Source organism: Phaseolus vulgaris, chromosome 5, assembly GCF_000499845.2.
Source record: "Phaseolus vulgaris cultivar G19833 chromosome 5, P. vulgaris v2.0, whole genome shotgun sequence".
Lineage (NCBI taxonomy): Eukaryota > Viridiplantae > Streptophyta > Magnoliopsida > Fabales > Fabaceae > Phaseolus > Phaseolus vulgaris.
In genome coordinates this window covers 25,458,031-25,602,209 of record NC_023755.2, presented here as the reverse complement: position 1 = coordinate 25,602,209, position 144,179 = coordinate 25,458,031, and the positions used below count along the sequence as shown (strand labels likewise).

At 32.9% G+C, this 144,179-nt stretch overlaps 14 protein-coding genes across 18 annotated transcripts; 5 read left to right on the top strand and 9 right to left on the bottom strand.

Moving 5' to 3' along the window:
• Positions 1-9,304: 9,304 nt before the first annotated feature.
• LOC137835335 (thioredoxin-like protein CXXS1) lies at positions 9,305-10,749 on the bottom strand. The gene is made up of 3 exons (XM_068643805.1): positions 10,480-10,749; positions 10,262-10,384; positions 9,305-9,688 (listed from the first exon to the last, which is right to left on the bottom strand). The coding sequence occupies exons 1-3, from the start codon at positions 10,579-10,581 to the stop codon at positions 9,533-9,535; spliced, it is 381 nt and encodes a 126-aa protein (XP_068499906.1). The 5' UTR covers positions 10,582-10,749; the 3' UTR covers positions 9,305-9,532.
• A 4,278-nt stretch (positions 10,750-15,027) lies between these two features.
• On the top strand, positions 15,028-16,664 carry LOC137835334 (photosynthetic NDH subunit of lumenal location 3, chloroplastic). Its single transcript, XM_068643804.1, has 3 exons — positions 15,028-15,416; positions 15,934-16,223; positions 16,332-16,664. The coding sequence occupies exons 1-3, from the start codon at positions 15,077-15,079 to the stop codon at positions 16,446-16,448; spliced, it is 747 nt and encodes a 248-aa protein (XP_068499905.1). The 5' UTR covers positions 15,028-15,076; the 3' UTR covers positions 16,449-16,664.
• A 291-nt stretch (positions 16,665-16,955) lies between these two features.
• On the bottom strand, positions 16,956-23,483 carry LOC137835333 (kinesin-like protein KIN-14N). 2 transcript variants are annotated; one of them, XM_068643803.1, is made up of 19 exons: positions 23,292-23,483; positions 23,063-23,172; positions 21,817-21,899; positions 21,415-21,664; positions 21,051-21,195; positions 20,859-20,968; positions 20,629-20,748; positions 20,332-20,514; positions 19,877-20,086; positions 19,725-19,799; positions 19,495-19,641; positions 19,275-19,413; positions 19,055-19,164; positions 18,719-18,880; positions 18,407-18,630; positions 18,086-18,167; positions 17,885-17,989; positions 17,694-17,798; positions 16,956-17,330 (listed from the first exon to the last, which is right to left on the bottom strand). In XM_068643803.1, the coding sequence occupies exons 4-19, from the start codon at positions 21,604-21,606 to the stop codon at positions 17,151-17,153; spliced, it is 2,289 nt and encodes a 762-aa protein (XP_068499904.1). In that variant the 5' UTR covers positions 21,607-21,664; positions 21,817-21,899; positions 23,063-23,172; positions 23,292-23,483; the 3' UTR covers positions 16,956-17,150. The 2 variants fall into 2 exon arrangements, with proteins under 2 accessions (XP_068499904.1, XP_068499903.1); XM_068643802.1 differs by having other exon boundaries at positions 23,063-23,483.
• A 4,171-nt stretch (positions 23,484-27,654) lies between these two features.
• Positions 27,655-29,344, bottom strand: LOC137835332 (21.7 kDa class VI heat shock protein). The gene is made up of 2 exons (XM_068643801.1): positions 28,667-29,344; positions 27,655-28,139 (listed from the first exon to the last, which is right to left on the bottom strand). The coding sequence occupies exons 1-2, from the start codon at positions 28,974-28,976 to the stop codon at positions 27,871-27,873; spliced, it is 579 nt and encodes a 192-aa protein (XP_068499902.1). The 5' UTR covers positions 28,977-29,344; the 3' UTR covers positions 27,655-27,870.
• Positions 29,345-31,957: 2,613 nt separating this feature from the next.
• LOC137835331 (formin-like protein 5) lies at positions 31,958-37,819 on the top strand. The gene is made up of 6 exons (XM_068643800.1): positions 31,958-32,891; positions 33,448-34,021; positions 34,112-34,832; positions 34,921-35,129; positions 35,966-36,201; positions 36,783-37,819. Exons 1-6 carry the CDS (start codon positions 32,715-32,717, stop codon positions 37,653-37,655), a joined length of 2,790 nt encoding a protein of 929 aa, XP_068499901.1. The 5' UTR covers positions 31,958-32,714; the 3' UTR covers positions 37,656-37,819.
• Positions 37,820-39,336: 1,517 nt separating this feature from the next.
• On the top strand, positions 39,337-40,636 carry LOC137834188 (uncharacterized). The gene is made up of 3 exons (XM_068642251.1): positions 39,337-40,155; positions 40,236-40,302; positions 40,602-40,636. The coding sequence occupies exons 1-3, from the start codon at positions 39,337-39,339 to the stop codon at positions 40,634-40,636; spliced, it is 921 nt and encodes a 306-aa protein (XP_068498352.1).
• A 17,736-nt stretch (positions 40,637-58,372) lies between these two features.
• LOC137835330 (probable histone H2A.3) lies at positions 58,373-59,274 on the bottom strand. The gene is made up of 2 exons (XM_068643799.1): positions 58,966-59,274; positions 58,373-58,774 (listed from the first exon to the last, which is right to left on the bottom strand). The coding sequence occupies exons 1-2, from the start codon at positions 59,152-59,154 to the stop codon at positions 58,559-58,561; spliced, it is 405 nt and encodes a 134-aa protein (XP_068499900.1). The 5' UTR covers positions 59,155-59,274; the 3' UTR covers positions 58,373-58,558.
• Positions 59,275-75,927: 16,653 nt separating this feature from the next.
• Positions 75,928-77,694, bottom strand: LOC137834187 (uncharacterized). The gene is made up of 2 exons (XM_068642249.1): positions 77,113-77,694; positions 75,928-76,482 (listed from the first exon to the last, which is right to left on the bottom strand). Exons 1-2 carry the CDS (start codon positions 77,692-77,694, stop codon positions 75,928-75,930), a joined length of 1,137 nt encoding a protein of 378 aa, XP_068498350.1.
• Positions 77,695-85,384: 7,690 nt separating this feature from the next.
• On the bottom strand, positions 85,385-86,356 carry LOC137835328 (probable histone H2A.3). The gene is made up of 2 exons (XM_068643797.1): positions 86,067-86,356; positions 85,385-85,878 (listed from the first exon to the last, which is right to left on the bottom strand). Exons 1-2 carry the CDS (start codon positions 86,253-86,255, stop codon positions 85,660-85,662), a joined length of 408 nt encoding a protein of 135 aa, XP_068499898.1. The 5' UTR covers positions 86,256-86,356; the 3' UTR covers positions 85,385-85,659.
• Positions 86,357-91,475: 5,119 nt separating this feature from the next.
• LOC137835327 (putative anthocyanidin reductase) lies at positions 91,476-95,175 on the bottom strand. Its single transcript, XM_068643796.1, has 6 exons — positions 95,007-95,175; positions 92,982-93,149; positions 92,663-92,880; positions 92,363-92,522; positions 91,865-92,075; positions 91,476-91,796 (listed from the first exon to the last, which is right to left on the bottom strand). The coding sequence occupies exons 1-6, from the start codon at positions 95,167-95,169 to the stop codon at positions 91,643-91,645; spliced, it is 1,074 nt and encodes a 357-aa protein (XP_068499897.1). The 5' UTR covers positions 95,170-95,175; the 3' UTR covers positions 91,476-91,642.
• Positions 95,176-107,629: 12,454 nt separating this feature from the next.
• LOC137834186 (uncharacterized mitochondrial protein AtMg00240-like) lies at positions 107,630-108,004 on the top strand. Its single transcript, XM_068642248.1, has one exon. The coding sequence runs from the start codon at positions 107,630-107,632 to the stop codon at positions 108,002-108,004; it is 375 nt and encodes a 124-aa protein (XP_068498349.1).
• A 1,026-nt stretch (positions 108,005-109,030) lies between these two features.
• LOC137835329 (large ribosomal subunit protein uL24c) lies at positions 109,031-111,929 on the bottom strand. Its single transcript, XM_068643798.1, has 4 exons — positions 111,684-111,929; positions 110,252-110,290; positions 109,777-110,007; positions 109,031-109,437 (listed from the first exon to the last, which is right to left on the bottom strand). The coding sequence occupies exons 1-4, from the start codon at positions 111,789-111,791 to the stop codon at positions 109,231-109,233; spliced, it is 585 nt and encodes a 194-aa protein (XP_068499899.1). The 5' UTR covers positions 111,792-111,929; the 3' UTR covers positions 109,031-109,230.
• A 7,133-nt stretch (positions 111,930-119,062) lies between these two features.
• On the bottom strand, positions 119,063-123,555 carry LOC137835326 (calcium/calmodulin-regulated receptor-like kinase 1). 4 transcript variants are annotated; one of them, XM_068643792.1, is made up of 8 exons: positions 123,256-123,555; positions 122,031-122,407; positions 121,356-121,509; positions 121,000-121,126; positions 120,277-120,362; positions 120,123-120,194; positions 119,835-120,035; positions 119,063-119,640 (listed from the first exon to the last, which is right to left on the bottom strand). In XM_068643792.1, exons 2-8 carry the CDS (start codon positions 122,345-122,347, stop codon positions 119,302-119,304), a joined length of 1,296 nt encoding a protein of 431 aa, XP_068499893.1. In that variant the 5' UTR covers positions 122,348-122,407; positions 123,256-123,555; the 3' UTR covers positions 119,063-119,301. The 4 variants fall into 4 exon arrangements, with proteins under 4 accessions (XP_068499893.1, XP_068499894.1, XP_068499896.1 ...); XM_068643793.1 differs by having other exon boundaries at positions 123,306-123,507; XM_068643795.1 differs by lacking the exon at positions 123,256-123,555 and adding an exon at positions 122,837-123,030.
• A 13,924-nt stretch (positions 123,556-137,479) lies between these two features.
• Positions 137,480-139,163, top strand: LOC137834463 (wee1-like protein kinase). The gene is made up of 3 exons (XM_068642509.1): positions 137,480-137,874; positions 138,202-138,450; positions 138,580-139,163. Exons 1-3 carry the CDS (start codon positions 137,871-137,873, stop codon positions 138,672-138,674), a joined length of 348 nt encoding a protein of 115 aa, XP_068498610.1. The 5' UTR covers positions 137,480-137,870; the 3' UTR covers positions 138,675-139,163.
• The last annotated feature ends 5,016 nt before the right edge of the window (positions 139,164-144,179 follow it).

Below are 144,179 nucleotides of genomic sequence, written 5' to 3'. Positions count from 1 at the left end.
GAGGGAATTGATTATGGTGAAACCTTTGCCCCTATTGCAAGATTGGAAGTTGTGAGGTTGCTGCTGGCTTTTGCATGTATGAGTGGTTTTAAACTCTTTCAAATGGATGTCAAAAGTGCCTTTTTAAATGGTTACATCAATAAGGAAGTGTATGTGGATCAACCATCAGGCTTTGAAGATTACCAATATCTCAATCATGTCTTCAAGCTGAAAAAGGCTTTGTATGGGCTGAAGCAAGCTCCAAGGCAGTGGTATGAAAGTCTTAGCAACTTCTTGTTGTCTCATGGCTATGAAAGGGGAATGATTGACAAGACTCTCTTCATCAAAAAGTCAAATTCTGAAATTATCCTTGTGCAAATCTATGTTGATGACACCATCTTTGGTACTACACAAGATAGTTTGTGTGAAGAATTTGTGGCTTCTATGAAAGGTGAGTTTGAAATGTCTATGATGGGAGAATTGTCTTTCTTTCTTGGATTGCAGGTTAAGCAAACAAAGGATGGAATCTTTCTATGCCAATCAAAGTATTGTAAAGAGATTCTTAAGAAATTTGAAATGGAAAGTTGCAAGGAAGCAAGCACACCTATGCCATCAAGCTGCTACATGGATGCAGATGCTGCTGGAAAAGGGATAGATCAAACTAAATACAGAGGTTTGATTTGCTCTTTGCTCTATCTAACAGCAAGTAGACCGGACATTATGTTTGCGGTATGTCTTTGTGCAAGATATCAAGCAAATTCGAAGGAGTCACACTTCAAAGCTGCAAAGAGAATTCTGAAATATCTCAAAGGAACATCAATTGTTGGGTTATGGTGTCCTTCTCACTCTCCCATTCATTTAATTGGCTATTCAGATTTTGATTTTGCAGGATGCAAGCTAGATAGGAAAAGCACAAGTGGCACTTGCCACCTTTTTAGTTCAAGCCTCATATCATGGCATAGCAAGAAGCAAGCATGTGTGGCTCTCTCTACTGTTGAGGCTGAGTACATAGTTGCTGGAAGCTGTTGTGCATAGATTTTATGGCTCAAACAACAACTTGCAGACTTTGGATTACAAATCAGCAAGTTCCCTTTGATGTGTGACAATACAAGTGTTATCAATCTTACCAAAAATCATATTCATCACTCAAGAACTAAGCATATTGAGATACGCCATCATTTCATCAGGGATCATGTGAGCAATGGGGACTGTGAAGTGAAGTTTGTCGAGATAAAACTGCAGCTAGCAGATATCTTCACAAAACCTTTACCAAAAGAGAGGTTCTTCTTTTTGCGAAATGAGATAGGTATCCTTGACCTTCAAAATCTTTCCTAAATCTGTTTTAATAGCTGTTAGAGTCTATTTGTGAAGACAAATAGGGGGAGAATTGATTGGTTCTTGTGTATCTTTCTCTAGAATTGTTTAAAACTGCTGAAATCTCTGATATTAAAATTGTTTATGCTTCTGCTGATAGAAACAATCGATTGTTTCGTGTAAACAACCGATTGTTTTTCTGGAATCTTGTTTTGAATATGTTTAAAACTAACCTGCTGTTGTAGAAAGCATTGGATTGTATATATGTTGTTTTTGCAGGAACTGCTTCAGATTCAATCAAATCCAACACAAGCAACCAGTGATTTGTCTTCATCAAATAGGGGGAGATTGTTGAATCAAGTGTGTTCAAGCTTTGAAGAATCCAAACCCTTTGAAGTTTGATGGAAGGCTGGTTATGCTTGTTGTTGCAGATGTGTTTTAGAATAGGATTTGGGGTAGATTATCTGTGTAAATCTACTCTTGATTGAATCCAAAGCTTAAGCATTCTTAAACTTTTATATTGAAAGTGTTTTTCAAACTAAGTGAAAAACAATCTGTTGTTTTGTCGAAACAACCGATTGTTTTATACTTAGGTGTTTTTAGAAAGGTTGAAAACTGTTTTTGATGGTTGACTTGCTGTCAAACCAAAATAACCGATTGATTCGAGTATTCAACCGATTGTTTGTTTTGGGACTATAACAGAAAACTGTTTTGTGCTTTGACTGAGCATTAAATGATTTTATAACTGATTACGCTCCAGTTTTAAATACTTTGACCAGTCTTTGAAAGCAATAAATAGTTTGTTATGTTCATGTAACAAACAAGAACTGAGATTTAATCAAAGAAAAACATATTTGAGTTTTTCACTGATTTTTCTTTTGAAGAGTTGAAGTTTGCTTTGAGATTGCTTGGATCAAGAGAGTGTGGAATAGGATTTTCATCTTGTATTGATTTCAGATCTTTCTGTAACAAGTGTAATCCTTCTGTACCTTCTGTAAACTTTGTGTGTGAAGCTGAGAAGTGTTGTGTGTTCTTGAGGTTGTCAAGATCAACATTTTTAGTGGTGTTTGTGCTGAGCCAAAGGAAGTGTGTGTCTTGAGGGGATCAAGGTCACTTCTTTGGTGGTGTTGTAAGTAATATAGGGTTGATTGCTTAGTGGATTCCTCCAGTGATTTCTGGGAAGACTGGATATAGCTCTTGGTTAAGAGTGAACCAGTATAAACATGTGTGTTCAATCTCTCTTCCCTTAAACTCTTTAAATTCAGTTTATATTTGTGAACTGGTATAAACAACCGATTGTTTATGCGAAACAACCGATTGTTTTTCTGGTGCTATGCTAAATTGCTTTGTGTTTTTGGCAAACTGAATTTTGAATCAAGTTTTCTCGAAAGAAATTCATTCTAGACTTAAAAGTTTGCGAAAACTCTCTTTAAACCATTCACCCCCCCCCCCCCCCAGTTTAAAGTCATACTTTCTAACATGCTCATCTCCTCTCTCTTGAATCATGCACCCAAGAAATTAATTAGAACAATGTGAAATAACTAAGAAACCAATTTAAGATAACGAAGACTCTCAATCAAGCGTTCAAGTACAACCTCTCATAAAAACTAGTTTTTCAGGATATTAGAATATTAAAACAATTGTTATACTGCTATAGAGAATTAAGAAGCGAAACTTTTATTGATCAAACCTCAGAACTCAATGGGGAATTACAAAGGAATCAACAAAAAAAGTTTAACCTTCCATGCGGAGGAATTTTAATTGTAGGATTTTTAGAGAATATCCTTGCAGAAATTTGTATTCAGTTCATTTTCTGAGAGATTTGCAGATTTAGTTCTCTAATTTTTTATTTTAGATTTTGTTTTCTGTTTTGATCCAAAAGAAGCAACTTGGGTTAAAAATACAAATTAACAAAAATAATAATTAAGGCCCAAATAAACCCAATTAGAATAATATTAATTAAAACAATGAATTTATTATTACACTTCAAAAATTTATGATTAAAGTTAATAAGTGTGAATAAAATTATGTTTATCATACGCGTCTTTCAAAAGTAGAGTTAAGAATCTATGTATGTTTGTCAATGGAGTTTTGACATAAGAAATGTTGATCATGAATTATTTATAGAAACATGACTGTTTTGTTAAAATGTAATATATGAAAAATGGTAAATTAGATGTTTCTGATTGAAAATTATAATTATGTTGAAAGTTTCGAAACACTAACTTCATTTATTGTTGTGTGAAAGCATGTGATATTGCTAAGTGGCAAAACTCTTGATGATTAAAAAAAATGGTAAAACTCCATATTGAATTGATAGAGTATTCTATATCCTTTTATTATTTTGTTTTTAATATATATATATATATATATATATATTAATTTTTTTAAGACATATTTTGTAATACTATAAATAATATATATATATATATATATTTAATTAGATAATTACTTACATAATATATTATTTAAGTGATATAACTAGGAATATTATATAAACTCACTATTAATTTGAAAAATATTTTAAAAGCTAATTTGAAACATGTTTTTATTACAATTATTACTCATATTTATATTTTAATATCTTAGTTTTTTTTTAAATCATCGCTTCTAAATGGTCATCATCAATATTGAAAGAATAATGATGTTAACAAAAGTTGTATCTTTATTTATATCTCTGTCACTTATATTAATGTTATTTATTTGTGATGCTTACTGCATAAAATAGTTATTTTAAGAAAAATATTATATTTCCTTAAATTTATTTTTATATTCCTCTTAATATTTTGTGAAGATTAATATCTTCTGTGCTTTAAAAACTTAAAAATCTTTAACAAATAAGATAAAAGAATAAGCATGAAACTTTTATGAAAGAAATTACAACTACTCATGACAGGGTTGTGTTAAGTACATGCCTTAATTTGGTGTATAAAAATTTGAATCTTATATAAATAAATAAAAATAAATGAATGAAAGTTACTCAAAATAGTTTGAACCTGAATTAATTTTGAAAGTATTATTTTAAGCATAAGTTGCACATGGGAAAATAGGACGACAAAAATGGGTCATTATTAAAGTTGTAAATATTAAATACATTTGTCTCGCTGTCAAATGTCGGATTTTGTCCTTTTTCTCTTTTGATACATAAATTATCAAAACGTGTTTTTCAATTCAAATATCTATATCATTAGATATACATATTTGGTAATTATTTTTTGTATCATTTTTCAATTAAACAGTTTTATCTTTTAATAAATAAAAAATCATTTATTTATTTATTTATTTAATACAAAATCAATTAAATATTTTTTATTTTAAAATAATTAAATATTTTTTAAATGACTATTACATTATTTTCTAGTGTTATTTTTACAAGATTACATATGTTTATATTATTATATAAGACATATTTCATTTGAAAATATTTTTTGATATTATGTTTTAATTAAATAATTTTATGTTTTAATAAATAAAAACCACTACAATAAATATCCTTCTTAGCATGGATCAAAATCGGACACTAGATAAAATAAACGGACCCAAAAATGTAATTAGCATGAGATTAGCATTTATTCAGATTTGGAAGTTAATATGCTCGACGTAAAATTAGTGGTGGATGCGCTGAACACAAGTGGTGTGTTTTTTTTTGCGTAGATCTAGCCTATATGCTACCCACACAAAATTATATTTTATATTATTTATTTAATGAAATAAATAGTTTATTAACTTTTTTATTTCAAAATAACAATAACATCTTTTTAAATAACGTTACATGATTTTTTAATATAATTTCATAAAATTATATATATATATATATATTATAAATTGTATTATTTTCTTATTTTTTAATTAATTATTAAAAAATAATAAAATAATAAAAATTTGAATACTCATGTGTGAAAACACATTTTTTTAGTAATTAATAACTAGATTTCAAATAAATTAAAATTCAAGTATTAATCTAAATAAAAAGTATAATTTTTTTAATATGACAAATAATAACATGAACAACAACAATTTTTTTATTAATTATCTTTAATTTCATCCTTTATCTAGTTGGTTGTTCTAATTTTTTCTACTTTACAAAGAATTACCCCCTTCTATTATAATATAACATAGTATAAATAATAATAAATAAAAGATTAAAATAGATTAAGTGTTTCCATTTCAATAATAGAGACACAAATTTTGGTACCTTCTACCTCATTCAAACAACCAATTTATAGATAGTAGGTTGTGAACTGTTACAACTTAAGCCCATTTAACTCAAAGCCACATCTACGTGCTAACCTAAAATATTGTCTAAAATTAAAGGTTCACATTCATACAAATTGGAGGTTTTAGGGATAAACCAAGTACTTAATTCCAAATAAAAGTAAGAAAATAAAAGAAAAGGATGGATCGACTAATTCTGGGCAAAAAAATAAATGTAATTAATTTTAAAATAAATTAAAAATATTATTAGAAAATCATTAAAAAGAAACTAATTTTAGAAAAAAAAATATTGACTAAATTAGATACTATTTTACAAATTATAAAAATTTAGTTTTTGTTTTGGTACGTTCAATAGTCTCACCTCGCTTAGAAGTCAAGGTCAAGGACAATTTATATACTCATTCCTCCCTTAACCAACTGAGACGCCTTTTAAGGACAATTGTGACGGAGTTTCGAGCTCCAAAGCAGACAATATCTCAGATGCGATGATTGACCCTATCGATGTTATCTCAACGGACTTGAGGTCAAAACATTGGCGCCATTTGTGGGGATCGGCAAGATTTCAAAGACGAATCATCGCTCCCCAAGGGAGTAGAAAAGTGCTTTCAAAGACGAACCCTCATTCCCTTAGCCCTCGACTGAGGCTTGTTCCGATACGCCCAATAGTGTCACATTGCTTAGGAGTTGAGGCCAATATACTCCTTCCTACCTTAACCCACTAAGGTGCATTTTAAGGACAAAACTGTGATAGAGTTCCAAGCTCCAAAGCGGACAATACCTCAGATGTGGTGATTGACCCTTGAGGTCGGAACATTGTGTTCCATTACTCCCAATAGTCCCACATTGCTTAAAAGTCGAGGCCAAAGACAGATTATATACTCATTCCTCCCTTGATGCATTGAGGCGTCCAAAGACGAACCCTCGTTCCCTTAGCCCTCGATTGGGAAGCTTGTTTTGGTATGTCCAATAGTCCTACATCGCTTAAGAGTCGATAAAAACGGACAATACCTTAGTTCTATTTAATAATTTTATTGTAGTGAAATATAAATATTATGACTCATGTATAGATAAATTGTAACATCCCTATTTTTATCCATATTTAATAAATAATATGCAAGCAATATCTAATTAAATATAAACATATACAACACAGGTAAGCTACATTACTATTGTCATCCACACAGTCATGTGCTCTTGATCACAATTTCATCTCATTGCATACTTCATTTAATACATCATTCAATCACATTATATTTTAAACTTTCTAAACAATCAAAATATATCTCAAAATTCACTTAAACACATAACTAAGTTCCTTTAATCACATTTTAAAATAAAATTTAGAATTTTCACTTTAAAAAAACAAGCAATAATAAACTATGCTTTCAAAGGCAAAAATAAAAATTTTAATTTATTTTTAAAAAAAAATTGGCTTGAGCAAAATATTTCTCATTTGAACGAAATTGAACCTAAAGCACCCCAGAATTTCACCATTTTCGCTTGAACAAAATCCCATCTCGTTTTAGTAAAAATGGACCAAAAAGCACCTCAGAATTTACTCCATTTTTGCTTGAACGAGATCCCATCTTGCTTGAGCGAAAATGGACTCGAGAGCACCTCATATTTTCATTCAAGCGAGATATGTAGAAAACAGTTTATAAAATCTGATCTATTTCATATTTTCACCCAAAAATTCTCATTCAAATTGTTATGTTATCAAATATACTAAACCAAAGAAAACAAATTCCCTCCTAGAGTTGGATAATTACTCTAATATAACTATTCTATAAATCTATAATACCACATATTCAATATTTTTAAATCAAAATCAAATGACTAATACTCATCAACATTATCCTTTAAATGATTCATCAAACTCTTTAAATACATTCATTTACTTATTCAAATAAAAAACAATATAATTCTATAACATCTACCATATCTACCATTTCACATTCTAATCTCAATCAACTTCTAATATACTAAAAAACAAGCAATCCTACAAGAAATTTTGAGATTGGTGACCACGTCACCCCCACATCCAGAACTTCTAGCCTAGGGTTCTATTGGAGAATTTAAAACTAACTTCCCTTACCTGAACTTGAGCAGATGCTTACTAAAAGCTCCAAATCTACCAAAAGCTCAAGGGTAGCTTAACCTACACCATAGAGTCCTGATAAAAAAATCTAACTATATCACTAGGACCCTAAGCTAACAGAGATTAACCCTTAAGTTAAAAGAGTCACATGCAAAGCCTAGACAGAGACAAACCTAATAAGTTCAAAATTTGACTCAAATAGAAGAGCAAATATGAACTTACTCTATCAGAGATTATGGTTGGACAATCTTGTAGTCTTTGCGGTCAAGAGTCTAATGATGAACTCTGATCGTCAAGTTGATGAGTGAGGTGATCAGAATCTTATAGAGAAGGCAGAGGAAAAGAAAATGAATTTTTTTATAGAGATGATGATTATTTTTATAATTGACTATAGGAGATTAAAGTGTTTTTCTATAATCTTATAATTGTATATGTATTTTTTGTATTATAATAGTAAATAATTAAAATAATAATAGTATTAATAATAGTAAATAAATTTTATTTATTTTCAACTAAATAACTTATTTTTTTGTCTTTCTCTATATTAAACATAACATTAAAGATTTATTAAGATATACTAAACCAATGATATCTCCCAATAGTAGTTAAAAAAACTCAATGGAGTTAAAGTAAGTAGTTCACTAAATCTTGATCAAAATGCTTGGTGGGAAAAATTCATACTATTTAAAAATAAAATAAAATAAAATTTATAAAATTGAGTTAACTTAAATTTTAAAAATAATGATTTTACAGGTAACTCATTTCGAAATAATAAGCTGATATATTAAGATGGAATACATAATGATTGAAAGGGAAATAATATTACTATATGAAAAATAAAATAGGTTGAATGGGAGCAAATAGAAAAAAGAGGGGCCATCATCATGATTATAAAAACAAGTTATTAGAAGAAAGATCAGAGAATGATATAGACATTTTGGGAGAGGGAGAGAATCCAAATCTATCACTCATCATTTGTGATACATTCACACTATTGACAACCAAAATATTCATGTTGGAAGAGATATCTATCTGGTTTTTGAAGTGTCAAGAATCTAATTCAAAAGTCCATATTGAATAAAAATAATTTTTTTAATAAATATAAAAAAATAAAACTTACAACAAAACCTTGAAGTTTTAAGTTGAAAGATTTATTTTCTGATTTTGGGAATTTATCTTATACTCGTGTCTTATTTGATATTTATGTTGTATTTGTATATCATAATTTATTATAACATGTTTTTTTTTATTCTTAAGACATGCCACTTCAATTTTTTCCCCTAAAAAAACTATTAGCCATTTTTTCCCTACAGTACTACTTTTTTTTTTTTTTTTCATTGAGAGAAGTTGGGGTCCATTGTACATCCCTAACTATGACTTTATTAAGTAGGCACTCTACTTCAACCACATTGGCTTCCCAACAAGATTTTTTGTTAGTTATATATAGTCTGTGTTAAATTAATGCATTTTCAGAGTAGAAATATCATTAAATTATATTCCAATATAAATTAAGTATTAATTCACATTTCAATGTAAAACCATGCACATCACATGGTTGACATCTAGTAATATAATAATAAAGTAGAAAAGTGGAAAAATAACAAACACTCACATATCATTTTGAATATGAAATCTCCAATATGAGTAAAAAAAAGGAATAATACAAATTTGAAACCAAATGATATGGTTAACTTGGAATGATAGGAAAGGAAAGAATATTATAAGAGAATGATGTGATCATGATGAAACTTCAATACATACTAAAATAACATTAACACTCCAGTGACTTTCCACGGCTCACCAAACATATACAAACAAGAACAGAACAACATGTATCATTACATTAAATATAAAACATATATTAAATGCTTCCTGCTACAATAAACTTCAAGGTTTTGTCCAACTCATTGTTCACCATGTGCAACTTCACTCAGACTTGTAAGAAGGATTTGAGTGAACCAAATGATCAATCCTTTTCCTTATTTCATCAGGATTTGCACCCACAATTTTTTCCACAGGAGTTCCTCCACTCAGCAACAGAAAAGTGGGCATGGCTTTGACTTCCATCTTGGAGGCAATTTCCTGAATTGAGGGCACATAATTAATGCACATAAAGTGGATGTCAAAAGGGGTTAAGACAAATATGAACAATCATTCCACTTTCATCATGAAGTTATGCTTATAATCCTTTCCTTCAATTTGCAAGAAAAAGGAAGAAAAGGATGAGAAAGTAGATACTCTAGTTGCAAACACAATGCATTAGAGAGAAAAATTTGAAGATTCTCTGAAAAAGGAATGCATTTAATATAGTATAATCAACAGTTTCATTGGTGTAAGTTAAAGCCCCTTGTGAATATTTTTATTGAAGATTATATTAGAGATAAGATTTAGTTATTATACTATGATTGTTTGTATTAAACGAGAATCACGTGAACTGAAAGTGGGTTTGGATCAGAAAATAAACAATTTGGAAGAATTTTTGTGGAATCCCTTTACTCTATTGACTCTGGATAACAATGCATTTTTTGCCAATTACAGGCACAACACAACACATAAATTAATGAATTGAAATTGGAGATATGTGTTAAAATAAGACCAAACCAAGCATGTAATGTTGTAGCAAACAAATCATGTGTTGTGTCGGAATCAAATTACCTTAACCTCATCCACATCCAATGTCAGAAACAGAACATCTGGATAAGTGGAGGCCAGTTCTTCGAAAACAGGATTCATTACTATAGAAGGCACACACCAGAAAGCAGAGAAATGAACCACAACCTGCAAAATTTCATACAAAGAAAAAAACATAGTTTAAAGCAAATTTATACTGATTTATGCTTGATGATGAATTCACATGAACAAAGGAGACTCACAGAGTACTTTTGATTGGTGGCCTGAGAGATGTAGTGTTCCCATGATTTTTGGGAGTCTATTTTGATAACCTTGGACTTTTTGAGCTTCTCTTTGTCCTCCATTTCTCAATGCTTCTGTTGCTTCTTTGAAAGGTTTATACAAATACAAATGCTCTAGGAGAAAATATTAGAACAACACTGCACTTATCTTATCTTACTAAATAGTTTTTGTTCTCTTGAATAAGTCATTAGGTTTTAGATTGATGTGTATGGGATACAACAAAAATAGTCAAGCTGGGGCCTATGGATTAGCCAATTTTGTGGTTATCATCATGTGCATATGGTTCATGCATTAAATTAAAATATAACACAAGTCTCACTTAGAATATCTGAGAAAAATTTGTAACAGTGAATGATGTCTAGAAATTTGCCAAATCAACTTCTCTTGATGTCTCGTGTAGTGTAGGTTGACACGAATAAAAGCGATATAATCAATGCTGCTATGTTTCACCATCAGAGCACAGAAGAATGGACCGTATACAGTATGAGTAATGAATAACTCAACATACATTGTGATAATGGTCCCATTATATATTTTAAATTAGTTAAAAATTAGTTTTATTTCACGTAGAATTTTAATGTTTTTATCACGTGGCATAAACATCTCATATGTAAAGTTAAATATTTGAGGGTGGTTTCACAGTGACATGAAAAACCAACTAATAAGTTTTGATATCATATTAGAAAATAAATTAAAGTTTAACTCAGCCTCACAAAATCGAAAGTGAGGATTACTCCACTTATACACTCTAAATTAATCTTATCTCTAATGAACTCGTGATCAACACACATTGTTGAAATAAGTAATACATGACATTGAATAACAAAAATTAACAAGTGTCCTTTTGGTCAAAGCTATCATGTGTCTTGAGACTTTGAATATGAAAATGTTATTAATTTCTTATGGTTCACTATTTGGAAGTTTAAGGGTAGAAAATAGCTAACAAAAATATAAAATATATTGGAGATTGTTCTATATCATATATATTCTTACTAGGAGGAAGTGTTGAAGATCTAAGGTGGTAAAGAGATAATTGTGTTGCAAGTCAAGTTATTTAGTATTGACAAAAGATAAGTGACGTGGACAGTGAGTGACTATGTGGAGCATGCTTAGAGGGACACGTGGTCGAGAGAAAGACGAGTAGTCAAGAAGTTAACATAGTCGCCATTCGTTGAAGCGGCGTTCTTTAGTGTACATAGTCCGTTGTCGCTAGAGTTTCATATCATCGCTGTGTTTGAGAATAGAAGATCAAGTGGTCAGGAATCGCCGTAAGAAACACATTGTCGGATGTTTTAGTAAACTTAGTTAAGGCTGTTAGGAGGTTCAGGCGTGTAAACATCATCACAGAACATAGAGGTTAAGATACAAGGTGATCATGTCCTAGCATGAGAAGTGAGTTAGAGGAAGCAGCTTGCTCATCGGTGATGGGGTTTCCCAGAATGGACATTCATTGATAGCGAGGTTTCCTTAGCTAGAACATGCATGGCGTGTCAGTGAAGAAGGTGGCACTTGCGACAGACGATACCACAAAGATGGTGTACTTTGTTGCATCCCGGTACTTGCCTTGTCAGGTGTGCACTCCAGAGTGTGTTACGTGCTAGGTTACTCCTTGTATGGGTAACTTAGTCGCGTACCGAGATACGTAGAAATGACGCTTGAGTTACTTTAGCCCCAGATGATGATGACACATGTAGAGTTGGATACGAGCCACGTGTCCAAAAGTGTAACTGTCTGGAGAGAGAAAATGCCTAGGTATAAAAGCTGAACTTAACAGAATTTCAAGGGGGGGATTCATTACGATTCATTTAAGAGATAGGGCACTTGAGCACGGTTCCACAAGATCCATTTTCTCTGAGTTTTTGGTGTTCCTGCTGTTGACTTGAGCGTCGGAGCGCCACTGGCCGCAGTGGCGTCGTTCTGTAATTTCAGGTTCTCAAAGAGGAAATCTGGAGCGAGGATTTGAAGTGCACGTGGTGTTGAAGCTGGTGAGTGTAGGTCGTGACGAGGCAACATTCTTGCGTTTAGTCAACCGGCTGGATCAATAAGAAAAAGGAAAAAAAGGGAAGGTACACATGAGAAAGACTCTCCAACTCAAGTCAGTTAGAGTTTTTTGGAAATATCAATGTATATAAGTGAGTAAGAAAGATTCAATGTGTACTTTCTGGAAATTATCATATATTTGTAAATCTTCTACGTCCAAATCATTGTCAAGAATATTCAATAGGTATTATGAAACATTATGGATAGATAAATCATGAAATAAGCGATGATCATAGTATGAACTGATCATTATGATTTAATTATCATATTTTTTGAGTGATTATTGATTATTGCGGGTAGTTACCCCTAGTTTGAAATCCAATAAACAGGTGAATAAGCTCAGTTTCGATACACCCAATTGTATCACATTGCTTAGGAGTCAAGGTTAAAGACAATTTAAATACACATATTCCTCTCTTAATCTCTTGAGACACCTTTTAAGGACAAAATCGTGACAGAGTTTCAAACTCCAAAGTGGACAATAGTTGATTGACCCAAACAATGTTATTTAACATATTTAAGGTCGAAACATTGACATCGCCTATGGGGATGAAAAACCTTCTTTCTCACATTGTTAAAGAGTTGATGTTAAGAATAATTTAAATACACATTCCTCCTTTAATTCTCTAATACACTTTTTAAGAACAAAATCTTTACAAAATTTCAAACTATAAAATGAATAATACTTCAAATACAATAATCGAATATAATATCTCAATATAGTTAAGGTTGTAACAATCTCATCAATGTCCCTTTCATCATTTAATGCGTACAAAATGTTATTATTTGTCATTAACCTTATCATTTTACATAGTATATCAAACAAACTTGGGTTTGTGGTATGTAGGGCATTATTGCCCTCAGATTCATGTTTGATATATTTATGTGGCTCTCCATTCATGAAAATTATTGGGTATCAACCTTATCAAGCATTAGAAGGTGATAAGGTAACTTAACCTATTTAATCATACCCAGTTGTTGGATTATACACCAGTTTATTAATTCCACAGTAATCTTAACCTTCTTTTATTTCTTATATATGATTTTGCTTTTTTCTATTTTTTCTGTAATTTTAATATTTTTAAACATTTACAATTTTAATGTTATTTCCGCCTTAAATAATAGCATCATTATCATATCTAAATATTATCTGATGTTTCATGTTTCATATCTCTTTCACTATTTATAATGACATACTAAACATTTCATATTTTCTGTTTAGAGGGACACACAAATATTTTTATATATAAAATTTTAAAAAATAAAAATTTTAAGAATAATTATGACATCTCAAGTTATTATTCATTATCACTATTTTATGGAAAAAAAGGATAAGTTAAAAGAGAAAATATTTATAAATTATCACCTACTTTTAAATGATGTGGAACCTTTAAATATATTGCATCAGATATCATTCTAAATTTTATAAATATTTTTATACTTTAATTAATTAAATATTTTTACAAATATCTTAAATGAATACGTTGGATTTAGAGTTTAATTGAAAAAAAATAAACGAAGTAAAATGCATATAGAATAGATATTAGAGAAACATAATATATCTTCTAAGATATGAAAATTAAAATTTTAAAAAATACTGCCAAATAAAATATTTAGAAAGCTTAAAATTGCAATTTAAAGTTTTTTCATCGTGTAATAAGAATAAAATAGATATCAATTATTTATATTATTAATTTTTAAGTATATTTTCATCTTCGAAATTTAAACACTGGAATTTTCTTTAATATATTTATTTAACTCTTACTTTTATTCATTTTAACATAAGGTTGATATTGTGCGTGATTATTTAATTTCTGACAAGTAAGCTTCTAATAAAGTTTTGTATGAATTAAAAAAAACAGGGACTAAGAAAGTTTTATTCTCTCAAATAAATTAATTTAGTTAATTATAATTTCAAATAATGAAATTTTAAGATAAAAGATTAAAATATTTTTGAAATTTAGACAATTTAATTTACTAAGCTTTATTTTTCCTTGAAATATAATATTTTCATGCATTTGAAAAAAAGGGTTAGTCCAAAATCTAAATAACCTAAGAATGAAAAAAGTTAAGAAAGAACGATATTGATGAGATGTTATTATAGTTTTCCAAATTTCAGCCTCTGAATGATTACATTATTAATTTTGTTAATCATTGATGTTTAGTGAAATGCTTTTATTATTATTTTCAATGAAATATATATTTTTCAACCATACTTTTATTTATAAAAATCAAATATAGGATTTTACTTCAATAAAACGAGATATTCTCTTAAGTTATAATAAATTACGAGTAATTAAAATGCATTAATATTTTAAATTGGTGCAAAAAGAAGACTTAAAAAAATAATTGGGCCACAACATAACAGAACAGGCCCAGCAAACCCATACATGAGATAAATTGAAATTACTATACAATCCTTGATGAGGATAAACATTTTATTGGCACACATTGGATATAAATCACTTGGCAAAGGATATCAGTGATATAACATAAATTTTGTTTTTCCAAGCTTTGATGAACCATCTTTCTGTCTCACACTTCACTCATTTGAGTTCCTTAATCACCATGGCTCCTTTCACAAACTTGCATGGAGGAGTCTCCAAAACCTTAATACCCCTCACATGTCTTCCAAATGCACACAATAGCATAAAAAGAGGACAAGTAGTTGGATTTCTTGGAAGCAAAACACAAGAGGAACCATCAGAATGTCCAGTTCAAGCCACAAGAAGAGCAGCAGCAATAGGGCTTGCCACTCTAGTGCTCACATGGCCATTCAATGACAAGATTTCATTAGCCAAAGATAATGGTTTCTGGGTTGAAGATCACCCTCTTCCTCGACTAACTGTCACTAACAGTAAGCTCTCTTGTAACTATAGTTTAAACACATAGTTACATACATGGCAAATAAAATGAGTTCAAATTTGGCTTTCATTGCATATTGGGACAATAGTACTTTTTTATTTTACCCTCTAAAATCTGCATCTTGTATTCTAAAAGATGAAGTAAGATACAATAAGTATTGGCTAACAAAGGAACAGTTCAAATTTTCAATAATTTCATTATTTATTCTACTCACACTTCTTTCTTTCAATTATTACGGTATTTTATTGTTTAACCTGCTAAGAATGTGTACAGATACTATGAAAACTTCTTACATGACTTAATAATCATACATGTTAGTTTTGTTCATTTTTACAATAACTGTCTTAAAAATGATTTCTGATACAGTTTTTTCTTTTAGTTAATAGTGTAAAAATTGTTGTACTCACAATTGGGTAGACATTAAACTACCTAAATTTTGTACTGCAAGTTTTGATGAGTAAAATAGGGCATTTCATATCTTCTGATGTGAATGTTTATTATTTGGTTAGATATTGCAAATGAGAAAACGGGGACACGTTCTTTTCTTAAAAGGGGATTGTTCATGCCAAATATTGGACTGAAAGGAAGTGTGCAAAGGATAAAGCATTATTCCTTTGATCTTCTAGCGATGGCAGATTTGGTACATGCAGACACACTCAACTATGTGAGGAAGTACCTAAGACTCAAGTCTACCATCATATACTATGATTTTGACAAGCTTATCTCTGCCACTCCAGTGGATGATGAAAAGCAGCAACTAACTGATATGGCTAACAAATTGTTTGATAATTTTGAAAGGGTAATACTCTTTCTTTTTCTCCCCAATCAAAATTATGTGTTTTATCAGTTATTATGCTATAATAGTAGCTGGACTAATTGTCAAAGTGACTTTGTGATTCAATGACAGCTTGAAGAAGCTTCAAGGAATAAAAGTCTACCTGAGACACAATCATGCTATCAGGAAACTGAAGTTTTGCTTAGAGAGGTCATGGACCGGATGGATGTACTGTACGAAACAATTTGACATGATCTTAACCAAGCTGTGTTACTATTTCTCTTGTCAAAAACCAATTATACGTTTTTGATGTAAAATACTGATTCCAAGAGAAGGGCTGCTCATCAAGAACATAGGAAGATGTTAATAGGTGCCTTTCAGAAGAATTGCAAATGTATGATAGTGTCAAGTACTATTACAGTAATTTCATTTATTGATGGATGTGTATCACCACCCTAGCCATTATATGATGTCTGCATTATACTTTAGAAACATGCTAATGCTACCTTACACCCAAATGGCATACTTGATGCTTGAGTGAAAACCAATCCAACAATTTTTAAGAACACAAAAGTACAGAAGCACGTGACTATCTCCACAGTATAGAATGTAAACAATTTCGAGAGTGAATTTAGTACGTCTGATTTATAAAACATTCTCGAAGATAACAATGATTATCACTTTGATTCTTACACGTTTGACAAAATTAAATACTCCAAAAATGTCCAAGACTGACAAGTATAAGAACAAGCTGAATTTTCCAAAAGAACTATAATAATGAGAAATCTCTTTTTAACTAAATGAATACTTAGTAACTTCTTTACTATACATTACAATCTATAGAGGTGATGTAACATCACTGATGTTAGAATTGGAGTTATTTTGGCTATAGTAGCGATTACACAAATAGGTTAAACAATATATTCATTCATTCATTGATGTATGGAAAGATTAGAAATAGGTCAAGCGAGATTCTATAGGACGTCCATTGGTGTGGCGGCGTGGTGTTCCAATTTCACATGCATTAACTCTTGATGCAAACCGGAGAGAGCATAGTGACTCTCCTGCTGAAGCTTGGTCCGGAGAGATGTTAACAAACATCAATGTTTTTGAGTCCCCACCTAGACAAGGCTGTTCACCATCGAGCACAGCAAATTAGATCACCTCAAATGATTACAAGACAACAAAGAAGCAATCAATATAGTAAAATTGTCAAATCTGCTGCATTGCAATTTTTGTTGAACATTCAACTGATTGCCTATCTAATATCCCAGCTACATGACATGATTTCTTTGGTTTTCTATAGATGAAATATAATTTAGTTATGAAATAGTTTCTTGTATAGAAATTACAATAAAGGGATACTAATAATGTTATACCATTCAAATATATGCTTCAACAAGGCGAGAAAATTATGAGACTGTGTTGAATTTAATATACGGTAAACAACTATGTACTACAGATTATTTTAAAATAAGAACAAAAAATAATCACCTGAAGTAGGTATGTTAGCTTTGAGTTCCTGAATGGGATATGATCCTCCTTCTTGGCCAAGGCAAATATGACATCACTTAATGATGACAGACTTTTATTTATTGCCTAATTACAAGAGAAGGAAAGTTTAGATTGATAGAAAGCAAATAAGTATAGCTATTTGAAATACAAAACATCATGAATTTACATACTTGGGTTTCTTTCAATCGGTCCCCGGTTGAGCCACTCCTCGAAAGACGCTCACTCCCAGCAAGATCAATGAGATTTAGAATTCCTTGTACTTGTTGGTCAGTGCTCTAGCAGAACAACACAGGTTGCAATTTGAATGCATGTCAGAATGTTTCAGAGTGCATTAAATGGTTCAATTTTCATCAGAGGAGAAACAACCATACCTCATTCACACCATAGATTCGAAGAGTGAATACAAAATGACTTCTAGAAGATTGTTCATTCATCTGAGTTTTGCCCACGGATCTAAAAGAAAAACAAATACATTTAAATTCAACAACTACAGGCAAAGGATTTTAACTTCTAGAAGTGTATCAAAATATTTTGTTGCACTAGAACTATGTCCTTTTTTTCCCAAAATTAGTAGTTCATTTGTCTCTTGATCCTATACTATGAATCACAGGGATGTGCAATATAACGTGGCCATAATATCTACATTGAATAAGAGCAATAGAAACCTATAAGGAACCTTATGAAGTAATTACCTGCTATTAGCAGCTTGATTTAAAAGAAATGCAACCTCCTTTACACTCTGAACATCCACTACCGTGAGTTCAGAAACGTGTGTATTTCCATTGGCGTCATGTTTGATGGAGTATTGCTTTCCAGGAGTACCATTTTCCACACGTGTTGGTGTTCCATCTGATGATGACTTATTTGTAGATAACAAATCACGAATGGTTTCATTGTATATTTCCAACATTGACACCTGTTAGTTTTTAAGAAGCAAAAACCTTCTTAGACCTTAACATCACAGTTTATGTTCCACGAATAAAGAAAACTGTACTCTTTATCACCTGCATTTCATATTTCCAGCCTTGGGGTTTCTGAGACTGTTTTGCTTGAAATATTTGTTCTAGCGAACGAGGGATCAAGCCCTTCTCTTCTGGATGTCCAGGTCTGCCCATCATTGTATAAGTTTTCCCTGACCCTGTCTGACCATAGGCAAAAATACAAACCTGGAAAAGAAAATGTCCATTATATCACATTATAAATCAAAACTTGAAAGCCTTTTTGATTAGTTTTGTTCCATATCTGACTAGCAATTACTCAATTGTCAGCAGTTGTGCAATCTATATAATATGATTTTGAAACAATATATAAGGAATAAGAGACAAACTGTAAGAGATTACCTTGTAACCATCAAGAGCACTTTGCACAAGCTGTGAAATTTCAATAAAAACTTCTTCTTGTAATGCATCAGGTGCAAAAACTTTATCAAATGTGAATGAATGTTTTTGGCCTAAAACAGAAATAGCAATATAAGTTACTACATAGTTAAGTAATAAAATATAACAAGCATACATCAATCAGAAAAAAGAGCAACTTCAAGGTTAGTATCATGAGACTTACCACTTTGCGTCAATTCGATGCCCCGTCCAGAAGCTTCCATTGATGTGGGATAAGAAATAACCTTTCCTTCTGTGCTACAAACCTCATCAGGTAACAAAGGCCGCACTCTACAGAACACACGGATGTTCCCTTTCAGTTCCTGTAAAAAACAGATATTAGTATGGTGTGGATGTTGTTTTATTTTTTTCCATAATCAACAATATTTGGCTCAGGGAATTACCAAAATCGTATTGTGTAATTCTTTCCTCAGCTTTTCCCCTACTATAACTTTATATTCTGCATCTTCCAGACGTCTTTGCAACTCATATACAAGCTTTTGTTGCCCTTCAAATTCTGTTCTTGTCTCACTTGCAGATATGTCAGAAACCTAATAAGGAACAAAATACAATGTATCATATCACAAGTCCAATGGGACTTCCTTTTCTTTTAACCTTATGCCTAATTCATTACCTGCAGTTTTTCCTCTGCAATGGTGAGCTTCTCTTGCAGCATCTTTATCCGCTCATCTTGCAAAGCACATTTTGCCTGTGCAGAAAAATAATCAGATTTCTACAATAATAAGAGAATGTGACATTTGTTGAAAAGAACAAGATTAAACCAACCTCCACTTCATTTGTTTTTATGGTCAAGTTATTCAGTTCAGAGCAGGACTTCTCCGTAGAACCTTTAGACTTCTCTAATTCTGAAGTCAAAGTTTGCACTTGAGATAGTTGGCGGTCCCGATCATCCCTCACTTGTTGCAGCTCAACACGAAGAGATCCAACTTCACTGGCCAAGGCATCCTTCTGTTTCGTGGCCTCTTCTTGAGAAGACTAGTAAAACAACCAATGAAACTACGTAAGATACTAGTTGCATGGTAAGTAAAATGTGTTCCTGAAATTCCAAGGAAGGATAATAATAACATGTCCGCATTTACTTATGATTAGAAATAAAGAAGAAAATACAGAAGAAAGATAAAATGCATATTACTTGTAGGTATCAACTATTATTGCTCTCTTAACCATGGCTACTTGAATTTGAATTTAAAACAGTTCAGACTCCAGAGCAGCAAACTCACCATAGACAAAGTAAGCTGGCCCTTTAACATAGTAAGGTTCTCCACTACCGTAGCTTTCTCTTTTTCCACCTGCTTAAGTTCAGTTTCAACTGAAGAAAGCTCTGAATGAAGTTTTCCATTGTACTGCTGCAAGCTCGTTATGTAATCTTGTAACCGCTTATACATGTCATTGAGTGATGATATCTGTAGAAATCCATTGATGTGGACATTTAGATATAAGAATAATTCCTGACACAACTAACAGTACAAGACAAGAAGCATAAAAAATATTGAATTGAGACTTTGATATTATTTTACCTTCTGATTTGCACTTTGGAGGTCCCGTTGTGCTCTCCCAAGATCTTCCTGTAGTGTATTCTGTGACCTCTCAAAGTTCAGCCTGGCCTCTCTCTCCTTAACAAGATTTTCTGCTGCTGCCTAGTGTTTTCAGAGATAATGAGTATAAATTATTATCAAATATTAACCTTTCCGTAGCATTTTGCTTCACCCATGAAATTCCACTGACTTGACTTGAAAATCTCACTTACTGTTTTTTCTGATTCTTCCTTCACTAATTTCTCTTGTAAAGAAGTGCAATTCCGTCTCATTTCAACAATAATTGAGTTTAGTTCATCTTCCTTGATTTTTAGTAACAACTCTGCAATTAAATAAATCTAACTGCATTAGTCCAGAAACTTGATAATGCTTTTCCAAACAAGGAAAGGAGAAACAATCTCAACCTATCTCTTTGCATTTTTGCTGGGCTAATTCCAATGAACTCTTCAATTTTTCTTGCTCTAGTGAGTAGCTAATCTCAAGGTCTTGGAACCACCTGATGCAAACCTTCAGCCTTTTTATATAATCCATCATATTTTCACATCTTTCCTAAGAGCACAAAACCTGATGTTAACATAAGGCAATGATAACTAACCAAGCAGTAATTCAAGTAGAACTACCATATATACAAGTATACCCTAATTAAGGACCAAAACCTTGGCAACCCTTGGATCTCAAACATAAATAGCCAATGCCAACAACCTAGAAATAAAATACATATCACACAAACTCAATGACCATTAAGCCAAGCCACAGACTTCAACTAACCTTATAATTAAATCTGTCTTTCCTTTTGGCCTTTTCATTCAGCAGGGCCTCCACATCCTCCCTGGTGAACTCTATAATGCCATAATCTGAGCCAGCATTGCTTGGTGGAGCACTACTAGGGCCAAGATCATGGCCACCATTTACAACCCCAAAAGCTGGCCTTGTTCTTCCGTTAATAGGAGTTCCCACCATCTCTTCTTTCTGACCCAGCTCGCTGGTCTTTGTCTATGAGGAGCTCATTACCCACAAACTGGGAAAACCACAACAAAAAGATAACTTTTTTAACCGTGATATTTAACTTGCACTGAGAAAATGTTACGGGAAACTAACAAACACAACCCCGTGACTGAAACTCGGGTGAAAAAGGGAAAAACAAATCATGGGCATGAGAAAAGAAGGTACCTTTGAACCTTGAAGAGGTTGAAGGTGTGTATGTGAATGATGGTTGGCATCAGTCTCCGTTTTGACGCTCACCACTCCACTAACTGCAGTAAAGAGAGAAAGAAAGAACTAGTATTGTGGGGTCATGTCATGGATTGTGTTGAAAGCTAACAAGAGATGAAAGAAGTTGCTTTAGGAAGAAGAGATTGGTGATAATCCACACACACACAAACACAAAAGAGCATAAAGAGAGAGGAGAAAGAAAAATGGAGGTGGATCCTTAAAAAGAAAAAAAGAGGTGAAAAAGTGTTAATGGATTGTTGTTATTGTTGTGTTGGTAAGTGGACTTCCAATGAATTGTAGATCTGTGTTGTGTTGTGTTTGGTACTGTTTGTCAGTGAGGACTTACTTTAGATTTTTTACTGCCTCACATTTTCAACTTTTTAAATCACCTCCTGCCCATCACGTGTAAGATTCGTTTTTCCATGCAATACATTAATTACCCCAAGAAATTTAAATTTAAATATTTACTAAACTTTATGTCTTCTCACTTATTTTAAATAATTTTATGCAAGTTATTTTTTTTTATACCATATCAGGGAAGTTAAATATTTATTTTCTAAATATTTAACACAACTGCATATTATCTGTTAACATTAAAGAATCTTATACAAACTACATGTATTGCCTTTGTTGTATTGTTATAAAGAGGGTTAAACTGAAACTTATTAAATACCAGTTGATGAAGACTTCAACAAATTGAAAAAGGATGTGTAATATTTGCTTGAAAGTGATGGTTTGGTAGCACTGAAGTTACCTTCAGGAATACGAAATGCTTTCATTTACCTTAGATTCATATATAATCTTTTACAAAATAAATAGCTAAACCATATAAAACCTCTTGTTTTTTTCATTTTAATATCTATTTGTCTATGATTTTTGAAAGCTAGCAGTGATGTCGCGTGATACATTATTATAATCCCAACGTTTGGATTACAAAAAATGATGAAGACACATCTAAAAAAGTGGAACTGGGTGAATTTTTTTTCTGTACCAATAATTTTTTTCTCAGCATTTTAACTAAACTGCTACAACAGTTGTGTGTTTTTTCCATCACACAAGATGATTAGGGAGAAAGAAACATTTTCTTGATGGTAATTTTATTCCCAAACTGCAGGAGCAACAGACCTTAGACAAGTGACACAAATAAATGAATAAAATCCATTTCAACAGTCTTTAAATAAATAAAAAAGAATAAATTAATTACCTTATTAGTTCATTCTGCTGCTGTAGCAGGATCCAACAGAACATCATCCAAATCCTAATAATTAATTAAATCCAAACTTTTGCAGCCTTCTTAGACCACTAAACAATTATCTGAGTTGTGTCAGAAGCGAGTTAAGAATTTACACTTTGCCAAGAGAGGTTAATTAGCCTGCACACCCTTTGCCAAGTGCCAAGTTATGAAAGGGGAAACAGTGAAGAAGGTACCATACATGACTCAACACAAGTAGTTGTTTGTTGGTGTTTCCATTCACTTCTTGGTACTCAGCTGCATTCCTTGTCCTTTTCTTATGACCCCCTCTTTTCTTTGAGCCTTCTTCTTCAACTATGCTTCTTGATTTGACTTATCCTCCTCCCTCTATGCACCAAAAGAAAGTTTGTCCTAAGCGTGTTCATTGCATTCCATTGCATTGCATTGCTACAATAATATATATAGTGGACATCATTGTCCATGTTAAGTAGAATAAAGCTCAAAATTCTTTGTGTCACGATCTCACTCTAGATGTTCGGATCTTGCCCTTTGGCACTGTCGGCAAAATTACAAGGGAATAATAATAGATCAATCACACACCATTTGCTTGGTCTTGCTTTGCATAAATTCTCATTAAGTATTGGTCTGTGTTACCACAAATGAAAGTGCGTTTAGGAAATTTTTGGTGATTTTAGGCTTGTCACAAATACTATTTTAACCACATAATTTTCCTTTGCTAGATTGCCAAGCAATTCCGTGCTTGATTCTTAAGTATGTGGAAAGGTTAATTAAGTCTTTGTTGGAGGCAGCAAGGAATATTATCAGTTAGGTGTGATGAGTAATAACTACATAATTGCTTAGTAAGTATTGCATATTTATTGTTCCATCGGCTCATTGATCTACCAATAACTATTGACATTGTAATTATCATTTGGGTGTATAATACAAAGCTCTTGGTCACACATAAGTTTCTACATATAACAAAGAGCACATGTAGCTTAAAATTTGTTGGTTTATAAATGGTATATGGCATCATTTTTTTTTATGTGTGGCCCTTTGACTTTCACATGATCATTGAGTAAACTAAGTTTGATTATTCACTTTAGCTTTTGGGGTTAATGTTAGTTTAACAATTCCAAGGTAGTGTGGGACAAAATGAGTAGACTAATTAAAACTGAAATCAACTCAAGTAGAGAATTTTGGTTGCACTTGTTGGCCTGCAGTAATCTGAACAGTGACTTCTCCAAGTGTCATGAATTGAAGATTATCCTGAAACCTAGCTAGTACTTTACAATGAAAGTTGAACCTTGGTTTGACCAAACTGAAGCCATATCTGAGTGTTTTGGTCTGCTTGGTTTTGCTCTAGGGAACCTGGATGATGAAACCAACATGGAATTTGGAATTCTCTTGTTTGTTTATCTTTAGACATTTATTATGGTTTCAAAATTAAAGCTTATCACACAATAAAAAAAAAAACTCTGAAATAAAAATCAATTTTAAAAATAAGAAATAAATAATTACTATAGTAACTAAATTAAAGACATTTTAAAAGTAAATAAAAAATTGATTTCTAAATTAGTTTTTATTATTGTTAAATAGTTTTTAAATTGGTATCTAATTAGCTATCAGGTTTTAACTACCAATTATTTATATTCTAAATTTGGTAACAAAATCATTAGTTGCTAATTAGATACAAATTTAAAAATCATTTAACAATAATAAAAATTAATTTAGAAATTAAAAGTGTTTTTAGTTTCTAAAATGATCTCTAATGTAGTCATTATAGCAACTAATTATTATTTTTTCTTTTAAAATTGATTTTTATTTCATGATTTCCTTACAGTGAGATAAGATATATTTCACTCCTTTAATTTTGGGCTTAATCTTAAATTTTCTCTTAATTTATTATATATTTATGATAAAAAAAATTGAAAATGAAGGAAATGAAGTCAGCATTCAACACAAAGACTTGATCAATCTCATGATTTTCTTGCTCAATCATTTATGACTTTAACTGTTTTCAGTTCATAATTTCATTTCATTTTCTGAAAGTAAAAAACAAAATCTTATCATATCATATTTATTGCTATTAAATTATTATAATTACTTCATTTAATTTTATTTTCCAATATTTTAGATATCAAATAAATAGAAAAGACAAATTAAAATTTTCTTTTGAATTATTTTTTTTTATAAATTCTTAATTGAAATATCTAAAAAACATTTGAATTATATTTTATAATTTTAAAATATACTAACACCCATAAAATAAACTAAATTTAGAGAGAGTGAAATGTGTTAAAAGAGTCGAACAAAACAAGTTTGAAAACGTAATTCACTCGGTATTCAAAAACTCTGAAAACCATGAAAAGGCAAATTTGTCTTCATCGCATATTTAACATTTCAAAATTCAAAGATTTTAATTCAGAATCGACGATATTTGAACAGAAATTTATTTGATCATTCGCTAATTAATCTTATATATTCTCATCCATTATCCATAAACATACAATAGAAATAAGATATTATATTTGTTTTATAGAATAATTCCAAATGAAAATAACATGGGGATGTAGCTCATATGGTAGAGCGCTCGCTTAGCATGCGAGAGGTACTGGTAACATTTCTTTGGTGTATTCTGATGAAGAAGAAAAAACAGTAACATTGTTTTTGCAAGAAATTCTTCCTTTTGATTATTTTACACGAAACAGTTGAGTTGTCTCTGTCAGTGTCATTTGGCAAGCCGTTAAATGTGTCTTACAAAGTTTATGGCTTACACGTAACTGTGTCCAATTAATGCCATTTACATGTTCGGGAAAAAACTGCCTCTGGGACAGTTATATTTTCAGAAATCATACGCAACCAGGTGTATTGGGCCTCTTCATTGATAAGGTTGTCTCAAAAAGTTTCAGCTCTTTATGCTATATAATTGCTATACATTGCCTTCTTTGTATTTAACAAGTGCCCATAAGAGATGAAATTCCCCTCCCTTGTTAACATTTTTGTGAGGGTGCCTTAGTATTAAGCTATATCAAAAATGGTTTAGAAGATATAATTTAATCATGTAAAACCTACTTTGTAAGGGGAGTTTGTCTTCACTTACTTATTTAGCTGATATGGAATCTTTGCCGGGTTTTAATTAATCAGTAGTGTTTTAGGGTCCATTTGTCCTAATAGCCCTTTTCGTTACACACCAAAATTAAGATTTATATAGTTCATGGATGCAATGTTCTTTTCGTATAACTATTTGAAGTTGGGAATAGTATATTTTGTCATTGAGTTTTCTGGCTTTCATTAGGTCTGATGATTCTTTCAATTTTCATGTTGTTTTGCTCCAATCCTTCATGAAAGTCGTCATTATTATGCAATTTGTGAATCAGGTAAATTTGGACGAGTAGTGCTTGTCATGGTGTTTTTTTATCTCGTTTCCTTTGTTGCTACCTGATGTGAGGGCACAATTTTCAATGCTTAATTGATCATCATAATGAATTATTGACCCTCTAAAATGAGATGGACAATGGCAGTGAGAAAATTGCATGACACTGTTCAAGATACTTAGAATTGTGTTATTCACACAGTATTGTACAACAACATTTCTTTGTCTATTACATCACATTATTACTTACAAAATAATGTTTCCTTTATGTTGCAAGTGGATAAGTAAAACCAGGTGCCCCTGAAGACAATGCAAGAGATTATTAGGAGTAGAAAACATGTGTGACTTGTGGTGCCTAATCTTGTTAAGTTTTGCAGGTAAAACAGCTGTCGGATTATAATTCCTTTAAATGTCATGAGGCTCACGTTCAACTAACAATAAATTTTTACAACCAACCCATTTACTCAATCATGAATGTCTTTTGAAATGTGCATGCACAATGGAGTTGTGATGATTAATATACATGTCCATGGACTTGTTAAGAATGAGAATTGCTGCTTTACCCATTGCATATTTTTATGAAACAAATGTTTATGTAACTTCAAGCATATATAATTTTGTTTGCGTCATTAAATGCTGTTCTGTTGCCTGTGCATCTAGAAATTGAGGATTGGCCTTCACTATATAAAATATATGTATATATAAAGATATAGATGTGTTGCATTCCATTCTATCTCTTCATTTTCATTATTATGTGGTATGTATTTCATGTTGATTTAAACTTAGTTTTTAGCACAACTTCAGAATTTCTCTTTTTAGGACATTGTTATGATTTGTCTGTTTTTTATGCTGTAAGGAGCAGTTATCTGGGTAATTTAAGTTTGAAAATTAAGTTGGATAAATTGCTTTTAATATCTTTTTAGGTACATCTTCCACTCTCATGTAACTTTATTTTTAGATGATTCTTACCGATTTGTGTTTCTACAGAGACCAATTTATTACAAATTTATGATTTTTTAGAGCAACCAATGAAACAGTATTCTTTGATGTAGTATGAACATTTTCTACTATTTTCTATGTATTTAATCTGGAAACTTGAAACTCTCAGTAGAAATGTATGCTGATGGGGATCATGATATTGCATTGGCTACTACAATAGTAAAGTCCTCTGTTCGTCTTTCAATGATCACTGTCAATCAAAATAATCATTAAAAAAACAACTCTAACATTAAATAAACACAATTTCTTTTTATTCCCTTCCCCTAGCACATATATATGTGTTATACATCATCAGAAGGCCTTCTCATGCTGGCTGATATCAGTTTGAGATTTGAGAGTTATAACTTTGTTAAATGTTAATATGCATAGAAGCTGCTAATAGATTGTGACAAACTCTAGTAGCTCTTCACCTGTTATTTCTTAAATTTACAGTGCTTCTGCATGTTTAAGCCACGTCCTTTCCCTGAGGAAGATCACGACCCTGTTGGCTCTTCGGAATCCGTATTTCTAAGTATATATCATTATGTATGTATGCTTCTATATTATTCCAATCTGCATCCTCTGGCATCTCAAGCCTTCGCACATATCCATGTTCCCACCAATGGCCACATCTCCAGTCATGTGCCTTTGAGTCTCTTTGCTGCTTCCACGGTCCACTAATTTCCACAACCTTCCCTTTATCAACAATGACTTGAATGTTACTTTTCCCAGTTCCTGTTTTGACAAACCACTGGTGTCACAGAAATTTTGTCTAGTTAAGCACTTTTCTTAATTGAATCTAAGGAAACTTGGCCCCATCAACTCCAATCGGCTCAAGTTCATTTATTTGGTTATTTGCTTCAAAGATCCACTGCACTATAGTTTGTGAGCTTAACAAATGTAAGTTTGCACTATCAACTAATCGGAAACCATTCTTAATCAGAAATTATTCTTAATTTTACTTTACAAAGTAATTAGCATACATGACAGTTTGTAATTAGATATAGTTAGGTGACAGTGTTACACTATTAGTGCCTATATTATTTATTCATAGATTACTACCCCTTAGTACAAGTTAAGAAAATTCTTGAAGCAAGGTGAAAGCTCTCCTTAGGTGCCTACAAATATAATATAGTTCCTCCAATTCTGAGATCATAGTTTTTTTTTCAGATCTATAAAATGATGGGGTAGTTTCATTGTATCATAATTTAACATATATTCAGTTTACAAAATAAGGGTAATTGAAAAGCTCTTTGTCTTACCTGGTATTTCTGCTTTTAATATATAGCCTTCACCTGTCTGACACCAATCCACAGTGCTTTGGCTGGAGCTCCTTAAATGAGATAACAATACATCTGACTCAAACTCCCATAGAGGGAAGGCGTCAGAAGGATCAAAGAACTTCCCAAACAACAGTGGACTGAAAAGTGATCCTTCACCAAAAACCTTATGCACTGATGGATTAGTCTGGCCGAAGAATCTCTTGAAAGGCTCTTCTCCCAGTGAAACACACCATTTATGTGGAGTTTGATCTTCTGTTTGAACCTCAAGCCTCTTGTTAGAACTAGTCATCTATGCTAGAAAAACTGAATAATTGTGAGGCTCTGGTGGAGAGAGTTTTGTTACCTTTCTCTTATAGTGTGAGAGAAGCCATCTAATGAAACACAGAACAAATTCCTTTGGCATATTTGGGGGCTGTAAAGCAATGAAGGAATATTTTCTTTTCTAAATTTTTCTTCCATCAAAAGAGAAACCATGTCAGGCATATTGCGTATAGCTAAAGGATATGTGGTATCCCTATGCATTTTGGTTGTCTAACACAAGATGTGAAAAATGGAAAGGGATACCAATCAAGTCAAAGTCTTCTGACAACTGATAGATGCTCTAGCAGAATCTGTGAACCCTTTGTGGGAATGATTTGGCTTAATTAAGTTCATTGTAATAAATAATGTTTATGCAACTCTAGTTATTCTTTTAAGTGGCTACTGAATTACTTACTAGCCATCACAGTATTGGTTCTGTCAGCTTATTTTAAAGAAATAATCATTTATTTTTGTCAACTTTTCAAGAGAACTTTAAAGAATCAAATTAATTATTTTCAAGAAAAAGTAGTTCCCAAACATACTTCAACCTCTTTCTGGTTGTTACATGAAAATAAGGGATTCAACTTTCATGTTCTATCTTATGCCATACATCCATATTACTCGGGCAAGAGTTTTCCAATTACTGAGCTAGAGTGGGACATGCTTTGATCTATTCAATGAATCATGAATGTATATGTACTTCATAAACTCGAACAGAAGATTACTGAATTCACAGATTGAGCACCGACAAGCATCAACTTTCTTGCTCCTTTTCTCTGCTAAGATACTTTGCAACCGGCTTATTTACCTGTTTGTCACGTGCCAGGCATGAAGAATTGATGCTTTCTTGTTGTAGATTGCTTGCATATGATAAAATCAAGACAAAGGACTTTGCCATGGTGCATGTTTTAACAAGAGCAGATATACAAGTGGTTGCAATTTTGCTATGCTAATAATGGCTCATCATCACAAAGTTTAAATTTTCTGAAGCGTGATAAACTGTTACAAGTGTCATTATAAAACTTTCTATTGCCCCTATTCAATTTTTTAATCATATCAGAAGAAAATATAAGTCCTTTCCTATAATCCTGTAGTTGGCCTTTCAGTTGAGTTATTAACCAAATCCATGGCATTTACTCCAGATTCTTCATGACATGCCTCTCCACAGAGAAAAGATGTGTGGAAGGAATCTTGATTTTGCATGCCTTGGAAGGAGTGGATGTGTGTTGTCTCGATGCACATCCTCAATCCATCATATGAGCATATTTACCAAAAAAAAAAGGTGTATCATAACAAATTCCACAAACATTTGTTTGACATACCCTCTCATCTACTTTCTTTTGTAAACAAACTACTCTCATATACATTTCTAACTATAACATTCAAGCATATTTTAATAGAAAGTGGGTGTATATCAGAAATATACATACATATATATTTTATACATTTTTGTGAACTTTTGACTTGTAGCAATGAAGCTTAGGGCATTGGTAATCATTCATGGGGCATCTGATGGAGAAGCTTTTTTGGCAAAGGGGGGTTGGAATCTACTTGATGGATGTTAGAATTTGTAGCACATCAGATAGTGAAGCTACTTTAAATGGTGGGGTCCTTTAGGGCGGTGTTGATAACATTATCAGTTATCATTACCTTTTAAGTTGGGGATAAACCAACTTCAACCAGCTACCTCAAAAATTCAGCATTTGGGAATCAACCAAAAACATGTTCAATTCAGCAAAAGAGAAAGGAATTTTTTTGGTAGAGTGGTGAATTACCAGTTTTTAAGAGAGGTGTTGACATTTAAAATATATTTTCAAATAAGATTGGTTTTTTATAAAAGATAATAAATTAATAAGAATTTACATTTCATAAGAATTAAATTAATAAAAAATTAAAAATAGTTTTAGTAGAGTGAAATTTTTAAGGTGAAGCTAACTCTAAATAACTTGGGATATTCAATGCGATGGTGTAACATGCTTAGTTTCATTCTGATGAAGAAGTTATAATTAACGTTTTCACCTCTTCCAAAGAAACCAACATTGTCGATGAGTAAAATTCAGTTATGTTTCGTGCCCTTACTTCTCAAAGGAAAAATTTCCTTCTTTTCGTGGGTTTTTTTTGTGTTATGTTAATATATTGAATTTATCTAGTATAATTAAATTTATATTAATTTAAATAAATAGAACTATTATCAGCTTAGTTAATACTAACTAAATAAATATAAGTATTACAAATTATCAATGTTAATTAAATTGACGCTAAATTTAATAAATATTAAGAAAATTATATTAACGCCAACTAATTGAATAAATATAAAAATAAATTATATTCATATCACTAAACCCACAATAACTTAAATTAAAATTAAATAATACTAAAAAAAGATAAGTTAACAATAACTTTAATAAATGTATAAAGTAAAATAAACTAATATTAATCTAAATAAATATTAAAAAATAATTAGATTAGTGTCAACTAACCTAAAAAATTTAAATTTTAAAGTTGAACAAGATTACATTCAACTAACTCTAACATTAGTATATTTAATCTTATTATATTTTTTATTCTAGCTTCAAGAGTCCAAATTACGACTTTATTTATATGAATTATGAGACTGAAAATATTATTTGATAAGTAATGGATAATAATTTTGTAGTAATATTAATAATTAGTAATATGAATAACTGTTACCACTTCATACTATCTGTTTAGTTGCTGTTTTTTTTTTCTTTTTTGTCTCACTTTATTAATTTTGATATTTATCTATTAAAGTATTATGAACTTAGCATATACCAATTAAAGAAATATAAGGTTAGTAATGTATTGTATAGATATAATATGTGGGCGAACAGTATTTATTGTATGTATATTATATAGATTATTGCAGAGGAAATAATAAAAATGTGATTTTACAATGGCTCTTAAATTTTGATGTAATTTCTATAAAATTAGAAAATGGTAAGAAAAAAAATATGGAAAAAATGAAGAAAAAAAAAAGAGAAGATGAGAGAGAAAGAGAAAGAAAGATAAAGAGGAGAATTTGTGTTGGAGAGTAGGCGCCAATGTCCTAATCCAGAAGAATTGATAGGACGGCCCTTTGTGCTAGGGTTTCTCGCGCCAACAAATTTTCCATCATCGCATCGTAACCCTGGACGCACAAAAACGCATTCATCAACTTCATAGTATAATTCATTATTATTATTATTATTACCACAACAAATGTTGTTGTTGTTACATTCTCCAATGTTTCATTATCAACAATAACAACATCCTCTATTTGCATTGATCTGCTACCACCTGCTTTTTTTGTTGCTTTCCTTCAATTGTCACATTCAAAAAGAATACAAGCGACCATTTTGTTGAATTTTGATTTTCGTTTGTAATTGCGTTGAATTTGATCAATCAGCCATGTGCCAAGATCCATTGTAGGATGTTTTGCATTTCTTGTTATTATAATTATCATAACTGGTTGTTGAACGTTATCCAATTTAATAACAAATTGGCAATTTTGGAGAAGGTAGAAAGAGGTGGTTTTGCTTTGGCTCATAATGTATGATCCTAGCATTGTGCAAGTTGCAACATATTTGGTTTCGAATTTGTGTTGTTAAGCCAATGATCATCATAACGGGTTGACTGACGGTGTATGATGAAAAACGATGTTGATCGGGAAAACAATGGAAACCTGCATGCTTGTTGGTTTAGACCTTGATGTAATACGAAGAACAAGATGAAGCACTTTGGAATGGCTATTCAACAATTTATGGGTATCACAACAAAGGTTATCTTTTGCAGCATTTTGGTTTTTCATATTTTGGCCGTAGTCAGCAGTGAAGAGAAGAAAACTCAAGAAGAATTCATTAGCCAACTATTTGATCCTACATCTGCACTATTAACTGAGGATACGGTAAGACTCATTTCATTAGTAAATTATTGTAGATACAGATAGTTTTTAAGTTCAGTTTACTTCCCCCTCTTCCAGAAATAAGAAAGGTAAATGAACACACATCTTCAACATGAATGCTATCCTCCTTTTATGCTCCCTTTTGGACTTTTATCCTTTGCTTGCAGAATTTAGTCTTCCAAGTGTTCTATCTTAAAGATCATACAACTGAAAAGCTTTATTATATGACATCATTGCTTTTGTTTTATTTGAGCTCTTTTAAGATTTTTGTTGAATATGTGATGTGCATACTTACTTGATCAAGTGAGATGATATAAGTTAAGAGTACATACCTGCTTCTACTTCAATCCAATTTTGATTTGACATTTAGAAATCTTTTGCACAATATAAATAAGCACGCACTCTGTTTTGTAAGGACAAGTTTCAGATTTTACTAGTACTTTTTTTGCTTATGACCACATGGTACAAAATTACAGTGTTTAGATTATTATGTATTCATATTTGAAAGCACATAGTGCTTAAATGGACTCTGAAATTGGTTTTAGTTTCATGACCACAGGCAGAGGTACTATGGATCATATGTTGGGAAGATTTGATTCGATTAAAGAAAGAAGTCGACGAATTTGGCTTTTGCCTCCCAAGGGAATTATGCAGAAACACCAATGAAGTTAGTTTAGAAATTGGCTCAGTAGCTAGAGAAAACATCCAAAAAATAATTAATGCATGTTGTCCTCAATTGAAGGAAAATGTTCTTAACTGTTTTAGAAAAAACAATTTTCCATTCCATCCTCTCAAGGAAGAGGCTGTCTCCAAGATTTGGCATGCAACATACATGGGATCACCTTCATCTAGAAGATATTTGGGTCAAATTTTGCCCCAGCACCTATCTGAAATACCAAACAAGGAACATAAATTACATACAAATATTAAAGATCAAGACTCTGCATCTAAATCTTCCCACTCTAAGGATAAAGATAAAGCATCTGGGACTAGTATGGCAATACCTATAGTGGTGGCATTTGTAGCTGCAGCATTGCTCATTTTATGTTGTTATCGATTTTGTGGGAGTGGACAAGTTAGCCAAAATGATGAGAGACCCCTTCTCAGCATGAGCATGAATGAATACTCAGTTGGTACATACAAAAGTTTCATTAATACCTTACCTTCTTAAAGTGACATACATCTACCTGACTAGTCTTGACAAATGTACTTCAATCTTACAGGTTCTTCTTCGAATAATAATATTGCATTCCAAAATTCCATGAAAGAAGGACCAATTGGGATTCACTCATCAAGTATTCAATTGGTTGATGAGAAGAGGAAGTCAGTCTCGGTGCATGAAGCTCAATTAGGAGAAATTGCTAGTGCTTCTTTTGTAAGACCATCATTTGAACTAAAACCTCCTCCTGGGAGAGCAGTAGTAAATGGATTGCTTCCTTTGAAACCTCCTCCTGGAAGGCCTGATCTTCTTCCTCCTCCTGAACCAATTAAACCTCCTGATGATCCCATTGTTCCTTCACCACCTTCTCCACCTGCTCCGCCTGCTCCGCCTGCTCCACCTGCTCCAACTTCTCCTTCTCCTCCTCCTCCCCCTCCTCCTCCTCGTCTTCAAACACCACCAAAGCCCACCAATGCTGGCCCTCCACCTCCTAGGAATGGCCCTAGACCACCACCCCCTCCTCCTGGCAAAGGCCCCAGAGCTCCACCACCACCACCACCTAGATCCAAGGGTGGTCCTGGTGCTGGTCCTAGACCTCCTCCACCCCCCAGAAGTGGTGCAGGTCCACCAAGAGCTCCTTCCGGTAAGGTTGTTGAGGAAGAACCCGACTATGAAGGTGAAGGGTATGTTCCTAAAGCTAAGTTAAAGCCTTTCTTCTGGGATAAGGTTCAAGCTAACTCAGATCAAACAATGGTATGGAATCAACTCAAAGCAGGATCGTTCCAGTGAGTAATATACATCTCAAACTTCTCTTGCTCCTAAAGTAATTTTTTTTTATTATTATACATATTCTTAATGGTGAATATTCCATAGGTTTAATGAAGAAATGATGGAGACACTCTTTGGCTATAATGCCATGGCAGCGGATAAAGGAAAAGGCCAAGCAAAAAAAGAGGTTGCCTCCCAACCAGCTACTCCCCAACTTATACAAATCATTAACTCAAAGAAAGCACAAAATTTATCTATTCTATTAAAAGCATTGAATGTGACCTCAGATGAAGTTTGTGATGCACTTCTTGAAGGTGATTATTTTGTTACTACAACTTTTTTCTACAAGTATTTACAGTTATAATATTAATATTAGTTTCGTCTAATAAAAACAAATAATTTATTTATTAGGTTTTTTTGTGTTCCAAAAGATGCTTGTAATCTCATAATGGTAGTATGAAGTAGATCCTTTGAAACTAAAATCATTTTCTTGCAACTAAGGCAGATGACATGCGGGAGTTCTTGTTACTTGTGTATTATTTTCAAAGTATCTTAGTCACATATCACAATGTTAAGGATTTAGTGATTCTCAAGCATTTATGTAAATTACCTTTCTTTTTAAATATGACATCCTTCAGCTTACATTTTATTTTGGCCTTGAGTTTATGTGCATAAACATTTATTTAAGGTGGTAGACTATGTACTGTGATACAAAAGAGTGATATGAGACAACTTAGAAGTATATAAGAAATAAAAGGGAGATTCGCAATGACATGAAGTTAGGGGGAAAAGTTTTGAAATTGAACTAATATATAAACGTACAAACAAGTGTCATTAGTGAATCATGTTGAGGTTTCATTTCACACTATTCACAATATACATATACTTACACACAAATGCCTTTGTTGAATATTGACAACAAATTATCACTAGTTTGATGAACTGGTTTTTTTCAATTTTTAAGAAGTTGTTTTATGCCACTGAGACAGATTTCCAAAATATATGCATATTTTCCTTTGGATATTAGGTACAAAACCATGATACATATATTTTTCAAAGATAACAGTACAGAGAAATGTAAAACTAAAATAGTTTGTTGTCAACGGTTCTACTAGTATAATAGCTTTGAATCCTTTCTTTGGTTGATCAGGAAATGAGCTCCCCACAGAATTCCTTCAGACCTTGTTGAAGATGGCACCAACGTCAGAGGAAGAACTTAAGCTTAGAGTTTTCACTGGTAATACAGCCCTACTCACCCCTGCAGATAGGTTCCTTAAAGCCGTAGTTGACATTCCCTGTGCTTATAAACGAATGGAAGCACTAATTTACATGGGTACTCTTCAAGAGGATCTCACTAGTACTCGAGATTCCTTTGCAATTTTAGAGGTACGATTTCCAAATTACATTACTATTTTCCCCCTTTACTCGTTTTCTGCTTGATTACACTCTTTATACCATAATATGATGCATGATACCTAAGAAATAGATAAGCTAATGAATAACAAGATCATGAAATGACTTGTGTTATTCCATTTCAATATGGCATATTTCAAACTTTACAGTGTCAAAATATCTAGATGTCGTAAGTACAGTACAAAAAACAAAATTTGAGACGTACATATCTACAAACAATTTTTTTTTTGTCAAAATTGCTCATAGTACACTGTAGATTACCACCAGATTTCATTTAAATCCACACCTTCTTTCACTTTCACATGCACACATGCCATGGTTAGATCGTGTTATTCAGTATCGTGAGATCAATTTTTTTTCTTATGCTAGTGATTAGTTAATTTCTAAAAAAGCACAATTAAGTATGCATTAGTAGTTGTTTACATCCTTTTATTAGCATTCCTTTTACTTAAGAGTGAATTTCTACACTCAAGACTTTATTGCACTTTTTCTTCTACGAAAAACTCCTTCCAAAACCAGATCTAATTTTCCTTTCACTTTTCACATGATGCTAGGTTGCTTGTAAAAAGCTAAGAAGCAGTCGATTATTCCTCAAGCTTCTTGAAGCTGTTCTCAAAACTGGCAATCGTATGAATGATGGGACATTCCGTGGTGGTGCACAAGCATTCAAACTCGATACACTGTTGAAATTATCTGATGTAAAAGGAGTAGATGGCAAGACCACGCTCTTGCACTTCGTTGTTCAAGAGATAATGCGCACTGAGGGCATAAGAGCTGCACGCATGGCAAAAGAGAATCACAGTTTCTCCAGCATAAAAACAGAAGACCTTCTTGAGGACTTCTCATATGAATCAGATGACCACTATCGTGAACTTGGTCTTCAGGTGGTTTCACGATTAAGCACTGAACTTGAGAATGTGAAGAAAGCAGCAGCTTTAGATGCTGATGGCTTAGTAGGAACAACTTCAAGACTAGGGCATGGTCTCATAAAGACAAGAGACTTCGTAATCAATGACATGAGAAACGTGAAGGGTGATAAAGGGTTTTATGAGACAGTGAAGAGTTTCGTGGAGAAAGCTGAGGCTGATGTCAAAAGTTTGCTAGAAGAGGAGAAGAAAATCATGGGTCTAGTGAAGAGCACTGGTGATTACTTTCATGGGGATTCAGGGAAGGATGAAGGGCTGAGATTGTTTATAATAGTACGTGATTTCTTAGTAATGTTGGATAAGGTGTGCAAGGAGATACAACTTGCACCACCAAAGAAGCCAGCAGCAAAAAGTGCAAAGCAAGAAACACCTAATCATTCTAGAAAACCTTCTTCCTCTGATACTCTTCCTCCTTCTCATGATTTAATGCGTCAACGAATTTCTCCACAAATCGCAAATAGGGGGATGGATGACTTTAGTTCAGATGATGAGAGTCCTTAGGTTTAAGTTGGAAGTGGTACTTGTAAAACTCGTTTTCTTTGTCCATGTCCTTGTTGTATAGCTTTAATGTTGTAATAGAGTCACCACTTGCTTATACTTGTCTAATTTTGAAGGGAAGAAGTTGTCTTATTAATCATTTAAATGTAGATTCATGGTTTTATCAACATTCCTTTTGTAGAGATGCATGATTAGAGGTTCTATATCAAAGTGGCATGGTATTGATTCTTTGTGTCAAACTAAAAATGTCATTCATATACAAATTTGTGTGGAGCTAACATTAACCAAAGAATTTGATATTGTTATCATAACTGTTAAACCATTGGGATTGGACTTTTAGTTTACGAGTGAATTTCTTGTTTCATTCAAATTTGATTCGAGATTCATTTCTTCATTCTTCTGTCCAACCCTAAGATGGGTTATTTTATCATCTTTTTGGTTGTTTTAACTCCAAAAGATAAATCTCTTCTGTTCTGAAGGTTTCTTCTCCACTGATATAGTAGAAAAATCTTATTAATCAGCTTCTTATTCCGTGCATTAAAGATGATGCCATAGTTGCCAAGATTTCGGAGGAGGAATACAAATTAGAACTTGATTTATGTAAAACACATCTTCATGAAAGAGTAATCTTTTCTAAAAGTGATAAGTCACTTACATATCAAGATCTTTGTCAACGGCTTTCTAAGATTTGGAAACCTTTAAATCACTAGAGTGCATTTTCGTTAGGGAAAGGCTTCTTTGAATTTTCACTCCCCTTTGAAATATCTCCTATGTTAGTAAGTGGATCTCGGGATCCTCAACCAGGTTATATATACATGTTTTTACATGGAATCCAAACTTCGAACTAGTTCGTAATGGATGAATCTCATGACCAATGTGTGGAAAAATAATAACTAATTTGCCTTCCTTGTATAAATATAAAATAGACACTTGTGAAAGCAATAAACTAACAAAAAAAATATAACAAAATAAAAAATTATATTGATTTCTTTTATCAGTAAAGAATTTATTAATTAAGAAAAGAGACACTTCAGGAATGTTACACCCCTAATACAAATTCCTAACCATTTTACTACTAAAACCATAAACATATCAATCTTGAACAAAACAAGGATAAGGCTTATGAGTGCCTAATTTTACTGCATAATTATGCTGTAAATTAAAGCAAAGCATCCCTAAAAAACAAGCCTCATTTACCGTGATTATAGTTTCCACCCCTCATCTACATGAGGACCAACAAAATTTGAGGTGCTAACTGCAGTATACCATCCAAAACCAGCATAGAATGCTTGAAGGATAACCAACCAACAACATAATATGCAAGCACTCTATTAAAGGATATATATACCAGACTTATTTTTGTTTTGTCTGTTAAGATTCTAGTATTTATAGATGTGAATAACCTTTATTTTGTTTTGTCTGTTAAGATTCTAATATTTATTGATTGATTATTTCTCTCTTTAGCTAGATCTAGAATGAGTGTAATGCTTGTATATATTCAGACTATTTTATAATATGATATCAGAGCTCTGGTTGCTACATTTATCCATGGGTGAAGTTGTTGATCACTAACAAGATCTTTCTTCACCTTACCATGTTAGTTCATAAGATAATCCTTCCTTTCTCATTGTCCATATTATTCTTTAGGGACCAAATTATCATCATTGGTCTCTGTTCGTTTCAAATGAGCCTAATTTCAAAGAACAAAATAGGTTTCATTGATGAGACTATAGAAGCTCCCAATCATACCAAATCATTGTTTCCAGCATGGCAGAAAGCCAATATGCTGGTTGTTTCCTGGATTCTTAAGGCGGTTTCTCAATCCATCGCACAGAGCATCATCCGTTTGGATAATGCCTTTGACATATGGAATGATTTAAAGGAAAGGTTATCACAAGGAGACATGATTCGTATTTTTGATATCCAGGACATGATTTCCTCTTTTAAACAAGGTGAGTTGATTGTTACAAACTATTTCACTCAGCTAAAAGTTATTTGGGATGAACTTGATCTTTTTCACCTGCTACCTATTTGTTCATGTGCCTCTAAATGCACATGTTATGCTCTTGTGAATGTTTCTAAATATAAAGCACAAGATCAAATTATTAAATTTATAAGGGGGCTAAATGATAATTATTTGACTGTGAGAACTCAAATTCTTTTGATGGATCCTCTGCCATCCTTGAATAGAGTTTGTTGTTCTCTTGTTACACAACAAGAGAGACAAATTTTTGGTGATCAATCCAAGGCAATGATTGCTACTGGCAAAGGAGATTATAAAAATAATACTACAACCTATGGCAGAGGTGGATACGGAAGAGGAAGCTATGGAAGAGGTTATACTCCCAAAATTTGCAGTCATTGTGGAAAGACAGAGCATACCATTGATACATGCTATAAAAAGCATGGTTTTCCACCTCATTTCGATTTTAAAAATCAGAACCATGATCATAGTCATACTAATGCAGTTTTTCAGAATACAAATCTTAATAATGAGCAGAAGGTTCAAAGTCAGAAGTGGAGTCTTAACAAATTGGTTTTAATCCTGAGTAGTATCAAACATTATTAGCTCTTTTGCAATAGGTCAAATCCAATGACAATGTTTCTAATCAAGTCTCTGTCATTCCTTCCAACATGTCAACACAAACTGGTAATAATTTTATTTCTTCCTTCAGTTCTTGGATTATTAATAGAGGTGCTAGTGATCGCATGTGTTCATCCTTAACTTATTTCACTTCATATCATCAAATTAATCCTATTTATGTCAAATTACTAAATAGTAATAAAGTCATTGCCAATTATTCTAGAAGTATTTTTCTCAATCAAAATCATGTCATAGACAATGTTTTGTATATTCCTTGCTTTACTTTGAATCTTCTTTCGGTAGCAAAATGGATTGATAAACTATCTTGTGTCCTTACCTTTAACTCTAATGGTTGTCACATTCAGGACAAGAATTCCTTGAAGATGATTGGCTCCACTAAGATGCAAGATAGACTTTATATACTCAGGATCCCATCTTACCAGAAACTTCAAATCAAACCCATCAAATCTACACACACCATCAATACTGTTAAAGTCAGTGCTAGTGATCTAGAAACCCTTTGGTATTTTCGATTAAGTCATATTTCAAATAAATGTATTGATGTTATCAAGAATAAATTTCCTTTTGTTAAATATAATAAATCTTTTGTTTGTGACGTTTGTCATTTTGCAAAGCAAAAAAAGCTTTCATTTCCTATTAGTACATCTAAAAAAAATGTTTTGATTTGATTTTGGGAACCATCCTCAATACCATCAATTCATGGTCATAAATATTTCTTGACCATAATTGTTGACTATTCGAGGTACACATGAATTTTTCCTTTAAAACAAAAATATGAAGTTGTCAAGGTTTTAGAACATTTTATTGTTTTTGTTCAAACACAATTTGAGGCAGCAATAAAGATAATAAGAAGTGATAATGAGACTGAATTTTTCATGACTAATTTTTTTGTCAATAAATACATCAAACATCATGTGTCAATACTCCACAACAAAATAGTATAGTTGAAAGGAAACATGATCATTTATTAAATGTAGTAAGAGCTCTCATGATATAATCTCATTTACCCAAAATTTATTGGTCATATTCTGTGATACATGTTGCGTATATTATAAACATGCTTCCCACACCTGTTTTAAACTATTTTTCTTCTCGTGAAATGCTTTACAAAACTGAAACAAATTTTAATGGATTAAAGGTGTTTGGTTCTTTATGTTATGCTAGCTCTTTGTCAACAAATAGAAGAAAATTTGATCCAAGGGCATCAAAATGGAATCAAAATGTGTTTTTATTGGTTTTAAAAAGGGGACCAAATGATATATTTTGTTGAATATTCAATCAAGAGAAATTTTTGTGTCTAGGGATGTTGTCTTTTATGAACATGTTTTTCCATATCAAAGGGTTCAATATACTAGCAATGAAACTAGCAGTCCTAACATTTATGATCAAGTTTTGTTTACTGAAGATCAACCTGTCTTGAGTCAGCCATCACAAACCATCTTGCACCTTGTGATAATGCTGAAAATAACAATGATAATAGATGTGAGTCAAACATTGAGATTCTAGAAGAAGTTTGTTCCCATATAGACCAAAACCTCAATTAAGATCATGACATAGAACAAAATTATGAATATGATCAATCTGTCCGAATGAGTACAAGAATAAAAAGCCACCTAAGTATTTAAAGGATTATCATTGCAATCTTAATGTTTCCAATACATCTTAAGAGTTAAATATCCTTTGAATTTTGTTTTGTCTTATAACAATTTATCACCTTCTTACAAATCTTTTGTTATGTCTATTTCTTCACATGTTGAGCCAAACACTTTTTCTGAAGTTGTGAAACATGACTGTTGGAGAAAAGCTATGCAATGTGAGATATCTGCTTTAGAGTCAAATCAAACTTGGGAGACTACTCTTCTGCCTAAGGACAAAGCTGCCATAGGTTGCAAATGGGTATTCAAAATAAAATATAAGGTTGATGGGACAATTGAAAGGTATAAAGCAAGGTTAGTAGCAAAGGGATACACACAAACAGAAGGCATTGACTACCTTGATACTATATCTCCAGTAGCAAAGATGACCACCATAAGGTTGCTTCTTTCTTTAGCTTCTATCTATAATTGGGAATTGAAACAATTAAATATAAACAATGCCTTTTTACTTGGAGATTTGAAAGAAGATGTATACATGGTTGCTCTTCCTGGATTGACTTCTATTCCACCAGGAAAAGTTTGTAAACTAAAAAAGGCTTTATATGGCCTTAAGCAAGCCAACAGAGAGTGGTTTGCCAAACTGCCATCATTTTTGCTTTTTATGGGATGTACTCAATCTATGAATGATCATTCCTTGTTCATTAATTCTTCTGAATGATCTTTTACAACATTATTGGTATATGTGGATGATATAATATTGGCAAGAAATGATAAAGAAGAGATTGCTCGAATTAAACAAGTCTTGAATCAAACATTCAAGATTAAGGATCTTGGAGATTTAAAATATTTTCTTGGTCTAGAAGTAGCAAGAAGTAAGAAAGGAATAATGGTGAATTAAAGGAAATATGCATTGGAATCGTTAACAGATGCAGGTCTTTTAGCCTACAAACCTGCACCCACTCCTATTGATAATCATGAAAAATTCTCTTATACTTGAAATGTTCCTTTCACAGATATTTAAGTCTACAGAAGATTGATTGGAAGGGTTATGTATCTCACTAATACCCGACCTGACATAACATTTTCGTGCAACAACTTTCTTAGTTTCTTGCTAAGCCTACAATTGCTCACTATACTGCAGTTATTAGAATTGTCATATATATTAAAAGAGCTCCAAGTCTTGGTTTATTTTTCTCTTCCAACACTTATGTTCATCTCAAAAAAGCCTTTTGTGATAGTTATTGGAGCACCTGCAGTGATTCAAGACAATCAATGATTGGTTTTAGTGTGTATCTTGGGAATTCTCTCATATCCTGGAAATCAAAGAAGCAAGGAACAATATCAAAGAGTTCTTGTGAAGCTGAATACAAGGCAATGGCCACTGTTACATGTGAAATTCAATGGCTAACTTATCTTCTTCAAGATTTCAAAGTTCCTTTTGAGCAACCATCTCTTTAATTCTGTGACAATGACTCGGCAAGATACATTGCAGTAAATCCAGTGTTTCACGAGCGTACAAAACATATAGAAATAGATTGTCATGTTGTTAGAGAAAAATTAAAGAAGGGTCTCATCCATTTGCTTCCCATTTCCACCACAAAACAACTTCCTGACATTTATACCAAAGCTTTAAGTCCTCAATCTTTAAGAGTATTTTTTCCAAGTTGGGTCTCATCAATATTTGCTCCCCAGCTTGTGGGGGGTATTAAAGGATATGGATACCAGAGTTATAGAATGATCCTAATATTAATTGTGTATTTTCTAATTATTAGTTGTTTCTCTTTATAGAGGTGAATAACCTTTATTTTGTTTTGATGTTATGATTCTAGTATTTATTGATTGATTATTTCTCTCTTTAGCTAGACCTAGAATGAGTGTACTGCTTGTATATATTCAGACTATTTGTTTTGATCTCAATAGAATAATATTAGAGATATTCATTCTCATATCATTTGTCTTCCTTTTTACTCTTATGTTAATCTCTTATCTATTTTATAATAACACTCAAAAGCAAAAAAGTTTGGCTCCCTTGGCAGTGTAAACAGCTACAACATAAACATACCACCAGTGATGCTATACTGTTACCGACAAACACCCTTCCGAATCAAATTTAGCAAAAAGAACATGATCGGATGGTGATTCCCACTCCATTTCAGATGCGGCATAATTGCTTTTACCACTAAAACTTGACCAAATATCCACCGTAGTCATTGATATAACAGGCATTTAGCAGCTACACACCCTCACAGCCTCCTCCATAAACATCATTCCACTCCATACTTAAAAATCAGACTCCAATTGTAAAGGTTTGGTTCAACACCTTTTATTACACTATGGATTAGGATTTTCAAAATTACAATCCATAGTTAACAAAAAACTGCCCAGAATAGGCCCATAATCAGCCCACACAGCGACCTACTTAGGCCCTTTGCAATAAGACAAAACCAATGGTCATGGTAGCATAAGTTGTTTAACTAAGAAACAAATGGTGCACTTGTGACCATAAAGGTATCACCTATGGTTGCTCTAAAAACAGGCCCAGCTGCCAAGTTCAAAACTTACATATAGTTCCACAAATTCTATACAATCTCATCTCTCAACCTATGGAGCGATTAAGTCCACCTCCACCCATCGTGCCCATATTCCTAGGCCTTGAATCTTTAAATATAGCAACATGATCATATGTGGTCGTACCAAAACATTGCTCCATAATCTACAACAAGAGATACTGAAAACGTTGCATACACTCCAACGCCTTTGCAACACCTTTGCACCATCCTCTCGTTACATCCAAAGCTAACTACATCAAGCCATCTTCATCATGACCTTCTCCACATACCATTGCACCTTCCACCCCACCACAGACCATGGCTAACTTCTAATCTGCTAGAGAACCGATAACTACCTTTTAGTGAACCAAAGTTGCATTATTTTCCATATGCATTCCTTCAATAAAGATTACAGCATTTGGAGGCCTATTACTTGCTCAATTTAACTAGCATGATCAAGTTTGAAGACAGAGAGCTTCAACTCCTACCAATACACAGTACACTATATAACTCCCTATAGATATAGCCCAAGAGCCTACAAGGCTCTGCTTCTACATGTCCATAAAGCACCAAACTGCAATCTACACTGCCTCAAGCTAAACCCTCCGTAATTAAGATCACTAGGATCAGTCCCAACCTCAAACAACATAGCAGAAATCAGCTCAGGAAAGATCTTTGTACCAGACCTGCATAAGACATAGACACCAGAGTATTGTGTTGCTAGAGGAGATGAGCATTATTGCACAAACTACCCATACCTCTCATAACATTACCTAAAGCTTCTTATGCAAGGAAGGGGGTTTAACACCCAATCCACAAAGGAGTAGTCATAATACGGTACCTTGTGTTTCAACCACATCCAAGATTTAAGTTGTGCATTTTGAAAGATCTTTTCAACATCAACTACACCTTGCTTGAATAGAATAGCGTTCCTATATTTTCAGATACTCCACACTATCGTTGCCCAAAGACCTTTCCAAACTAGATTTTGTTTGTTATTGATATGTACTAGATGAAAGTTCACGAAATGGTGTTTCGGATCATTATGTCGGAAATTAAGGATGCCGGTCTATCATAAAAAGAAAGACCATACACTTTGAGCGAATTTGCACTCTAGAAATAGGTGTTGGCTAGTTTCATCCTCAACTTGACACAAGCCACATAAAGATGAGATAACTTGTACCCCTCTCCTTCTAAGACACGTTCTGGTAGGGATTTTATCCAGCAGGACCCTCCAAGTTGTAGTTAAATCATTGGGAAGAGCTTTGGTCTTCCACGGACAGCTAAAAACTTCATTATGTTGCCCACTAGTGTAAGTACCAAGTCTATCATATGTAGACTTCACTAAAAACGACCCAGAATCGCTACCCCATTTCAGAATATCCTTCGCCTCCCTATTTAGAGGGACCCTTGATAATAATGAGAACTGATCCTGCCTGTTGACCGGAACGCTGGAAACTGCCTCGTCAAAGGATCGACGTGCGCACCGCTTCTCACCTCCGTTCCTCTTCGAGATCCACCTCAAGAACCTGCAAAGAAACAGAGCGGCGCCGCTGCGGCCGATCGCACTCCAACGCTCAAGTCAGTGACCGAATCACCAAATACTAAGAGAACAAGAACCGTGCAAATCCTCTCTCACAGTCAGCTCTACAACTCGCAAGCGTAAAGAGTATAAACTGAACATGCGTACCTCATAAAGTTTGTTGAGAACTCTTATATACCTGGTTGTTTTCTCTCTCCTAGCAGTTACAGACCTGGACACGTGGCTCGCATCCAGTCGTACACGTGCCATCCTCTGGAGCCTCCTTGACTTGGCGCTGCTTCTACTCTTATTTTGGCTAAGTTACTTATGCATGGTACTGCCCAGTGCATAGCTAACTTGGGAGTGCGATCTCTACTGGAACTGGCGAGTTAGGGGCCTTCATACACCTTTCCTGTGGTCTCGCCGGCCGCCTTCATAATCTGCTTCTCCTTCATCTTCGGCGATGTGCTTTCTCCGGCGATCTCCAACTGCTTGATCGCCCGAGTTCACATCTGGCGACTTCGTATTTAACCCGGTGATCGCCTATTCTGATATGCTGGAGATCGGAACACGCCAACTTAATAACTGGCGGCTTCACGAGCCCCCCGACTTCCTTCCCTTTTGCCAACCTGGCGCCTTGCCAACACGCCTATACTGTAGCAGGGTGCCACGTCATCACTCCCGACCACCAGGGCGGTACAAGAACATATCAGCCTTCTATAGAGATTCCCATTCAAACCTCTCGCGCCTCCACCTAAGCCCCCACCGCCAAACTGACCCTTCCCACTCCCTTACCTCTCCCACTTTTAGACCCTCGTCCAAGGACAGGGAGAAAAGCCTAGGGAAACGGTTTTTAAGATTGCAATTGTCAAGCCATCCATCCTCCCAAAATCTGGCTTTATTTCCTGCTCCTATTTTTCAGCTTAAAGCCTCCTGGAACCAACCTGCTCCTCCTCCCTCACAACATACCATTGATAAGTCCCTCCACCACCAAGATTGATGTTTATCATGTACATTAAAGTTGTTTGCTTCTGTGCCATATTTTGACACCAACAGATCTTTCCATTTCCCTTCCTTTTCACTCGTTATCTGTCATTTCCATTTAGCTAACATAGCATAATTGAACTTTCGAATATCTTTAAACCCCAAACCTCCCTCCTGTTTAGGTTTACACAGAGTCTCCCAGCTCACCCATGAGATAGATCTGTTGTCCTTCCTCCAACCCCATAGGAACTTCCTTTGTATACTGATAATACTTTTGCAGACTGATTTCGAGACCTTAAAGAAGGATATATAAAAAAGAGGTATCTTTGTAAAGACCGACTTGATTAAGCATATTTTGTCTACCAAGGACACGAATCTCCCCTTCCACCCACTGAGTCTGGCTTTTAATTTGTCTAGGATTGGCTCCCAGAAATGCTTTTTTCTTGGCTTACCTTCCACTTCCAGCCCTAGGTAAACAAAGGGAACCCTCATCAGGTTACAATTTAAAATCTTCGCATAGAACGCAAGGTTGTTACTCTCCACCTTAAAGTCAGCTAGTTTTTGACTTAAGGAAGTTGATCTTCAGATCTGAAGTCAACTCATAACCCTTGAGGATGGCCTTGATGGTGATTGCATTGGTGAGAGAACTTATATACATGAACAAAGTATCATCCGCAAATTGTAGCATACACACCTCAACCTCATTACTTTCGGATATCGAGAATTTTAACATTGCGAAACTTCATCAACTTGAGAAGTAAAAATTCATGAGACCTATTTCATAAGATGTCTCCACTATGAAAGTAGAATTACGATATTTTTTTCTCTCACTTTATGAGAGTAACACTTAATCTCATCCAACAAGGATCGAATACCATGTCTGTCCAGTTCTCACTAGGATTTTAATCTCACACTATAGTGAAAATAAATTATCTCATTTTCTCTCTATGTTGCTATTCTCTTCCTCACAAGTTCCCTTTATATAGAAAATGAGAGAAATACTTCATCATAAAGAGATAATGGATAATTAATGTTTGTCACATTTTCAAGATACCTTGAAAAAATTATCTTCAACTTTCTAGGTTGAACTTCATAATCTTCAAGAGAGGTATACTTCCAAGACTTTGGAATCACCATCATTAAATATATTCAATGGATTAATTACCAAGATTCATTGGTCATGGTCTCCTAATAATTAAGGAGGAATTTCCAACAAATATCCCCTTTCTCGACTTAATTGAGGGGTATCATCAATTTGGCTCCCTTACAATAGTCTATTAGCTTGTTAATTGAAATTGCTTTGGTCAACATGTCAGACAAGTTTTCATATGTATGAACCTTCTCTAGCTACTGTTAGAATATGTAGCCTTAAACAAGAGGGGGGTGAATTGTTTATGAAAGATTTTCGAAAACTTTGAAGGTATAATGAAAGCCAATAAAGAATCACATAAAAAGAAACTAAGGAAAACAATGCACAAAGTTGTTTTAGTTGATTTCCAGAAAATCAACCAGTTGTTTTTGTGATTCAACCGGTTGTTTTTATCAACAGTTAATAAAAACAATTTAAAACAGATATATGTGAGATCAGGGAAAGAGAGAGTCACACAAACAGATTTAAATTGGTTCACTCTTACACCAAGAGCTACATCCAGTCCCCAAAAACCATTGGATAATCCATTATGCAATCAAAACCAGATTACAAACACCACACACCAAAGTAGTGAACTTGAACCCCTCAAGATACACACTACCTTTGGCAAACCACACCAAAAGTGTTGATCTTGAACACCTCAAGAACACACAACACTCCTTGGAAACACAACACCAGAAATACAATAATCAAGGAAGAAGGGAGTAGAATACACTTGGGTATTACAAAGCTTAAAGTTCAAAATTACAACCCAATCCTATTCCACACACTTAAGAATGATCCAAAGCTCTTTCAAATCTTAGAAAAACTGTTTTTGATAAACTCTTTTTCTTACTCTGAGATTAGGAGCGTAAAACCGCCTTTATATAGACCAACCAAGTGGTCAAAAACATTTAATAAAGGAGTCAAGGTAGTTAGGATCATTTAAAACATATTAAAACCACTTAACATGATTATGTTAAGGTTTTCAGAAAAACAATTGATTGTTTTGTCGAAACAATCGGTTGAATTGACTTGACAGCAAAGTCAAGCTTTTCAAAACCTTTTCAAAAACTACTAAGGTAAAACAACCTGTTATTTCGAAATTTCAACCTGTTGAAATTTCAACAGCATTTTAGAAAACCCATCTTTTCAAAAGGTTAAAGATTCAAATGAACTTGGATCATTCATTTTTGAAAACCCATCTTAAGGAGTGAATTAACAAGTTTCAAACAACTAGACGACACACACACCCAGCAGCAAGGTCTTCAAGCTTTCCTCTTGGATTTGGAGCAAAGCATCTTGTTCAACAATCTCCCCCTATTTGATGAAAACAAATCCCTAGTTTGTTTGTGTTGTTGTTTTTGAACTTGAAAGGTCCTGCAAAACAGAATTTGTGCATATACAAAGCAAGTATACCAGCAGGATACCAAGGCACACAAAACCAGTTTTCTACATAAGCCTTTAAGCAGAAAAACCAGTCAAATAACCATAAAAACCAGTACCAAAATTAGACTTGTGTGCAGCAAAACTATGGTGAATAAGAACATGGCAACAACAAAATTTAAACCATGATAAAACCAGATAACACCAGAGTGTAGCAGCAGCAATACAACACATAAAACCACATCATTCTCCCCCTATTTGTCTTCACAAATAGAATGAAAAAAGGGATAAAAACATAATAACCTGTTTGCATCAGTGTTTTCCAGCATTGAAAACCAGCATATAGCAGCAACATAATAAACCAGAAAACCAATGTGTGTAGCAGCACCATTGCAACAACAAATCTTTGATACCATATCAGAATTGCAGCAAAATCTATGGTGTATCAGAGCTATGATAGCAACATAATCAAAGTACCATAGACCCCAAAAATTTCAGCAAGCAGACCACAGTTTCTCCCCCTATCTTTTCTTCATCCAGCAATTCAAGTTGGTCAAATGATTGCTGAAGAGGTGGATTTGGTAGAAATATTTTTTCTTCTGTTAAGAGAAAACCTTCCAGACATTCCAAAGATACATTCACAAATATTCCTCAACCCCATGACCACCAATGTGGTTGCCATTCATAAAAAGCTTTGAATTTCAAGGAAAACAAAGAATATACCTCTTTATGATCTAATTCAGAGGCACAAAGAATGCATATTTGACTCATAATGGGTTATGAAAGAAAAGAAATAGTTGTAATCATGCATAAGAAATCATAACAGCTTTATTCAAATGTGCCAGAGGTAAAACAATCGGTTGTTTCGTGAAAACAATAGGTTGTTTTTCTAAGACAACAAGAAAATGTTATTTTTCAAAGCAAATCATCTTTCAAAGTGATGGGAAATGCATACTGAAATACATTCATACCTTTGCATTACCTCAAGCATGTTTAGAATTTCATTTGGTCTTATGAAGCCAAAAGCATAGGATGAACACATACAACTTACTAAGTCTTTCATACCACTACCTTGGAGCTTGCTTAAGCCCATACAAAGCCTTTTTCAGCTTGTATACATGGTTAGGATGTTGATGATCATCAAAGCCCGGTGGTTGTTCAACATAGACTTCCTCATTGATGATTCCATTGAGGAAAGCACTTTTAACATCCATTTGAAACAATGTGAATCCACTCATACAAGCAAAGGCTAGCAACAACCTTACAGCTTTTAATCTTGCAACTAGAGCAAAGGTTTCACCATAATCTATGCCTTCTTCTTTATTATAACCTTTAGCCACAAGCTAATTCAATTTCTAATTGTGTTATTCATTATCGCTTCCATAAGATTCATCAACATTGTTTCCCTTTTTGTTCTTGTACTCCCTTTTTCTTTTCTTTTTTTTTTAGAAAAGAGAATGAGAATGTGGATTATTTTGTAATCCTTTTTTTTTCTTTTTGTTTTTTTTTTCATTCTCAAGATCCCAGCAGCCACACCAAATCCAATTATTCTAATTATAGAAATTTGAATTGCACCTATGCTCCCCTTTTGTTAGCATACCACAGGGTAGGACAATATATGTATAACAAAAGTTAGGGTGCAATAAAACAAATTTCAGCTCAAAAAGGGTTATTTTTCTACACATTTCACTATATATCGCATTGCAAAGGTTAGTTGTTTGGCGTTGAGTTTTCTCACATCCAAATCTATTAAACATGCATCAATCATCTCCATATTTGATTTTGTGATGTAAATTGACTAGAAAATTAGGCAACCTCAATTAAATCTTCACTAGTGAAAGTCTCTCAAATTGTTTAAAGGTTTCACACTCTCACTTGGTTGGCTAATTTCAATTCCTCATTTGTTCCCAGTCATTGCTTTCAATTGTTTACCTTGTTCTAACTTTTACACATCACTATCCTTTCTCAATTTGAGTGATGGTTCCAACCACAAATTCTTTTTCAAATTAAGTCCATTATCAATCCATTTGGTTGTTCTAATTTAGAACTATGATTTGATTTCTTTTTCCAAAAAAAATATATCATCATCTATCTATATACAAGATTTCACAAAATATGCAAACATCAGCCACTATACTAACTTAAGTTTGCCATCAATAAAAGCTAAAGTAAGAAATATTAAACTAAACTGTTAAATTCAACTTACTAAACTAAACTACTTAAACTAAATTAATACTGAAATTAAAGTTAATATAGTTCCATGATATACTCCATTGTGATTGGAGTTGCAGAATGTTGTTCTGAAGGAACCGTAGAAGATTGATCTTCAACATGAGCTGGATGTGGAGGATGTGGTTGTTGATGAGCTTCTTCAAGATTGATACAATTTTGATCAATGAATTTTTTGTCAATGGTAGGTCTGATTTTTATTGTTGGATTCACTGCCACCCCTTGACTTGCACATAGAGCTGTAATGAGTGTTGGAAACCCCAAGGAACCTTTGGCTTTTTCATTATTTTTATTTATTTCCAACCTTGCAATTTTATTGACATGACCATATATGATTTGAGCCACATCAACCTTATAGTCATCTCTCATGATAGAATAAAGCAATTGGCATCTAGGTAAATTCAGATAAGAGACATGTCCTAAAGGTATAATGTTAGCCAACAGAAAAGTCATCCAAACCTTAGCTAGAGTCTTCATGTATTTTCTTTTGATCCTTAATGAGTGCCCAGTGGATCCTGTTTGGAATGATTTGTTTGGAATGCACACTTTTTGTACAATATCTCTCTCGTTGAACCATTCATCTCTTGAATTTTTTATTGTTTGATAAGTACATTCCACATTATCTAGTAATGGATTTCCTAAAAAATGGTTGATTGCATTTCTGTCATAGTAAATACATTTACCCTTGACTTTGGCCTTCAAATCATTCGGATCTACAACTCAAGCATTTGTATAAAATTCAAGAACTATATTTGGATCATACTTGGTTTAAGGATCTGTCAACTTTGTCCAATTTCTTTGCAGTAGCCCATTCAAAAAGGAATCAAATTCTTCAGGCAAAAGTATTACTTTCCTTTCTAAAATAAAGGCCCAACTTTTCAGCTGTTCATATATTTGCTTCTTGTCTTTGGTTGGCTCAATATTTCTTGGTTGGCTAGGTGACTCAACTCTAGCTCTTTTGCCTTTGTTAAACCGTGTTAGATTAATACCCGTTGTAGATTTGGTACGACCCATTTTTCTGCACATATAAGAATAAACATTTGTCAAAATCAAAGTGTTTTATTTGATTAGCATTGTAACAAACACTTGATATGTAAAATGACATTGAATGAGTACTTTTTGTTTTGGTATTTAATCCCTGGAAGAATACTTAACTTTGATTATCCTATTCAACATCAAGACATTGAAATTTCAAAAAGATTGAATCTTCCAATTTAAGAACGAAACTGTAAAATGGAAATGGAAATGGAAACATGTTTGACTGGACATGGTTGAATGGAAATGGCAACAGAACCATGAGAATGGCTATGGAGATGAATAATTACTTACCTTGATAATGGAAATGTAGATGAAATGTTTGAGAATGGCTATGTAGATGAAAGCTTTGGGATAGAATTTTTTTAAAATGGAGTACGCTTGACTGAAAATGTGAATTTAGGGTGCAGGGTTTTCAAATGTAATTTTAAAATGCTACAGTTTTTTTTTTTTTAGAAAAAATCTCACTAGCTCAAGCAAGATCTTTTTTTTCCAGGCTAAAGTTTGGCAGAGAGCAACAAATTTGTTTGGCTCAGACTAGAGTTTGGCCGAGAGCAATAGAGTTTTCTAGCTCAAGCTAAAGTTTGGCAAAGAGCAACAAATTTTCTTTAGCTCAGGCTAGCCCATTTTAGCTCATTGAAGTGGATCATAGTGGTGTGCCTTTCAACTTCACCACCAAAATAATGCTTCAATCTTTGTCCATTGACCACCCAACTTCTTTTTGAGATAGGATCTTCCAATTCCACTGCTCCATATGGTTTTACTTGTTTGACTTGGAATGGTCCTGACCATTTTGATTTGAGTTTTCCAGGGAAAAGCCTCAACCTGGAATTAAATAACAACACCAATTATTATTATTATTATTTTTATTATTATTATTATTGTTATTATTACAATTGTTATTATTACTATTATTATTATTATTATTATTATTAATATTATTTTTCTTAATGTAACATCCTTATATTTTCCCACATCTAAAAAAAATATAATTTGTATAAATTATTAAAAATGAATATATAAACACAATAAAAATATGTCCACAACTCTTTCTTAAAATGTTTCAGTACATATTTCTCTTCATAAGACTTTAAATATCTACACAAAATTAAAACAAATATTCAAATTTCAACTAAAATAATTTCATCATTCGGCTTCTCACTGAGGAGGAGCTCAATCACTTATAACATCATCCGCTCCCGTGTAAATACACGATCATCACAGATAAAAAAACAACACAAACAAATAACAGGGTAAGCTAGCTATATAAAACAAAATTATATATAATTTCAATTTGAAATTAATAAACATAAATCATTAAGTTTCATACAATTTCTCAAATCATAAAGTGTCTATCAAAATTCAATATTCATCTTTCACATGTCAGACTTCCACTGACTCATATCACATAGACACTTGACTCTACTTCCGGAAGACTCGTGTATTGAAATTAGCATCCAGAGACCTGCACCTGTCATACTACTACTGTGAAATCCACATAGCCATGCGCATAATTATCTCAGTATCTCATCATCTCATCCACTCATATGATAGTGTAAATCCATTTGATCTTCTCTTATCGGTTCTTTCAAACCTCAGACTCGGCCTAATGGACCTCCTTCGACTCTCACCAACTGAATAACTTCATCTATGTGATTCCATTATATCAGTAGAGTCAGGATCATCTCAGTCACAGGATACTCAGAAATCAATACACCCAATAACAATCTCAACACGGTATTCCCTTTCCTGAAAATACTATGTCTTGATCTTACGTTCAGATCATTGCACACTTCATTTACCACATCAATACACCATACAATCATAACATATAGTTTAAACTTTCTAACAATCCAAATATATCTAAGAAGTTATTTAACAATAGTAATCCAAAATAAACTATGCTAAAATAATAATAATAGTAATGTCTATATGTGTATAGATAATTGGATTGATCAAAAATATTTTAGTGTGAGCTAAATGACACCAAAGTGCATCCAGTACTTTTGGATTGATCGAAAATATTTTAGTTTGATCTAAATTACACCAGAGAGCACCCAGGAAATTTGGATTGAACGAAAATAGTTTAGTTTGATTTAAATTACACCAAAGAGCACCCAGAAATTTTGGATTGATCGAAAATATTTTAGTTTGATCTAAATTACACCAGAGAGAACCCATAAAATTTGGATTGAATGAAAAGAGTTTAGTTTGATCTAAATTACACCAGAGAGTACCCAGTAAATTTGGATTGATCGAAAATAGTTTAGTTTGATCTAAATAATACCAGAGAGTACCTAGTAAATTTGGATTGATCGAAAATAGTTTAGTTTGATCTAAATAACACCAGAGAGTACCCAGTAAATTTGGAATGATCGAAAATAGTTTAGTTTTATCTAAATAACACCAAAGGGTACCTAGTAAATTTGGATTGATCGAAAATAGTTTAGTTTGATCTAAATAACACCAGAGGGCACCCAAAAATAACAAAGTCCATGTTATGGGTGAAAATTACTCTAAATCAACATCAAACAACCAATACTTAACACATTATAATTGTATAACAGCAACCATATATCAAATTTCACATTCAAATCTCAGTCAATTTCTAATATACTTAAAATAAACAATCATGGAAGAAAGTTTGAGACTGGTGACCACGTCACCCCACATCCAGATCTTCTAGCCTAATGTTCTATTTGAAATTAAGGCTAGTTTCTCTTACCTGGAAATTAGCAGATATTCGCTAAGAGCTCCAAATCCACTAAGAACTTAAAGGTAACTTAACATGCACCACAGAGTCCTAATCAAAAATCTAACTATATCACTAGGACCCTAAGCTAACCGAGATTAACCCTGAAGCTAAAAAGGTCATATGCATAGCAAGGACAAAAACAACCTAACAAGTTCAAAATTTGACTCAAAGAGAAGAGCAAAAATGAATTTACTCTATCAAAGATTCTGATCGGGCAGTCTTATAGTATTCATTGCCAGGAGTTTGATGGTGGACTCAGATCGTCAAACTGATGAGCGAGGAAGTCAGAATCTTAGAAAGAAGGGAGAGAAAAGGAAAAATAACTTTCTAGAGAGATGGAGATTCCTTTTAAAATGAAAGCTGAATATCAGAATTTCTACTTATATGCTCTTTTAAATTTAATAATAAAATATTCAGATATCATTTTAATTGTACAACTTTTATTCTAAGACTATTTTTCTCAATCTTTACAATTAATACTAATATTATTATTATTATTTTATTTTTATTATTATTCTTACTACTGTTGTTATTATTATTATTATTTTATTATTAAAAATACTAATAATATAATAATAATAACAATAATAATAATAATAATAATAATATTAATATTAATATTAAGAAAAATAATATTAATAATAATAATAGTAATAATAATATTATTATTATTAATATTAATATTAATATTAAGAAAAATAATAATAATATTATTATTATTATTATTATTATTAATAACAATAATTATAATAATAATAATAACAATAATAATATTAATAATATTAATAATAATAATAATAATAACTCTCAATCTAACTTCTTCTCTCCACATAAAACTCTCTTTACACATAAAACATACCCTCACTTAACCGAAATGACCAATTTAGAAACATTTTAAAAGATATAGGAACCAAATTGATTTTTTTTAAAAACCAAGATACTAAATTAAATATTGACCCAAAATTTAACAATAAATAATATAAATAAATTTTAAAAAACAACTAAATTTTGAGAGAAAAGGGTAATCATATGCAATGCAAGTCAACATGGTTTTCGCGGTCATCTCTCATCATGCGAAAAAATGCTAAATACCTATCCATTTTCCACACCCCCACATGCACGCAAAATGGTCGAAATAAACACATAATCATTTCTTAAATCCCTCTGCAAGAACAGTTCATACATAAAAACAAATGTGGAGAACAAAGATTAAAATGTCAATAAAAAACATACAAGGGTGGTGGTATTTAACCTACATACACTTTACATATAAATAAATTAATATTTTAATTATATTTAATTTATGTTTCAATTTAAAATATATATTATTATAAATGGTTGTCAAGTATACGTATTTTACTGTTTAGATATCAAAGAAATATTTCCCTTAAATTAAAAGTATTTGTTTAAATTAATTTTATAGGTAAAAATGAAAAATAAACATTTAGCATCTAATTACAAAAACTCTCATTTACATTAATATTAAACATTTCGTGACTTTAACCGTCTCTTTGTTTCAAAATGAATACTGTAAGCATATACAGAAAAAGATAGAATGATGATATTTGTATCTAATTATGTTGGGGAAAAAAGACCAGACAAATTTGCAAGAGATAAAGAAAAACGTAGATAAAGCTTTGTTTTCCAAAATTAATTGGTGATAATCGATTATAATATATATCTTAATCACTTATATTTACATTATATCGATTATTATATAATACAATAATAGAAATAATAATAATTATAAAATAGATTTATATAATAATGGTAATAATATTAATAACTAAAATAAAAAATGATAAAAATAATAATAATAAAATACATTTATATAATGATATTAATAATAAATAATAACAATAATAACAAAACAAAATTACATAATACTAAAATTAATATCGATAATAATATTATAAATTTATATAATATTAATCATTAAATAATAAAACAAACTACAATAAAATTAAAAATTAAAAATTAAAAATAATTTAATAATTTTATACATTTTTAATTTTTTTAATTTATTATATCAATCAAATCTTTTGAAAAAATTAATGAATTTTTAATTTTTATATCTAAAATTCATTTTTTATTCTTTCTTTTTAATTTTCTTTTTTTACGCTCTCTAATCCAAAAACAATACATATCCTACAAAATGCCATTACAATGAAAATAAATATTTTCTTGATAATAAGATCAAATTAATAACTCCAATTTTCAATTCAACACTTTTGTTAAATTTTATATTTTTGAAAAATTATATACAACCCTTTGCTTATAGCTCCTGGGAAAATTGATTTCTATTGAATGCACGAATCAACATCCAAACTTCCCGCTTTAGCCCTTTTCTTTCCCGCTAAGATGATAATCAATTCTTTACAAAAGTGATCTCAATCCTTTACCAAAGAGATCTCGCACTAAGGATTTAATTTTCCTTCACTCGTAACCTGAGGAACTAGTTTCAAAAACATGAACCACAAACATTTCAAAAACAAGACACTGATTACACAAAAAAACACCCAGAAACCAAAATAGAGAACTAGATCTATCAATTGATTTTACCCTTCGAAACATAACTATGTGCCATCATGTAACACTTTCCGACAAACAAAATTGCATATGGTTAGACTGAAAGTCGAACATTTCAAACAACATAACAATCTATCTGCACAAACCATGCTATTTCTGTTTCAAAACCTACACATTAAAATTTATTAAGCACTTTAAACTATCACAAACATATTTATATTCCGAGAACTGGAACTGTCTCTAACACTTAAATTGTGTGCTCACGCATAAATAATGCACTTGCAGAGCCAAAACACCAGCAACCAATTTCTCAAAGTCTAAGAAGCGATGACAAATCCGCAAGTTTAAATCGAGTTTTACAAATAACAATTATGTATCAAACTCAGGAACAAAACCACATCATGAAACATTAAAATAAACTAAATTTTTAATAATCTTTTTCTTGGAGCGTAACAGATTTTCTATTAACAACATCACTAAAAGAAACCCCTAACTACAACTACAAATCATGACGATCAAAACTACAAAACAAAGAGCCAAAATATAATAAAATTAAATAACGTTTCGTGAAACGAAGACTGAGTCGATTTAAGAGTCGTCGTCAGCTCCAGCAGCACCCTTGGATGAAGCCTTCTTGGGAAGTAGAAGATTGTGAATGTTAGGCATAACACCACCGTTAGCAATGGTAACATCACCAAGAAGCTTGCTCAGCTCTTCGTCGTTCCTCACTGCCAATTGAATGTGGCGAGGAACAATTCGAGTCTTCTTGTTATCTCTGGCAGCGTTTCCAGCCAACTCAAGAACCTGAAAACATCAAAATCAAACTATCAATTGAAGCCACAATAAAAAAAACCAAAGTCAAATCATCCAATTGCTTGTAAGTAAATAAATAATTCTTCGGTTAATTAGGGGAAATGAACCTATATTTCAAACCCTAGATCTGACAACATCAAGTACTAATTTATATATAGAATTATAAGAACACAAGGAACTACCTCAGCGGCAAGATATTCGAGGACAGCGGCGAGATAGACAGGAGCACCGGCACCAACTCGCTCGGCATACTTTCCAGCCTTGAGGAACCTGGCAATACGGCCAACAGGAAATTGGAGACCAGCTTTGCTGCTCCTGGAGGTTGCCTTCTTAGCAGCGCTGGACCCTAGGGTTTTGCCTCGACCTGCCATTGATGAACTGTGATCTAATTGTGGGAAAGAGAAAATGCAAGATGCAAGAATTGCCTATAGGAGGTTAGTGCTTTAGGGAATATGAGAAGAGAGTTTATTTGAAAGTAAATAATTTTAGCAGTTGCGAGATTTATATAGTAGGCTGCATGGAAATTGAGCCAATGAGAGTAAATGACACGGATCGATGATGGCTACCGCTGGATTTCATTCTTATGGACCGTTCAGATCGTGTATGATGTCGGCTTCAAAGGTGGATGTGAATTAAGTGATTACTCTAATAATTTCTGATCACCTTACCCAAAAAAAATACAAATTAAATAAATATTTAAGGATAAAACTATCTTATTTATATATATATATATATATATATATTATATATGTGTTTTTTTATGTTTATTAAATAAAACATAAATTTATATTATATTATTTTAATTTATTATAAATTTATTTGTATTTATATTTTTTAAATATCAACATATATGTACAGATATTTTTTATACAACAGACCTTTTAAATTAGTTATGAGCTATAATTTTATATCTGAATCTTAATACCTTAACTATCATACTATATTTATTAAATTATAACAATATAAAATGTGATTACACCTAAGTATATAATAATATATTTTAAAACTTTAGATACATATAAAATTACAATAAAATGAAAATATTACGGTATAAATTTGTAATAATATTTGAAATATATATATATACAACTAAAATTATAATAAAATTAAAAAATACGTCATCATGTCTTATTTACAATTTATATACAACTATTTGGAAGGAAATCTCAAATATTATATCATCCTGCTGCATCACATAATTTAAGGAATATAAACTAATAATGAATAAGCAATGATAAAGATTAAGGAAATAATTGTGGTGATTTTTTTGTGATTTTTAATTTGATGAACAATATAATAGTAATAGTTTATCAAAATTTATTCCGTATTATTTTTATATCCTATTTGCTTTTATAATATATTATTTAGTTTTATATACGAAATAGGTAGTGTATACCTACAAATAATATATGAGAATGTACATATATTTATATCCTATCTGCACTTTCTAGTATACATTAAGTAGTGTAGTATGCAACTTCTAATATATATTTAATTTAGTCAAATATTTATTTTATGATTTTTTAATAATATTTTTTATTTTACTATTATGATATTTAATCTTTTAATTGTATTTATTATTAAATTAATTAATATATTGTCAGGCGTGATAAATTTGTGATAAAATTAATTACAGCTTACTATAATATATAATAGATATAACATCATGACAATAATCTACCAAATATATATATAGGTAGCGTAATTGATTTTTATAATATGTATTAAATTAATTTTGTTTATCCTTAATTATTAACTACAAATATATACGATAATTGATCCTGTCAGTTCACTTCGTTCACCGGTTGACTCCAACAGCTGCTTTGGCCTTTCAATCTTGTCTGAGAATTGTGCCTTCTTAATCAATAAACCTCTCACCTGCAAAGACAAAGGGACGCCCTAGCGGCCGTTTGCACTCCAACGATCAAGTCAGTATTAGGGCAAAGAAACACCAAGTGTATATATTAGCTTCAGTCTTAGAAATTGCTTACCTTACTAGGGTTCTGGGCACCCTTTATATAGGCTGAAACTATAGGGTTTGCCTTTCTATTGTTACTCTTATCTAGGGTTCCTAGGAAAATGTCTCTGCGTCGCTATTTAGGTAATCTTAGCGTATCTAACACATGAAACTTTCCTTAACTGGAGTGCAATGAATAATCAGAGTGGCCGCTTGGGTACCAACCTGTGCACCTATTCTCTAGCGTTATCTGCTTCGTGGGTGTCCTAAGTATTCACTGTCATGCATGTAGCTTCCCTGAAAACCCTAACCCTAATGGGCTTTAACACCTCCCAGGATTATCCTCACGTGTTGTGCCTTCATCCGTCATACACACCACGTGCATGGATTCCTCGTGACTTAGGCTTCTCACATATCTCATGTCTTTGACTATTAACTCATCGTAACTCTTAAGCCCACCTTACGTGTTCTTCTACAACGTTCAAACTATCGATGTCCGATCTCCTCTCTCTGCTGGCGATGTCCGATATCGATCTTCCAACATCGGGCTTAGGTTACCAACGTCCAAAGACTAACCAATCTTCTGGTAAGTGTGTCTGGGGTCCACCTCGTGACCCCCTTCCATCACCAAGCATAGGTGCTCCAGTCTCTAGGTCGATGACCGATGACTGGTCAGGACACAATAACAAATCATATCTTACACTACCTACAAATAAATTAGCAAATATGACACATATTGCATATTAGAAAGTGCATATACATATAAATTTATTATCAAAATTGGGTATAAAAGAATGCAAATAGTAACTAAACACTAAAAATGGTGAGAAAATACAGTTTTCTGTCTAATGTGGAGATACACATGAAATATGATTTAGCTTAGTTAGCTCTTAAACTAAAGATTTCCTTAGTTATTTTGTGCCGAAAGTACGACATGGGTTTCTTTCATGTTTAATCTTTAAAAACAAATTGCAAGCAATTTACAAGATTTGAAAGTTAAAATGTTTCTACTGTTCAAAACTCTTGGCAACAATGCAGGTTATCCTTCTTTACAATAAGAAAGTACTTGTTACCAACGAAATGAAAAAAAAATAAAAATAAAGGCATGATTTTCTTACAAAAATGAAACACTAAAAAAAACAATAAAAATACTGTAAATTAAAACTATCAATAAGAATTACTTAAAAATGATGATTAGTGTTAAAGTATTTGCATTAAAAAAGAATATCCAAACAAAAAAATTACATGTCGCACACATTCTTGTGATCCACATAACTCTACATATCCACATCAGCATGAGATTCTCCTTGTCCTTCCACCCTTCCAACGCCACCTTCGTCGCCACGTACCCCACAACGAGGCTCATCCCTAACAGCAAGTCGCAACAACTCAACTGATAGAGATCATTTATCTGAAGGTCTGACCTGCAGAGTTTTGTGTATCAAGTCCTTCCATTGTTGAGGATTAGAAAAATGGCAAACAACTCCTAACACTTCAATTCCTTTAGCTCTCAGTTTTTCGCTGCTGCGTCAACATTTTGTTGTGGTAATTGAATGGGGTGAAAATGAAAGATATGAAGAGAAAACCTAAAATTGAGCAAAAATTAAGAAAGGGAAATTTAACATATAAGACGGTTGTTGTGCTTCTGCTCTTTACCTTTCCTCATGATTTTCAAATCCTGTTAATTTAAACCGTTAAAGTATTTATCAATAAAATTAAATAAAAATGAAGAATAATGAGCAGTATTTGGAGAGGAATGGTAAAGAGAAAGAGGTTATTTGAAACACAATAAGAAACATTGGTAGCAGACTCTCCCACGAAGAAGCGATAAAACAATCTTCCAAACGTTTGCGAGTTTCCTTTATTACTTTCATCCTCTCTTTCACCTGAAAGTTCTAGAAATCCTGCTCCCAAATCTGTGACTCTTTCCACACGACAGAGACACCAATCACACGGCAAAGGCGGACGCCGGCGTGACATGCCTGTACCAAACCCTATGTTGTTAAACGAATGTTGTAGTCGGAAGTGGTGGTGTATGCCAACATGTGTCGATTCTCCTACGACTCAATATGTCTAAGCCGAGTTATTCTCTTGAACAGTACTCTCTTCTATCTTCTCCAATATTTTTCCTCATATTTTTCTCTCTCTCAAAATTTGAAGAAAATTTGAAGAGACACACACTCTCTATACAATTGGTTTTGAAAATAAACAATCTCTTTCAATCTTTCAATTTAAAAGTGTTCTCCACATATATTTCCATTCAAAATCGTCCCTCCACTTAAGAGAATGCCCATAATTATATAATAATAATATAAAATATTTATATAAGAATAAAATGGAAAAGTAATTACATACACTAAAAAAGCATTTAGAGAATTATCTGTATAGATAAACTTGTATTGGAAAATTTTATTTTTAATGAAAATTTAAACGTGATATGTCTTGTAATTTAGTAAACTTGAACCGTGACATGTTAATCATCCTAATTGTGACCATGACATGTTTTAAATTAAAGAAAACATTAATTTACGTTATGTATTTCATTAATCTAGTATTTTATTTTTCTCATCATACTTGTAATAGTTTAATGGTGCTAAATTTACATCACACACGTATGAATGTTATTGATTTATGATATTTACTATAGATATTAGCGGAAATACAGGCGGGCAACATCAACTTTGTATTTACATTTTTCATTTTTTTTCAACTTTTTCATAGAAATTTAACATATACACGGAAATAATTTTGGAGGAGTTGAAATTGAAAAACAAAAAATAACATGTAAAGAAAAATATGAATTGATTAATCAATCTTTTTTTTTTCTTTTCTAGTTTGAGTTTCTTTTATTTTTCAAGTTTTTTCTCTTTTTCGAATGGTGGTTTTGGAATCGAAGAGTGTGATGAGATTTACATTAAGGTTATGATTCACTTGATAGTAGATCCAAAAAATAGAGTTGCTTAAAATGGAGTGGAGAGAGTAATTGGAAATTGATGTTATTTTATTTTATATATGAGATTTGGTGTGAGAACCGAATAAGAGAGAGTATATGTTTTTTCTTTATTTATTTATTTTGTTCCCTTAAAATAAGAAATTAAGAGAAGAGTGGAAAATTAGTTTACATATAAAAATTGTCCCTTAACATTAGTTTAAAAATTAAAATTTCATTTTTTAAGTAATTCGTATGAAATGACAAAATATTTCATTGTATTAATAAAATAAGATATATTAAATAAGAGTATAATAAGAAAAAAATTGTGTAAAAAAAAACAATTATAAAGAAAAATCTTCTTTATATATACCATCTCGTATTAAAATAATTTAAGTGGGTCAGACTAAATAGTTAATGTATAAAATTATTTTACTAGTAAAAGAAAATTAAACAACTTGAAACCACCAACTTTCAATTCAGTTTTAGATAAAATAAATAAAAACTCCAAAAACAAATATCCATATCTTATTTATTTGACATTTTACTATTAAAATGTTATTTTTTTAAAAGATATAATTATATTTAAACAATTTATGTTCTTATATTCTCAAATCATTTTAATCAATTCATAGGTTAAAAGTGGTTTAAAGTAAACATAACAAAAATGATAGGTAGATAAAATTATGTTTGTATATCACATGTTTTATAAATTAATGTTTCACCTTCATGTTTCATACATGAGTGAAAACATTATTGCTTAAACATCAACTCTTTCGAAAAAGGAGAAAAGGTTTTTTAAACTTCACTATCACCAAGTTACAAAACTTAACTTGAGTTATACATTATATCGTTACAATCCATCTTGATTAATGGTAAATGTAAGCATGACTCATCGTTTAAGTCATACTTAAGTATCACTTGAGTGTAACCTATCACTTGAGTGATATCACACTGAAAAAGCATCATTTTTCAATCAATAAGTGATTTAATTTTAAGTTTAACCTCATATTATACTCAAATCCTTCTAATACGTCAATCTTATTGATAATCACTACATTAACTTCATATATACTTTACAATTATTCTCGCTCATAAGTATAAAGATATACATTTTACATGCTTATAAATCAACAATAACATTTTTTACACATCTAATTAAGTAAATATTTCATATTTCACTTCAAAAATCCAATATAGTTTTTGATTTTCAAATTATCAAACCCTACACTAACATCGTCTTCATTTTCTACCTCCTCACACATATGTAAGCTAACAACATAATAATATCTTAATTATTCTCTCTAAACTTAGATTTCAAAGAAAAACTATTTAGTGAGATGAAATTCTTAATAAAGTAAAGAATAAATGCTTATGGTTTATTTATGGCCTTTCTATTTTTTTCATTTAAAACTTGGGTCTCCCATTCTCCCTAATAACAAAACATTTTCATGCTAAAATATATATATATAGAGAGGGGGAGACAAAAAATAATTAGTTATTATATTGGCTAAATTATATAGTATTTTAGAAACTAAAAAAATAATTGCTATCTAAATTAGTTTCTAAATTGGTATTTGATTAACTACCAACTTTATCAACTAAATAATTGGTAGTTAAAGTCTTGATAGTTAATTATATATCAATTTAGAAACTATTCATCAATAATAAAACTAATTTAGATATCAATAAATTTTTTAATCTCCAAAATAGTATTTAATTTAGTTTATATAACAATTAATTATTTTTTGTCTCTAAGATTGATTTTTATTTAATGATTGTCTATTAGTACATGCAATAACATTTTTACTTCATTTTTAAAAAACATGGAACAAAAAGTACTTAATATTAAAAAACCGAAAAATAAATTTTTTTATTAAAATTATAAGGACTTAAATTACACACTAGTAAAATTATTGGAATCAAATATGAATTTAAGCCTAAATTTTCAATACATCATTTATATTTTTTTAATTTTAGTTTATTATGAAATATCGAGAAAAAGTAATAGACATTAATGATTTTAATAAATATCTTTTTGCTCATTTATTGGTTATTTTGTATTCATTTATTACATTTATTACATTTATAAATTTCATTTTTAGATAAAGACATCTTACAATGAAATAACGAACAATTAAGGTTTAAGATAAACTATTGCACGATTGGTTGAAATTAAATAGTGTTTTAAATTGATATTTTGTATTTAGTTTTGATAAACTTTTGCACGATTGGTTATTTTGTATTTATAATAGTTTTCCTCGATATGAACAACAAAAATATTATATTTTCACATTTAATTTTGAAAATAAAGAAAGACAAAATAAAGCAATTATCCATTATATTTATAACTTTAATGTTTTTAAATTACTGTATAAGATGCAAAAAATAAAATACGAAATGTTTTATCGTGAATTCGACATTTTTAATCGAAATATACTGGCTAACGAGTTATTGAAAAAAAATTGTTATTATACTCAAGTGCATTTACTCTTGATCATTGTCTGATGTATTTTTAATTACGTTTTTAGAATTAGGGAGGGAGTAAAAAACAGGAAAAAATGGAAAAGAAAAGAGATAGGAAGTATAACTATTTACATTAAAGAAAAAAATAAAAAATTTCAGTGAAATAAATATAGAAATTTTTAGTTTATTTGATTAAATATTTTGTATTAATATATTTAAAAAAAATTTGATATAAAAAATAGTTTTTAAAAATTTATATTTAAATTAAGATAAATTTAAATTTAAAATAAAATATTATTATAAATTTAAAAAATAAAAAATATTTTAAATAATAGTATATTAAAATAAATTACTTTAAAGATATTAAATTTAATTTTATCTATTATTTTAATACTTGTATTTTAGATTATTTATTTAAAAAACATCATTAAGAATATAATATTAATATATATATATATATATATATATATATATATATGCATGGATGTCGAGGCCTAAGTAATGCTTGTCCACTTGGTACACAATTCGTTGTCGTGCTGGTAGCCTCCAAATCCTTCAAAGCTCTTCCTCTCCTACGCGTGTGCTCCGTCGGTCGGACGGGGTACCTGCGATTGCACTCTGACGCTCAAGTCAGTGCTAGTGTTTTGTTTGTTCTCTCAGAATATGAAAAACGTACCTTTTCTCCCTTTAGAAGTCTCCTTTATAGGTTGACTTAGGCCTCTACTCGTGTGGGCCAGATAATTAGTTTGCCAAGACATGTGTAGTGGTCCTTAAGTCGTGTGTAGTGGCTTCCTGATATTACGGGAGTGCGTTTCGAAATGTGTCTTTAATATGATTCCAATAACATGATATGGATATGATATGAACATGTTATGGATTCAACGAGAGTTGGAATATGATTAGGCACTTTTAAGAATGGGATGAATGTTCTTAACATTCAAGAACTCACCAAAACACAAGTAACCAAGCCAAACTCACATAGAAACCCATTTTGAACAACAAACCCATGGATAGAAACTCAAGAACACAACATATAGCATTTATACCCATGGAGGACGTGACCAAAACAGCAAGAACAACCAATTTGCACTGATTAAAATTGAATATAAGTGCAGCAAATGAAAGAGGACATCATAAGGAAGAGATTGCATCGATTGAAAGTGAAAACAAACAAGTAGAACAAAAATGAGTAATTTGGAATGAAGGGAAAATGGACTTATGTGGATGAAGCCCTTGGAATGTGCACGCCACTTGAAGGATGGTTGGCTTCAAGATGAGTGTTGTTGCCGCCACTTGAGAGTCCAAGAATTCACTCAAGATAAGACTAGAAGAGAAGAAGACACAAGTCTCTCTCAATCACTCACCAATTTGGTAGAGGTTCAATACTCACAAAATCAATCTTATTATTTCAAAGACCTAAGCACCCCTTTTATAATAGAGAGGATTGGTCACAAAGTACAAGAGAAGCTTACAAGAGAAGCTTTTGAAAGGTCACCTTCCAACTCCTTTTATTCTAGTGCCTAAAGGAGTGTGAAGAGACAACTTTCTAGTTTCTTCCTAAAAACTAACGCCTAAGGTACTTACAAAACAGGTGTCTTTTTGGTTTTCCTCTTAGTACCTTCCTAAACATTACTCCTATATGTTTTACAAATTTATACAAAATAAATTACAAAGAAAGATATTAATTGGAGCCCATTCTTGAATGCTTGTAGTCTTCTTGTTGGCTTTGGGCTTGATCCTCTCTTTATTTAATTCTTTCTTTAATTTTGAGAAGACTAGAAGGAAGAACTTTAAATGTTTGGGTGGATGGCCTCTTCCTCCATTAGTAAAATCCTCTTCTTTTTTATCTCCATCAGTCTTTGACTCATTCAACGTCAGTTGTAACTGCTTTCTTGCCACGTATTTATTATGTTGTATTATTAATCCATGTCCTCGGTTGTCCGGGGTCCGACCGGTACACTTGCCCCCCAGGCTCAAAGAGATTTATTGTCGAAGAGTTGTATATAATGGCTGTTGATTTCGGGGTAATGCATGGCAGATGGCAACCTTAAATGCATGGCAGAGATGTGACAAGAAGTGACCTTTGACAGAGTCGCCATTTCGTGATGCACTGTTTCATCGGATGCCTTCAACGATGGAGATTTCGTGTCGTTTCGAATGTCGAGTGAGTTTAACCGTTAGATTATATTCGATCTAAGGGTGCTGGACGAGTGATGGGGAACTCTCTCACCTACTTCGTTGGCTATAAATAGTGATTCACTGATAGTTTAAAAGTTTTACGCTTTCTTTCTAAGCTTGAGTCTTGCGTTGCTTGCTCCGAGTGCCGAGTCAATTGCGCGTGCTGGGTTTAATGCGTCAAATTCTTCGGTCAATGTTAGTAATGCATTCCCTAGTAGAATCTTCCTAGAGTGTTGTCAATGTCGAGTCGTCTGTGACTCGCACCGCATCTGGTAATGCGAGTCAGTCGTCAGACGGTCCAAGCTACGATTGGGTTGATCCGTCAGTCCTCAAAATCCCAACTAGGGTTAGGACCTCTGATGATTCAGATAAATTTATTTATGAAAATGATAACTTTTTTATGCCTGACTGTCCATCCGAGGCAATAACTGCGAATATTTGTGGCGTGACCGACCGTGTGTGCCACGGTCGGGAAAATGCGCCACATGACTTCTTTTTTGCATATAATACTTTTTTTGCCAACTTGCACGTTACCATTCCTTTTGATAAATTTACTATGGGAGTACTTCGGATTCTCAATGTTGCACCCATGCGATTGCATCCCAACTCGTGGGCAATTCTTCAGGCATTCTGAGTGTTATGTCACGTTTTTAAATTTGAGCCTACCCCCGAGTTGATTTTATATTACTATAACACGCATCCAAACACCTCTGTAAGTTGGTTTTCGTTGTCTAGCCGATCGGGGAATGTCCGTTTCGCTGCCTTCACTACCTCATACAAAAATTTCAAAGAAAATTATTTTAAGATTTTCGTGGAACCGGATGGCCGAAACCTCTTTTATAATGCGGATGGGACGACCAAATTTCCATTACATTGGACGGAGAAACCCACCCAACTTGGTATTTGGTTGTGGTCGTCATTGTCACCCTTTGACAAGGAGATCTTAATGGTCATTGACCAGTTGCCTTGTAAGCTGCCCACCCGAGAGTTGGTAGCTTTGTATGGGTCGTCCAAGAAGTGGGCATATGTAAATGGTATGTGGATTTTTTGTGTTCGGTCGTGATTCGTCTATGTTAATGTGACTTAACCGTATATATATTTTTGCAGATATTACCCTGAAGATGGATCCCTCCCTGAGCAAGTTTATGAGTAACCTTAAGCGCCAAGCGACCGGGCGGAAAATCAGTAGCATCGCGGGAATACCAAAAGAACAAGCTGTCGTGGAGGAAGTCATGCCGGCGGTGGTTCCTCCTGTTGAAGATGGTTGGTGCCCCTTCAAGACATGTGTTTGATGAAGCCATTTGTGTAAATTTCCTTAGTATTTACATTTGCTTTAAGAATGTTTTAGGTATAGTTTAGAGGTTGTTTAGAGTAGGCTTTTTGCTGGGTAACTCACCTCTTAATCCCTGACCATGTGATAAGAGCAAGCACAAGTTTTATGAAACTGTTTTTCACATGTTTTTGCAAAAATATCCTTTACTGCATAGAAAATAAATCTGTTCTTTTCTAAATGAATAGATTCTTTTCTTAAACTGATGCCTTTATTAAATGTTTTTGAAAAATCATGTTTTGTGCATCAAGTGTTTTGACTAAGTCTTCGTTCCATCAAAACGACTGTGTTTTATTTGTTAAAAAGTTTCTGTTATCGTTTTGAAAATGAATCTGTTCTTCTATAAATGAATAGATTCTTTTTAAGTCTGGTGCCTTGGTTCTCTTAAAAGGCTTTTCACGGTTTATCCTTACACTAGGGTGTTTGACTAAGTCTTCTACATATAACTAATTCTCTAACAGCTTTTGAAAATAAATCAGTTCATTTTAATTTCAATCTATTCTTTTTGTAACAACTTTAACTATTTTTTGAAAGTTAGTTATAAAATGTTTTCCTATAAAAAAAGAGTTTGTTCCTGGGATTAAACGTTGATCATACAATTGAGAAAACAAGTTTTACAACAGAGAAATAAGAATTTTCAGAGGATTAGAATGTGTTCTTGAAAGATTTTCCAAATCACAAAGTGTGCTTGTTCTTGGTTGCTTCTAAGGCTTGGTTAGAGGTGTTGTCACTGTGTGAGCAATCTGTTCTACTGGTCTAAGGCAGATTTCTGCATTCTCTATCAGGTGTATTCGTTTCTTTCTTCAAATAAAGATTTTCATTCTTGCTTCCCAAAACTTATAATTCAATCCACAGAATAAAGTTGGTTTGTAGATTGAAACACCTTCCTCAAAAGATAGTTTTCCAGCCATAGAAAAAAGGATTTTAGATCAACTTGAATAACTTTCAAGAACCAAGCTCTTGATGCCAATTGTTAGAATATATGGCCTTCAACGAAAGGGAGGGGTGAATTGTTTAAGAGAGATTTTCGTAAACTTTTAAGCCTAGAATGAAAATACTTCAAGAAAACCTTGATTAAGAAATCAGTTTTTCAAAACATAAAGCAAAGGCACAACACTGGAAAAACAATCGGTTGTTTTACTGAAACAATCGGTTGTTTATACCAGTTATCAAATAACAAAACTGAATTTAAAGAGATAGAGATAGAGAGATTGCACACTGATGTTTATATTGGTTCACTCCAAACCCAGAGCTACATCCAGTCTTCTCAGAAACCCTGAGGAAATCCACCAAGCAATCACAACTTGATCACTTACACAACAACCCAGAGAATGACCTTGAACACCTCAAGACACACACTCTCCTTGGCCAACACACCAACACCAAGATTGCTGATCTTGATCCCCTCAAGAACACACAACCAATCTCAGCAAACACAGAAACGAAACTTGTTTCACAGAGTACAAGGATTAAACTTGTTACAGATGATAATCTGAAATCAATACAAGCAGAATCCTATTCCACAACTTTGATCAATCACAAACTTTCAGCAATCTCAGCTCTTTGAAAAAACTCAAAAACTCTTAGCAAAAACTTGTCAAAGATTAATTCTCAAATCTGTTTTTTTGAATTTATTCAAAGATGTAGTTTGTTATCAAATCTTAACAAACTCTTAAATTGCATTAAAAGATTGGTCAAAGCATTTAATGACTGGAGCGTAATCAGTTAAATCATTTAATGCTTAGTCAAAGATAAAACAGTTTTTCTGTTATGGTCCCAAAATAAACAATCGGTTGTTTCTTCGAATCAATCGGTTGTTTTGGTTCTTAACAGTTCAACCATTTTAAAAACAGTTTTCAATCTTTTTCTCAAAACATCTAAGTATAAACAATCGGTTGTTTCGACAAAACAATCGGTTGTTTTAACTTAGTTTGAAAACATTTTACTTTCACAAAGATTGAGATACTTATGCTTTAGATTCGATCAATGGGTGGATTACAATACTCAAACTACCCTAGAACTATACTAAACCAGCACAGCAACACCAAGCACATCAAAGGCTTCATCATCCTTCAAAGGGTTTGGATTCTTCAAAGCTTGAACACCACTTGGTTCAACATTCTCTTGTTAATACCCAATCGAATGGGTGGTGCCATGATAAGCTATTAATTTCCGACCGAGCGACTAGGTGAATAATATTTGAGTTAACCTCTGACCAAGATTTTGGTAAGTAATGATTAATTTGTTAGGTACTGACCGAACGACTCGGTGAATAACAAGTTATTAAGTTTTAAACTAAAGATTTGGTAAATAACGATAAGTTATTAATTGATGATTAAATGCCTCTGTAACTAGTAATTAAATTATTAGTTTCTGACCAATGATTTTGGTATATAACGATTAAGTTATTGGGCACTGACCGAACGTGTCGGTGAATAACATTTAAGTTATTAACTTCTGACCAAGATTTTGGTACATAACGATAAAGTTATTAGGTACTGACCGAACGACTCGGTGAATAACATTTTAAGTTATTAATTTCTGGCCAAGATTTTGGTACATAACGATTAAGTTACTAGGTATTGACCGAACGACTTGGTAAATAACCTTTTAAGTTATGAATTTCTGACCAAGATTTTGGTATATAACGATTAACCGCATATGCTTTTGATAAATGACTTTTAAAGTGCCTCGTTAAAACCTTCTTGGCCAAAAACCCTCCTTAGGGATAAAACAATCGAGCGAGGAAAGAGTACAATAGTGTTTATTCATCAGTTGTAATAAAATTTGAGATGCGTGACCTTCCACGTTATCGGTACATACATTCTTGATAAATATTGTAAATGATATGCTCCTCCGGCCGCTGTGTCGGTAATGCGTAATGGACCTTTCCAATTACTTGAAAATTTGCCGCCATCCTTCCGGGCATCACTACGCATGCGTTAGACTAAATCTCTTTTCTGGAAGCTTTGTGGCTTTACCTTCGTGTTGTATCGCCTTGCTACACGCATTTTACATGCTTCTTCTCATATTCTACACTTATCTCTTAGCTTGTTGATCAGGTCAAGGCCGACCAACAAGCTTTCCTTATTTAGGTCTAAGTCCAACGTTTGTCGTTGTAATGAAGGTTCGCCTATCTCGACCGGAATCATGGCTTCAGTGTCGTACGTCAGACTGTAGGGTGTCTCTTGAGTTGTGGATTGTGGGGTACACTGGTAGGCCCATAGAACCTCCAGAAGTTCTTTAGTCCAATTTCCCTTCGTTGGACCAAGTCTCCTTTTAAGCTCGTTGAGGATGACCTTATTGGCGGCCTCTGCTTGGCTGTTGGTTTGTGGATGCTCGACCGAGCTTGTAATGTGTTTATTGTTGAGTTTCTCGTAGAACTTCGCTAACCCTCGATCGGTGAATTTTTTACCGTTATCGGTAATAATAACCTGGGGTAGACCGAATCGACAAACAATATTCTTCCACACGAAATTTTGAACATTTCGGGCAGTTAAGGCTGTCAAGGGTTCAGCCTCGATCCACTTAGTGAAGTAATCGATGCCGACCAGCAGGAATTTACATTGCCCCTTGCCAAGTGCAAAGGGTCCAATTATATCCATTCCCCACTTTACGAATGGCCATAGAGACAAGATGTAATGTAGATTCTCGGGCTTCTGGTGTGATAAGGTGCCATACTCTTGGCACTTTAAGAATTTCCGAACGAACCTTGTGCAATCCCCTTGCACGGTCGGCCAATAGTACCCGACCCGTAACACCTTGGCAGTTATGGTTCGCGCTCCAGAGTGAGTTTCGCATATCCCCTCGTGCAACTCGGTCATCACATAAGTGACTTGCTCGGGAGTAAGACACTTTAAGAGTGGACGAGTGTATCCTCGCCTATAAAGGCCCTAGTTGATTAGTATGAACCGGGCGACCTGTTATCTCATTGTTTTTTCTAAGTGTGGGTCACATATTTCATCTGTCAAGTATTGTTTGATGGGAGTCATCCAATTTGGTTTAATATCAGTCGCCATACATTCCCCTGTGCCAACACTAGGCTTGGTCAACGTGACGTGTATGACTGACTGGTGAACTCCTTTTTTCTTGGTGGTGGCCAACCGCGATAGGGCGTCCGCACCAGTGTTATTTTCTCGTCGAACTCTTTGGAACGATACTTATTCAAACTTGGTTAAAAGATTTCGAATGAAATGAAAATATTGTTGAAGTAAAGTTTCCCTTACCTCGTACTCCTCTCTAAGTTGTTCGACCACCAATCGTGAATCGCTGTTGCAAGTTAACCTGGTTACTTCTAATTCGTTGGCCAGGTAAAGGCCGGCTATGATGGCCTCATACTTGGCCTCAAATTTCAGGGCTTGTTCAACGACAATTTCACCTGCTCCCTCCAACAATACTCTCGCACCGCACAACCGATTGTTCGAAGAGCCATCTACATATAAAATCCACTATGAACCTTCTCCATATATCGATTGTGGAGTTAGTTCTGCTGTGAAATCGATGAGGGCTTGAGATTTAATTGCCCCCTTGGGCTAATATTGAATGTGAAATTCTGAAAACTCGATTGCCCATCCTATCATTCGTCCAACCAAATTCGGCTTAGTAAGGATCTTCATAATGGGGTAATTAATCTTAACTATGACCCGATGGTTTTGGAAATACATCTGCATTCGCCGTGCGGTTATGACTAAGACCAATGCGACCTTTCCTACCATTTGATACCTGACTTCCGCACCATGTAGTACTCGACTAATAAAATACACCGGGCGCTCCTCTGCATCTATTTCTTGTACCAAGACCGAGCTTATCGCTTCGTTCGAAACAACAAGATAAACTATGATGGGCTCTCGTGTGTTCGACTTTTGTATAACTGGCTGGGAAGCCAGAAATGCCTGCAACTGAAGAAAATTCTCCTCGCACTCAGCGGTCCATTCAAACATGGATGTCTTCTTTAACAATTGGATAATGGGTCTCGTTTGTTCGGCAAGTTTAGGTACGAACCGCGACAGGGAAGTGAGTCGGGCAACCAGTTGTTGGATCTCTTTAAGGTTGTTGGGACTTCGCATCTCCGTAATGGCTTTACATTTATCAGGATTTGCTTCTATGCCTTTATGGGTGAGCATGAAGCCCAAGAACTTCCCTCCTTCTACGCCGAACGCGCATTTATCAGGATTCAAATGCATGCGGTATTTGCGTAGAGCTTGAAAAACCTCTTTCAGATCCGAAACATGCTGCCCACATGAGTCAGATTTAACAACAATGTCGTCAACATATACCTCGACATTCCTTCCGATCATGTCATGAAAGACGTAGTCCATCAAACGCCGATAAGTAGCTTCGGCGTTCTTGAGGCCAAACGGTATGACCTCGTAATAGAAGTTATTAGAGTCTGTCATAAAAGCCGTTTTCTCTTTGTCTCGAGGTGCATCTAGATTTGGTTATAACCTGAGTATGCATCAAGAAAACTTAGGATCTGGTGGTCAGCTGCTCTGTCAACCAGTCGATCAATAGTCGGCAGGGGATACGAGTCTTTTGGACATGCTTTTTTGAGGTCTGTATAGTCTACACACATTCGTCATTTACCATTCGTCATTTACCATTTGACTTTTTAACCATTACTACGTTGGTTAACCATGTGTAGTGAGCCTTCTGGATGAAACCAGCTTGAACCAACTTATCGGTTTCTTCTCAGGCGACCTTACGCCTTTCTTCCCCTAACTTCCTTTTCTTCTGGGTGATTGGCCTAGCTTCCTTGTATACGGATAGACGATGAGTAATAACATCAGGTTTTACCCCAGGCATGTCTGCAGCAGTCCAAGCAAAAAGGTCGGCATTTCTTAACAATGTTTTACCCACCATCTCCCGGTCGTCCAACTTTGGGGATGTTCCCATGTATGTCTTACGATCTTTTTCGCGAAGGAATATGGGCTGAAGATCTTATCCGGCCTCCATCCGAGGGTCATCCAATCGCGGGTCTAGGTCTACAAGAGCAACTACGTGCCTTCTAGAGCCTCTTCCCCTGGAACGCCTCTCTGGGACCTCCCCCTTCTGCTCAGAGATCGGTCGTTCGTTGTGGTATTCAATCGTCTAGTTGGCTCAACCTTCAGGCTCGCTACATAACATTCTCGCGCAATCTTCTGATCAACATGCACGGTGGCGATGTCTCCATTAATGGAGGGAAACTTCATGGCCATATGAGGAGTAGAAATAATAGCTTTTAACCTGTTTATGGAAGGACATCCGAGTAGTATATTATAAGATGTATTGGCATTAACCAACAAATATCAGATATTAACTGTTTTTCTGAGAGAATCGTCACCAAAGGTGGTGAATAAGTCAATGTATCCCTTGGTGTCTACTCGTTCCCCTGAAAATCCAACTATCTGTTCATCGTAAGGTTGTATTTCTGCCTCCGAAATTCGCATCTTTTTAAATGTTTCCCAATAGAGGATGTCGACCGAACTACCTAGATCTACCAGAACTTTAGCGATTGAAAATTTGTCTATTTCTACCGTAATGACCATGGGGTCATCCTGAGCGGGGTCGATCACGGTGAAGTCATCGTCAGTAAAGGTAATTGGAGGTATATATAGGCGTTTATGTGTAGAAGTTGAATGGATGGACTGAATCACCCTCGGATGCTTCTTCCTCGTAGAGTTAGAACATCCACCGCCCGGGAAGCCACCTGTTATGTAATTAACCTCCTGAGGTGGTACTCCAAGTGAAACTGGGCCAACAATGGTGTTAATAACTTCACGAACCCTTTGTTTGGTTCGACTTCTCCGGTCAGGGCTCTCACTTCGTGGTTGGGTCCGCTTGATCGGACTTTCACTTCGTTTCTGCCGAGTGGTGCGACGATAACCATCACGATTTCGGTTATCCCTTCATCCAGGGCATTCCTTATCTCTGGGATAGTCGACGTCATGTTAGGGTGACCGTGGCACAGCGGCAGAAGTTCTAACGAATTTGTGGAGATGGCCGGCTAGAACGAGTTTTTCTATTTTATCTTTTAATGCCTAGCAGCCTTCGGTCGTGTGGCTGTAATTGCGGTGATATTGACTACGCTTAGTCGTATCTGCATTGGGTGGTGTTTGCGCTTGTTTGAGCGCTGGGATGAGTTCAGCTTGTAAGGCTTCATCCAGAATCCTCCCTCTAGGCACCGTCAGAGGAGTGAAGTTATGGAGACGAGGACCTCTGTTCGGACGATACTGGTCTCGGTCGGTCCCCATTGCGGGAGGACGGATACCCCTATTTTTCTCTCTTTCTTTTTCAGAAGCTTCTGCCAACGTTTTCTGGTGATAGTCAATGTGTTCTTCTATTTGCATGAATTTGGTTGCTCTTGTTCTTAATTCGTCCATGTTGTATGGTTGTCGTTTTATAAGGCTCTATGTGAACCGACCTAGCAGTATGGCCGAGACTAAATGGTGCATTGCTATGTAAGGATTCAAATTCCTGATTCCCATGCAAACCTTGTTGAATCTATCCATAAAAGCCCTCAACGATTCTCCTTTTTCTTGTTTGACGTTGAAGAGAGACATTGAAGACGTACGATGGGGTCTACTTGTAGCATACTCGATGGTAAACTTTGTTTCTAAAATGTCGAAACTAGCCATAGAATTCTGTGGGAGCTTGGTAAACCATCCCAGTGGCCCTTCCCTCAGTGAGGTGGAAAAAACCTTACACCACACTGTTTGATCCATGGTGTATAAGGTCATTTGCGTCCTAAAAATATTCAAGTGTTCATCTGGATCGATGGAGCCATCATAAAGGTTCATCGTTAAGCCCCTCCACTTGTCGGGAAGGGGTGTAGCAATGATGTCATCCGTGAAAGGATGACCCCTTGGATTTGCTACTCTGCCGAGAGAGGTGTATTTAACGCTTTGGTGTGTGTGATGCGTAAGAGAAGTGTGATGCACCAACTGAGTTTGGGGTGTTGGTGGCTTCGACCCGGATTGATGCGTCTGTGGTGTCGGTGCAAGGGAATGCCCTTCCCGTTCGGACTCTTCAAGTCGCTGAAGTAGTCTTTTGTTCTGCTCCTTTAATTGAGCCATTTCCTCTATCTGTCGACGCCGTTCTTCTTCTTGCTTACGTCGATCCTCTTCATGACGCAACTGATTTGCAGTTCCTTTCTACAACAACTCCTGCATCTGGGCTTGAAGGGCTTGCAACATCACCATTTGATTCTCTGTCGTGTTGTCATTGTTCGCGTTATTCACTGTGGATACCATCGCTGCTGGTTGAAGTCCTTGAGACTGAAAGCTAAAAATTAATCGGGCCCCACGGTGGGCGCCAATTGTACCTGTATGGATGTCGGGGCCTAAGTAATGCTTGTCCACTTGGTACACAATTCGTTGTCGTGCTGGTAGCCTCCAAATCCTTCGAAGCTCTTCCTCTCCTACGCATGTGCTCCGCCGGTTGGTGGGGGTACCTGCGATTGCACTCCGACGCTCAAGTCAGTGCTAGTGTTTTATTTGTTCTCTCAGGATATGAAAAACGTACATTTTCCCCCGTCAGAAGTCTCCTTTATAGGTTGACTTGGGCCTCTACTCGTGTGGGCCAGATAACCAGTTTGCCAAGACATGTGTAGTGATCCTCAGGTCGTGTGTAGTGGCTTCCTGATATTACGGGAGTACGTTTCGAAGTGTGTCTTTAACTCATTCAAAATTAGTTGTAACTGCTTTCTTGTCACATATTTATTATGTTGTATTATTAATTCATGTCCTCGGTCGTTCGGGGTCCGACCGCTACAAAATATATATATATATATATATATATATATATATATATATATATATAATTTTATTAATAATCAATTATATATTTAACTTTTTCTTGCCACGAAAAGTTTAGAATAATTTCTTTTATTTTCATGTTTATTCAATTTTATTTTAGGCGCTTTTCTATTTTGTTTCGTTGTGCATAATATGTCTACGCTTCTTCGTCGTTATACACGCTCTTAAAAGATAGTTTCATTTAACATATGTTTTTAATAATGAGTAACTGATAAGTTATTCTCATAATTAATATACTATAAGAAACAATAATTTATTATTATTTATATATAAGTATATTTAATATTAAAAATTAAACAAATGATTATTTTGCTATATTTTAAAAAAGTAGATAAACAAAAAATTATCATAAAAATAAAAATTACGAATACAAAGTTTATGTATATGTATTTTTTAAATATATATTAGGTAATAAATGTAACAACCAAACAAAAAAATTACAAATCCCAATTACGTTCTTTTCCTTTTTCTCTTTCTCACAACTTCTCTTCTCTTCCTTCTCTCTTAATTATCTACTCCAATTTTCATATAGTTTAGAATTTGATCAGATCACATCGTAACTGAGGAGTTAAGGAACATTTTTACCCGATTAAATTTTCAATCAGAGTAAGTTCATTTTTGCTTTAAAGATCTTTGTTCTCTGTTTTTCTTTACAATTTAGTCATCAATCTTTGTGGGATCAGTTGAGAAGAGTAATCATCTCAACTTATTCTACTATATACTGAATTTCTGTTTTGTTTGGATAACTTGCATTAGGCCCTTAAATCTTGAAACTTATCCATACTAGAAGGATAAAATTTTAGAGGTTGCTTGGAAAGCAAGCAACTAAGGTAAGGGAAGATAAATTTCATTTTTAATAGCACCCTAGGCTAGAAGATCTGGATGTAGAGGGAACATGGTCCAAATATTCAATTTCTCTTGCATGGATGTTGAGTGTTTTATATATTGTGTTGTTTGTTTATATATTATTTAAACTTATAGAAATATTAGATTTTGATGGTTTAGTATTTAAGTGTTGTTTTTTTATGACTGTTGAATGTAGTGGATCGTGTTTTGAATGATATTGTATGATGAAAATGGTATGGAATTGAATTCATACATTTAGGATAATGTATGGATTGATGTTTGTATGTGTATTAAGTATTGATGCCTATATGGTAATAGAAATCTTCGAGCTTCACTGATGATCTAAATCACATAGACTAAGATATCAGGTGGTGAGAATGAGAAGTTGATGGGAGAGTTCATGCACATTGTGACATATGAGATGCACGACTTGGGTTGTATTGAACTTACATTGATCCTTTTTGTTGGATTTGTTGGTAATCTTTGGATCATGTGTTAGTCTCTGGTAGGACTTACTTAATACAGGTCTTCTAGAAGCCTTTAGTTGTTATTATGTTTGTTGAATATTCTGGATGTGTAGATCCACGTGAGATCTATTGATTGTTTTATGTTGGGATTTGAAGAAGATTGAATAATTCTGAAATTGATTCATGTAATTTGGTTTTCTCTTTTGATTTATTTGTGCATATTATAAAATCTATATTTTACTGGCTTACCCTTGTTTTTCTTGTTGTGTTGTGAACTGCGATAATTGTACTGTGTACACGAGTAGATGATCATACAGGTGTAGGAGGTCCCCAAAAACTTTAGGATGTTTTAAACCTTATATTGTAAATGTTGGTATTTTTATAAGTCATAATCTTGTAATGGAAATGTTTTGAAATACTCAAAGTTTGCATAGAAACCAGTAGAACTTGTATTGTAATAGTTAGATGTATTTTTTGAGGTGTTATATTTAATGTATCAGAGCGGATTATCCTTAGGATAACATAAGGGTAGTGGGTTTATTGTGTTTCTCCTACGTTTAGATTTCTTTTAAGTCTAGCTTCAAGACTTAGTTAAAATTTTCTGATAGGATGTTTAACAAAGTTGTTTTCTTGAAATCTTGTTTTTGCTTGAGTCAAACTAGTTGTTCTAAAAAAAGTTGAAAGTATTAAGAATGAAAAGAATCTTGATAGAGTGGTGAAGGTGCACACTCATGATTGGATCAAGATTATTTTTTATCTTAATTCTAAATAATTAGAATACATTTTAGAGATAAGTCGTAATTGGTTTTTACCTGTCTTGTGTGATTATTTCTTTGAAGTTAATTTGTCTTAAAGATTTAGTTGAAATTTTTTGGTAATTTCTAATCCAAATCTTTATGTGCTTAGAAGATGGCACGTAGACCACCTACTCCTTTTCCATCAATAGATATGCCCAACTTAACTCGAGCAATAGAGATGATGGCAACAACCTTGCAACAACAAAGTGCTATTATGGCACACCAGCATTAGGCCGCCCTTCATCAATTAGAAACTGCTAGATTAGCAGTAAAAGAGTATGAGCTTCATCAACAACCACATATCTTTAGTCTGGAGGACTTTCCGAGACACTATCCACCCAAATTTAATGGGAAGGTAAATCCATATGAAGCAAATCAGTGGGTGAGAGACATAGAAAGAATCTTTGAAGCTACTTAATGCCCTTAAAAGAGAAAGTTATCTTATGCCATCTATATGCTTATTGAAGAAGCTGAGTTTTGGTGGATAGGTATGAAGCAGATGATGGAGGACAGAGAAGAAGTTGTCACATGAGAGAGTTTCAAAGTAAGATTCATGGAGGAGTATTGATGTGAGTTAATTTTTAGATGTTTTCATTTTGGTGACACTTTACTTTAAGATTGAAAATTTTGGAGTTAATGGTGATGACATTAGGAAATTTTCCACTGGGCACTAACTTAACCAAATGGTTAAGTAGGTGTGAAGGTGCATTTCACAAAGGCAAATATAAAAAGACATTGTATGGTGACATGTATGTAATTGCCGAAATAAAGAAGAAAACTAGGAAACATTAAAACATTAATGGAAAGGGAACATGAAGGAAATGGAAGAAGAAACTTATGGAGATGGTGGTGGGTGGTCACGCCGCTTGATGGGTGGAAACCACCAAGATAAGTGTTAGGCCGTCACTTGAGAGTTTCATTCTCATCAAGATAAGACCAAAAGGAAGAGGAGACAATACTCACCCAAGCTCTCACAATATTTGTGTAAAGTAATTTTTCTATTCAATTTCAACATGTAAAATACAATGAGTAGGCCTCCTATTTATAGGTAAAGGAGCCTTGAAAAACAAGCAAGAGGAGTAGGATGGAAAACAATAGGTAGCCTTAAGTCAAACCCGCATCATATACTTGTCCTTCTAGAAACTAGGTCAAATTGCTTTCTTAAAGGGATAAAAATAAGTTAAAATGATACCTACACCCTCTAATAAAAATCAGTAAAATTTGTATTGTAATAGTTATATATATTTTTGGGTGTAACAAGAGATATACATTAACTTTTCTATTAGTAATTGAAAAAAAACTTTTCTACAAATAACTAAAAAAATATATGTATTCCTATTTTTTATTTTTTATTTATATAATTATATTTAAATTTAAAAATAAAATAAATAATATTATAATTCTCATAATTATAATTAATATAAATTTATAATTTATTTTAATAAATATAAATATATATGAGAATATATATAATTTTTTAAAATATACTAATATATTATCATTTGACAAATATTGAAGATATATTTACTAATTTTTAAAAATATAAATAATTATTTTATTGGATATTGTATGTGATTTGATCAATATAATTTTTTTATATTAAAATAAAGTTTATTATAATATTTTAAAAAATTAAAATATTATAATATAAATTTATAGTTTATTTTAATAAATATAAATAAACATAAATATCAATTTAAAAAATGTAAAATATAATACGTAATTTTGAGTTTTAGTGTAAAAAAAATAATGTAGTATATATATAATTCATTATTATAAAGATAAATTCCAATGATTTGTGTTGACACTTTATACATATTAATTTTATTATAATTTATAATAAAATATTTAAATGCTGAATTTATTATAAACATTAATTGCTAATTGTAAAAAAATATATGATGAATAAGAGTTTGGTCTATTATATGATCGTACTGTCATATGTTGTTTTCGTAATAATTTAGTTTAAAAATTGCAATTAACAATTTTATAACCACCAAATTATTATTTTTCTTAAACTCTAAAATGAAAACATAGTATGTTCTCTTATAATTACTTCATATATACAATTTTAATTTGATAGATAAATTACTTATCTTACCATTAGAAACTATAATATCTACATTGTTTTGTTACCGTGTTTTGAAAATTATAGATAAAATAAAATAAAATAAAATATAAAAACAAATGTTAATAAATATATTTTTAGTTAAATGTATAATATGATAGTTTAATGTAATAAGTAGTTTAATTTGGTTTTCTTAAAAAATTAATATAAAATTTGAATTAAACTAATTAATTAAGAAACGAATAAAATATCTAAAATTCATCAATCAATAAATTTTAATTGATTTATGAGTATTTAAAGTGATTTTAAAATATATAATTTTTGGATTGATTTAATTTTGAATATTTTATTTTCTTTTGTAATTTTCGATCATAATTAAATATTCACCTTAAAACCTAATATAATTTTTAAATAAATATAGTTTTTAAATAAGAAAATTAATTCAACTTTTCTTATAATGTTCAAATTAAAAATTAAATCTTTTTATTTCTTAAATAAAACACACTAATGTCTCATTTCTAAAATTCAAAATAGTAAGTGAGAAAAATACACAGAAAATCATTCTTTCAAAATTTAAACAAAAGAATAAGGAAAAGAATATTAGATAAAATCCGTTTAAGAAAAATTCTCAAAAGCAAACATATTTTCAAATACCTGTTTACCAACATGCGTCATTTGTAAAATAGTCAACAAATTCAATCAAAAACATATAATATAAAACATTTTAAAAATAACTAAACCATAATTAACCATAGTAAAATAAAAAAAAAGTACAATAATTATGTTTTTAATGACAAAGAGTCCTTTCCTATTTGATATTACAATATAAACTAATAATTAAAATCAAAATAAATTTTTCTCTTTTCTTTTTGCACCACATTTTTTATGTATAATTTAAAAGTTATTCAAAACATTTAATATTTCTAAGAAAATATTGACTTCAGTTTCATCTTATTCAAAGTACTGCACTGTCTCTCTCCCTCTAACTTTCTAAACTTTTAAAACATTTTGTTTGTATGATTTCTAATATTTAAAACAACATTGGTTACTTTTTCGTCAATGATATTTTTACTCTTCACCGATATCGAATTAATTTACATATAAATATATATTTACTTAAAAATATAAATATATATATATATGATATATAAATAAAACATGTTTTGATAATATTTATTCTAAAATTATCCTTTGAAAATGAAAAGAATGTAATATTAGTGTAAAATACTATATTATTGATGAAGATTTCTATATTTATTTAAATAAATTATTATAGTAAGATTTTGTCTTGGTTGAATATATAGGGTGATCTTGATTGCAAAAGTTATTATGAAGCCTTAATTTACAGAAATTACTTCAATATTATTTTTAAGATCTCTTAACATCTCATTTTAATATAATGATTTTATAAATCTTATTATATTGTCAATAAACTTTTTATTTGCTAACAATCAAAGATATTAAGATAGAAAAGAACTTTATTCTTATGACATAGTATACCCCAATAGAAAATTAATTTAAGTATAATGTATGCAGTTGAAATACCTAAAAAAAATCATTCTAGTTGAAGATAAACTCAAAACTTACTTACATTCTAAACCAAAAAATGTTTTATTAAAAATTAGATTTGAAAAGTAGTTTATTGTAAAAGTATTGTATTATAGGTCTGTTTAGAAATATTAGTTAGTAAATTATATATTTTTTGATTAATTACTAGTAATAAAATTGTATATATCTTAATATAATAAAAATGTTGACAAAAGCCCATGGATATATAAGAAGAAACACCATAAGCACTGGACCGGACAATAACCTGGTTCATTGTAATAATGCTCTCTACTCCATATATTGTTTAAAAAGTTAATATCATTATATTATTTTTACTTGTTTTCCAAACACAACCTTACATAAAATCGTATTTTTTTATTCCATTACTTAATATTATTGAATTTTTAATGATGTAAATATAATTTCTCTGCAGAAGGTCCTTAGCATCTCACAACAATTTTCTATTCCGCATTTCACACAACAATTTTCTATTCAGCATTCAGCATCTCATAGGATATTTATAAGAGAGATTCAGAAATGAGTCCTGCATAAGAAAAAGCAAATTTATTCTAATCCTATGAAACCAAAAGAAATAACAAAGAATTACAATGTTAAGGCATAGGCTACAAAATTCTATTAAATCTCAAAAGCATAAAAGGATTATATAACACCTCGTGCACTTTAAGAACTAAGCATTTCAGAATATTTCAACAATACAAAACTTTCAACAGGCAAAACAACCCAAGCCTCTTTTTAATTACCTGTTCCAGTAAAGTCTAAACTTCAAATGCTTTGATTTTCTGTTCAGTTAAATTCCAAACACGAATTGAAGGGAATTAATCAAACTTTCTACTATAGCCTATTCAAAACATCACAGAGGAAGCAACCAAGAAAATGACTAAAAAAATTAGTGCATCCACCACAATAAACAGGTTCTATTTCGCTCTTTCCACCATAAGATTTCAAAAACACCATAGTGCTAGATTCTAAAACATAATTGCTTTATCAAAAATCATTGAAATTAACTCCAACGGGTTCATACTTATCAACCCAAACATTGTTCACCTGATAATACAACTAGTAGAACTAGAGAAACAAGTCAAACAGTTAATAAACACACTACTAGATTTCACTCCGACAGAAATTATTTAGTGTTGAAGCAAGAACCAACTCTGAAGAAAAAAAAAAACAAACAAACCCACAAAAATTTCAAGAGTAATTCCTTCAACAGAAAACACGATAATAATATTCATGATCAAATTCTGCACAAACAGATGTTATCAGATGTTATCTACGACTAGATCGAGATTGGAAGATGATGTCAAATGATTTAAATTTCCAACAATCTTTCTTGAACAGTAAGAGCTTCCGCTATTCACATAATCACTACCTGAGAAACTAACTAAAACTACAGAACACAAAGATCAAGAACTACAAAACAGTAAGACAATGGAGAATCTAATTTCAGCCTCAGTTCACAAAAATTAAATCCCAATACTTAGGAGTCATCGTCAGCACCAGCACCCTTGGATGAGCCACCAGCCTTCTTTGGAAGCAAAAGATTGTGAATGTTGGGCATAACACCACCGTTAGCTATGGTGACATCCCCAAGAAGCTTGCTCAACTCTTCATCATTCCTCACAGCCAATTGAATATGACGAGGCACAATTCGGGTCTTCTTGTTATCTCTGGCAGCATTCCCAGCTAACTCAAGAACCTGAAAATCAGACACACCAAAATCGTTCAATCGTAAAAGAAATCAAAAATTAATTATTGTCGATTCAATTGATAGAATTGAACATGCAGGCAAAAAAGGACAAATCAACCGAATCAAATTTCGAAACCCTAGATCTATCAGATGAAAAACTTTAATCAAAACCAAATTAGATGTAGATGAGAAATTACCTCAGCGGCCAGATATTCAAGGACGGCGGCCAGATAGACGGGAGCACCGGCACCGACACGCTCGGCGTACTTTCCAGCCTTGAGGAAACGAGCAATACGGCCGACGGGAAATTGCAAACCGGCTTTGCTGCTCCGGGAGGTAGCCTTCTTGGCGGCGCTCGATCCTAGGGTTTTACCTCGACCTGCCATTTATTAACTGTGATCTAATTGCGAGACAATTAAGAAACAAGAAGGGTAAACGACGAAGCTTTCAGATGGCTGATAGAATACGAGAAGAAGTGGTATTTGGGTACTTTGAGCATTGCCAGGTTTATATAGTGCGAGGCGTGGAAATTGGGCCAATGAGAGTGAACGACGCGGATTGACGATGACTGCCGTTGGATTGTGTTAATTTACGGACGGTCCAGATGATGTATGTGGTTGGATTGAAGTCTGGATATGAAAGTAGATGGTGATTGTCCCCATTTTGGATGAAAGTATTATTAAGTTGGTGTTTGAATTTTAGGTTTTTGTTTTCCAACCAATTTAAATTGAAAGAAATATTGTAATTGCAAAATAAATTAAAAATAAGTGAATGAAATATTTGATTATGCATGAGAAATAGTTATTATCATAATATAGCAACTCCCAACATTATATATTATTGAGAAATGGAGAATAAATGAATCAGAATTGACATAAAGAAAAGAGGCATCTAAGAATCCTCATCAACATCAAAACTCTTCATCATTCCTAACTGTCATATTTTCTGCTATCATTCATATTTTGTACCATTTCTACCATCACAACATAGTAGATGTACACAATTCACTTGAGCCAAATGCACATACCATTTACATTCTATAACATTTCTACCAACACCACACCATTGGAAGACCTACATGATTCACATTTTGCACCATTTTTATGACAACTAGGTTGTTACAAGACATACATGATCCTATTGGGAACATATAATATTTACTTATGTATTACACTCTATCGAATTTGTCTCCGAAGGGGTGGGTAGATTATGACATCCTTTTTTAAAAAAATTACCCTTTTTAGTTTTATATACACCGTCTTGTTTTTTATAGATCATGAAATTGAGTCTTTAATTAAAAAAAAAATTGTAAAGGAATTCGCTATATAATTGTGTAAAAAATATTAAAGAAAATCTACCTTCTAACAAATATTACTTGACAATATGTATAAGCTAATATTTCCTATAATAACTTATGATAGGATAGAATATGAATAAATAAGTGTCCTATGAATATTATAAATATTATAAAATTATAAATATTATAAAATTATAAATATTATAATATTATACATATTATAATATTATAAATATTATAAATATTATAAATATAATCATTATTATAAATATTAATAATATTTTTAGTTATTTTTTAATTAAATTTTAAATAAGTTACATTGAATTTATGGATTTGTATTCGTATAGATAACATGTATGTACTTCCAGATTTTTTTAGTAGGAAAAAGTGGAGATAAAAGAACTAAAAAGAGAATCATCAAGATAAAATTATAATGCAAAAGTTTATTTATATATATCTTTATGTTCAAAATCTTAAAATTGATTACTTGCAGGATTTCTTCAACTGAAAATTGATTACTTGCAGGATTTCTTCAACGGTTGATTCCTATCAAAGCTTTGAAGTCTATTTTTATAGACTTAATTAAGGGGTTGCCTAAGTCCAATGCCATGAATCTCATATTATTAGTAATAGATATAATCATTAAATATGCTCATTTCATAGCTTTAGCATATCCTTTTGGTGGAACGAAAGTAGTAGAAATATTCATGAATACAGTACTTAGGTTGCATAGTAGTTAGGTTACATGGTTAGCCAGAGATAGAAATTTCATATTGTGATACAAATTTTTATGAGTGCTTTTTGAACTAGCTTTAATGCAGCCACGTGGTGTTAGATTGTTAAGATTCATTGTTTTTCATAGATGGACATACTCAGAACCTTAATAAGATTTTAGAAGTTATTTGTGGTGTGCTATAAGGAGTATACCTAAAAGGTAGACATATCATTTACCTATGGCTGAACTTTGGTATAATATAAGTTTCATACAACCACACAACAGACACCTTTTGAAATTTTATGTGATTATGTTCCTACTATTCTTGATTTGATGTGGAGAAACTTTTGTTTAGGATATCGATTACATTGTGGAAACAAGGGAACAAATTGACATACTGCTACAAGAGAATCCTTCAAAGCTCAACAAAGAATGTGGATGTATCATAACAAGAAAAAGGGTTGATTGAGAATTTAACTATAGTGATTGGGTATACTTAAAGATTCAACCATACAAGCAACATTCATCGGTGAATACTCCTTTTCATAAGCAACTCGCTCAATAGTCTATCACTAAGTATTCTCTACCTCTTAAGGTACACAAGTATTCTTCCACCTCTTTAGGTCACCAAGAATTCTCAACCTCCTTAGGTACACCAAGTATTCTTTTGCTCTTATTGATCTTTGTGCATTCTTGACATGTGAGGCATTTCAAATTCTTTCTTTATGTTCCTCATATATGAATATCGTAGCTTCAATCCTCTTTACTTCAATATATTTATCAATCTGTCATGTTGATATTCATCTTCAATGTGTTATATGCTTAAAATAGAAACTTTAGCTCTGATGCATTCTTCACGTCTTTAAACAATTACCGTGGCTTAATCCGGAGAAATGCGTGTTTGGTGTAGAGGGTGGCCAGTTTATGGTTTCATGCTGACTAGTCGAGAAATTGAAGCAAACCCAGATAAATGTCAAGCCTTGGAAACCATGAGGAGTACGAATAACCTGAAAGAAGTCCAACGATTAGTCGGAGGGTTGACATCGTTGTATAGGTTTATGCCAAGTCTGGCAGACAAGATAAAGTCAATTCTATGGCTTTTGAAAAAAGCCGAAAGGTTTTCGTGGAACGAAACATGCGAGGAAGCGTTCAAAGGTGTCAAGCAAACGTTATCCCAACCTCCCGTGTTAAGTAAACCTATCTCAGGACTTCCCTTGGTGGTATACCTTGTCGCGTCGCCAAAAGTCGTGAGTGCCACAATTGTTCAAGGCACAACTGACCAGAAGTCGATTTATTTTGTAAAACGATTATTACAAGACGTCAATACCAGATATCATATGATTGAGAAGATAGCTTTGGCCCTTGTTTACGTGTTTAGGAGGCTTCGACCATGGTTGTTTCAACTTTTCAATCGGTTGTTTTTCCCCGATGGTTGAATAAGGCTTTGAAATACCACTTTTCTTGCTCTGTTGATTAAAACCCAATCCAGATTTTCCAAAAACAAAATTTTGAGATGCTAGAACAGTCTCAAAATTTGGTATTCCTTTTGAAAACTTATCCATAGTTTTCACAAGATAGTGAACCTTCTTTTCAAGAGATTCACAATTTTTACAAACACTTGAGTCACATTTGCAAGAAGAGTTTTTGTAAATCAATTCAAGATTTTCAAAATCATTTTTCAAGTTTTCTAGCTCTTCTTCCAATGCTTTGACTCTATTTTTCAACCAATTATTCAAGCCTTTCAACCGGTTATTTGAAAGGGTCATCTTGTTAGCTTCTTCATGAGTTTCTTTAAAAGCATTGAGAAGTTGGTTGTAGTTTTCAAAATTAATTGAAGTGTTGGAACTTACACTGCTTGATTCGAATTCATCCTTTGCCATAAAACACATATTGACTTCTTCATCTTCCTTTGATGATAAGCTTAAGGATGAATCATCACTGTATGCTCTTCTTGATTTGCCTCCATGGTGAACTCATCAAAAGGAAAGCGGATATGAATGTCCGAGATCAAACAAGAATAAAAATAGAAAAATTCTTTGGATTTTCTCCCCCTACCCAGACAAACAGTTTCACACTCTCTACTCCTACGTAATACTAAAGCATCATTCGACAAACCCTCTAAAACGATATCTACACTCTCGACAAAAGATTGAAGCATAGATGTTTCTCAATACTTAGAGAAAATCCCTCAAACTTTATTACCTACCCACAAATAATCGGCTTTTCGGGTTTCCTCTCTCTCATAGGCACTCAGGGAAGAAGAAGACGACACTACGGGCTCTGAGTCATTCCTACTCAAAGGACCGACAGCCCGAGAGGACTTCTTAGTGCTCTCGGTATCACTATAACTAACATCTAAGGCCATTGGCCTTCCCTTTCTCGGATCCCCGGACACAGATGAAAATAAAGTGATGACAGAAAGGGAAGACATGGTTACCTCTGAAGACTCTTCAACCGGTACACACAGATTATAAGGAAATTCACTCGGCTATCGGATTATTAGAGCAAATTCATAGTTTATGCGTGAACAATGGAACCCACCACCACCCCTATTTATAGGGGGAGGAAAGGGCGAATACGAACAATCACACTTGATCTCCACGTTGGATCAAGTTGGCATCAACGATCCAGATCACGCGACTTTGCACTTTTTGACAACATGTCACATCCATGCACCTCGAACGCACCAATGAACTCTTCTACTCGGCTTTCAGTGCATATGTCAAATCACATAGTAAAGCACTCATGTGGAGAAGCCAATCACACGAAGTAGCGGCTTCCCGATCTATCAGCCATATAAGACCTTAGATAGAGTTCCTCTACTAGGGTTTGAGAGGCATATGACCTGGGATGGCCATCTAGTCAAAGATAAAACAATTTTTCTTTTACAGATTAAATCGCTTCACTCGAGCCTGAGGGAAAAAAGTACTATCGGATTGCCGAGAAGACCGACATGGCCGAATGACTGAGAAGGCCGAATAATCTCCTTAATTCAAACACAACCCGTAAAACCACAATTAATGGTAATTAAGTCAGGTCAGCGATAAATCATAATTAAGGCGTAATTGGGCCTTCTTTTGGACCCACGAGCAGGTCCATGACAGTTGGGGCCCATCCAAAATGTATAAATAACAGAGAAGACCCCAACGACAGGTAATTTTTCACTCCCTCAGCTCACCTGTACCTTGTAGCCAAACTAACTTGATCGTCGTAGTGCCTTTGCAGATTCCCCCACTCATCTCGGTAAAAGGAAGAGTTGAACTAATCGAAGACCAATGCGCGTGAAGACCCAAAAAACCAGAAGACAAAGACAGAAGGAAGAACAGTAACCATTATTGGTTCAAATTCTACTTTGTTTGAACAAACAATGTGGTCACCATTCTTCTGATGGGTATAAATGGCACAGACCACCATTAATGATGACCATGACTTCTCGTAAAAAGGTTCAGATTAAATAACACATACATGTCAAACAAAAATTATATGTAGTTAGTGCATTCAGTGTTTTTTTAAGTGTTGTTTTTTTAGTAATAATTAGAATTTTATCTGTAATTTTTGCTGATCTTGGTGCAAACCTGTATTGAACACACTCTGTGAAATTCCAATTCTACTTGGAGAATAGGACCATGAGGCATTTAAAGAAACGATACAATTTTTTGTCCATACAAATATTCAAGAAGGAACTTGATCTTTCAAAATATGGCTTCATTTATTTTTTGTGACCACAAAATTGTACAGAAGTTTTTAAAGGTATTGAAAGACTATTGTCTAATGGGAGGTAAATAACCATGATCTAGGCAACATATAATTGTCTGGTGGATTATATCTTCAACTCCATGCTTGTAAATAAAACCCAGATCTTTTAATTTCTTTGAGCAAATCTCAGGAACTTTATCATAATTTTTCTCAGCTATCCTGCATGTGTATATAAGAATAACATAAGCAATTGAAAAAAAAAAGAAATTGGAAGGGAAGAACATTACCTTTTCTTATTTGAGTAAGAATACTCTTTGGTAAGAAGATTAGTCAACATAAACAATGAACAACTTTGGCTGCTGCATATGTATTGACCTTCTGCTTTAGAATGCTCCATTAGGAAAATATGCGCACTGCATATATCCTCAATGTGAGCTAAAGCAATTGACCCCATTCGTGCATTTACAGCAGATAATATCTTGAAGAATTCAGATTCACCTATTCATAAAAAATCATATGGTCAGACAAAAGGATATGACATGACAATTAACTCATAAACATTGTGTTATCTATTTCATGATGCACAAAGAGTCCTAGAGATTCATTCAATGCTTTTGGAGGATTTGGTGTGCAAGAAACTTATGCAAAACAAGAAGTTTATGGTCTTTGATGACCAAATTTCTGAAATTAAGTTGGAAAACCAGTTTTCCAAATATATTGATGATTTTTCAATGGCTCTAGATGAATAACAGTCTATCAACATAGATGAAGGTTAAAAAGATAACCTGTTATTGGTGACAGTAGCACTTTAACACTTGATGGTACACTGGCAGTGAAGAATGGGCCTGCAACAGTGGTTGTTATGACTGACACAAGATCAATGCCATTCTCTTTTGCAAACTTAAATGCCGCTTCTTCTGTTAGAAGCTTTGAAAGTGCATAAACCTGCCACAGTGAAGAAATTCTCAAAAGAAAGCAAAGATACTATACAAGTGCAAACTAGCTAGGAAACCCGAATAGTTTGCATATGGTTCTAAAGTTTCTAACATTGTGCAGTAAAAGCTACCAGGAAAAATATTAATTACCCATCCACTTGCTTGTGTTTTGAACACATGTTCACTTTGGATTTGGCAAGATTCATCAACAACAGGTTTCCACTTCCCATTGTTGTCTTTGGCAGTAAGTGTACTTATTGAAGAAGTGAGAACAACCCTTTTCACAGAATTGGATTTCATGCAGGACTTTAGAAGGTTTAAGGTACCTTTGATTGAAGGATCAATTATCTTTGCTTGAACATAGGCCTCTGCATGTTCAATTCACACAAGGCACAAGTGTCATTAAAAATGTATTTTTCTGTGTGTATTTCACTTTAAGTTCCATTGTAAGCATTGATCATGACATTACCAGTGTTTTCTTTCTGATCCACATTGAATACCATTGAAGCTGCAACATGAAAAACGCCATCACAGCCTCTTACAGCCTCATCGAAACTCCCTTCTTCATTCAAATCCGCTTTGAAAATTCTCAATTGATCACCTCTTGTCCATAACGATAGCAGATGAAATGACTTTTCTGGTGCATTAAATTATTTAAACAATATAAAAAAAAGTACCAAACATCAATTGATAAAATATTATGTTGATTTAATTAAATAATTATAAATTATTGTAATGTATTTTTAGTAGTAAGAATAACTAAGTTTTAAATTGTCAAAATATTAAATAAGTATGTTTTTTGTTCAGTAGTTTTCTTATTAAATATATAATTAGCTAGTGTTATATGATATTAAGGATTAAAAGTAATTATTTTCAATTTTATAGAGAAAAATAATTAAAGAATTTTCCTACAATAGAGTCATTTTACATAAATTAAAAATATATTTAATTTGTGTACTTTTATAATTAGATATAAATTTTTATGTAACTTAAAACCTATTTATTAATGAGAGTTATTTTTCGTCAAATAAAAATAAATTAAAAAATATAAAATATGTTTTATCGATCAAATATGGATGATTTTTAATTAACAGTAATTAAAGAAAATTAAATTTGAGTAAACCAGGTATTTTTGACAATAATTAAAGATGATATTTGAGATATAAAAAAAAGCATTTAAGAAATACGCTTGCATAGAACACATCCCATATCCCCATTATCAATTTTCCCACGAGTCCCACACGAGATTTATAAAATACCACTATTAATATATCAATTAATATTATTTTCCAAATTAAAAATAAAATAAATATATTTAATAAACTCAAATCTCTCTTAATAAATCGAAAGTATTGTTTTAGTAAATTATATCAATTATTATTACTTTCCCTAAATAATGAAAAAGAAAGGCAGAACAAAATGCCAAATGTGTCTGTACATTTATAGACATGCAATAAATTTATGAAAATTTTCTCATTAATTAAAGGTACTATAAATTAAGCTAAGTACAATGTTAGGCAGTAATTAATTACTGATTGTTCACTCTGTAACGTTGAAACTTGGAAGGTTATTTTGTCTGGTTTATTTTCATTCAATGTAAAAGAAACATACAACAATATGAAATCAAAGATTAAGTTAAATTTCTGAAATTTAATATACACTTCACAACAATCACAGTCTTATTATGTTGATTGTGTAATACGTATTCTTTTCAACCATTATGTGTTCAGTTGATGATTTGTGATCGCAATAACTATAACATCAATTTCACCTTTCAGAAGGGTCCAACCTCCATTTCTAACAAAAATATCAAGAAAATGGCAACAAAACTCAAAATTTCAGAATCATCACATAAGTACTCAAAATTTAGAAGTGCAATATTTTCTTTATAAAAATTGTAACAACTCTAGTATTGGAGTGTTCTAAAAAAGAGTTTCAAAATTTATCATTGGAATCTTTCTTAATTTAGTGGAAAACCAAATATTGATAATTAATCAATTGAATATATTAAATGATGAACTTTTCAAAATTTTTGAAATTGTATCTCTCTTAAAATTTTTGAAGTTCAACCTAAAAGTTTAAAAATAGTGTTTTGGTATCTTGAAAATATAACAAACATTAATTATCTATTATTTTTTTATGAAAAAGTTTTTTTTTTATTTTCTATATAAAGAAAACTTGTAAAGAAAAAAAAAACAAGTAAGAGAAAAGAACAACTTAGGTATCATTATTCTATCTTGATTTATTTATTTTTATTCATTATTACTTCCACGAATATGAAGGGGGAAAATTAGTTCTGATTTTCCTAACATCAACTTCAATTTTTTCTTACATCTAGTTAAATTTTTTCTTACAAACTTAGTGCATTGGAGATGGAGTTGTATTGGTAAGATTAATCACTTAGAAAGCACATGCAGGTTTATTGAGAGAATGAGTGTAGGAAGTGAAAAACTGTGTATCGATGGAAGAAAAAAAAAGGTTACTGTATACTAACCAGGATCTCTAACAGTGGCATGAACAGTGTAGCCTCTTTGAAGAAGAGTCTCCACAAGCCATGAACCAATGTACCCTGTTGCTCCAGTAACACAGTATGTTGTTGCAGGAGAAGAACCAACTTGAGCTTTGTTCTTCACCACCTCCATAAGTGCTTCCTCCATTTTCTTTATCTGTTGCCAATTAGGTGAGGCTATGCCCTTTTATAGTACTATTACTGCCTGATACAGCTATAATAAATTATTGGTTTATTAAAGTAATAATAAAAGAGATATCAAGATCTCCATAAGGATTATATTAATTAACGTTGTTTGATTTTTTTATTCACTGTGTTGCTCTTTATTGAAATTCTGAATTTGTGTAACATGTATTATTATTATTGATAATGATACATTCACAATCCCATTTTTTTATACCATCATTTACTTTTTATTATGTGTATTTATTTTTAAAATCCATAATTAAATATATCATTAAGAGTTATATACAATTTTAAAAATTATGAAAGTATTTTTTTAATTATTATAGTGGTTGGCTGCAATAAATTGTTCTAGGGATTCTGAAACGTTTCTAGTCAGCTCATTATTACTATTATTATTATTATTACAAGGTTATATTTGTTTTTATGAATAATCCTGTTCAATTTTTATGATATTATTATTATAAATATTTATTACACTTATTAAATTGATTTCATATAAATTGATACAGAATAACATTCACAAAACTGCCTTTTTTCCTTATGAAATTATTTATTTGTTAATTCTGTTACATATTTTTTAAACGTTTATAATAAAATCAATTAGGATTTTGTTTAGTTAATTATTTTATCAAAACATATTTTCACCTGTACTGATTTTTTTAATAAAATCACTTATCATTAGCTGTTTATGAATTATTATTAAACTAATATTTTCTCTATCAATTTCAAACATTACTATTTTTATATTTATTTCAAACAAGCAATAACGTCAATCTTTTCATTTAAGTTTTACCGATCTTTGTACTTAATTTATATTTAAAAATCTACCCTTAATATTTAGAATCTAAACGCAATTTTTTTTAGAATCAAAGCAGAGTATAACTTTAATAGATTATATCTGTAATATTTTTCATACTATTAGTTATTCAAAAGAAATTATAAATATAATTTTAAAAATATTTTTACAAAAATAACAAACAGTGTTGTACTTTATAAATATAAAATACTCAATAGTATTATCACTTGATGAGTTGGCGTGCATGCTTGCCAGATGTCATGTATGGAGTATACGATACATGTGTCCACACATGTACGAAATCCGTGTCTTCATTCAATACTGATTTCGAGATTACCTTAGGAATGGATTATTATTTTTCTTCTGTAAAAAACTTTAAATATATTTCTTTAAATTCGTTTAATAATAATTAATAAAAGTGTAATTAGTAATTTTACATTTTAGATAGGATTTTTTTAAAATAGCAAAATTTTATTTATAAGTTTGTATTAGCCTATGAATAATGAAAAAGTTTAAAATTAACAAAGACGAAGGGTGAAAAGATAGTGGATAGTGAATTTGTTTCCATATAGGAAAAATGAGTAAAAGTGTTGTAATTAATTTGATTGATATAAATGCAAAATAAATAATAATTAATTAATTAAAAGAAAGAAATGTTGAGAAAGTTTAGAATTAATTTTTCCTCTTTAATGCAAATACAATATGGATGTACAGTTGCGGAAACAATAAATAAATAATAGAAAATAAAATAAAAATAAAATAATGAGACAAAACATTTTTAACACAATGAAATACAATATCTCTAACTAGAATTTCTAATCTCACACTATGATGGATATCTCCTCTATTTTTCTCTCTATGTTGCTGATTTCCTCGCTTCTATTTTTCTCTTCATCATAAGTTTTCTTTATACAAAGAATGAAAGGAAGACGTCTTCGTAAAGAGATTAATGTTTATTACATTTTCAAGAGAGAGTTACAATTTCCAAATTTTTTTTAATGACCATCATTGAATATATTCAATGGATTGATTACCAATATTAATTGGTTATAATATCCCATTAAATTAAGGAGGGATTCTCGGACTTAATTAGGAGTATCAATAATTCAACTTTCTCACAATAGTCTTACTAATATTTATTGGTCATAATCTTTAATTTTAAATAAAAAAATACAATAAATAAACTTAACTAAACAAAGTCATTATTAACTACGAATATAACTAAAATCATAATTTATAAGCCACTATAAATGAGTGTTCATAATCCTTGTTTATAGTGTATTTGAAACACAAAATAAAAAAACTCAGAAAAGAGTACAGGTAATGGTTTATAAATTATAATTTTTTTTGAAAATCGTTGTCTGTAGAAATATAAACGACGACAAACTATTTTCTATATTAAATAACTTTAGACGATATTTATATAAATTACAATTTTAAAACTGTCATATATATTCATAAGATCTTGTTTTTTTACTTTATGTGCAGTCCAAACTTTTAGTTATATTATATTGGATTTAAACAACATACACATAGATCTGTTGAATTTTCTTTTATTCTAAGGTTAAAGTACTCATAATATCATAACCCATAATTGACTTTTTTACATTAATGTATATTCACGTGATCCTATTTTTGGGTTTGTGTGCAACCCAACTTTCTTTTGTATAAACGTTCAAGTACTCATATATAGTACCAACAATTGCTTAACGATAGAAACATGCAACCCATGCCAGAATAATGCAAAAGATAATGATAACTTGACACTATATTTTTTATTTTATTTTAATAACTAGATATATTATTATTTTATTTCAAAATTTTATTTATTTTTATTTTTATTAATTAAATATAATATTTTATTATTAAATGGAGTTGTAAAGTGGAAGGTAAAAAAAAGAGTGTCAAATAAACTTTATTGAATGTATAAAGTAGAAAACTTGAAAACTACCAGTCTCCTAAACATGTGAATATATTTCTCAAATTAATAATCCATTAAAATTTATTCTTTAAGTTAATCTTTTACTAAACTTAATAATTATTTTTATAGTATTAATTTATATTTATGAATATATTTTTATATTTTGTTTCGTATAAAATTAAAATTATTATTATTTACATGAAATAAATGTACGTAAATATGATTAACATTTTTTTTTCAGTTTCTAGTTAAAGTATTAGTTTTTACTTGTTATACATTAAAAAAAATATTCAATATAAATAATAATTACTTTAGATATAAAAGAATTGTATTGGACTAGAACACGTAAAGCTCAGTATTCGGTGGTCGGACATTAGTGTCAGCGTTAAATAGGTCAGTTCGGTCCTCGAGTCAAGATTGACGGGCCACATGAGTGAGCTCCAAGTATGTGTGTATTGACTCTCATTCATATACTTAATATAATACTTCGCGTATAAGGTCTGGTCGGTCAGTGAAGAGTGTTAATGAGCCTAGGGGTGTGTTTAGTGCAATCGGGTCTAGTACAAGTAAAACATTCTCTATAAGCCTAAGCCCAAGAGCGCTAAAGTTTAGGGGAATATGTTGCATGCATGATACGTAAGGGCATGTATGCCTATGAGAGATAAATTGGACCCCTGATGTTGGTACATGAGTTGGTACCCTGGTGGTTATTCTGTTAAGATTCTATACACTCCAAGGAGAAAAGATTTTGTGTAGTTGTAGCGCTAAAATTGTGTGCATTGTAATTGAGTCTTCTCCCATTGAACATGCTTTCACTCGAGATAAGATTCTCGCGAGAGAAGGTTGCTACAAGAGGTAGCCTAGAGGTAGTTTATAAAAGGGACTTGAGATCCCAGGTAAATGTACGCTGTTTCTAAGACTGAAACTTACTACTTCTTGTTTCTTAAGCCCTGTACTGACTTGATTGTCGGAATGCAATCAACAGATAGGCCCCCCTCTGATGTGAGTTGATTTTAGGATTGTTCATTTGATTAGTGACATTTTACTTAGATTTAGATTTTAGAACAAATATAGGTGAGAAGCCTAAGAAAAATTCCCACTGGACATTAACTTAACAAGTGTTAAGTAGATGTGAAGGTTCATTTCCATAAGGCCAAAGGAAAAACACAATTAATGGTGAATATGAATGACAAATATAGGTGCGGAATTTAATCAAACACAAGGAATGCAAGAAAATGAACCGAATTGAAATTCAATAACAAGAACAAGAACAAGACATATTTTGGAATTGAAAATAAGAATGTAAATGGAATGGAAAAATATGAGTGAAAGGAAACTTAGGAGTGGTGGAATTGTGAATGAGCACACCACTTGGATGGTGAATTGAATCCAAGATAAGTGTAGATGTCGCCACTCGAGATCTCACAACACTCACAAGATAAGACCAATGGTTTAGAGAGACAATGCTCACAAACTCTAACACAATTTGTGTATAGTAACTTTACTCTTCATTCAACATATGAATACATGAGGTATGCCTCCCTGTGTATAGATTTAGGAGCCTTGGAAAAGAAGAAAAGAGGATAGAGTGGGAAAAGGGAAAAAAGTGGGCAACCATAGGATTTGACTAAGTCAATCTCGTATTCTAGGTTTATCCTTCTAGAAACTAGGTCAAAATGCCTTTAAATGGGCTAGGAACAAGCTAGAATGCTACCCACACCCCTTACTATGCTAAAAGCACTTTATTGTAGCTTATTTATACTATTTGGACCCCTACAAATGAGCCCAACTTATTTACAACATTTTTATAAATATTTAAGAAAACTAGTAGGAAGAACTTTAGGTGCTCCGGTCCTTGTCCATTCCTCCTACTGATGAGGTATTCCTTTGATTGTTGAGATGACCCTTCATAGTTGACATCCTTGGTCATCTTCTTGTGGATTTGGGTCGTATCACCCTCTGTTTCAACGGAGCCGCGTTCCAACGCAACAAAGAGAAGAGCAGATTCTAACAGAGACAGACAGAGCTAAAGCCTGTCACCAGAGTCAGCTGGCGAGCAGGTCAACCGACAAGAACATTTGACGCCCACCGTGGGGCCCGATAAAACCAGGTCCCATCCACAATTGTGATTAAGCTATCAGGCGATATGAGGAATACAAGACAAGATCCATATGGATAGGAGGGAGATGACAATCTCACCATACAGTAGCTCATGGAGACTGTTAACACTCTCCAGGAGACAGTGGCATCATCCAGGGCTGACTAGGAGAGGCTTTTGGCTGAGGTGATGGAAACCATCCAGCCACATACATCCACATAATGATGATGAAGAAGAAGCATTGGATTTGAGGAAAAATCCTTTTCAAGAGGGAGGAGATGATGGAAGAGGCCCAAGCCCATGATAGAAAAAGCCCAAGCCCGAATACAAGTTCAAGCTTCAGCTCAAGCCCAACAAATAGAAGATCTGGGCCAACTAAGCATCATTGGATGTCTTTTTTTTTGTAATTACTTTTGAGTATTTTTAGTAGAACATAAATGGAGGTGTAGATATAGATATAATAGGTGCAAATGTATAAAGCTAAGTCAGACCTTCCATGTGACATAAAAAGGAGGTGTAGGTGTAGATTTAGGAGGTGCCAAAAAAAGAAACCAAGTCACACTTCCCTTGTGACTAGGAATTGGCTCCAAATTCAAATGTTTCTCATTTGAATTTCCCTCCACTTTCTTTTGAATTTCCAGCCCTCTAAACACTATAAATAAGAGGGTTTGACTCATGTATTTGGAAGATTAATTGATGGAGAAGTGCCTTCATGATTTTGGAGTTTTGTTGGTGAATGGCGGAAACATCATGGATTGAAGACGAAGCAAGGTCCTCCTAAGAGTGGTGGTGATCTTGAAGGTGCATGAGAGGTAGGGATTGAGAGTGGTGAGGCCAACTCTACTTGGAAAGGAGGATTTGTGAAGATCAATAGCCTAACCTAAGAGGTTTTTGGGAAAAAAGTGAAATTGGCACAATTTGGCAGCAATTCACTAAGTATATTAATCTTGCAAAACTAAGAGCCAAGGCACTCCTTAAATAGCTTAGGAGGCCGGTTTACACAAGGCACAAATGAGAGGGAAATTCAAATGCTATGCAAATGTGAATGGCACCTAAAATTCAACACATGGGAAGTAAGTTCTAGAATCTAGCATGTGCAAGTAGATCTAGAACTTATGCTCCTCCTTGGGCTAATGTGGGCCGATCCTAAGTTTAATTATGAGTTTAGGGAACTCTAATTAAACTTAGACTAGCATTTAGGTACCAATTTGCATGTTCAACAAAATTACAAAAGAAATAGTTTATGCCACTTTTAACAAGAAATTAAAAGCTATTCTATGATAGGAATTTGGCATCTTTGAGCATGTAGAGACAAGTCTCTCTGCCATCAGTAGCAGTGTTCCAATCCTCTTCAAGCTTTCTAGCCATGACCCTAGTGATTGACCCAATATGAAAAGGTGGTGGGCTTTCAGTTGTAGTGGTGCTTGGCCCTCTTCCATCATCCCCTCCCCCTTGAAAAGGATTTGTCCTCAAATCCAATGCATCATCTTCTTCATTAGTACCTACAAAAGGAGACAAATCAATGACATTAAAGGTATCATGTACTCCATATTCGACAGACAATTCAAGTTTATAAGCATTGTTATTGACTCTTTTGAGGACTTGAAAAGGTCCATCACCAAGGGGACTAAGTTTAGACTTTCTCTTAGTTGGAAACCTATCATTTCTAAGATGAAGCCAAACTAGGTCTCCTTGCTCAAAAATAATTTTCTCTTTCCCTTATTGTTGTACTTGACATATTTCTCAGTTTGTTGTTGTATTTGTGTTTTAACCTTTTCATGCATTTTCTTAACAAATTCAGCTTTGGTAGCGCCTTCCTTATGCACAAAAGCTTGTGGATTAGGAAGGGGTAACAAATCCAAAGGAGTAAGAGGGTTAAAACCATATACAACTTCAAATGGATAAATATTAGTAGTCTTGTGAACTACTCGGTTGTATGCAAATTCAATACGGGGAAGTTACTCATTCCAAGATTTATGGCTACCTTTCATGATTGGCCTAAGCATAGTAGAAAGAGATCTATTGACTACTACTTCAATTTGTCTATCCGTTTGAGGATGACATGATGTGGAAAATTGTAGTCAAGTGTCAAGTTTTTCCCAAAGAGTTTTCCAAAAATGGCTTATAAACTTTGGATCTCTATCTGACACTATGCTTCTAGGTAATCCGTGAAGTCTCACCACTTCTCTAAAGAAGAGTTTGGAAACATTTTGAGCATCATCCACTTTGTGGCATGGAATAAAATGTGCCATTTTGCTAAAACGATCAACAACCACAAAGATGGAGTCAAAACCTCTTGTAGTCCTAGGGAGTCCTAAGATAAAATCCATGCTAATGTCTTCCCATGGAGCACTTGCAATCGGTAAAGGGGTATAAAGTCCATGAGGCATTGTTTTAGATTTAGATTTTAAACATGAAATACATCTAAAACAATGTCTTTGGACATCTCGTCTCATGTGTGGCCAAAATAATTTTTCTTTCAAAAGATCAAGAGTTTTATCAACCCCAAAATGGCCCATGAGACCTCCTTCATGAGATTCCTTTACAAGAAGTTTTCTATGTGTGCCTTGAGGTATACAAAGTTTACCTTCTTTAAAGAGATACCCCTCGGATACATAGAATCCTTCTTGTGCTCTACGTTCACACTTAGCAAAGATAGATGCAAAATCTCGGTCTTCTTGGTAAAGGTCTCTTATGTTGTCAAATCCAAGAATTTGGGCTCCAAGTTTTGAAAAGAGCACATGTCTCCTTGAGAGAGCATCAACTACTATGTTTGTGCTACCCTTCTTGTATTTGATGACATAAGGAAATTGTTGAAGAAATCCCTTTCAAATATTTCAAAGACTCATGATCACTATGTATGACAAATTCTTTAGAAACTAGATAGTGTTCCCAAGTCTTTAAGGCCCTCACAAGTGCATAGAGCTCTTTGTCATAGGTAGGGTAGTTAAGGGTGGCTCCATGAAGTTTTTCACTAAAATAAGCATTTGGATGTCCTCCTTGTAACAAAACCGCACCTATACCAACTCCCGATGCATCACACTCTAGCTCAAAAGTTTTGGCAAAAATTGGTAAAGCTAGAATGGGTGCATTAGTGAGTTGAGCTTTTAGCCTCTTGAAGGCTTGTTCATGCTTCTCGGTCCAAGAAAAAATGGAGTGTCTTTCTTCACTAACTCATTGAGTGGTGAAGCTAGACTTGAGAAGTTAGGCACAAAACGTCTATAAAAGCTAGCCAAGCCATGACAACTCCTAACATCTCCTACATTTTGTGGGGTTGGCCATTCTTGGATGACTTTGATTTTCTCGAGGTCAACATGCACCCCATTTTTGTTAACTACAAAACCTAAAAACACTACACTATCAACATAAAAGGTACACTTATCACTATTAGCAAATAAACTATTAATCCTAAGCACTAAGAGAACTTCCCTAAGGTGTCTTAAGTGGTCGTCTAGGCTTTGGCTATAAACTAGGATATCATCAAAGTAAACTACTACATATTTACCTATGCAATCTCTCAACACATGATTCATGAGCCTCATGAAAGTACTAGGTGCATTAGTGAGACCAAAAGGCATCACCAACCACTCATATAGTCCAAATTTGGTTTTAAAAGCGGTTTTCCATTCATCACCCTCTTTGATTCTAATTTGGTGATATCCACTTTTAAGATCAATTTTGGAAAATATGATGGACCCATGTAATTCATCAAGCATATCGTCTAGTCTTGGGATTGGATGCCTAATACTTGATGGTGATATTATTGATGGCCCTACAATCGTAGCACATTCTCCACTTTCCATCTTTTTTTGGCACCAACAAGACAGTACAACACAAGGGCTTAAGCTCTTTTGAACCCAATCCTTCTCCAACAAATCTTGTACTTAAGATTCTATCTCCTTAATTTCCTCAAGATTAGTTCTATAGGCTGGTCTATTAGGTAGACTAGCCCCCGGAACTAAATCAATTTGATGTTCTATACCTCTAAAAGAAGGAAGTCCTATGGGGCCTTCCTTAGAGAATATATCATCAAATTCTTGTAAAACTCTTTTACTTGAGGAGGTAGAGTCAAAGTCTCAAGATTTGTGGCAGTGCATGTAAGTGTTCCTTTACAAAAGATAAGGCTTTGAGGTTGTTCAACAAGAAGCATATTTTCAGGTATTTTCAAACGTCTTGTCTTGTTGAATGACCTTGTGGGAAGGAACACTCTTCTCCCACGCCTTTTGCTCCCTAAGGATTCTCTCTTTTTCTAATTTGAATTTTTTTCCTCTTCATCCCTCTTTTGTTTCATTTGTACTTGATCTCTTACCACTTGTGAATGTGGTAAAGGATTGAGTATAAACTTCTTTTCATTATGGGTGAAGGTAATCTCGTTGGTTAGACCATTGTGCATGGTTTTCTTGTCAAATTGCCAAGGTCTACCCAATAATATGTGGCAAGCCTCCATGGGAACTACATCACATAAAACATTATCTTTGTAGTTACCCAGAAAAAAACTCGACTTTCACTTGCTTGTCTACAGTTAGTTCCCCATCTTCATTAATCCATTGAAGTTTGTAAGGTTTTGGATGAGGGACTACTTGTAGATTTAGCTTTTCAACCATCCTAGTGCTACAACAATTGCAGCAAGAGCCATCCACAATGAGAGAACATATTTTTTCAAAAACTTTGCATCTTGTATTAAAGATGTTATCTCTTTGTGTTTCTAAGTTCACGCTAGTTTGGTTGTTGAGGGTCCTCCTAATCATCATTAACTCCCCCTCATAAGGATATACTCTCTCGTTATTCTCCTCCTCTTCTTTCCCACTAGGTGCATCATCACAACTACTATACTCATCTACCCCCCTTAAAAACAAAGTTCTTTGATTTGGGCATTGAGCTTGCACATGACCTCTTCCAAAACATTTAAAACACTTAACATCCCTAGTGCGAATGGGAGGAATGAGCATATCTTTTCCTACACTTTTGGGAGTCTCTCTTGGTTTTTCTTTAGGTGTACTCTCCTCCCTTTTAAATTCTCTTCTTGGATAGGAGTTAGAGTATGAACCTTCCTTACGACTTGAAGTTTTCCTTAAATTTTGTTGTTCAACCTTGATACATAGTTGAACCAAATCATTCAAGTCTTGGTAGGGTATGAGTTCAACTCTATCTCTAATCTCAAGATTAAGCCCACTTAGAAATCTTGCTATGGTAGTGGATTCAGATTCCCTAATGGAAGCTCTCATCATATATAGTTCCATTTTTTGCCTATATTCCTCTACACTCATGGTTCTTTGTTGAAGTTGTTGAACCAAGTGGTGTTCAAGCTTTGAAGAATCCAAACCCTTTGAAGGATGTTGAAGGCTAGGCTATGCTTGCTGTTGCTGAGCTGTCTTAGATAGGATTTGGGTAGATTGTTTATGTAATCCACTCTTGATTGAATCCAAAGCATAGGCATTCTCAATATTTTTAAAAGAAAAGTGTTTTTCAAACTAAGTGAAAAACAACCGATTGTTTTGTCGAAACAACCGATTGTTTTATACTTAGGTGTTTTTAGAAAAGGTTGAAAATTGTTTTTCAAATGGTTGAGCTGTTAAAACCAGAACAACCGATTGATTCGAGGAAACAACCGATTGTTTGTTTTGGTACCATAACAGAAAAATGGTTTGTGCTTTGACTGAGCATTAAATGATTTTCTAACTGTTTACGCTCCAGTTTTTAATGCTTTCACCAATCTTTAAATGCAATGAATAGTTTGTTAAGATTTGATAACAAACAACAACTTTGATATAAAACAGAAAAACAGATTTGGGTTAAAGAGTTTTATGAGATTCTGATTTTATAAAGTTGAGATTGCTTAGAGATTGAGATTGATCAAAGAATGTGAGATATGATTTCTGCTTGTATTGATTTCAGAATTGCTTCTGTAACAAGTGTAATCCTTGTATATGTTGAACAAGAATCTTTGTGTGTTTGCTGAGAAGTGTTGTGTGTTCTTGAGGGGATCAAGATCAACATTCTTAGTGTTGGTGTGTTGGCCAAGAGAAGTGTGTGTCTTGAGGGGATCAAGGTCACACTTTCTTGGTTGTGTTGTAAGTGATCTAGGTTTGATTGCTTAGTGGATTTCCTTAGTGGTTTCTGAGAAGACTGGAAGTAGCTCTGGGTTTAGAGTGAACCAGTATAAACATCTGTGTGCATTCTCTCTCTCCTTAATCTCTTTAAATTCATTTTTAATATTTGCAAACTGGTATAAACAACCGATTGTTTCTGCGAAACAACCGATTGTTTTTCTGGTGCTGTTGTTTTTGCTTTGTGTTTTGGCAAATTGAATTTCTTATCATTTGTTTCTTGAAGAAATTTCATTCTTGACTTAAAAGTTTGCGAAAATCCTCTTTAAACAATTCGCCCCCCCCTCTAGTTTAAAGCCATCCATTTTAACAATTGGCATCAAGAGCTTGGTTTTTGAAATTTATTCAAGTGTGATCCTAAATTTTTTTTTTAATGGCTGATAGACTACCTTTTGGGGAAGGTGCTTCAATCAACAGACCACCTCTGTTTTGTGGTTTAAACTACCAATCTTGGAAAGTGAGAATGAAAATCTTTATGGAATCACTTGACAAAGGAATTTGGGATGCAATTGAAAATGGTCCTTTTGTCCCAAAGTTTGAAAAAGATGGATCTTTCATTGAAAAGCCTTGGTCTCAATGGACTGATTCAGAAAGGAAGAAGGCCAAATTCGATTGCATTGCCAAAAATATAATAACCTCTGCTTTAAATTCAGATGAGTTTTTCAAGGTCTCTCAATGCAAATCATCAAAAGAAATGTGGGACACCTTGGAGGTAACTCATGATGGTACAAATGAGGTGAAGAGAGCTAGGAAGCATACTCTAATCCAAGAGTATGAGATGTTCAGAATGCTCAAAGGTGAAACAATTGCTGAGGTGCAGAAAAGATTCACGCACATCATCAATCATCTCATGAGCCTTGACAAGACCTTTGAAAAGGAAGAGCTAAACATCAAGATCTTGAAATGTCTTGATAGAGCATGGCAACCCAAGGTAACTGCTATATCCGAATCTAAAGATCTAACATCCTTGAGTATGGCTTCTTTGTTTGGCAAGCTTAGGGAACATGAGTTAGAGATGAATCGGCTCAATGTTCAAGAAAGGGAAGACAAGCATGTAAGGAGCATAGCCTTAAAAGCTTCCAAGCACAAAGGCAAACAAGAATCCAGTGATGATAGTGATGAGGAAAACCTTAGCTTGCTGTCAAGAAAGTTCAGCAAATTCTTGAAAAGGAACCGCAATAAGGACAACAACAAAGATAGGTATGGAAACAAGAAATCTAATGATTTTAATTCAATTAACTATACCTGTTTTGGTTGTGGTGAGCAAGGTCACATAAAGACAGATTGCCCAAACAAAACCAAGGAGAAGAAGTCTAGCAACAAGGAAAAGAAGAACAAGACAAAGAGAGCCTACATAGCTTGGGATGAAAATGAAGTATCATCATCAAGTTCTTCATCAAGTGAAGATGAGAAAACAAACATCTGTTTGATTGCAGAAGATGATAATGAATCTTGTAGCTCAAGTGAGGTAAGTTCATGTGCTTCTTTAAATGAACACCCATGGTTCACTCATCTCGGGTTTCCTCCTCCACTGGCACACAACTCACTGACATTGAAACCTCTGCATATAGAAGACTAATTGGCAAGCTCATATATCTTACAAACACACGACCTGACATTGTCTTTATGTTCAACAACCTCAGCCAATTTATTTCCTCTCCTACCAACCTTCATCAACAAGCTGCTTTTCGTCTTCTTTGGTACTTGAAAGGCAACCCTGGCAACATAATCTTCTTTCCCAGCAACAACACTCTCCAACTTCGCGGTTTCAGTGATTCGAATTGGGCTACCTGTCCTGAAACCCGAAAATCTGTAACCGGTTACTCCATTTTCTTGGGTGATTCTCTTGTCTCATGGAAATCTAAGAAACAATAAACCCTTTCCAAGAGTTCTTCTGAAGCCGAATATAGAGCATTAACCACAACCACCTGCGAAATTCAATGGCTAACCTATATCCTGCAAGACCTTGGACTTCCCTATATTCAACCAGCAACCATCTACTGTGATAACCAATCTGCAATACACATTGCCTCAAATCAAGTGTTTCATGAGCGTACCAAGCACATCGAAATTGACTGTCACATCGTCCGAAACAAGATCACCGCTGGGCTTCTCAAGTTGCTTCCTATTTCTTCTTCTATGCAGATTGCGAATATCCTTACCAAACCCCTTGCTCCAACAGTATACAAAGAGCTCCAATCCAAGCTGGGAATGAGAAACATATATTCCCAGCTCGAGGGAGGCGGATAAAATAACTGTACTCTTTATTTGGGCCTTTCATTTGGGCTTTTGTTTTTCTATTTGTCATCTGTGTTTTTGCTGTTTGACATGTACATATATATACTCTTTTGAAAGCTCCAATCCAAGCTGGGAATGAGAAACATATATTCCCAGCTCGAGGGAGGCGGATAAAATAACTGTACTCTTTATTTGGGCCTTTCATTTGGACTTTTGTTTTTCTATTTGTCATCTGTGTTTTTGCTGTTTGACATGTACATATATATACTCTTTTGAATCCAATAATATTCAGTTTTGAAGTGCCATTTAGTTTTACAATTCAGAATGGCGTTCTAGAAAAGTAATTGCCATTTGAGAATTATGAGACACACCATTATGAGACACACCACTTAAGGCTATTATCTACCCAAAAACAATTTTCTGGGCCACAACACAATTATTAAAATACCGCTAATAGCATTTTGAATAAAAATAATTTCAAAAATTGCAGAAGCTTAGTTTTAGCTTTTAGATAACATATATGCTACTAAAAAGAGTTTTAAAATTTTGTTCTGCTACTATCTATATTTTTGTGAATTACCAAATACCCTCCCGACTATTCTGCATTACCAAAATACCTGGTTGAATTGAGCAGAGTTACTCAGAAGAAATAGCCATTCTCACTTTCATGAACACTTTCTTTTCAAAAAGATTCACTTTGCTCAAAGTGACAAACCAATAGACAAATTTAATCACCCTGGTTTTAGTATATGGAGATCAACAGACAGACCAAAATATACATCAGATGATGAAATGAAAAACTGAGCACAACAAGTACAGCTAGAGTTACACTGCTAGTGAATGAATGAACTACACAAGAAAAACTAGGCAGCAGCAGCAGCTTCTTCAGGTTTCTTAGTAGTCTCATCCTTCAGTTTCTTCCAATTCTCTGCACTATCAATTATTTCTCCAGTTTTTATAAGGTACCGGACTCTTTTACCATTATCAAGGACTTTATGCCCCACACGGCTTGCTACATTCTGATCTTTGGAGTACAGCATCACATTTGAGCTGTGGATAGGACCTTCAATCTGGAATTAGAAAAAAAAATGTTTCTCAAAAGTATTAGTCCCTGAATATACACACCAATGAACAATTTTTTATATGTATTATTTTTTGTATACAAAGCTAGAAATGCTTGCGAGCTTTCTATTGAAAAAAGCTCTATATTTATAATAGAGAAACTCTCATAAGCACTTCTAGCTTGTATCCAAACATGCCTATAATAATCAATGAACGACATGTCAAACTATTAGTATATCCAATTATCCATACTTTCTATGGGAAAAACAAACGTTACTTCCATTTCTTGAAGAAGCTTCAGAAGTGGAAAAGAATTTATAAAAATGAATCAAGGAAATGAGGAGAACCTTAATAATTTGCCCCGGTTCCCCCTCTTCTTTACTCTTCACATGCTTTGTCTTCAAATTTAAATCTTTCACTATTATTGTGCTGTTATGCTTGAAGAGTCTAGTAATCTCCCCAACTTTACCCCTGTCACTTCCAGTTATGATTTGCACCGTATCTCCAAGTTTAACATGCATTTTGTGCAAGATAGGAAGGCTGTTTGGTTTACACTTCTTTCGTTCCCATCGTTTAAGCTGCCAGAGCAGAAGCAAAACATACAACACAAGAGAATAATTATTAAAGATAGCTACACTCATATCATATTAGTGAAACTTTGTGATTTGCTTAGTTTCAATTTCCTCATTGTAAAGACAAGCATCAACAAATAATGATCTGCAAATGACTGCACATGCACTGTTCTTAGTCCATTTTGATTGAGCTTAAGAAAATTTGAAAAGAATAATCATTGGTCGTGCATACGCCAAGTCTGATACCAACCTTCATTACAATGGGACATTGCTTCTCTGTTGACTTACCCTGCATACATAAATATAAACAATTATCAAGTCAGTCTACAAAACTCTTGATGGAATTATGAAATTTAGTTACAAACTTGATTTATTTTATCGTTAAAAGCCATTAATTCATTTGTCTGACAAAATATTGTAGTAGTTGTTATTTTTATGAGCACTCTTGAAGTTGCAACAAAATGATGAGCAAAAGAAATTAAAAGAATCTAAAAATTTGCAGGTATTCCAGACAGTTTCTAAAAAGATAATATTAATAAGAAAATTCACGGTAGATTTGCTGGAGACATTGAGATAATAAATTGGATACAAAGTTTGGAGAAACAATCACTTACAAAAATATGCAAATAATTAGAGCCAAATACAAACTAAGTAGAACACAATATTCATTAAAAGATGACACGCAATTGTTTTCTACAGGGCCAAAGTTTGTGAAAGCTAGTATAGTGGACAAGTAAAGTTAATAAACTTGTAAAGACTAAAGAGAAATGCTAACAACATATTCTCAAACATACTTTTTTTAACAGTCTATTATAGACTGAAATTTATTGGAAATCATAATTTTTGACAGGTCTCACTTTTCATTCTACTGATTGTGTAGTTTCAATAAATTTAAACCAATAGTAAAGTGTGTATTAGTAAGAATGTGTTCGTAAAACTCCTCAACTGTACAACAACTAATCCAAAGTTAAAAAGAGCTACAACGAAATTAAAGTTTTAGTATATTATCGACATCTGTAGAATATGTTTCTTCAGCCTAACGAGGCAACAACTTCAACTGAAAAATTTGCCGGGCCAATTCCTAACTTCAAGAGTACCACATAGACAAGCACCAGGCAAATGAACTGGGTACAGCTGGAATTACTGGGCTTTCCACTATAAGGAATGAGAACATGCTTTGGGATAGGTGATTAGTGAACAGTGAAAACCAGGTTTGAATTCCAATCTCAAATTTTCAAGCATCAGTACTTTGAGGCTATGGAGCATAATTATTCATTTTTTCAGGGTTCAAAGTCCAATTAAATAGCTTCAATCAGAAAATGTACGCATACTAATTGATTCAGTTTTCCCCTACCCACAAGGGCTTAGTTATATTTATTCCCAGAGGTACCAACTATGTTCCAATGGAAGATTCATGTCAAATAGGTAGTCATTTTAATGAATAAACATGCTCTAATAAATAACAACATCACCATATTTACAATGGAAGACTTAAAAAATGGAAGAAAAAAAGAGAAAAACTTGAATTGTTAATTCTCTTGAATTGTTAAAAAGAAGAATACCCATTTGGTTATTGGGAGAAAGAAATCACGCGGGGTGGACAAAACTGAAACTTGAATTGAAAGAAAAATTAAAAAAAAAAAATTGGGAAAAGAGTGATGAGTGGAGAGAAAAGTGCATACCGGAAGAAGGGAGGGGAACGTGATGGGGGAAAAGCGCTGGCCTAAGAAAGAGTTGGAGGAGAGTGAGAGACCGGTCATTGAGGTCTGAAGAGCAGCAATGGCTACCATTGTTGCTGCAACCTCTTCTTCTTTCTGCTCTGATAGTAATGGTTTTGGATAAAAGGATGCTAGAATGAGAAGAATAGAAAGTGGTGGTGAGAGGCTAAAATGGACAAGCGAAACGACGACGTGTCCATTGGTTTCATATGGACCATTTACTAAGCCCAAATCTTGGCCCATTTGTAGCGACCCTATTCTTTCTCTTTTCATTTTTCTTTCTTAAAATTAGTTTTTAAATTGCTGTTGTTATTTTTTAGTAGACACAGTTATCTATTCCTCTAATAGTTCATTTAACTAGTTAATAAAATAATTTGACAAAAATTATAGTTAGACAGATATTTTCAAACAACTATTTGAATAGCTTTTACCTTATAAATTATAAGCTATTTTGACTAATATATAGTTACTTAATTATTTTTTATATTTTAATATTTTTTTTTGTTTTTAATTTCGTTTTACATATAATTATCTATCTCAATTTTATATATAAAATCAATTATTTCAATTTTTTAATACTTGCTGAGTTATTTTTTATTTTTTATGCATATCAAATTAAAGTGATTCAACGTTATGTAAAAATTAGACACAACAAAAATTATGAAAAATAAATAAAAATTTATTTAACAAAAATTTATTATATTAATTAATTTAATTTAAATAAGAATGCAATTATTTAAAAGTATCTAAAATTATAATTGTGATATATTTTTCTTAGAAACACAAATTTCATTTATTTTATATTTATGATCAAACAGATTTAATTCAATTATCTAATTTATCATTTCAAAATTATAAATTGACAAAATCATTATTCCAAAATATTTATTAAATAAAACAAATAAATAAATATTTTAAGGTTTTGTTTATTGATACATATACATCTCATAGCAATCAATTCGAAAATTTATTTTGTTCTTTTTTTCATATACAGAGTGACCTCCTTAATTTGTTCTTTTTTAATTCACTGTCACCTACTTGATTTTTTTTGTTCAGATACACATGGCTGATGTGGTTTCTCTTACACGATTTTCAAAATATTCATTCCTCTTCCTATCCGATTTAGTAAATTTAGATAATCATTTCATTTCAATATTAAACATTAATAATTTAAATTTCGGATTCCTAAAATATTTTTTACACAATTGAAATTTAATTCAATTTCAATATTATTTAAATTTAAATTTTTATTAAAATTCAATATTATAAATATTATATATATATATATTATATTTAAGTAATTATATGACATAATGTACATATATCAATTTTTTTTTTTACATTATTGTAAATATTGAAACTTAAAATATTTTATATATGATTTACAACTATTTACATGTTTTATCTACATGTTAATTGTTTGGTGGGTATAATTATTGTTAAATAAATGTAATTTTAGTTTAATTGTTATTTTTAATATTAATTAATGTTGTACTTGAAATGAAACAAACTGATCTTTGTTGCAATGAACAAATCAAAGGTCATAAAATATGTTATAAATAGTTACACCAAAGGTCATAACATTGTGCGGTTTTTTATTATCCCCAATCGTACTCTTTTCTTCTTTGTTCTTCTATAAAATCTTCTTCTCTCCTACTTCTTTCTTGGTGCTTTCTTTGTTATTCACTTTCTTTCTTACTTATTTCTTGGTGTTTTCTCCATTATTCATTTAATGGGGCCCAGTGCTGAAGAAATCATTAAACTTGAAACAAGAGGAGTCTTTTGGTCCATGAACAGTCGTGGTGAAGTATGTATATTTTTCTTTTTTTCTTAAATTTGTCCTCTTAAACAGTTTCTTCATTTCCTGACTTTTTATTCTTTATTTTAAAATTAATAGCTTGGTTATGTTGATCGTGCTTTCGTCATTGACTTTCAAAAAGAACTTGGAGAGGAGTGCTCGCTTGCAGATTCAGCAGGGAACGTCCATATAGTGCAGTATAATGAAAATTTATTGTCGCCAGAAATGTTGCGTGGATGGTGGAGTTTAATTGATTTTTATGGCTTCACAGATGACCACTATATGTTATTTCGTTACGTGGGTCAGAACGCTTTCCATACAACTGTTTATATGGGCATCCCTGTGATGGAAAAAATGCACGTGTAAGCAACACACATAATCACGAATCAACTACAGAAAATAAACAACACAGAATTTAACGTGGTTCGGTCGCCAACTGCAACCTACATCCACACTGACAACTATCAGGTTTTCATTTCTGTCATGTTGCACACCAATTACAAGTACAATGATCTCTTTAAATATAAAATACAAAGGGGACAACCCACTCACTAAACATGGTGTCTAGTCAACCCAACCCAATTGGTTCTGGCTTCATACCCAACAATCTCCCACTTGAAGCCACGAAACAATGTTCACCTGCGCTTCAACTGTGTACATGTACTTCTGTAATTTGTCGACGAAACTCAATGTTCCACTTCTAGATGCCACCAACCTTCTTAATCATTTTGAAGACTTCGTTAAAACTCCCCTGAGTTTCAACACGTCAATCACTGACCCGTTCTTTGTTCCTACAGTCTCCCACTTATAGGAACTGTCAGATCCTGGAATAGCCTGAGAACAAACATACACCATACTCAACAAGAATTTTTCTGGAGATGTTTCAACAGTTGAAACACTGGTTCTCCTAACCTACTGTCGTTTAGGAACATCAACTGAAGCACGACCTGTGCTCCCACTGTCATAAGTACCTCTGATTGGTCTACCTGAACCTTTCCATGCTCGTTCATCCTGAATCTGACCTGTGGCTCTAAGTTTCTCTCTTGTAAAGACAACCCTCTTCTGCCCACGAGATTCTGTGAACCGGACTTTGTTTATCTTCTGAACTGGGATGGTCACTCCCTCAGACGGTAATCCGACCTTATACAAAAAATCTCTCTTTCTTCCGCGGGCCATGACAAGATTTCCCTTGACGACCTTCCACTGCTGATTTCCGAACTTCACTTCATGTCCCTGTTCGTCCAACTGCCTAACAAAAATCAAACTTTTCGTCAAGCTTGGAACAACTCTAACATTCTTCAAAGTCTAGAAACCAACTGGTGTCTTCAACACTATGTTACCCATGCCCGTAACATCAAGAGTTCTGTTGTGTGCTACTCTTACCTTTCCCAAGTCCCCGATAACTAGATTCTGCAATGCTTAGCACCAGAATCCATGACCCAGGAATCCACACTGTTATCCGCACAACAGACTAAAAGGTCCTCGTCCGCGAAGTCTTTTGCAATGTTGACTTGTTTATCATTTGGGAATTGATTCCTGAAATGCCCCACCTCCTTGCAGTTCCAACATGTTATACTTGAGCAATCCCGAGTCTTTCACTGACTCATTCTTTTGTTCTTGCTCCCACTATCTCTGATATTTTTCTTACCTCTGATGACATATAGCGATTCACTAGATAATTTCCCAGAACTCCTTCTTCGGATATCCTCGCCAAGAATGAGATCACGAATCTTCTCAAAAGTGAATCCATTAGATCTCGCTGAACTTGTAATTGCTGTAACCGTTCCGGACCAACTGTCAGGCAAAGACAATAGCAGTAGTAAGCTTGAACTTCATCATCGAACTTAATGCCCACTAAGATAAGTCTGGCTAAGATCGAATTCGTTTTATTGATGTGCTTAGTAACTGAACTATCTTCCTTCGTGCCACAACAAAAAAAAAAAACAGCCACACCCCATGCCTAGCACTGCACCATGATTGTTGCACCAATAGAAAAATGCACGCGTCACCCTGCGTCTTCCGTCACTGCCATCGCACTGCACCTCCGTGCCGTCTCGCTCACCGCAAGCACATGCATTTGTTCGCCACGAAACGCGATCTAGTCGCACTCCCTACTGCACTAACACTCCGCCGCAATGGTTGAACCAAGAGACTGGACCTATGCACCGTCGCCACCCCTGCTGGTCAAACAGATCTGCGCTCCGTCGCCGCACCTACAAGCCCTAGCATCGCCGCGCTACTCACTCACGACCCTACTGCAAGCAAGCCACCTGCACAACATCGCAAGTCGCCATGAATCAGATTTGGGAGCCTCCTCCTTGCACCGCTGTGAAACCCTAAGCCTTTGGGACGCTGCTGCCGCCTCTGCGAAACTATAGCTTTAGGACACTGTCGCCGCCTCTGCGAAACCCTAGCTTTGGGACACCTCTGCCTTCTCTGTGAAACCCTAGCTTTGGGATGCCACTCATGCGAAACCTTAGCTTTGGGATGCTACTGCAACCGCAATTTTCACGTCTTGTTGATTAATTTATGCTGATCGGATCTCTAGTGTGTAATCGAACCAAGCTCTGATGCCACTTGATGGGAAAAGTGCACGCGAAAGCAACACACATAATCACGAATCAACTGTAGAAAATAAACAACACAGAATTTAACGTGGTTCAGTCGCCAACTACAACCTACATCCACACGGGCAACTATTAAGTTTCATTTTTGTCATGTTACACACCAATTACAAGTACAATGATCTCTTTAAATAGAAATTATAAAGGGGACACAATGATTAAGCCCACTCACTAAACATGGTGTCTAGTCAGCCCAACTCAATTGGTCCTGGCTTCATACCCAACACCCTGAAAGTGAAGTAAATTGTTATTTGGAGGAAATTGAAGGGAAGGAACCCTTAACCATTGGTCCCTTTGACCATCTTTCCATAAATTTGTCTCGATTAAGAATCAAAGTCAAACCAGTTATCTGATTAGTATAGCATTCGTTTCTTTTAAAATGCCCTATATTATATTCTACTTCATTTCTTTTTACTTATTATTTCGATATTGTAGTAGGATCTTCTTGCTCCATTTGCATAATATATTCGCCAAGGGAGATTCAATAAGGTTACTCTCCATGGTCTACTAATGGAGGTGGAATGCAAGGTGTTGAAAGGAAAGTTTCCTTCTAGACGCATTAAACTTGGCAACGGGCAGAAGAATTTCTGTCGTCTTCATTCTTTCCGTGAAGGAGACAAGATTATCTTTGAATGTGATACCAGAATCCTTCTTCTCATATAAGGGTTTTGTTACTTACTTTTATTCACCATTTAAGCTATCCTGGATCATTTCTTTTATTATTCTCTTAGGATAACAATTACCTGTGCTTACGAAAGATCAAACATATTTATTCTTTCTTAAAAATCTTTGATCATATTTTTTATTTTATATATTTTGTGTTAATATTATGGAATGCTTATATTCATTTTATTCTTTATATATTGTTTATTATTTATTAGTCATTGAAGTATTAAGTTGATTGTTCTTTTTAGAGACCTGCTAAAGCATATATGTTTATGTTTTTTTTTATGGTTTTTAAGATATTTAGTTATTTATATAAATAGTATTTTATTGTATTTATATTTCATCATATTTTATTTGTATTATATTACATTTTATTTTATATGACAAAAGGTGACTTCATAATTTAATATGATTTTCGCTTACAATATGTTTATGAACACACATTTACTTTTACTATAACTATACTTGATATAATATAATGAATTATTTTTTAATTGCAATAATTATTCTGAGAGATTTTTGCAGATTAACTTATAACATGAAGTTGGTGAAGAGTACTTCATTTTCACCGTAAATATCTTATGACAACGTAATATTAGATAATTATTATATAATGTAAATTTGTTCAAATGACTGTATTGTAATGTATTTGTTACGGCAAAAATTTATCATTTTTACTTATAATTAATTTGTGGACTACTAACCTTCTAAATTTATGATAAGTTATATTAAATTCTTTAATATGCAAAACTAGGTAAATTTATGCTCAATATTTAGTGTATTATATTTAATTTCATTTGCACAATTTTATAATTTTCATATAAAAAAACATATATTTTAATTATAATATTAATATTTATATATATAAAATATTCTAAAACTTCCTGTGCGTTTCACATGTCAAGTTATTTTATATTTATCAACTAGTTTATCAAACAGTTTTAATTCAATTATCAAATTTATCATTTCAAAATTATAAATTAGGAACTTATCAGTTATGAGCTGACTTATCATATCAGTTATGATGTAACTTATTAATTAGAAACATAGATAATTATTATTAGATAATTATTATATAAAGTAAATTTGTTCAAATGACTATATTATATTGTAATGTATTTTTTTATGAAAAAAAGTTATTATTTTTATTTATAATTAATTTGTAGACTACTAACCTTCTAAATTTTATATTAAATTTTTTAATATGCAAAATTAAGTAAATTTATGTTTAATATTTAGTGTATTATATTTAATTTCATTTGCTCAATTTTATAATTTTTATATAAAAAAATATATTTTAATTATAATATAAATATTTATATATATAAAATGTTCTAAAACTTCCTGTGCGTTTCACATGTCAATGTACTAGTTATTTTATATTTATGAACTAGTTTATCAAACAGTTTTAATTCAATTATCCAACTTATCATTTCAAAATTATAAATTAATAATCTGTTATGAGCTGACTTATCAGTTATGATGTAACTTATTAATTAGAAACTAATTTTGTCAAAACAATTTATATACGGTTATTAGAGTTTAAAATGTCATTGAAATATTTAATAGTAATAATTTTTTAATCACGAGGTCATTATATATATATATATATATATTATTATTATTATTTTTTTTTTGTAATTGTCATGTGATTAGTTACATATGGTATGATTAAAAATGCTGAATATGTGATTAATAGTGTCTTGAGGTTATTTAAATACTTAAAGTTGATTAATTTGGTCTTGCAAGAGGTTAATAATATCATGTTACTGAAATATTTAATAATAACTAAATAATAAAATAAAATTAAAAATGTTTACATATATAATTAACTATGTTTAGTAATAATAGTATGTGATTTAGAGATGTATGATTGTCAAACCTATTCTAAATGGATATGTTCACATCACGTTATTTTATTTTAGTAAGTTAAAATTGACTGTTAATATTATTTTAAATCTTTAACATATTAAATAAAAATATATGTATTCTTATTTTGTGGCTTTATTTATTATACCTATTTGGTATTAATTACAATTTTCAAAAAATAAATAAAATGCATATATACAGTTATCTTTTATAGAGTGATAATTTTTTTCTATTATTTTCTCTCTCATTGCTACTTCTATCATGAATTTAAAACATTATTAAGAAGATTATGAGAATGAAAAATGATTTATACATACCGAATAAAAACATTCTATATATAACTATAAATTATTGTAAATTGTTAACTATTGTTGAAAATTAACCTGTTTGGTTGCAAGATGAAGTAATTATAACATGAAGGATGTTAATATACAAATTTTGAGTGTGATTTCTGTGAGAAAACAGAACAGAGGTAGGAGAAATAAACAAAAAAGAAGAGAAACAGAAACAAAAAATGCAGAAGATGATGTCTGGCATCATCAAATCACTGGCCACATAAGATCTAAAGGCAAATGGAAAAAAATTCAATGTAATAAAAAAACTGAACTAAATGCAAAACCATCTTCTACAAATCATAGATGTCAGGTGTACTATCTATAGATTCTTCTCTTGTGTGTTGAGGGAGAGAAGTGTTGGTTTCTAGGTGATCAACATCAATGGAAACTTCATCAGCTGTGGCTGAGAGGGAGTTCTTGTGATGGTGATTCCTTTGGTGCCTTGACTTGAGGATTCGTGTGAACACTTGCACAATGTCCCTCATGGAAGGGCGCTTCTTTGGGACACGGTTGATGCATTTGTAGGCAAGGGCTGCCACTTCATTCACCTCTTCAAACTCACATTTACCCTCAAGCCTTGAATCAACTATCTCCTCCCAACCAACTTTCCCCTCACTGTTCATTGCTGCCTGATCATTCATTAACACCATCATCAGAGTTAAAAAAACAAAAAAAAAAAAAACAAAGCATTTTTATAGGACTATTTCATGTCATCATCACATAGAGTCTTCAAACACATGCTTGGCAATGACTTGTTTTGATTTTCTACTATATTCCATTATCTTCAGTAGGGATCATAGGTAGAGAAGGAGAGAGATCTTACAAGCTCAACATATTCCATTAGACCCTGCTGAGGATTTCTGCCCGCTATAAGTTCAAAGAGCAAAACCCCAAAACTATATACATCACTTTTTTTGGTGAATGTTCCTGAAGATATATACTCAGGATCAAGATACCCAAAGGTACCCCGAATTGCTGCATGTTTATCCACCATCTCTACTCTTGAGAGTCCAAAATCAGCAACCTGTTTGATTCAACATCATCAACAACAACAACAGCACGAGAAGCATCCTAACAAAAACTAACTCACAAAGAAATAGCAATGGCATACCCTGGCTCGCATGGACTGGTCCAAGAGAATATTGGAAGATTTGATATCTCGATGGATTACAGGAGGTACTGCCTGAAGTGATGACAACTATGATTATCATATACCTATATAGAGAAAGCAGAATTCTCTTAGAGCAAATCACAAGGAAACTTACCCCATCATGAAGATACTCTATTCCTCTTGCTACGTCTAAAGCTATATGAATCCTCAATTCCCAACCCAGAGTTCCATTCTCTTCACCTGAATATAGACACAAGTATATATGCTTCAGTATTGCAGATGGATGTTGAACAATTGATAGGCACATAGTATCAAAGTACTATTCGTATCTATCTCACGTCATTTAGAATCAAAACATGGCCATTTGTATCATTTAAAGAAAACAAAAAAGGATAGTTTTCATAACTGCTTTATACAGGTCTAGAAAAGTTTGCATTACCACACAGAATAATACATCTCCATAGTTGTTTCAGAGTGTGAATATAGAAAATTTCAAACTTTCTAAATGAAGCATATTCAGACACAAAATATACGTTTACGTCTACACATGAACCTACTTCATGTTTTTATATATATTTTTAATTAAAACTAAGGAAATGAGATCATGGATTGTTACAGGGGATGCTGATTTCATTAACCTGCAAGAACATACAGTAAAGCTGAAATAGAATCTTTCCTCAAATTGATGAAGTCCTATTTAATTGGATAATGTTAAGCCAAAGTCTTACTACTTTAATCACTAAATTCAAACCAGAAGCCAATCTCAATTCAATTAATTTAACAGTTGAGAATCAAAATTAATTGATCCAATCCATTGAGCAAGTGGCATGAGTGGCATAAAAGTTTGTTAACCAAAAAACATAGACAGATAACTTACTGTACAAGTGGGAAGCCAAGCAGCCTTTACTCATGTACACATATATAAGCATATGTTGCCCCTTTTCCGCACAATACCCAACCAAATTGACCAGATTCCTATGATGTAACCTTCCCAACAACATAACCTGAGAAAAATTGAAAGAACATAAAAGGTTAAAATAGTGAAGCAGAAAAATAAATCACACTTAATGCATCACAACTGTTAATACCAATTGGAACTAAGTTATCTAAAAGGAAAACATGCCAAGTTGACAATTATTCATATCAAGTTTAGAACAAAATATTATACAAAGGTATTACATATAAAAAAAATTATTTTTCAGGTTGTAGTAAAAATCATCAATCCTTCTTCACCTCTGTGTGAAATTCTTTCTCCCCTTGCTTTGAATTAGTTGCGAGAACTTTAACTGCAACAGTCTCCCCAGTAGACATCTGAGCTTTATAAACAGGACCAAATGCACCTTGTCCTATGAGTGTTGTAAAATTATATGTTGCCTTTTGCAAATCCCTGAAGCATAGATAAAAGACATTTAACAGAAAGAAAGAAAGAAGAAAGAGATAAATGACATGACACAAGTTGTTCTTTGTTCAAATTAACTTGATTTCACTTAAAGAAACATGCAGTAGTCACTAAAATTGCAAATTTTCAAGCTTAAGAATGGAAGAAGTGACACCACGATTCAAATGCTTAGAGACAATCAAGCCTTTATTTTATCATCTACAATTGTGATACGGTAGTTTAAAGCCATCCGTTTCTTTGTTTCCTCTTCCAATATTTAAATGCTCCAACCTAATTACTCCATTACTCCACTGTGTTTCTCTTCTGAGAACAAAGACCACTAAACATTTAAGGTCTAATTAGAGATAACCATTTCATATTTCATATAAGAAAGAAAAAGTGCAGCTGATCATTACTCGTTCATATAGTCTCAACACATGTAAATGTAGAACAACATAGAAAAGGATCATCTAAGAACAAGAAGAATGGAACATGAAGATAACTCACTATAAGACAACAAACATACTTACTTGTATGAATATTCTGGTATTCCAGATGCTGACACCATGTTACTATTCTTCTTGAAGCCCTCAAGCCAGAAGGAGGTGCCATTTCGTCCAGACCTCACAGGTGATTCTGGACCCAAGGTTGAGTCTGATAGAATAGTGCAAGAATCAAAACCATTTTGGCGGATAGGTACGGCAGCTGCTCTCCGGGAACTGCTATTGCCTATCTGTGACCGCTTCCGGTGATATCTAATACAGAACAACGCAGAAATTGCCAAAGCAACTCCAATCACCACACCTATGGAAATCCCGATGATAAGCCCAGTTGACTCCTCTTTCATCTCTCCCCTTTCCACTTCTGCGCTAGAGTTCCCTATTGATCATCCAATCCATTGATATACCTGCCATAGCAAGCAACTAAACATGGTCAAATATATGGCACCATAACAGACTAATATAGAGATTTCCGTGGTGCTTGGTTTACAACATTGAACTTGAACCAGTCAATTGAAGGCCTTTACTCTTAATTTTCAAAGTCATTGTCAAAAAGTCTTCGGAAGTATATAACATTCAGAACTTCCGAAGAAGAAAATAAAATATCAGGAAGAATAATCAATGCTGGACGTTGGACAATGACATCAGCATATTGAAACAATCGATCAAGCATAACTTATCATCAACAACTTCACCGGTTACCACCCATCACGTCAATTTCAAAACCCAAATTCACCAAAACCACTAGCACACGGAACAGGAAATGCATCAAAGACCCAAATAGAAAGAAAGCACTATATCAAAAACAATCCTAATCCTAATCCTCTGCTCCATACCAATCTGAAATGCATAAATCCTGAAACTTCATCCACTTTTCCATCCATCCAATCTAACAAGGAACACAAAACAGGAAAATGAGAGCAAGATCAAAATCACGCAAAAAGTTCCAAACCACCATTGAAATCTCAACTCAGATTCACATAGGCATCAAATGACAAGACCCTTTTTCATTTTTACTCTTCTTTCATTCACCCCACAAAGCTTTTTCCCCCCTCCCTTTAGCAGCAACAAAGGGTACACAAAAATTAGAAAAAAAGAAAGAATGAAAAAGCATGCATATATCCAGTTAAGCAGCCACGTTGAGACTCAAAACACACTTTGAAGAAACATAAGATGACAGATCAAAACACTGACAGCAAAAAGGTAGGCAGAAAAGGAAACCGAAACATGTTCTGGATATCACGCCTCTACTCACCAATTCACACAGTAAAAAAAAAGTGAACTGAAGCCAAGGCAGTTAGTTACGTTTTTGGTGGAAGCGTTGCTATAGACAGAAAGACAAACCCAGAAGTGAGAAGGAATCAAAAGGGTAAAGGATCCTAAACGAGATTCCAAAAACAAAAACCAGAGAAAAGAATGTGTTATGTGTAGCAGAGTCGCTAACACGGTTTTGAACAACAAAAATAAAAAGTGCAGCAGACACAAGCACACAGAGAAAGCGGAAAACGGCGAAGTCGCCGCAAAAAATAATATTAATATCAATAGAATTTGCACTAAAAAAGCGCCAAAAGATGAAGAGCACATTAAATAAATTATTAATTTATTATTACATTTTTTCTTCATTTGACCTGAAAACCTTTTCTTTTTCTTTTCTTCACCTGTTTTTGTGACACATATCCAAAATTATTTGAATTTAATAAGCTGTTTAGAATTTAAATTCTGAACATTCAATTATATAAAATATTTAAAAAAACTTAACATTTATTATATTACCTTGTTTGAACATATATGTTTCTAATTACTGATCTTAAAAAATATATATTTTTTATCATTGAAGAAAGTGCTTAGGAATTAGGAAGTTTGGCTGGAAGGGTCAAATGTGGCAGGCCCCATATTAAGCTGGACACGTGGTCCATCGTGTGCCGTACAGTCAGACTTATGATTATTTAAGAACCACTTGATTGCCATCCTCTCTTGTTGAGAAGAGTAAATAGTTCAACCTAAACATATGCACATCTTTACAATGTGAATCAAATAAATAATAATAATATTCATTTATGAGCTTAACATTATAGTAGTATTATATTATGATCATATAACACAGAGAAGTAACATTGTACGGTTGCTTGCAGCAGCAGACAAAGTCTGAAGTTTTTATTTTGATCTGTCATATTTATTTGAATTCAATTCTTCTGATGAGAAAGTGGCCCATTAATTAAAAAATATTTAAAATAATAATTGTTTATAAAGTGAAAATATTATAGTGTAAAAAGACTATATTGTGATTAAGACATTGTGATGATTTGTCTATTTAAAAAAAATGGATGGAAAAATGAGAATGGAAGTGATGGACTTTGAACCTAACACACCTAAATGACCCAAGTGACATCAAAGAGAAGGAAAGTGATGAATCCAAGCAATAGTGCACTTTTGGGATGAAAACAAAGTGAAGCCCACTTCTGACCTTTTTGTGAAAATGATCACTTTATTTCATTACTTCACTGTGATTGTCATCATCTTTTAATTATGCTTGATTATGTTAAATTCAAAAGATTAACTTTATCAAAACTTGAGATTGAATAAGAACATAGGATCAATTCCAATCTAACCTTTGCTGATCAAAAAAAATAAAATTCCAATCTAACCAACCAACTTTTCTAATGATTGGAATAAATTCAAGAGCAATGGAAGAAATTTACTATTTCAGTATGCTATCTTTTGAGAACTGCTTGAACTGTAATTACACATGGTTTGCCAAGTTAACCTTCTTCTTTTTCTTCTTCATATTTCTCTAAGCATAAATAAAGTATTTTTTTTTTTGTTTATCTTTTTCTACAAAACTATATTTTAGAATAACATTATGCTTGTCCACTTCCAAGTGAGTGGATGAAAGTTTCGAATTCTTATATTCCGGAGTTACTTGCAAAGATACCTTCAGGTCTAACTGATCTTCAAAGGAATAATGAGAATGAAAAGTTAGAACTTACTGGCATACGTCTTATTAATATATATATATATATATATATATATATATATATATATATATATATATATATTAAACCCTAAATCAAATAATATATGAGATATTATTACTGTTAATAAGATAATCAAGAAATATGATAAGTGAGTTCACTATACAAATTAAGTAAAAGGTTGCAATTAAATTTGCGAATAAAAGAATGAGAAATTTCAAACTGGATTTTTTGTAAGGATATATAGTGAAGATTTTTTTTTTAAGTAGATTAGAGATAAGGAGCTAAACAAAGTTGATTTATGCTATATTATGTTTTAGGAATAACAATGTAAGTTGATCCACTCTTTCTTTTTCCTCATTCCACGTTTGGTTCACGAAAAGTGATGGTGCGTGTTGCATAAGAACGCATGCCAGTTTCTCTAGCCTATTTATTATTCATAATGGTTAGTCTGGATTAATCTGCGTAAACAAAATCTTTTAAAAATAATGGTTTATATATTTATTATACTTCATGAGTACTTAATATTAATATCTACATCTAGAAGTATGTAAGTTACATGTTTTATGAATAAGAAAACATAAAAATAAAATATTATTTAAGTTATTAAAAAAAATTACAATAATTAATCGTAATATTGTATTGACTTCAAAAATATCATTGTTATTCTTTAATTTTAATATCATGTAGTTTTATTCAAAGAAATAAAGTATTATGCAAGTTGACTACAAAACTAACTTATTTTGTATTTTTTTCTATTGGAATATTAGGTTGACTCATAGAGCCCAACCGACACTGTCATCCTTGTTATATTTGTTTATAAAGTAAAAAGAAGTGAAATATTGACAATCCTGTTAAAATATAAGGTATTTTTAGGAATTATCTAGCATGTACATGATACTCAGTAATTTAAATCCTTGATCACAGGGATTTGATAGCTATTTACAATTAATGCTCCTATTTTCTTATGATTCTAATGACTCACGCCAACATTCCCCCTCAAGTTGGTGCATAAATGTCTTTAATGCCCAACTTGTTATGGGAGTCATGGAAGTTATTACCGGACACTGCCTTTGTAAGAATATTTGCCAACTGGTATTCCGACTTGACAAAAGAAAATCGAATAATTTTCTCCTCAGGTTTTGCTTAATGAAATGTTTATCTACTTTCACATGCTTTTTTCGATCATGTTGGACATGGTTTTATGAGATATCAATTGCAGCTTTGTTGTCACAAAATAGGTTCATTTTCATGCTAGGACCAAAGCCAATCTCCATCAGTAACCTTTTGAGCCATAATAGTTCACAAAGTCCTTTTGTCATGCCCCTAACTAAACTTCAGCACTAGAAAAAGCCACTACCTTTTGTTTTTACTTTTCCATGTAACTAAATTCCCTCCCACAAATGTGAAGTATCCTGATGTAGATTTTCTATCTAAAACATTCTTTTCCCAATCTGCATCAGTGTACCCTTCAACATTCAAGTGATTATTCTTAGAGAACATCAACCCCTTTCATGGTGAGGCTTTTAAATAGCGCAGTATTTACTTTACTGCATTCTTATGTTCTTCACTTGGATTATGCATAAACTGACTCACCACACTTACGACATAGGCAATATCAAGGCTATGCGACAAATAGATAAGTTTTCCCACCAACTTTTGGTATCTTCCTTTATCCATAGGTACTTGGTTTGTGTGTTGTGAGAGTTTGTGATTTTAGACTATTGGAGTATCTGTGGTTTGCAGTCCAACAGGCCCACTTCAGCCAATAGGTCCAACACATACTTTCTTTGAAACAAGAAAATTCCTCTTTGTGACCTCGCCACCTTTATTCCCAAGAAGAACTTGAGTCCACCCAAATTCTTCATCTCAAACTCAATTGCCAATTGCTCTTGTAGTCTTAAAATTTCTTCAGTATCATCTCCAATAATAATCATGTCATCTACGTAAACAATTAGAGTTGCCACCTTTCCTTGCTGATATTTTAAGAATAGGGTGTGATTTGCATTACTTTGGTTAAAACCATATCTTCTCATAGTTGAGCTAAACCTTCCAAACCATGCTCGAGGTGATTGTTTTAATCCATATATGCCCGCTCTAACTTACATACCATCTTGTTTCTAGAAGAGGGCATATAGCCTAGTGGGATATCCATATAAACCTCTTCTTCAAGATCTCTATGGAGAAAAGCGTTCTTCACGTCGAGCTGGAGTAGTGGTCAATCCAAATTTACTGTAAGAGATAATAAGACTCTAATAATATTTAGTTTGGCCACCGATGAAAAAGCTTTTGTAAAATCTATACCGTACGTCTGTGTGAACCCTTTAGCCACTAGCCTTGCCTTGTGTCGATCAATGAATCCATCGGCTTTATATTTGACTGAGAACACCCACTTGCACCCCTTTGTCTTCTTCCCTTTAGGAAGTGGTATCAACCTCCATGTATTATTCTTTTGTAAAGCTTCTATTTCCTCTTGTATGGCTTGTGCCCACTTAGGATCAACTAAGGCTTCTTCCACATTCTTTGGAATATGACAAGAGAGTAATTTCTTTGTGAAGGCTTGAATAGGCTTTGATAAATGTTGAGTAGTCATATAATTTTTAATGGGGTATTTGGACTATCTTTCTTCTATATCAAAAGATTATCTAATGGGTGGCTTTCCTCGGTTATTCCTGACAGGTAATACATATCTTATAGGAGCATTAGTAGGTGAGGAGATAATAGGAAAGCTTACCTCCTGATTGTTCTCAGTGAGAGATTCAGGCACTGTGGAGAGAGAGGGCTCTTCACTTCCTTGAACTCCACTGGCAACTTCTTCATCACCACTAGCAACTTCTTCATCAGGAAGAGGATCCATTTCACTCTCAACTTCAGTTATGTTTACATGTTGCATTTCGGTTTCATCATTATGGATTACTCCTTCAACTCCGGATTCATACTCTCCAATTTGTTTCTTTTCAATAGTTGGTGATGATGGAGCCGCTAAGTACCAATTTAGCTCTTTACCCATGGACTCCCCCTAAAAATATGAATTGGATACCAAAGGGGAAAAGAAAAGTTAAAATTCTAGAAAGGTCACATCCATAGAGATATAAATTTTGTTGGTGGTAGGGTCAAAGCATTTGTAGCCTTTCTTATATAGTCCATAGCCAAAAAACAAGCACCTGACAGCACATGGATCAAGTTTTGTGAAGATGAACAAAAACTACACATTCAAAAATCCTAGGTTGAAGCATTAACACACTAGGTATCAATACATGAGAGGAGATTACTTGTAGAGGTGTTTTAAAATGCAAGACCTTGGAGGGAATGCGGTTGAGGAGGTATACAACTATAGTTACAACATCAACCCAATGTCGAGTTGGAACATGGGTACCAAGAAGAAGAGCACATGCTGTCTCCAAGATATGGCGATTTTTCTGTTCAACAACGCCATTCTGTTGTGGAGTTTGTAAGCATGAGGTCTCGTGAAGAAGACCATGTTGTTGGAAGTATGCTTTGAAACGATGGTTAACAAACTTCCCTGCGTTATATGACCTAAGAACTTGAACCTTGGTTGAAATTTGGTTTTGAATCATGACATGAAAATTCTGAAATATTTGAAACTCCTCATCTTTAGTCTTCATTAAGTAAAGCCATGTCATCCGTGTGCAATCATTGACAAATATTATGAACCAACGGCGACCAGATACTGTAGTCCTAAGGGAAGGTCCCCACACATCATAATGTATTAGAGCAAAAGCAATATTGCTTTTATTCAAACTCATCTAATAGGAGGTTTTATGGCTTTTAGAATATCACATGTAAACTCAACATTTTTCAAGTGTAAAAATAAATCTGGAAATAAATGTCTTAAATAAATGAATGATGGATGTCCCAAACGACGATGCCACAACCATATTTCTCGTTCTTTGATACTGAACTGATGGTGTGTAAGATGTGCTTCTCCTTTGCTAAAATCATTTAGGTAGTATAGTCCCCCTCTCTTAGTACCACACCCAATAATCTTCTTGCTGAGAACATCCCGAAGGACACAAAATGTAGAGTACATCAATACTACACAATGAGTTCTTCAGTTATTTAACTCACAGACATTAATTTATTAGATAATGTAGGAACAAGAAGAGTGTGAGATAAATAGAGATAGGGTGATAATGCCACAGTCTCTGCGCTTGTGACTGGGTATGCAACTCCATTTGCATTTGTAATGCAAGTCCTACGTGGTGGAGTTGAATGGGAGAAGTCCATGGGATCGAAGGTCATATGGTCTGTTGCCCCAGAGTCAATAATCCATGCACTTGCATCCTGAGAATTAGGACTACAAAAAACTTGACTGCAGTTACCTGATTTAATTGAGATGAAGGAATTGTTCATAGGAACAAGCGAGATGTGAGACTCGACAGTGACTTCAACAGCTTTACCAATGCTGTCCTCAAGTGTAGTGGTGTCCTTTTCTTCTTAGCTTGTAGCTCATGCCACCACTCTGGATACCCATGTAACTTGAAATAGGTATCACTAGTGTGTCTTGCATTTCCACGATATGTACACTTTCCTCCATTGGATGGACCCTTCAACTTCCAGACTGAGTTGTGTTTTCCAGCCCCCAATGTTGGCAATTGGCCAAATTTTGTGCCTTTAGTTCCTAAAACAACACCACTTGTTATATTTTCTGCCTCAGATGTCATCACAATTTGACGAGTGTCCTTCCTTCGAACGTGTGTGTAAGCCTGCTCGATTGTGGGGAATGGCTTTAGTTGGAGTATGCCACTTTGAATGTTATCAAGTCAGTCATCAATCCATCGAGAAAGATATAAACTCTTTCCTCCTGCAACAGAGAATTGTATTTCTACATATCTCTTGGGCACTCCATGGGATTAGGATGTTGGAAGTCTATCTCATGCCGCAACCCTTGTAGATCATTGTAATATTTTTCAATCGATCATCCTTTTTGCCGCATCCGAATTACCTTTCGTCGGAGGTCATAAACCTACAAAGTATTAGATTCGTCAAAGTATGTCATAGCAATGGCGTTCCAAACTCCTTTCGTTGTTGGGAAGCGGATGAAATTCCCCACTAGCGAGGGATCCATTGAGTTGATCAACCATCCTTTCACTATGGCGTTCTCAGTTCGCCATTTACGGAATGTTGAATCAGTTTCCGACAATCGTGGGAATGATACGTTAATATATCCCAATTTGTCTTTTCCTGAGATGTACATCTCAGCCACTTGGGACGACATGCCATAATTGGAACAATCCAACTTGATGCTAATCGGTATCGTTGAGGACTCAGAGATTGGCGATTGTGATGTTGACTATTTTGGCTGTAAGATTTTCCAAGATGGACTCGGTAGCGGAGGCATTCATCTATTCAAGACTATTTAGGTCCCGAGATTATGTTCTGATACCATGTTAAAACATAAGGTATTTTATTCATGTGTATACCCTTTGAGTTATTTACAAAGTATAAATAGATAAAAAGAGGAGAAAGTTTAGAAATTATCTAGCCTATACACAATACTCAGTAATTTAAATCCTCGATCAAAGGGATTTAATAACTAGTTACAATTAATGCTCATATTTTCTTGTGATTCTAATGACTCACACCGACAAACCCCATATAACATGCACCACTATACAATCACATTCTTTTACCTAAAATTTTAATTTTACCTAAAATGACAAAAATACCCTCTTTTGTGTCATTAATCTCGGTAAAAAAAAAGTATTGGCCAGGTTGTAAATATTTCATTTTAGTAAAGTGAAATAGTTGGTCCACTCTAATAACAATTTCTTACACTAGAGCAAACATTAAAATTAAGTATTTTACCTTTCATTTGTGTGAGAATTCAAATAAAAAAATATGTTTTATAAACAAAATAAAACTAAATGAATTAGTGAATAGATAAATACTTAAATCAGTAACATTATAACAAGTTTTAACCCAGAATCAAATATGGTTTTAACTTTTATTTCATCATCATATAGAGTTTTTATTCAAAATGTATCAGTCATATTTTTCAAGTGTTCTGTCACTGTCATATATATTTCCCTGAAACTAACGCCAACTGAACTTTCATTTTAAATTTTGGTTGTGGATGCAAGGTCAAAAGTGCTGAAATTTTCGTAGTATATAATAGTGTTTGGTTGCCCATTTCACAACCTTGAAAGAGAGCACCAATCAAACCCAAGAGCAATTAGTAGCTTTTGCTATAGAAGAAGATTTTTTTTTTCATCTTTGGGCCCCAAAACATGTAATATTTCAGGCACACACCAACAACTAGTAGATGGAATGTTGCGAAAATATTTGGTGTTGCACACGTTTCATTGGACAAACCACACATTATTGCCTATTGGTACTAAAAATGAAATAGATATAACAATTAATATTAGATTGTTAATAAGGCTATAGTAGCCAATTTTGTGAAAGCAGATTAGTCATTTTGCTAGCAAAAGCCGAAGCAATTTATTTTCCCCTCATAATTTGTTTTATATTTTTGGTTTTTGTATAAAGTAGTACATTTTTTCCCTGGAAAATTACAGTTTGGTGTAATTTACCTTTTTTATAAAAATATTAAGTCCTACACAATGTGAATGTCTTATAATAAAAGTTGTATTTGGAGAAATCATATATTGTAATTTAGTTGTTGGGTATGACTTCAGGTCGAAAAAGACTTCACATGAAATTCATACCTACTAGTACGACTTTGTCCATCTCGTTAAACAAAAATTATATGATAACCTGACAATTTTAATTAAAATCAAAATTAATTTTAAGTGAAATTGTACGCGATTTGTATAACTTCAATGTAAAGTAATATAATTAAAGTAATATACTTATGTAAGATTTTAATTATATTATTTTACATCATATCAATCATATACGACTTTCATATACGACTTTCACTCTAAAATTATTTATATAGTATACGACTTATCAATTATCATAAAAGAAAAATTTACTCAAAATTATAATTTGGCGAAAAAATTACACTATTTTTATTATGAAAAACCTGAACTTTTTAGAAAACCCTAATGTTGCTAATGAAATGGAACTTGAATGTTAAATAGTATATTTAGTAATATAATCAGGACGAGAATCTCAAAAGTGCTTACAAACATTATTTTGTAATTAGATCTGTGTGGACTAAACCAAGGGTTAAAGCAATATGTGTGGTTATTTTTGAAAGTATTGGGTCAATCACCTTTTGTCTTTTCACTTTACCTACTCTTCCATACAGAGAGAACCAAGAAAATCAAGGGTTGAATCAATCAAATTGTTGCAATTTTGGTCAAGAGAAATGACATAAAAGATCAAGAGAAACTTTGTTAGATTAGAACAGTAAACAAGAGGTTTGTGGGATCTCATAATAATTAGAAAGCAAAACCCTTTAAGGATTTTTGTTTATTTCATGCATTAGATTCATCTTCAACTAGTTGATCAAAGATAGAAATGAATAATTTAATCTTTTATTAATTAATTAATGATGAGGCCATGCAATGTTATGCTTTGAGATGATTGTGATGAGGGCTTTTTGGTTACCTAAGCTACCTGTCAGAAAATGCTGAAACAAGATGAAGCATGCACACAATCATACCCCATTTTTTTTGTTTATTTTTATAGACAAAGAGATGGGAGAAGGATCATGTGTTCATGGTTGTATTTGTAGTCACCTATAAATTGAAGGCAAAGATTCCAACTCATTTGGTTGAACTTAAAGCAAGCATGAATGCTGCTCTTTTTTTTATGTTTGATGTTTGGGTTGGGTCTATAAGGCATATGATTTGCACATGTGGAAGCATGTGCTTTTGTTCTATTACCATCTACATGAATCATATGTTTAAGAGGAACACAAAAATAGTCTTCTTTTGTAGGTTATATAACACTATAATAATACTATAATGTGAATAACTTATCTCTTAAATACATATACTTGTTAATAGAAAGTTTCAGTTTTTGTTGCTTTGTCCAGGTTTTTTGTTCGACTTTTAGTCTGTTATTGAATTTTCTTTTTAAGACTTTTGTTTATTCTTTTATACGGATTCATCTGAAACATCTCTTGAATATTTTTGAAATATCTTTTAAATATTTTCTTTCAATTTATTTTATTTATTATCGATAAAAAAATACACATATATTTTCATCACTTGTGTTTATTTAAAGTTTTGATGTTAGTCTTTTTTCATTGGTTAGCATTTTCTTAAGTCATGCAAATATAATAAACGATTTTTTTTATACAATTTCTTTATTATATAAATTGAAGTTATTTTATAATATTCTTTAAATTAATCAAATTAATACAAATAAATAATATTATTTTGAATTAATTTTAAGGCAATGATAAATGCTAATATATAGTTTAAAAACAATAGGATTTATGAGAATCTATGTTTTGAAAATTGGACCTGCCATGAACCAGTGAAGATATCGTTCAGGGTTTATTGATTGAACGGGTAGTTAAATCGATATTAGCACATTAATACTAATAATTAAAATTGCATATAAAATAACATTTGAGAAATATAATATTAAAATACAATAATACTAAAAACTAACAGTAAAATATTTTATAATATTTTTAAGACATACATAATAATATTCTTTGAAAATGATAAGCTTTTTGAGAAACAATGAAAAATAGTTTATTAATAAAAATAAAAATAACATAAAATAAAAGTTTTTTAACAATCTTCGAACTGTTGCAAGAAAACGTTTTTGGACTGGGTTTCACAAAGCTATAGTAGGCTATCCTTGGTTATTATTTAGGCAATTTCTTCCTACACCATATCAATTTTGACCTTCATTTTTATAAAATTCTAAAACTATCCTTATTTTGGATTTAAAAATCCGAAATAGTAAATAAAATTAAAAAAAAAACATTCTGGACAAAAGAATCTGGAACACAAAATTAAAAATGTATTTCGGATAAAAATTTCTAGAATTCAAAAATGTGTTCCATATATCAAAATCCAAAATATTTCCAGATAAAAGGTTCTGGAAATTATTTTTATTTACACCCTCCTTTTTTATAAGGTTATTTTCGTCATTTATGAATGATATTTTATCATTTTCGATAGTGGATTGGGTGCATGTTGTAATTGATATGGTGCAGGAAAAAATTGCCTATTTTAAAGCTGTTGGAAAAATCATTGAACAAAAGGGTATTTCTTTTTCCAACCCCATGGTTTGATCCTGCACCTCCATGTAATGGTGAAATTACCTTCTTCATCTTCTTCACTCCTTCTTCATCTTCCTCACCCTTTCTTCATCTTTTTCGCCTATTGCTGTTTGCAAGTCACTGTGATTAATAGGAGGTGTGAAATGTTGTGATTCTGCAAACATTTGTTCCACTTTCTGGAATTTTCCCCCTCCCAATTAAATCAAAAAGAGAGTCGTGCCTTTAAGTTTCACTATCCAAATATAAATGTGCAATTTGAAATATTTTTTTTATTTCAAATTGTATAATTCAGAATACAAATTTGATATTGTATTTTGGAAGTACAATTTGAAATACAAAATTTTATATTATAGACGTGTAATTCATAATCTAAAATTTTATATTTGGATTCCACAATCTCAAATATGATATGAAATATAAATTACATAATATGAAATTTATATTTCATATTACATAATATGAAAAATCTCTGGATTTTACAATTATTGAAAAAAAAATGGATTCAAAAGATATTTTTGAAATTTACATAATTATGGGGTGTAGGAAGAAATTTCCTGAACAGAAAAGCAGATGGAAAGCCCTAACCCAATTTTTCCAAAACATAATGGGCTTCGCATGTGAACGAATTTGATTTCTGAAACGTGCCCATGATATTAACACTAGTTGAATCTTCTAAATTGTTTAGTTTTTAAAGAAAATATCCTTAATAAAAAATAATTTTTATTATCTTTAATAACATTTTATTGCCTATTCAAAGAAAGTTTGTACATTTTGTAAAAGCTTTCTTTAGACATCATATATTACTTATTTTCGTAGAGGAGAGAGAGTTAAATGGGTGTTAATAGGTTGATACTGTACCATAAAAAAATATTCAGTTAACAACTCAATAAATTAATATTTATATTATCTTTATTTTATTTTTAATTTAAAATATTATTATAATAGATTGTGAAGTAAATTTATTTCCTTTTTCCGTATAAAAGTAATATTTTCCTATTAGTAATAATTTTTCAAACAAATGAATCGTTCCAATATTTACTTCAGGAGAATAGAGTATATATTATTAATTGATGGTAGCAGTGTTGAATCTGTTACATCTATAAATGAAATGAAATCAAATAACTCAATTTTTATTTTATTCATAAGTACGAAGAATTTGAATACTTCTAGAATAATCACATCTTTTTTTACCAAACCTAAATTACCATTACTTAATTTATATATATTTTTATTAAATCCAACATACTATTTTTTTATTAGTATTTTTTTTATTCAGCATCAAATATGATGAAGTTTATCATTACTTTCTCTAGCTGTATAGGCAGAAGACTTCAGATAGTACCTGTGACTGGACGTACAATTGCTGATGTATCGTTGATCTTCAAATTCTTTCAAGTCTCATTCCTTTAATACTGATGCTCAGTCAGTCGGGAGCACCTGCTAATTGCACTTTGACGCTCAAATTAGTATTCTAATTTAGGTGTATTCTAACAAAATGTAAAAACGTACCTTACTTCTCCACAAAGAGCTCTATTTATAGTATTGATTTATGGGCCCTGACCCTCATGGACTGCATGTTAGTTATTAACTGATGCATAGTGATCCCTTAAAACCAAGGACGTGTATATTTTCAGTTAACTAGTTTTATTTATCACGTTGGAGATATTTTCTGTGTATTTCGAGATGTGCATTGACTCATTCAATGTTGTCACAACTGTTATTTATTTACTGTATATCTTTATTCATATTGACTCATACGATCGGTCACCAAGGCTGAGACAGGCTCGTCCTTGGTTGGCTGCCATCATAAAAAACCCATGGTTGCAAACTGCTTTTTCAAGATCCAAGGTAGACTTGTATTTTTCCACGGATAAACATAATAGTGAGTATTTTGGTCTTGGTGATGATCTTGTTTTCATTCTTTAATCTAAATTCATTCCAGAAACAGTTAAAATAATTTATAATCCGTGAAGAACATGTTTTGGTATCTATTCTTTCATGTGTAAACACAAAAAGAAGAAAATCAGTAGATGATACCTGGAACATTAACCAAAATCACATAGCAGTAGACGTTGAGAACAAAAACTCTACACTCCTTTACTTATAGAAAAAGCATTTACGCAAAAAGTGTAAACTTTTTGCAGGTAATATTATAGATTTCTTTTACTTTTCTAATGTAAAAAATATATTCTTTGTTAAATTATTTTATCATTCAATTGTGCTATTTAGTATTGTTCCAATACATCAAATATCTTATCCAAATTAGATAAGATATTTAGTTGCACATTTCAAAGTTTGTAAGAATAATAAGGAGAGAGAAAAAGAAGAGAAAGAGAAAGAGAAGAAAAAGATGTTATTTCATAAAGTGAAACACATATTTATACAAAAGGAGAAAAAAGAGATGTTATTTCATAAAATGAAAAGGGTACACACAAAGATGATATATTTATACAAAAGACGTTTTAATAATTATTATGAGTATCTTTCTTTATTTATAACAATCAATTATGCTTAATTATGCTTATAATTGATAATTAATTATGAGCTTCATTTGTTAATTGCCATTTATGCGTCCTACTCCATCACATTTGTTTTTCCAACCTTCTTTGCGCATGACAAGTAGGAGAATATATCTTACTTTTTCTCACCCTCATTTTAATGCATATGACCTAATACAAAGAAACTCCATCCAAATTATATTTTAATAATACACATTATATTCTAGGAATAAAACACACTTATTTAACAAGACTCTTTAATTATTTTAAAAAAGTTTAACTAAAAATGTTTATAATTTTCCATGTCACTACATTGTTTTTAAATTTCTATTAAAAATTGGTTTTCTTGTAAATTACAATATTTTTAAAAAATGTCTTATTAATTATGTTACAAAACTCTACTAAGTAAAAAATGGATCATATATTTTTTAATATAGTGTGTGCTTATTCTCTAATTATTTCACACTATTTAGGCATGTTGAAAATTACAAAAATTAAGAACAATATATACTGATATAAAATATATTTAAAACGTCACCTTTAAAGTTATTTTTTTTAGAAATATTATATCACTTTAATTAAATCAATTGTTTTAATCCATATTGTCTTATTTTTCGAATTTTCTTTCTTCCTTTTCTTTTTTATAGAAAACATTACTCAGATTGACGTGACAGATTCATGCGCGTCCCTTCAATCTTTCATCCTATCAGTTGAAAACTCTCGGAAGTCCCAATCTCAAGAACAAAATGAACGGTTAGGATGAAATTGGTTTTTCTGCAGTAACTTTACCGAACCCAGTAGAAAGTAACGGAAACGCTTTCTCTCCCACACTTCATAGCGAACCAGCAGAATGAGAAAATGGCGAAGGAGAAGGAGCAGGAGGAGTTGGTGCCTTCTACTGTCACTGCCGACGAAGTTAACCACGACGACTTGATTCTCAGCCAGGATCTATTTTTGTAACAATGCTCTTACTCCCTTCATGTTATCTTCAACATTCTCTCTCCAACTCTCACTGTTCTTTGCCTTTCCCAGCACACCAGATTACTTTGAAAGGCTTCCATTCTAGCATCGACATTGTCACATACACATCATTTTGTATAATATATTTATACATTTCTATTTTTATCTATATGCATATTCATGGTTTTTTTTAGAGGAGGAAGATGGCCCTTGCCCCAAGTCACCAGAGAAGCCCAGTACTTGAAAAACCAAGAGACGCCGAATGGGTAAAAATAAGTGTTGTTTGCTATTTCTCCATTTTAGAATTTGATCCTTACAAAAAGACTCTTTTTTCAGTATTACTCTAGCCAAACAAATTTGGTTTTTAATTATTGTTCGGTTGTTATTGGAGAGAGTAACTACAAAAAATCTAAAACGCTATAATCTTCAATTAAAAGTTGGTGTAAAGATTGTTATTTTGAAATGAAGAAAGTATTGTGTGAAGTTAAGTAATGCATTAGTGTATTTTTTAATGATTTTATTTTAGGAAATGACAATAATTTATTTGGTCATTGTTGTGGATGTTAACACTTTTTTCCTTCTGTTTGCAACAGATGATGGTATCTCAGGAGACACTCTCAGTTCTACGTCTTCTGGTGCTGGTCAGGCAATTGTGGAACTTGGGAAGGACTTTGTTGGAGAGGAAGTCGAATATAAGCCGAGGGCTCAAAGTTATGTGTCACGTTCTGCAATTGCATTGCGTTGCAGGGTTATGTCTCCTGCTTGCATTAGAAACAACTTTATGACAAGTCTTTCGGAAGAGGAACTGTACCCTTTTAGACTCCAAAATTCTAAATGTGCTAGTAAAGTGATGTTGTTCAAATTATTTGGATTTTGTTTTGTTGAGCTATTCTAATTTCACTTTTAGGACTAAATGACTAATGTTTGACTTTGTACGACTCTATATAATTATAATTACCCACTCAATGCAGACCTCTTCCCTTCACTTACTCGTGGTAATGGTCTATCACGCTACCACAACTACTTTTATCAGTATGAGGTATTATGTTTGAAAAAGAAACTGTAACTTCCTCACATGAGTTGCTTTGGATTGGTATTCACTGGCTACTGCAGTGCATAATTTGGTTTTCATAGCATGTGTAACTTTTCCTTTTGTTACCATTGAATTGGTAGAGGAAACTTTAGCAATGTTTATAAGGTATTGAAGCGACTAGATGGTTGCTTGTATGTTGTGAAATGTACCACCAAGAAGTTGGGCAGTGGAAGAGAAAGGCAACGTCATTAACATACCCAAGGATGTTATTTCTCATTGTGTTTATTTTAGCTATTTACACTAATATTTTATCATTGTAGGATTAAAGCTTATACGGAAGTTCAATCTATGGCTGCCATAGGTTTCTATTTTACGTTTTCAACTCTTGTTGTATTCTAAAATGACTTTCATATCGTTCCTTTAGTCATATTTACCTCCTTGCTTCTTTAGGTTTCCATGAGAACATTGTGGGATATTATTCTTCGTGGTCTGATAATGGACAACTGTATATTCAGTAGGAGTTATTTGATCACAGCTTATCCACTAAAAATTGCCCAACATTGCTTACTGAACGACATGAAATAGAAGCTTTATATCAGGTGTGGCTCGTTTTATATTTACTTCAAATTATTTGTGGAGTCGGATGGCCGAGACTATTTTTATGATATGGAGGGTCTAACAAAATTTCCTTTCCATTGGACCCAAAATCCTACCCAAATCACCACTTGGCCGAGGTTGTCTATGTCGGCATTAGACAAGGCGATCCTTGTTGTTTTTGACCAACTCCCATGTAAGTTTCCCACGCGAGAGTTGGTAGCATTATACGGGTCGTCCAAGAGGTGGACGGATTTTATTGGTATGTAGAGTGTTATGTATATGGTTTGTATTCATTATTTTGGTGGTGTTTAATTCATTTGTGTCTTGCAGCTATCATGACTCAGATGGATCCAACCTTGGGGGGACCTCATGGCTCAACTAAGACATCAAGCGTCTAATAGAAAAATAAGTACTTTTGAGATGGTTGGGAATGGGAACCCGACCGTTCCGATTGATGTGATACCGCCAACCACCATCGTCCCTCCGGTGAATCGAAAGAGGGGTCGTTCGACTAAGGCTGTCCAAAAAAATGCAGAGGCAAGATGATCCTCTCGGTTGCCTTCTATGCTTAATCCCCTTCTCCAAGTGGCGCATGGCGTGCAAATTGGTATGTCTCCAGAGGATGAGAGCGTGCTTGTGGTCAGGCGTACTCTCGGTACATTTTTTCTTGATAAAAATTCTAAATGATAAGCACCACCGGCCGCTATGTTTGCAATGCGGAACGGTCTTTCCCAATTGCTTGAGAATTTGCGATCATCCTTCCAGGCGTCACTGCGCATTCACTAGACCAAGTCTCCCTTTTGGAAATTTCTTGGCTTTACCTTCGAGTTATACCTTCTTGCTACCTGCATTTTGCATGCTTCTTCTCTTATTCTACTTTTATCTCCGAGTTCATTGATTAGGTCTAGGTCGACCAACAAACTTTCTTTATTTAAATCCAAATCCAGAGTTTGGCGTCGTAGGGAGGCCTCTCTTACTTCCACAGGGATCATGGCTTCCGTCCCATAGGTCAAAGTATATGGGTTTTCCTGCGTAGTGGACTGTGGCGTACACCCTTAAGCCCATAAAACTTTGAGAAACTCCTCGGTCCACTTACCTTTGACTGGGGTGAGTCTCTTTTCCAATTCATTGAGAATAATTTTGTTGCCGACCTTGGCATGGCCGTTGGTCTGCAGGTGCTCTACTGAGCTTGTGATTTGTTTGATGTCAACCTTTTTGTAAAACTCAGCCAATCCTCGGTCGATAAATTGTCGATCGTTGCCAGTGATGATAATATGTGGTATTCTGAATCGACACACAATGTTTCTCCACACAAAATTTTGGACGTTTCGAGTGGTGATGGTCGCCAATGGTTCGACCTCTATCCACTTAGTAAAATAATTGATGCCTACCAACAGGAACTTACATTGTCCTTTGCCTGGAGCAAAGGGTCCGATGATGTCCATTCCCCACTTCACAAATGACCACGGGGAGAGGATGTACTGGAGATCTTCAGGTTTTTGCTGAGACAGATTACCATACTCCTGACATTTAAAACATTTTTACGTGAATTATGTGCAATCACGTACGGTCGACAAATAATATCCTGCTCGTAGTATTTTGGCTGCCATTGTTCGAGCTCCCGAATGGGTAACACATACCCCCTCGTCTATCTCCCATATAACATAAGTGGCTTGCTCAGGGGTGATACACTTTAAGAGTGGACAAGTGTGATCTCCCCGATAGAGATATTGATCTATCAGTAGAAACCGGGCAGCCTGCTGCTTCATTACTTTTTTCAGAATGTGCCTCGCAGATCCCATCTATTAAAAATTGTTTGATGGGCGTCATCCAGTTTGGTTGTACTCAGAAGTCATACATTATTTTGGGCTAACACTGGGATTTCTCAAAGTCACATGGATGACCGACCGATGAGGTCCTTTCCTTTTAGCAGTTGCTTGGCGGGAAAGCATATCAACTCGGGTATTATGTTCCCAGCGGATATGTTGGATTGTTACCTCAGTAAAATTTGTAATTATTCCCTGAACGAAGTGATAGTACTGTTGTAATAACTTCTCTTTGACTTCAAATTCCTTTTTAAGTTGTTTGACCAGTAGCTTAGAATTAGTTTTACATATGAGCCTTTTCACGTCCAAATCAAGGGCGAGGTTAAGGTCGACTATAATAGATTTGTACTCGGCCTGATTATTCGATGTTTTAAACTCAAACTTCAAAGCTTGTTCAATGAGGATATCACCCGGTCCTTTTAGTACAACCCCTGCACCACATGATCTGCTGTTAGAGGAACCATCCACATGCAGAGTCCATTGGGAGTCCTCCTCTTCGATCGACCAAGGATTAAGATCAACTGTAAAATCAGCTAAAACTTGTGATTTAATTGCCCCCCTGGGCTGATACTGAATCTGAAATTTCGATAGCTACACTGCCCATCCTATCATTCGTCCAACCAAATCTGGCATTGCTAATATCTTCATATATGGTGATGAATTTTTACGGAAAGTGCACCGCGTTGTCAGAAGTAATAATTTGTCCCTAAGGACGGATATCGATCACACAAGGAACAATTAGATATTCAAGTAAAAGATTCGCTAAATATAAAAACAGAATAATAAAAGTTGGGTTGAGGATTGTTATGATGGCAAGAATTAACAAGAAAACAATTCAAATAGTTGTTGCTTCAATTGGAAAAATAGGGATTTGGTTTCATATTTCTCACTCTTATGTATTTTGATTAGCATGTTAACATTATGTTTTTTGATTGAAATTGATGCCCGTAGAAAAGTCTTTTACATCGATTCCTCGCATATAAAATTATTAATAATGTTTCCTAAATATTGATTCCTCGCATATTTATAAAAAAAACTACTTATAATCACACTCAGACATTAATAGCAATTAACATTTTAAGTCTATTCCTAGCATTCAAATATGTTAAGTATTATTGTTTAGGTGAGAACCCTAAAAATACTTTCCAATCAGATTTAAAATTCTAAAAAATGTCGCAACTATTTATAAGCAAAAAAAATATACCAATAATCAATCAAGAACAAAATATTATACTATATTTAAATACCACCCCAATACATAAGAGTTTGAAAAGATTACTCCCAAATCCACAGGGTAGAATTAGGCACACATCTTCTAACACCTTCTATTCTCCCAATTGATTACAAGTCACTCAATGGTGTTTTCCTCTAAATCTTGCACACTGGGGTTGTGCCTATAGTATAATTTTGTAAACAGTTTCCACTTTCCATAATTCTTTTTATTTTGCAGAAGATTTGCTTCCAATTCTGTTGCTGAGATATTGTAGATTTTATTTTCTCTTTCTTCTACTCATAATTTGTTTCTTGTTTTGGTTCAAGAAGCAACTTGGACTTTTTTATATTTGGCCCATTCACAAAGGTAGATGCTTCCTCCGGATAATTTACTCTAAAAACACAAAATTAACAATAATAATAGTTAAAGCCCAAATAAACCCAATTATAAGAATATTAATTAAAATAATGGATTTATTTATTATTATAGTCCAATAATCTATGAATAAGGCTAGTGAGTGTGAATAAATATATGCTCATCAAATACCCCCACACTTATCCTTTTGCACTCCCGGGCAAAACATTCTAAGGTTTAAAAAGAAAAGAAAAACAATGCAAATAACAAATAGAAAATTCTAAGAATTCATAATGAAAGACATGATATAATTTCAAGAAATCAAGGAATCAAGAATGTGAATGGAAATTCCTATATTTTAATATACAAGCAGGCAATTGAAATCGAAGGTTGAATCAAAATAGACAAAACTTTACTGAACAATCTCCTACTCTTAAGTGTTTAGGGTTTGTATTTACACTTAGCACCCATGCAGACAAACACTACCATATGCTTAGCAAGACTCTAATATTGACAACAATCGAAAAAACATGCAATCAAAGATCAAGAGGACTTCATAAGGGATGTAATGGGGCTAAGGTAAAGGTAGGTAAAAGTGGGAAAATAGGCTTAAAAACCATAGAAAAACAAAGGAGCAATGAAAAATAGGTCTAAAAACAAGTGTAAGTATTATGACAATTCAACTCCTCTTTTTATTTCAAGATATAATTTTTTTCATACAGTAGACAGTCAATCCAATGTATTAGAGGATCCACTCTTATTTTCTTTATTTTGCTTTGCTTTTCTTTCTCTTGTTGTATTCCTTTTTTTTCTATCCCTTTTTTTTTCTTTAAAACTGAAGAGGTAAACTATGAAAATGAGATACACCCTCACACTTATTCAAAAACCTATTCCCAAATGATTTCAAAGCTCCTTTATCTTCTAAGGTAGGGACAAACATGGTTTTTCTGTTTTGAGGCTTGTAATGAGGGTTAAAAATAAGAAAAAGGTTATAGGCTCAAGGAGCTAACAAATGGATTATTATCATAAAGGTAGGCTAGTATGACTAGTGGGTTAATTTAAACAAAGAATGCCTCTATCATATCAGTTCATGCACGTAAATCACAGTTGTAAAACAAAGAATCAAGCTAAGTTCTATAGTATAAGCAAACATGAGTGAAAACACACTAAAAAGAGTATTAAATGATATATCAATTAAGGCTCAAAACTCACTAGGGACATTCTATCAAAAGATTCAACCCAAAATTTCTCATAACCAACTTATTTATCAATTTTTAAGAAAATCCAAACAAAAAAATATCAAGAAACCAAGATTTTCAAGAATTATAAAACATGTCAGCCATTAGACAATCCTAAAAAGCTTATTTATTAACAAAAGCAAAAAGAAATTCAAACAAATAAAAAAAAAAACAAAAAAACAAATCAAAGAAACAAATCAACAAAAGATAATTCCTAAACTATCATTCTCCTCCCCCACACTTAAATCACACATTGCCCTCAATGTAAAATCAATAAATAAATGTGTATAATAAAAGTGAGAGAAGAAGT

Excerpts from the sequence above, each read along its gene's own strand:
- LOC137835335 (XM_068643805.1), bottom strand. The coding sequence starts at position 10,581 with ATGGAGGACAAAGAGAAGCTCAAAAAGTCCAAGGTTATCAAAATAGAC. Across the intron at positions 10,385-10,479 it reads CCACCAATCAAAAGTACTCT|GTTGTGGTTCATTTCTCTGC; the intron begins GTGAGTCTCCTT and ends GAAATTTTGCAG. Across the intron at positions 9,689-10,261 it reads TGGATGTGGATGAGGTTAAG|GAAATTGCCTCCAAGATGGA; the intron begins GTAATTTGATTC and ends CCCTCAATTCAG.
- LOC137835334 (XM_068643804.1), top strand. The coding sequence starts at position 15,077 with ATGAACCATCTTTCTGTCTCACACTTCACTCATTTGAGTTCCTTAATC. Across the intron at positions 15,417-15,933 it reads TCGACTAACTGTCACTAACA|ATATTGCAAATGAGAAAACG; the intron begins GTAAGCTCTCTT and ends TTATTTGGTTAG. Across the intron at positions 16,224-16,331 it reads TGTTTGATAATTTTGAAAGG|CTTGAAGAAGCTTCAAGGAA; the intron begins GTAATACTCTTT and ends ATTCAATGACAG.
- LOC137835333 (XM_068643802.1), bottom strand. The coding sequence starts at position 21,606 with ATGGTGGGAACTCCTATTAACGGAAGAACAAGGCCAGCTTTTGGGGTT. Across the intron at positions 19,165-19,274 it reads CATCGAATTGACGCAAAGTG|GCCAAAAACATTCATTCACA; the intron begins GTAAGTCTCATG and ends TTTCTGTTTTAG. Across the intron at positions 18,168-18,406 it reads AATCAAGCTGCTAATAGCAG|ATCCGTGGGCAAAACTCAGA; the intron begins GTAATTACTTCA and ends TTTTTCTTTTAG.
- LOC137835332 (XM_068643801.1), bottom strand. The coding sequence starts at position 28,976 with ATGACTAGTTCTAACAAGAGGCTTGAGGTTCAAACAGAAGATCAAACT. Across the intron at positions 28,140-28,666 it reads ATTAAAAGCAGAAATACCAG|GAACTGGGAAAAGTAACATT; the intron begins GTAAGACAAAGA and ends TTGTCAAAACAG.
- LOC137835331 (XM_068643800.1), top strand. The coding sequence starts at position 32,715 with ATGAAGCACTTTGGAATGGCTATTCAACAATTTATGGGTATCACAACA. Across the intron at positions 32,892-33,447 it reads CACTATTAACTGAGGATACG|GCAGAGGTACTATGGATCAT; the intron begins GTAAGACTCATT and ends TCATGACCACAG. Across the intron at positions 36,202-36,782 it reads ATTCCTTTGCAATTTTAGAG|GTTGCTTGTAAAAAGCTAAG; the intron begins GTACGATTTCCA and ends ACATGATGCTAG.
- LOC137834188 (XM_068642251.1), top strand. The coding sequence starts at position 39,337 with ATGAGCCTAATTTCAAAGAACAAAATAGGTTTCATTGATGAGACTATA. Across the intron at positions 40,156-40,235 it reads ATCTTAATAATGAGCAGAAG|GTCAAATCCAATGACAATGT; the intron begins GTTCAAAGTCAG and ends CTTTTGCAATAG. Across the intron at positions 40,303-40,601 it reads CAACATGTCAACACAAACTG|GACAAGAATTCCTTGAAGAT; the intron begins GTAATAATTTTA and ends TGTCACATTCAG.
- LOC137835330 (XM_068643799.1), bottom strand. The coding sequence starts at position 59,154 with ATGGCAGGTCGAGGCAAAACCCTAGGGTCCAGCGCTGCTAAGAAGGCA. Across the intron at positions 58,775-58,965 it reads TCGAATATCTTGCCGCTGAG|GTTCTTGAGTTGGCTGGAAA; the intron begins GTAGTTCCTTGT and ends TGATGTTTTCAG.
- LOC137834187 (XM_068642249.1), bottom strand. The coding sequence starts at position 77,694 with ATGGCTCAATTAAAGGAGCAGAACAAAAGACTACTTCAGCGACTTGAA. Across the intron at positions 76,483-77,112 it reads TTATGGATAGATTCAACAAG|AAACGAAGTGAAAGTCCGAT; the intron begins GTTTGCATGGGA and ends ACCACTCGGCAG.
- LOC137835328 (XM_068643797.1), bottom strand. The coding sequence starts at position 86,255 with ATGGCAGGTCGAGGTAAAACCCTAGGATCGAGCGCCGCCAAGAAGGCT. Across the intron at positions 85,879-86,066 it reads TTGAATATCTGGCCGCTGAG|GTTCTTGAGTTAGCTGGGAA; the intron begins GTAATTTCTCAT and ends TCTGATTTTCAG.
- LOC137835327 (XM_068643796.1), bottom strand. The coding sequence starts at position 95,169 with ATGGAGGAAGCACTTATGGAGGTGGTGAAGAACAAAGCTCAAGTTGGT. Across the intron at positions 92,881-92,981 it reads GGATCAGAAAGAAAACACTG|AGGCCTATGTTCAAGCAAAG; the intron begins GTAATGTCATGA and ends TTGAACATGCAG. Across the intron at positions 91,797-91,864 it reads TCTTACTCAAATAAGAAAAG|GATAGCTGAGAAAAATTATG; the intron begins GTAATGTTCTTC and ends ATACACATGCAG.
- LOC137834186 (XM_068642248.1), top strand. The coding sequence starts at position 107,630 with ATGGTTCACTCATCTCGGGTTTCCTCCTCCACTGGCACACAACTCACT.
- LOC137835329 (XM_068643798.1), bottom strand. The coding sequence starts at position 111,791 with ATGGTAGCCATTGCTGCTCTTCAGACCTCAATGACCGGTCTCTCACTC. Across the intron at positions 110,291-111,683 it reads CGTTCCCCTCCCTTCTTCCG|GGTAAGTCAACAGAGAAGCA; the intron begins GTATGCACTTTT and ends TTATGTATGCAG. Across the intron at positions 109,438-109,776 it reads AACCGGGGCAAATTATTAAG|ATTGAAGGTCCTATCCACAG; the intron begins GTTCTCCTCATT and ends TTCTAATTCCAG.
- LOC137835326 (XM_068643792.1), bottom strand. The coding sequence starts at position 122,347 with ATGAAAGAGGAGTCAACTGGGCTTATCATCGGGATTTCCATAGGTGTG. Across the intron at positions 121,127-121,355 it reads AGAAAGAATTTCACACAGAG|GTTATGTTGTTGGGAAGGTT; the intron begins GTGAAGAAGGAT and ends AATTTTTCTCAG. Across the intron at positions 119,641-119,834 it reads TAATGGAATATGTTGAGCTT|GCAGCAATGAACAGTGAGGG; the intron begins GTAAGATCTCTC and ends ATGAATGATCAG.
- LOC137834463 (XM_068642509.1), top strand. Across the intron at positions 138,451-138,579 it reads CCAAAATTCTAAATGTGCTA|ACCTCTTCCCTTCACTTACT; the intron begins GTAAAGTGATGT and ends CACTCAATGCAG.